The sequence below is a fragment of the Urocampus carinirostris genome, chromosome 8, assembly GCF_059441175.1.
Source record: "Urocampus carinirostris isolate Australia breed hairy pipefish chromosome 8, RoL_Ucar_1.0, whole genome shotgun sequence".
NCBI lineage: Eukaryota > Metazoa > Chordata > Actinopteri > Syngnathiformes > Syngnathidae > Urocampus > Urocampus carinirostris.
The window spans coordinates 41,180,666-41,318,337 of NC_142356.1; the positions used below are offsets into that span (position 1 = coordinate 41,180,666).

General features: G+C 39.7%; 1 protein-coding gene across 1 annotated transcript; it reads left to right on the forward strand.

Moving 5' to 3' along the window:
* Positions 1–959: 959 nt before the first annotated feature.
* pcdh7a (protocadherin 7a) lies at positions 960–119,445 on the forward strand. The gene is made up of 6 exons (XM_088342712.1): positions 960–1,212; positions 1,472–3,077; positions 3,787–4,963; positions 24,281–25,063; positions 111,605–111,806; positions 116,439–119,445. The coding sequence occupies exons 2-6, from the start codon at positions 1,648–1,650 to the stop codon at positions 116,969–116,971; spliced, it is 4,125 nt and encodes a 1,374-aa protein (XP_088198838.1). The 5' UTR covers positions 960–1,212; positions 1,472–1,647; the 3' UTR covers positions 116,972–119,445.
* The last annotated feature ends 18,227 nt before the right edge of the window (positions 119,446–137,672 follow it).

A 137,672-nucleotide genomic window follows, 5' to 3' on the forward strand; every position in this document is an offset into this window, starting at 1 on the left:
TGAAATACATTATTTTATTGTAAATCTATTTATCTATTTGTGCAACCTCAGCTCTTCCTGTTGTTTTAATTCCATGTGCCTTAATTACGAAACATATATAAAAAAGACTATTTTGTGTGTGAGGGGGTGCCTTATAGTGTGTAATATATGTAATTTTTGTTCAATATCTTTTTTGTAGGATTTTCAGAAGCATTGTGTCGGAATACATTGTAAAAACTGACTACCATGAGCCACTGCAGGTTGAAGCCAAGTATATATTACTGCAGCGTGCCACTGTTATGATTTCCCACTAGGATGTGTGCCACGAACGCCTCTTTGACACAATGAAGGAATGAAGCCTTTCCCCTACTTTTGTTTACCCCCCTAAAACACCCCACCCCCAACATGCACCCCCTCACCATCAAAATAGCTGCACCAGCACAAATATGACACGGGCGCTGCAACGGGCTGACAAAGCTGCATTGCTCTTTTATTTCATGATTATGAGAATAAAGATGTGAAGCCAGCATGAGTCGATGGAGAGGGGGTTTTGGTTGTTGTCAACAGCCGGGACAGAGGGCTATTTAATCTCACTATATGACAGCATGCAGCAGAGGGACGGGGGCAGAAGATAAATGAATGAGGGTGGTGGGGGGTTATTTGTGAGGAGGGGGCTGTTAAGGTATTTCCTCTGCAACCCACAGACACACGCACAATGAAAAAGGCAGAGAAACTGCAGAATCACCTGCTACAGCAGCAGTCCTGAGCAGTGCAGGTGAGACAAGAGAGCCAAAGAAGCGGGAGAAGAGGAGGTGCAAGTTGAGAGAGAGAGAGAGAGAGAGAGAGAGAGAGAGAGAGAGAGAGAGAGAGAGAGAGAGAGAGAGAGAGAGAGAGAGAGAGAGAGAGAGAGAGAGAGAGAGAGAGAGAGAGAGAGAGAGAGAGAGAGAGAGAGAGAGAGAGAGAGAGAGAGAGAAGGGGGGAGAATGCGGGACTCTTGGAAAAAGGCGCATCTTCACTTGGTCCATTACCGACATGCAGTACGCCGGCGAGGATTAACGCTTAACTGATGCCCGTGCCGGGATCCCAAAACATAACCCCGCCTGGTGACTTCTGAACCATAGGTGTTCCACTTTGGAGCGCCCCTGTCCCTTATTCCAAGTTGCAAGCCGATGGCTTGGCACGTCGCTCCGCCACTGCGGGGAACGAAAGCAAAGGCACGCACCGGCTCTTTAGGTAAGACAATATAATACTTTTTTCACCCAACCCTTGCCCTTGAGTTATTTACTTGGACTGCCCGTGAGTAGGACGCAAAGCTCGCCTCTTCTTTTGTGTAGACTGGAGGTGCTGCATTGCAGTTTCGGTAAAGTGAAGCGCGCGAGGAGAAAAAAAAGCCGCTGTCCCGTATGTGACTGGAATAATGAAAAGTGACGGTTATAAATGCTGAGCAGTGCGTCAATTAATCGTCGGGTTTTCCTTCTTTTTCCCCCTGCAGCACATTGGATTTTTGTGTAGATATATCACGGGTTTGACGAGCCCAGAAAGAATAAGACAGAGGTGCAGTTGAAGTTAAAATAACTGGACAGACATCAGGACAGAGTTACAAAGAGCGTCGTACAGATCAAACAGCTATTACTACGGGAAAGAAGTAAAGAGAGCAGGACAGGAGCCATGCATCCACTTGGTGCAGTGCACTGTGCGGCGGCTCGGGCTGGCAGCCTCGTGGTTTCGCTGCTGCTGCTGCAGCTGCTGACTCAGCTACCAGGCGTCCTCTCGGCTCTCCGGTACAGGGTGGCGGAAGAGGGCCAGCCTGACGTCAAGATAGGCAACGTGGCCGCGGACCTCGGCCTGACAGCGGGTACGGGTAGTGGGGACGTCACCTTTGCCCTGGAGAGCGGATCAGAGTTCTTCAAAATTGACAATGTGACCGGCGAGCTGACCACTGGGCCGAGGCGCATCGACAGGGAAAAGATGCCCCAGTGCCAGATGATTTTTGATGAGAATGAGTGCTTCCTGGACTTTGAGGTGTCTGTGATTGGACCCCTGCAGAGCTGGGTGGACTTGTTCGAGGGTCGGGTCGTTATCACGGACATCAACGATAACACGCCATCGTTCCCATCACCGGTGCTTCAGCTCTCAGTGGAGGAAAATCGGCCCATTGGCACGCTTTACCTGCTCCCAACCGCTACGGATCGGGACTTTGGACGCAACGGTATCGACCGGTACGAGTTGATCCAAGAAGGCGCGACTGGTCCAAGTTCGGCTAGACGCACCACAGGAGGGAATCCAGTTGGGAGAGTGGATGGCCTTGGGGAGAGGAGGGGGAGGAGTGGCGAAAATGTGGGAGGAACCAGGAGCTCTGTCTTTGAACTCCAAGTGGCAGATATACCAGATGGTGAAAAACAACCTCAGCTAATTGTCAAAGGTACTTTGGACCGAGAACAAAAAGATTCATACGAACTTATCCTGCGGGTTCGAGATGGAGGAAACCCACCAAGATCGTCACAAGCTCTTTTGCGGGTTTCCATCACCGATGTCAACGACAACAGCCCACTTTTTGAAAGGCCTACGTATGAAGCAGAAATGGCGGAGAACGCTCCGCCTGGAACACCAGTACTCCAAGTGAAGGCCTCAGACCGGGACATTGGGGTCAACGGGCAAGTGGAGTACGTCTTTGGAGCCGCCACCGAATCGGTCCGGAGGCTGCTGCGACTGGACGAGGCCACTGGATGGTTGAGCGTTCTTCACCGGATTGACCGGGAAGAGGTGGCCCAGCTGAGGTTCACAGTCACGGCTCGGGACAGGGGTCAGCCACCGCGCTCTGATCGGACCACAGTGATTTTGGCAGTACGCGATGAGAATGATAATGTACCAGTCGTGGAGATCCGAAAGATCGGACGGATCCCGGTCCGAGATGGAGCTGCGTTGGTCCCGGAAAACGTCCTGGTAGACACACCGGTTGCTCTGGTTCAAGTTTCGGACCGAGACCAGGGAGAAAACGGGGCTGTTACCTGTACAGTTGTTGGAGATGTCCCATTCACTTTGAAGCCAGCTGGGGAAACGGCTCTTCCACCTCTACCTGCTGATGAGGCCTTTGACAGGTGAGTTTGAGAAGGTAAAATCTTCATAAGGAAAGATCTAAAATGGTTACTAAGTTAGTATTCACATTATTACAACGAAAAATGTATGAGGTTCAAATGATTGTCCCCAAATTGCTTCTCCACCAGTGCGTCAACAAAATCTAGATTCTGCTGAGAATCCAGAGTGCCTCAAGTGTTGTTTCATGCTGTTTTTTTATTCAAATCAGCTCAAGTGGGCCTCTGATTGACTGAAACCAGAGAGTGGATAAAATGTTGTGCTATCGGTGAAATTGTATCATTATTATTCAATATAGTCAAGGCTTTTCTGATTGATTTAGTAAAATTACTACAACAGAGCATACCCAAAATGTCAGTCATTTCAAGTCAGTTGCAAAAACTGTTTTTCCTGAACACATTCACGAGGAAGTGAGAAAAACACTCAGTAGAGTTAGCTGGCAGAAATATAGCTACCACAATACTTCCTTTGTTACAGTCATACTGAGTGGTCTCATTGTCATTGACAAGAAAACCACTAGATGATGAGTCGAGGAAGGAAGCTCAATAATTATGTCCCCAGGCAATTATTATTCTATCTTAAGCTGATTTATTGCTGACAAGTACAAAACAATGTAAATGTAACCAATAAACTTTTTTATGAGTTCCTGGAAACAACCTGAATGAACATAGTGGATACTACATTAATGCATTTTGCACATTTTTTCCCTCACAGGAACAAGAAAAAATTCTTTTTGCATACCTCAGCTTTGCTCGACTACGAGGTCACCAAAGAGTACAGCGTCACCATTGTGGCAGTGGATTCAGGAAGCCCGAGTCTCTCCAGCAACAGTTCACTAATGGTACGAGTCGTTGATTACAACGACCATCCCCCGGTCTTTGCCCAAAGTGTGGTGGAGGTCCACTTTGCAGAAAACAACTCCCCCAACGAGAGGGTGATCACTGTGGTAGCCTCTGATGCGGACAGCGGCAAAAACGCAGAGATTGCGTATTCTCTGGACTCGCTGGGGAATGGGCCTTTTTTTATCGATCCAGACAACGGCGATATCCGTGCTAGCGGCGTCCTGGATCGTGAGCTGCGAGACAGGTACGAACTCAAAGTCATCGCTAAGGACAAGGGCACTCCACCTCTACAAGGGTCGGCGACTGTCGTTATTCAGGTGACTGACCGCAACGACAATGCGCCAAAGTTCGTACAGGAGGTTTTTACCTTCTACGTGAAAGAAAACCTGCTTGCCAACAGCCCAGTTGGAATGGTCACAGTGACGGATGCTGATGAAGGTGAGAACGCAGAACTCACACTCTTCGTGGAAATGGACGGACCAGACGAGAAGAATAAAATAGATAAAAGCATCAGGGAAGACAGCAGCAAAGAGCGAGAGGAAGTATTCTCCATTGAGAACAACACAGGAACCATCTTCTCTTCTCTGTCATTTGATCGCGAAAAGCTTTCCACTTACACCTTCCGCGTTCGCGCCGTGGACGGCGGGGAGCCTCGCAAAACGGCGACCGCCACTGTGTCCCTCTTCGTGACAGACGAGAACGACAACGCCCCCACGGTCACCTCTCCCGCAAATGACTCCTACACCCTGCTTCCCCCAGCAAGTGGCGCCCGCACCATTGTGAGGACGGTGACGGCCACCGACTCGGATGCTGGCCCCAACGCCGATCTCCGCTACGCTTTGGTTGGCGGCAACCCCTTCCGGCTGTTCGAGATCGGGCTCTCCAACGGCGTGATCACCCTGGCCGAGCCTCTGGAGAGGCGCCACAAGGGCCTCCACCGCCTGGTGGTGAGAGTCAACGACAGTGGGGCGCCCTCGCTCTGCTCCACCGCCTTGATCCATGTCTTCATTAATGAAAGCCTGGTCAACGCTTCCTTGGTAGATGCACAGGTAATCATTCTATGATCTGGATTTAAACAGAGCCTAATTGGAAGAGGTGGTTATCTGACATGTTTTGGTTTGTACCGATTGTTCTACAGAATTGGTAACGATAGTCAGACACGATTCCTTCTTCTGATCCATTCGAATAACGACTACACTGATATCCCAATACAAAGGAGGGTGTTAATTAAAACTGATTGTGGCTATTTAAACTGAAGTGCTAAGGCGATTATTTTTTGGGTAGAATTGAACAAATGGATTCTCCTCTCTGCGTTGTGAAGTCTCCCGACCGTGACTATATTTGTCCCAGATAAAGGAATCGAGAATATCGTTTCAGGACTTTTGGCAGTGTTGATTTCTGTGCTGTTTGAATCCTGCAGAAGCGTGTTCTTCATCCTTTTAATGACTGTGTTGCTAAAATAACAGCTATAACTGAAGTTGCGCTCCTTTTTACGGTACATTGAACGCTAAGCTGAGGAGAAATAGGTGTGTGTTTGTGTGTAGCGAGCAAGACAGAGCGAAAGCATTAGCGATGATAGTGTTGGAGGCAGACATGGAGAGTGCCAGAGACGGACTGGCCCAGTTTCTACCTCTCAGGGTCTGTTGGAATAGGTTCGCTGGAAACGGAAGCTACACTTAAGGAGGGTCCGTTCACTAGAGTAGGGCTGGAATATTGATGAGGTTTCGCCGTTTCTGTTGTATCTTGCATTAGTAGTCAGACATAAAACAAAGTACCTGTGAACAAGTCCCTGACACTAAATAAGTCATTTTACAAGCAAGCGAGTGGAATACGAAAAAATCAAACATCGGCACACATGGGGAAGCGTGATCTTGTGGAAATAAAAACTTTATAACAAGGAGGAGTAGCTTGTAGGGCAAATTGACTAGACATAACATTTACTGTTGCATCATGAACAACTTGAGCAATCCAAATTACGACCACATACTGCTAGTAACAATGTGTTCTTCTCCTCATTATATTACCAAAAATCCCCATCCCATTATGCTTGAATAATGGCTCCGTTAATCTGCAAATGCTAAAAGGTAATAACTGCAACTGAAAACAAAATCGCTCTCTAGTGTGCATCAACTAAATTGATTTGACTAGTAATTAAATGGGCCCAGAAGTTGCATGACATGCTTCAAAAATATGTACTTTTATGTAGTGTAGTTTTATCCAATAAGGGGATCTAGTTTGGAGAGTTTTGCTTTTTTTAGTTTACAGCTGTCAGCTTTCTGTGTTTACGGTGAAGTGAACAGGGAGAAAGTCAAAATGGCTTGAAGGCATTTGAGAGGCAAAGGACAGTCCCTGGTAGCATTGGACTCGGTCCCAAGGTCCCTCGATTAACTATGTAGAAAATTGGCCATTGATTTCTACCTTTAAAACTTTCATGGTCTTTGAACTCACAAAAAGTGAGATAGTGACCAGGCCACCAAAGGGTCTAAAACTTGTGGCACATGGGGTCCATATAAAGCCCATCGAGGGATATTTGGTGGACCATTGTTTGACTTCTAAAGCTAATATTAGTATTATTTTTGTTAAATTGTAGATGGCAAAGATCCATTATAACTCATCTTTTACCATTTATGAGTATACATCATAGATCGGGCGGCAGTGGCTCAGGGGGTAGAGCGCTCGTCTTGGGTTCAAGAGATCGCAGTTCGAATCCCGGCTCCTCCGTGTTACATTTCGAAGTGTCCTTGGGTAAGACACTGAACCCCTAATACCTCCAATAAGCAGGTTAGCACCTTACATGGCTGCTTACATGGTTGGGAAATGTGAAGCACACTGTAAAGCGCTTTGGGAAGTCTTGACTTGAAAAGCGCTATATAAATGCAGATCATTTCATTTTCATTTCATCTTCAACCATCCATTCTCTGAGTTAAGGCTATAAGCCACTCAACACACACAACTATTCCCTGAATGGAATGGTTCAGGCTTCTTTACTTTTTTTCACCACTGTTTCCTCCTCTAGCACTCTTGTCAACGGTTTTGCTGCGAGCTATGGCCTGCTGCTAGCCTCTATTGTTATTGCTAGCTGCTTTGTGTCTCTGAATTCTTTGAGTCAGTGTTCCGACGCTTGACAAATTCGGCTTTGCTTTCGCATTATTTTCCTAGTCCTCTGTTAGCTGCCAAAGTTAGCTGGTTACACCAGATCTGAACATCACCAGCTATAAACCCTTTTCAGTCACTTTAGGTGTATCCAGCTTGCTTGGTATTTTGTTGTCACCTGCAAGGAGTCTTACCAGCTTTAATGACTTTTAGCTTGCTAGAATTAATCTTTGCATATGCTAGAAAATACGGACCTCCATTCATCCAAGTTTTGTGAAGTGGCATCTTTTTGGCTTTTGTGGAGCATTTTCTTTGATCGCATGCGCTACTGCTCGCTTCAAAGCTAAAGTGACCTGTAACCAGGATTTATTACACTGTGTCCCTTTAAAGAACATGTGTCAAACTTATAGCCCACAGGCCAAATGTAGCATGCCACATCATTTTATGTGGCTCGCAAGAAAATGCTGAGAGAAGCACAAGAGAAAGATACAGTAAGCTTAATTGCGTTAACAATTACTTAAAGTTTTAAATATGCCCACTGGAAGTTGCCAAAGCCAGGTACCATTCACACTGCACCCACTGTAGCTGTATTCGCTACCATTAATCAGAGAACATTGAGAAAACACATTCCGTTAATATTTTATCTAAAATGAAAGTCACGTATGTGCTGTTTAAGGCATAATGATAAATGCAAAAAAAAAAAAAAACCTGGGTGTCATTGTTTAAAACAACTTTAGCTATTTTTTTCTGATAGATTTTAAATTGAAGTAAAGCAAACATTTTCATAAAAAAAAAAAAGAAAAATGCCAAAAGACTTAAATCATCAAATCAATCATTTTAATTAGTGTTTGGTTGCTATTTTTACCACTTTCCAGTCTGCATGAGTTTTGTCAAGTTAAATAAAGGGTAGTGGAAATGAATTCAATTCTTGGTTTTCTTTTTGCGTTTGCTTTTTTCTTTTAATGCAAAGTTGAGGAAAAAGATGAGGAAAAAACACCCTCAATCATCATTTTATAATAAAATCGTAGACCCTTTAATAACAGTTTCATTGTGAGCCTCTGAAAAGACCCCTAGCCCTCCAACTAAGGCGCACTACTTTGTCCATTCTTTTACTAGTCCAGCCCCAGTGAATGTTTTTTTCTACCATGTTGCCCCCGAGCAAAAATGTGTTTGACACCCCAGCTTTAAAGGAAGCATATTATTCTTTATAAATGACATTACTTCAGTAAAAACGTCAAGATTTGTAACTCATTTTGTTTTGTCTGAAAAAAAACTCTCAAGTACTGAGTAACCGTAGCAATGTCTTGTTTGTTGATTTTTTTTAGCAACCATTCAATCAGATCATCAAATCATCAAATTCCATCCAATAAACAATAAATTATATATAATTTAAAATAAATTAAAATAGTCCAGGTACATTGAAGTACTTTAAGAAAAAATACAATAACAATAGTATAAATCAAATTAAAAAAAATATGCGCAAAAAACACATATAAAGCCTAAGTCCTTTTTTTTAACCGACTCTCCAGGCAGAATAAGATAGCCCATTACCTCATTTATATTGTGTGTGTCTGTGTGTGTTTCACTTGTGTGGAAAAAAACAAAAAAAGGAGGAAAAAAGCCGGAAAGGAGAAAACGATAAAAGACAGATTTTTGGAGGTCCCCTTAATCAGTATAGTACCAATGTGACACTATCCACAAAATAAATTCATGGTTTAGAAAAAATACATTACTGTACTAAGCTGGTCAAATTTATTATTTTACTCTATCACAAGATGTCACAATGGTGTGTAACACATTTAAACATTTAACTTTTTTCTAGCAAGCAACTTTAATGTCAGCTTCAAGCGACTCAGAATCTCTGGAAAACACACAAGAAAACGTTCATTGGAAACATTGACTATTTAGTGTAACAAAAAAAAACTATGATACAATTACATTTTTTGCAAAAAAACATTAAATGAAAAATAAAAGAAACATACCTTTTCATACAAATTAAAGGTCAACAAAACACAATCGCAAACAGCACATAACAAATTAAGACAGGAGTAAAGTGTAAACTATATTGTCCGCCACCAAGACAGAAAGACGCATACTTACGCGCAGGTAATTTAAGTAAAGGCTTCAATGTAGCTGAATGTTACAGTGTAAGAGTACAGTTGCTTCACAAATCAACAAAAGTAAAAGTAAAACATGTAGTGATTTAAAGATATTCCTAGAAGTTTACAATGTCGCAAAACTTACTCAAGTAAATGTAACGTAATGAATGTACCTCTGTACCACCCGGCTCTGGCAACGACCAAACAAAGAAACAATACATGTTGTTCAGACACTTAACTATTATAAAGGTTTCACTCAAGAGTAAAAAGACAACTCCAGATTGAAGAACAAGAGAGCTTTGGGGGCTATTACAACAAGTGTTGGAATAATAGTGCTGAAAAAAGAAATAAAAGAAATTGGGCCATGAACGGCTGGGGCCATTCACTCCAACAATTGGCCGTATTGTGTCCGAGCTAATATAAATGGTGTCTTGGAGTACAATATATGCAGCGTTTAGTATGATTGCATGGACAGCCTGAAATGGAGTCGAAGTCAGCTTAGGGACAAAAGCGTTGTTTCATAATAAAGTCAAACCAAGTGGTGGACAGACGCCAGACGTAATCAGGCAGAGAAAACGCCCACCAGTGCCGCAGCGCCACGACAGAAAATTGGTCTTTTTATTCAGCTACGCCACCACTCGCTAACTAGCCACAATGCAACGATGCGGTCGTAGCTAGTTGTTTTAGCGGTTGTTGTCGTGCTTGAGATGTCGGATTTGTAGTTTGGCAAATTGAGATTTAAATAATATGGCCAATTTTGTACTTTCACTATATCCGTGACATTTATTTTTTCCTTACTGAATATTTGATGGCGTAGAAAATGAATGGGACTCAAAGAAAACTGAAATCTTTTTTTTTCTAACAGCTCACTCATGGGTATCGGACAAATAATGATACAGAAGAGGAAAAAAGAACCAATTCTTGGTATTAACAGGGATCAGAATTTTCCGCGGATCCGCGGATTTCCGCTGTTTTTGAACCCCAAAGGCATTCCGACTTTTTCACTTTTTCTCTTGCGTAGCAAACAAATTCAAAATCCGACTGTCTCACTCTTTCCTTTATTGCTCTGGCGCACCCTGGCGGCCGTTAGAAAAATTGGCCGCATTGTTGCTCAAGCTGCAGGGACTGAACTGCATTTGAACTTATCTTGCAGTATTTACAAAAAAATCAGTTATGTGGGCAAATTATTTTAATCTTCTAAAAATGTTACTTAACTGATAAATATAAGCATGGTTTTGGACAAGTAAATTGCCTAAAACCCAGGAGCTTGGGGGGGTGTGTGTTTTTTTTGGGGGGGTGGGGGGGTGGGGGGGGGTGCTCCGCCCTGCTTTATTCCTGGACCCTGGCTATTTCAGCTGAAAATGAAAATCTCCATTCTGATCCCTGTATTAAGTTTAAACTTTTGTATACATTCGGCAGTAGCTCAGGAGGGTGGCAGTAGCTCAGGAGGTAGAGCCTGGCCTAGAGACCATAAAGGTTGGGGGTTCAATTCTTGAATCCTCTGACTTAAATGTCCAAGTGACCTTGGGCAAAATGCTGAATCCTTTTTGCCTCAGACATGCAAATAGATACCTTACATGGCTGACTTATCAATGTGTGGGGTTGGGGGTGTGAATAGGTGAAGTGTGCAGTGTATTGTAAAGTGCTGTGGAGTTCCTAAGTGATTGGTTAAGGCGTATTTTAAAATGTTGTCCGTTTACTATTTACTCAAAATAAAGCCAGGAGACATCAATTAATTTTAAAATTGCAAGAACAAGGGGAATTGCTCTTAGATAAGAAAATTTAATATCTTCCTTAAGCTCCCCGCTGAGCTACCTCTTTTTATAAATCTCAAATGTTGCAAATAAAAAAAAATCAGCCCTTTTGGGTGTGGAATTCAAAGAACAGCAACATGATTGGTTGATAGCGAGAATGATTCAATACTTAAAACAATGAACAACAGTTAGTCCATATAAGGAACTAGCATCCCATGAAATCTCCTTTGCACTTGTCCAAAAGTAACAAAATTATCCATTAGTCAGGCTATAACAATCTGCGCCCGCAAGACTTCGTACAAACTAAACAATACAAGTTTTTTCTCGATGTAACCTAATCGTCTAATTTTTTGGTCATTTTTTTTGCTTCTATAAATGTAAAAAAATGCAAAATAAACATTAAAATGGCCAACAATTAGACAAACTACTTTTTCACATGACAGGGACAAAATCTAAGGACACACATTGTAGAATACAAAAAAAACATGTGATATACACAGTTATTCAATATTGGTATCTGTTTGGAGAAGTGATACAATATCATTCATAGATATCTTTTATAAAACTTCATATCTAGGAGAGATTTAAAAGAATCCAAACAAATGATCAATATATTTGATAACTTTTCTATGTGAAATAAAAAAGATAAGTTTTAACTTAAGGACACTCTCAAAATAAGGAGAAGGGACATACATGGATTTTGATGTTTCCAGAGAAATTTGTTTTTTTTTTTTGTTTCTGAAAAACAAAAACAAAAATAGAATTACAGCAAAATTATACACCAAAATAAGTAATAACCTGTATTACCACCTGAGCTACGATAACCCAAAAAGATTTTAACTAACTATACTGTCAATTTAAGCAATATTATAGTTTAAGCTATAAAAGTAGTTCTGGGGATTCATTTTTAATGATCTTTGACAATTTTTAATGAAAAAAGTTTCCCTTGGCTCAAAAAAGGTTGAAAAACACTGGCTTAAAATAACTTATAATATACATATAACTCCAATATTACTTAAAACTTGCTTGATAGTAAATGTTAGAGGAATAAAAACACCAAATCATTTCGATAACTATATAAATGAAGACAAAGTATACAAAAGAATAAGTTACCTCTACTTTACTTGCAAAATACCCAAGCAAACTAATTCCACAAGGAGGACCAGTGCCAAGATTCGAACCCCAAACCTCTATGAGGCTGACATACTAACCTCGACCATATCCTGCTGGAAATAGCCAACTCTTCCCCCGAAACACACCTCTTATTCTCACATTGGATCCAGAAAAATGCACTGTACAGTGTAAAAACTGTATCCCGTTTAATGAATACTATAAAAAATACTGTCGATCGCAGGGATAGACGTTAATCCGTTTCGAGGTGACAAACGCAAAGTAAAAGAGCCATATAGCGCGGGATAGAAACCTGTGGTAATTAGCTAACACCTTCCAAACCCCTGGTACCCCAGACAAAAACATTAAAATAACAAAACAGTATTTAGTAAGTACTACTTAGTTTAAAAATATAAATTAATATACTGTACATGTAAAAAATAAATACAAATATTTACCTGTCGTGACCTGAGCTGGTTGAGTGGAGTAGCAGGTGGAGGCAGATGGAGGAAGGGATATCGCATTAATATTTAAAATGATTTCAAAATATTCACTTGTGAGGGTAGTCATGACTGCTTTAATCACCTGCTTATTTTTAAAAATAATTACAATCTTTGATTGGCTATGGCCACGCAACTGAGCGAGGTTAGCTTTCCGTGTGCCTTCTTTGTATTTTTTCATCATCCCAAGCTTAAATTCCATGGTTATCATGTTTTGTATCTCTCTATAGCACTACTAACTTGGGAGCTATAGTTATTCATGGTACGAAAATACAGTGTTTCAAAAATGTCATATCTTTTAAGATGTACATTTCACTGAACGTACATGGTTAACGCAAATTACATCAAAAAGTATTAATGTTGAAGATCATAAGATTCATTCATCCAAATCTCAACGAGAAATTCGAAAGCTTGTGGATTATGTAGACGATTTCACAAATGCTCAATACGCGCACTGCGTGAGACAGCATACGTGAAGTCCGTAATTCAGCTCCTGCCAAACACTCTGAAGTATATCTTTGGAAACAGTCTGCTGAAGATTGCTACTTTTTTCTTTTCACATACAAATGATCTGCTCATGCATTAGTACAGGAAAATACATACATTTATAATCATAATATTTTTTTATATTCAAAGGATATAAAATGTTATTGAAACACTCAGTATTGTTTTGACCACTGGCAAAGTCTTTAAGAAGTACACAGTGGTAATACTAGGTGACCTGAATGCTAGAGTAAGTGGGTGATGAAACGGTTGAAAATGTGATTGGTAGATATGGAGTACCAGGAAGAAATGAGAGTGGGAAGAAATTGATTGAGTTATGTGTGTAAAAATGAGTTGGTGATTGGAAATACAGTGGAACCTCGGTTCTCGACCATAATCCATTCCAGAACCCTGTTCGAAAACCGATTTGTTCGATCACCGAAATCATTTTTCCCATTAAAAATAATGTAAATCGTTTTAATCCGTTCCAACACCCTGAATGTTTACCTTGAATGTTTAACGTAAACTTAAAGCTAACCCAGGCTAATCGTACGTTTGCGTTATCGTAATCTTCCGTAACAAAGATTACGCTAACATAAACGTGTAAAAAAGAAAAAAAGCATAAAGAAAAGAATTATGAATAGGATTTTTTTACCTTTGTGGTGGTCAGCAGAAGGCGCAGGAAAGATCAGACACTGGCACACCTCATTCATATTTTGCTATTATTTCTTTCTTAAATGCAATAGTTGTACGCACTACTTTTCCTTTTTCACCTGTAGCAATTTGCTGCTTGCACTGACTTTCTTCGGAGGCATAATTAGGGGCTAAAACTCTTCGTACACCTATATTAAAAGCGAAAGCAAAACGAAGCACGTCCGCACGCAATAACAGTTGGTCAGGAAAAGAGCGATCTACACTCACGCATTACCAGCGTTCGAACTCCGATTTTTTGACCCAATAGCGAAGCAAGAATTTCTCGAAATTTTTGGTCGGACTCTGATTTCTTCAAACTGAAAAGCGTTCGAAAACCGAGGTTCACCTGTACATTGTTTAAAAAGAGGGACGTGAATAAGTATACCTTTGTCAGAGTGGATAGTGGCAAGATGGTGGACAGAGCACTGATGGATTATGTAGTGGTTAGGAAAGGGATGTTAAGTAGATTGTTGGATGTGCATGTTTACAGAGGTGAAATGAGTGGTATGTCTGATCATTTCTATGTGGAAGGAAAACAGAATAGATGGATTGTGGAGGGCTAGTTATAAGAAGAGTGTGAGGGAAGAGGTGAAAATGTCAGAGTTGAATAAGGCAGAAAAGGAAAGAGTGTTTAAAGAGAGGATAAGGGAAGAGTATGAACGGATTAGTAGAAGAGAAATGGAGAGTGTGGAAATTGAATGGAAGTGGTTTAAAGAGGCAGTGTTGAGGAGTGCAAAAGAAGTGTGTGGAAAAGTTGGTCGAGGTATTAGGAAAGGGAGTGAATGATGGAATGATGAGGTATCAGAGGCTGTGACAGAAAAGAGACGTGCCTTTGAGGAGTGGCTGCAAGATAAGAGTGGCGATGCGTATGAAAGATATAAAGTGAAGAAAAGGTTGGTAAAAGCGGCAGTGGAAGCAGCAAAAAGGAAAGCAAATGATGAATGGTGTCAAAAGATAGGAGTGAACATTGAGGAAAGGATAAAAGTGTTCTGGAAAGAAGTGAAAAGAGTAAGAAACAGTGATTCTGGAAAGGGAGGGAAAGTGAAAGATAAGGATGGTAGACTGCTGGTTAGCGGTAGTGCAGTCAGGACGAGATGGGCAGAGTATTTGGAGGAGTTGCTAAATGTGGAGGATGGGACAGAAATGAGAGTCGAGGCGATCGATGGTATGGAGAGAATGCCTGTGTTGGGTGATTTAAATGTGAAGCCTGTGGAAACATGGGAGGTGCAAGAGGCAGTGAAAGAAATTAAAGGGGTGAAGGCACCTGGGTTTGATGGTTGTACTGCTGAATGCCTGAAAAAAGGTGGCACAGCTATGATTGACTGGTTAGTACGTTTGTTGAATGTATGCTTTTTAAGTGGTGTGGTTCCTGTTGATTAGTGTAGTGCATGTGTGGTGCCATTGTACAAGGGTAAAGGTGATAAGTATGAATGTAGCAATTCGAGTGGTATCAGTTTGTTGTCCGTGCCAGGTAAGCTGTATGGAAGAGTTTTGAATAAGAGAGCGAGAGAAAGAACGAATGAGGTGGTGATGGAGGAGCAGAGTGGTTTCAGGAAAGGAGGAGGATGTGTTGATCAGGTGTTTGCAGTACGACAGGTGTGTGAGAAATATTTTGCAAACGGTAAGGATATTTGGCTTTCATGGACTTGGAAAAGGCGTATGACAGAGTTGATAGAGAGGCGTTGTGGCAAGTGATGGTAATGTATGGAGTGGGTGGAAACTTGTTGGAAGCATTGAAGAGTTTTTATGTGAACAGCAGAGCATGTGTAAGAGTAGGGAGTGAGACAAGTGAGTGGTTCCCTGTGTTGACTGGTGTGAGACAGGGGTGTGTGATGTCACAATGGCTGTTTAATGTGTACATGGATGGCGCAGTGAGAGAGGTGAATGCAAGAGTATTTGGCAAAGGTGTAGAGATGATGGACAACAGTGGAACAGTGTGGCAGGTAAGTCAGTTGTTGTTTGCAGAGGACACAGCGCTTGTGGCTGATTCTGAGGAAACATTGATAGATAGATAGATAGATAGATAGATAGATAGATAGATAGATAGATAGATAGATAGATAGATAGATAGATAGATAGATAGATAGATAGATAGATAGATAGATAGATAGATAGATAGATAGATAGATAGATAGATAGATAGATAGATAGATAGATAGATAGATAGATAGATAGATAGATAGATAGATAGATAGATAGATAGATAGATAGATAGATAGATAGATAGATACTTTATTCATCCCCGTAGGGAAATTCACACTTCCAGCAGTCTACCCCATTGTTTATTAACAGATGAACATGATGCCCTAGGGGTGCTTGTAGCGGAGTGGATGACGTCACGCCAGTCCAAAAGTTTGACATCCCTGCGGCATATGGAAAACTTTTCTTTGTGAAAATACAGGGATACACCACCTCGTGTTAGCAAGTCCGCCTCCTCTCCGATTCCCCCCGGCTTTCGTGTCTCTGTTTAGCGGCGTTGAAGCCGGATTGCTGCGGGTAGCTCCGGGTGGCTACACGTTAGCGTCCGGAATGCTAAACGTGAGCCACGTTTCCGCAAAACACAGCAACTGCGCTCCCTGTGCGCTTCAATGTTTTCCACCAGCACTCGATGATCTTATTTGGTCGTGAGTTCGCATTTACCATGATTACGGATGGTACCGAAGACTTATAACGCCGCTAGCCGCTTCGCTAGCTACGGCTCTTCTTCCACGATAGGCCCCTTCATCACGCCGGCACGAGAATTCTTCAGGGCAAGGAGTTGAAATTCCTTGAATACACGCATTTTTTGTGCGCTAAAACCCATATCCATAGGATAGAAGTAATCCATAGTGTAGTTGTCAAAACGGGAAGAAAAAACACCGAAGATCGGAGCAGACAATAAAACAATAGGGCAGCTGCTGGAAAAGGCAGCCGCTCGTGGCAGCGCCGCTTTAATGAAGTTTGTAACGGAGTTGGAAGAGTATGTGATAGGCGTAAGTTATGTGTCAATGTTGGGAAGAGTAAGGTGATGAAGTGTTCACGTGATGGAGTGGGCATGGCGTTAGAAATGAGGTTGCATGGTCAGGTGCTGGAAGAAGTCGAAAGCTTTAAGTACTTGGGTTGTGATGTGGCTGCAGTTGGTGGAATGGAGTGCGAGGTATTGCACAGAGTGAATCAAGGAAGCAAGGTTTTGGGTGCTTTGAGGAGAGTGATTAACAAGAGTATGAGTATGGATGTTAAGAGGGGACTGTATGAGAGTGTGATTGTGCCGACTGTGTTGTATGGTGCAGAGACTTGGAGCCTGAATGCAGATTTAAGAGGGAAATTGAATGTTTTTGAGATGAAGTGTTTGAGGAGTATGGTAGGAGTGACAAGATTGGATAGATTGAGAAATTAAATTGTGAGAGACAGAACTGGAGTAGTCGTGGAACTGAGCAAGCGTGTTGATAAGAGTACTCGGTTGGTTTGGACACATCATCATGGATGGATGAGGGGCAAATGTTGAAGAGGATCCACAGAGCAGAAGTAAATGGAACGAGACCAAGAGGAAGGCCGCGATTGACGTGGATGGATGGTGTTATGAGTGCATTGTGCAGGAAATAGGTCTAAATATAACGGAAGCTAGAGCTCTTGTTGGTGATAGGAAGGAGTGGAGAGGTGTTGTGGAAGGATAATGGGAATGTGGACGCGTTCTTAAGATGGGCTGGGCACCCGTATGATGTGGCAGGGGTAAACCAGTGAAAGCTGTCGGGCCCTGCTGTTGAACCAAAGAGTGTGTTGTGTCACCCTGACCCGAGTGACATGGCCACTTTCTGGTGTCCCATTTCATCTGGAGGGACGAAGGCATGACAAACTTAGGTGCCGAGGTGCCTAACTTGTTTGGGTGTTTGGGCAATCAGGTTGGCCATGGTCCCAAAATTTTTGTGTGTTTTTTGCTTTTTTTTCCCTTTTATTTTCTTTGTTATTTATGTGTTTGTCTTGCTGTCGGTCACCCCTCTTGAGGGATATGACCAAGGTAGATAGATAGATAGAGACTGTGCAGCCAATAGCATATCATTATTTTCATGATGCATGGACGCACACTAATAGTAGATCAGCATTTTATGGGTCACTCCTGTTATTCGGTGCCATTTGAGTCCCAGTGACATAAAATAGTATTTTTTTTAAAATGGGCTTATGCTTTTTTTAGTATATTTTGTTGTATGCCCAACTCTCCTCTAACATAGGACACACTGATGTATGTATGTAGTAAAAATATATTTTAAATAAATGTCACTGATTGTAGTAGGAGTACACTAAAATGTGATGTGCCTATTCATGTTTGATTGACTTCTGTTACAAATATAAGTGAGAAAAATCTAACAAATTCATGTTTTTTCAGCATTTCTGTACTGCCATAGTGATCATTTTCCTCACCTAATGTCAATTTCAGGTATTCAGTTTTTCATTTTCAGAATCTCTAAAACATATTTTGTCCTTGCGTACTCTGATAAGGGTTCTGTTGAAATCATTTGCTGGCTATCTCTTTAGTCACACTATTTTTGGAGGGAACAAATTTCAGGAGAAGAAGAGTGAGTACCACTCTTTAATCAACTTTTTAAATGTTTTGATATGGTTTACTGATGAGGAAAAGCACAACACGTCCACCCTGTTCCGCTTACTTATAGTGGGAACCTATATTTGTTTGTAATTTTAAGAAATATGGTTGATAAACCTGTTAACAATATTTCAAAGTAATCACCTTAGTAGCATAGTAACTTTTTTCATCACATTAGTAGTAATTGCTAACTTAACATAACAGGTCTCTTATCATAGAAAACCCAAAACTTGTTGTAAAAACAAAAACTGCAAAGTTAAAATTCTATACATTCTTGGACATGCAAAATAATTTGTAATTGATGTCATATCATGGGAAAAACATTGTAAAGTGAAAAGGTCCTAACACAGCAGAGCCTTCTCAACATGAAATATAAGCAGTAAAAATAGCCGTCCTGAGTTGCAGCGTTTTGTCCATGTAATAGCGATGCTTCCGCTGCAGGTTAGGTTGCAAGAGGAATGATTTACATGTAGATAGACTGGCTGGCATTGTTACCGTCACAATCGATGAACCTGCAATAAGGATTGGCAGGGCGGGTTCAGGCCTTAGCATAGGCTAACAAAACGGAGTTCAAGTCAAGTCTAGCAGCACATCACTTGGAGCAAACTACGGGCCGGGGGTTAGACCAGGCCCGCCAAGGGTTTTGAAACCGACCGTAGGACAACGCTAAAAGAAGCACAATAGTAAAATGAGATGCCGTTTTAAATATGTCCACTGTTTTTGATCAAAACCAGGCACCACTCACAAAACAAACCGAGCTGTATTCTTTATTTGTCTCTATTCTGAGCTCTCTCTTTCTCTTTTTTTTCTCTCTCTCCCTCTCTCTCTCCCTCTATCTCACTCTTTTACTTTATCTCTTGATCTCTACCTGTCTCTCCTTCTCTCTTGTTTTTTTCTTTCTCACTTTTTTATCTTTCTTTCTTTGTTTCGTTGTCTATATTACTTTTGTTCCGTTTTTCATGAATTCTCTGCTTTCCCTCATGTGGCCCTGAGCTCGAATGAGTTTGACAACCCTGGCTTAAAGGCATCGTTTGATTCATATTACATAGACATGCTCACCTAACAGACATAACGGTTATGTCCCAGGCAGTGTGTGTACCTTCAAATGTAGCTCGCCATATATTCAACATTTCGACGCAGTGCTTCATAATCCCTTATCATTAAAAGAAGTGATACTTGACACAAGCCTTGGCAGAACACATTTCCCACCTGGGTAATTAGGCAATGAATTAATTATATCGCCTCTAAACTGCAGAACCTCTTGCAAAGTCATCTACGACCGAGATCTAAATTTGGATGGCGACGTGGACACGGGAGAGCATGTCATGGACGCGGAGTCCGCATCTGTGGTGGGAATCGGACCGTTCTCGGGGGAGCCCGAGACGTACTTTATGGAGATGTGGAGTGTTGAGCTCAGCTGGAACAAAGCTCGTGTGGCGGAAAAGTAGATTCCATTGGGAGTTCTACATGGAACTAGAATGACACACATATATTTTAGATATTTTTAGATAAATGTGTACACATATATACATATATATATATATATATATATATAATAGTGCTTTTAATTTGATCCAAGAATGTTGTATGTCAAAAAAAAAAATAGATCAAAACATTTATTGTGTTCCAGTGCTCTAAACACAAAGCAAGGCATGCAAGTACGTATGCAAACATATAAACCCCTAAGCTAATGCTAAACTAATTACTAATGGTTTGTTTTATAGTCAATAATGCAAATGCCACAACTTAAATGTTGTGTCACCAGATGCCGGGCAGACCCAAATGCTGGACACGAGGAAAACCAACATACCAACCAACCAATATACCTACCTACCTACCTACCTACCTACCTATGTATCGATCTGTCTACCAATATATACAGTTAATAGTTGGTTGGTTGGTCTGTTGGTTGGTTGGATCCCTTAACCACTTGGGTCGTAGGGGCACCATTAATTATATGGGGTGTGTCTTGGGAAAGTACAGCCTAGTGGCACGCATTCTTCTCCAGGCCAACATATGTTTTCAGTGTTTAGACATAAATCTAAATTGATCAGGATTCTTCCGATTGGTGATGATACGAACAGAACATGTCCCAAAAAATCTAAAGTTCACAACTGGCTATGAATCTCCCTCATGTAGCAAGGACATCACAAGTGCACGACATGCCAAAGATCCGTATTTGAATGCCATTCAGTGCTTAAAAATACATGGATGCGAATCCCCTGGTACCAAAAAGGACCGCATTGCAGCCTTAGGAATCACTATCCCTTCCAAATCTCCGTGGCAAAATAAGGATAACAAATCTCGCATAAATCCACTCCCACTCCTACCTACACAATAGCCGTTTTGTGACAACGCTCGTAATGGGGATACAGTCATTTTCTGCCGTTTAGCTTTTTTGTGTCGCTCCTTTTTATTCACATATTGATTGCCGCGTCTTCTTTTACTGCTCAACCTTGAGGTCTTTTATTTTCTATATATTCGTCTAGTCCCGTCTGCTCAAAACCATTGTTTCTCAACTGGTGGGTCCGGACCAAAAAGTGGGTCGTGACCAGGTCTTTGCCTTGGCAAAATGAAGCTAATAAAACAAAACAAATATATAACTGAGGGGCAATGACACTCTTTAACACTAAAGGGGGAAGTTGACACCTGCTATTTTATTCCACAAAAAAGACCAGTAAATTTTGTTACACCTGGCCAAACACAGATAGAGAATGAAGTATGGACTTTATTATTTTGACGACAAAACTATTGAAGCGGAGCGTTTTGCATTTTATTATTCCTTCATCCCTTTATTGGGTAGTGCATCCGGAAATTGGTGTTAAATAGCATAAGCAACTATACAAACTATGGAGATTCGAACGTGGCCAAAAAGCATCAATACTCTTTTTGTTTTGTTTTTCCCAGCTTTTCTCCCAAAAAAGAAGAAAAAAGAAAAGGGAAAAGAGAAAACGAATGAACAAAAAAATAAAAAAAATAAAAATTAAGAAATTAAGTATATAAAAAAAGAAGACGAGTGGAAAAATATAGGAAAAAAGAAAAGTAGAGTATAAAAGAAAAATAGAAAAAGGATAAAATGAGAAAGAAGAACAAAAAGTAAATTGAAAATTTAAAACGAAAGATAAACTTGGAAAAAAGAAAAAAGAAAGAAAAAAAAGAAAAATGGAAAAGACAAATAAACAGAAACAAAATTAAAAAAAAAAACATGAAACAAAAGAAAGGAAAAAGAGGTGGAAAAGTATGTTAAAAAGAAAGGAGGAAAAAATCTGGTGTTTGTGTACCTGTACCAGCCAGATGGCCAAATATGATGTCAGCTTTTCAATCAATAATTTTGAAAAGGGGAATTTTTGGATGGGTCCTAAAGTATGAACAGTTGAGACCCACAGCTTTTCAACAACTTAATTTGGGTTATTTCCCGTCTCGAATTACAAACGCCTTTTAAAGAGTTTGACGCAAGAGAGATAATATATTTAGTGGCACTCAGCGTGTCTGGGAATAACCCCATAAAATACTGTGATGGGTTTAATTAAGCTGGAGATGCTGTTTGATGTGGGACACCTACTGTGTAGCTGTCGGTTACGGCTTTCTGTTCGTGTGTGACTCGTCTCTTGGCGCAGTGGATGAGTGGTTAGCGCAAGTGGCTCACAGTTAGAATGTTTCGTGTGGGAAACAGTTTCTGCTCAGGTTCTTTTTTTTGTGTAGAGTTTGCAGATTTTTTTCCCTTTGTGTGAGGGTCCATCCAACAGTAAACAATCTTAGCTCAGTCAACTAAGTGACACAGATCCACATTTCAGTTGTTTTTATTGGCATTTCACTTTTGAAGCAGGGGACCTGAGAGTGAGCACATCACTGGGTGTGTGTGGAATGAATGAGACGTCAGAAAGAGACAAACAAAATTGACGAAAATAATAGTTAAAATCACATACCCCTGACTTTAGCATTTTCCCATGTAGTGTGCAATCTAAATATACTACATGGTAACGACTACATGCTAACGAGTAGATGTTAACAATTACCTGCTAATGTCTACATGCGAACGACTACATGCAAAAGCACAATTGTTCCTATCCAAAATGAATGGGCTAATTTTTAATTCATTTTGTTATTACTGTGTATTACACACTGTGATTACACAGCGCTATTGCTATGTTATTACGAAAGCTGTGGGTTTAGACTATCCCTTAAAGCATCTCCCGATTGCAAACGAGTAAATGATAATGGGTAGATGCTAATAAGTAGATGGTAACGAGCAGATGCTAACGACTTCATGTTTACGACACCATGCCAAAAAACAATGTGCGGCGCAAACCACAATAAGTCAAGTCCACTCAGGACCCTTCTGCCACACACCTTCTCTTTCCTTTATCTCTCTCTCCACGCTAAGATACTGGCACTGTAGGGTTGGGGTGTGGTGCTGCCTTAATCACTCATTTGGGATGGGCTCAAAATAGTATAGATAGGTTGTGATACATAGAGGGAATGAACATGTTTTTGTTCTATTATTCAGAAAAATCTTTTATTATTGCTAAGTCTCAGACCTTGTGTCAGGGACCTCCCGGAAAGACGATTTGCACCCCGAGGGGTCCGTTTACCCTACTTTGGGAACCACTGCTATAGCTAAAGACAGAAAATCTGCAAAAAGGATCTGATGCATTATTATTATTCATTCCTATGACTAAAGTTTCTCTTTTTCCATCCAGTGAAATATTAAAGAAATTACAAAAAAAGTGTAATACAATAGAAACCTACCAAACAAATCGAAGCATATGTAGCGCTGTATGCAAGTGCCCAACCTTGCTATCTGTGACCTAGATTTCAACTAGATTTGCCTCACTGATCATTTTGACCCAAAGACCATCTTTGTAACTTATTTCATCAGCTTATTTGGGAAAGTGTATAACACAACATTTCATTGTTTCTACTGTTAGGAGAAGTCTTAAAATTTGAATTGATAATAATATAATTTTGCTGAGTTTTGGGGCATTTATAACACACCCACGGCGGGTCATTTTGACCTTAAGGCAGCAGGAGGCTTAATCAAAATAACTCTTCAAACCATTGAGGGAGGTTTCGTTAAAAAAAAAAAACCACATTTCGGAGATTCGTTTGTTTCACATGACGTTGGAGATTCGTTTGTTTCACATGACGTTACGGACCATGAGGCTAAATCCCTGAGGTTAGTTTTCCACACACACAAAAAAAAAAACAACTTGTACGTTTATTCAGTGTTTTCCAACCACTGTTGAACACTTGTTTAATTGTCGTACTGTGCCGTTGGAAATTATCCATCGTGTGCTCCTTTGTGTTCTAGCGAAAGCTATCTTTCGTTTTAATTTGCTTTTACCAGCGGTTCAACGGCACTGAGAAATGATCTTTGGCTCAAAAAAGGTTGGAAAACACTGAGTAGTTGTAAATTAAGTTAATTCTCAGCACAGAAAAATATGTTTGCTTTAAACGTAGAACAAGAGGCCAGGTTCTGACCTAAATACAATACTAGCTTTCAAAGTAAGGTTGAAAATAATGCACAGTATAAATCTATGCTCGAGAGTTCTGAATCAGAATGCAATAGGCCTCAGAGACAGTCTGAGGATATTTCAATTTTTAGACATCATGATCTTTGTATCACACTGAACATTAGTTCAAGCCATGGTAGCATGTGGTAATACCTTTGAATGGAAAATGCAACTCAAAGAAATTACTTGGTATCTGCAGCTAGGCAAGGTGAGTTGAGCTGGAACCATGTAATGGAAAAATACCATAATATTGTTCTATGGCCCATTCTAGAGGCAGTTCCTTGTCTTTGTCTTCCCCTGGTAACTTTTTGTCAATTGCTAATGTACGCTATCGACTACGATGGCGAAAAATATGCACTAAACACGAATAAATACCGTAAATCCAAGCCAGGGACGACTGGAACTGAATAGAATAGGCCCCAAAGACGATCAGAAGATATTTATAGTTAAGAATATCATGATTTAATATTGTTCTATCTTAAATGTAGATCTTTGTCTCGGTCCTCCCTTTGTAACGTTTTGCCAATCACTTGTTTTCATTCCAGGTAAGCCGAAGCTTGCTAGCTCCACTGTCTTTGGACATCGCTGGGGACCCCGACAGTGAGCGTGCTCTAGGCAAACAGCGCCTCAGCGTCGCCATTGGTGTCCTGGCGGGAGCGGCTGCCGTCATTTTGGTCATACTACTCGTAGTCACAGCGAGGCAATGTGGCGCTCAAGGCAAAAACGGCTACGAAGCGGGCAAAAAGGAACCGGAGGAAGATTTCTTCAGTCCGTCAGGGGCTCAACCGCAAGTGGGGCGCGGCGGCGGTTCAGACCGAGGCCGCAAACCCCGCCGAGACAAACGCAACGGGACCGGCAGCGGAACGGCCGCAGGAACTGGAAAATCGGACCGGTCGCTCTATAGCGGTATTGTCACGGTAAACGGACTCCGCCGCCACGCTGACGAAGAGGAAGAGGAGGATATCAGTAGTGCTAGCGATCGCCTGGCGGCCCGTTACTGCGCTGTAGACGGTGACCCCGGTAGTCCCAGGATGGGCGGTGGAAGGCGGCACCAGTCCAGCCCCGACCTAGCCAGGCACTACAAATCTAGTTCTCCTCTGCCTGCTGTCAACCTCCAACCCCACTCTCCACCGGCTGAAGGCAAGAAACACCAAGCGGTCCAGGAGCTGCCGCCTTCTAACACCTTTGTGGGCAGCGGCGTTTGTGTGGGAAGCGCCGGTTCCAGCAGCAGCAGCAGTGGGGCGAGCGGAAATGGAGACGCTATGTCCCTGGGATCGGACCAGTGCTCGGAGTATGGCTGCCAGACCGGGAACAAGTACAACAAACAGGTAGGACACCTAATAAGTTACTCTTAAAGTTTTTGCTCCACACTGCGTTCACGATTCACTCCTGGGCGACAATAGCTGCTGGTTGTTGTCATTGTTGTTGTCTATTATGACAACAAGTGTCTTAAGGGCAAGCTCTACCCAAACGGTAGCTGTTAGCAATATCTGATGGGTACTGTTAGCATTAACTACTCTTCCCAGTGATACTTAAGCGTTGACAGTCACTTAGAGCCCACCGCCTACTGGATGCTGCTAGCATTAGGAGCGCTATTTGGTGATACATTAGCGTCACCAGTAATTCACAGCCCTCTCACTTACTGGGTACTGTTAGCATTAGCAAGACATGCTTGTGATATTTAGGCTCTTTTAAGTCAAGTCAAGTCAAGTCATTTTTATTTGTATAGCCCTAAATCACGAAGAGTCTCAAAGGGCTTCACAGATTATTACACTATATTACACAGACTATTTTTTCAGCCGACGAGAAGAGTAGGTTATTCATATGCTATGGAGTAGAAGTGAGTTTTAAGTTTAGATTTAAACATTTCCACTGAGGTTGCAGATCGGATCTCAGGGGGAAGAGCATTCCACAGCACCGGTGCCCGGATGGAGAATGCTCTCGAACCAGCGGAACACTTCTTTGCTCTTGGGATCACCAGAAGACCGGCACTCTCAGATCGTAGGCTTCGGACCGGGACGTAGGGGCAAATCAGATCTGAAAGATAAGAGGGAGCAAGTCCATGTATGATTTTGTACAATACTAAGAGAACCTTGAAATCACATCTATGGCTAACTGGGAGCCAATGCAGGTTAGCCAAAATCGGTGTTATGTGATCGTACTTTTTTGTCCTAGTTAAAAGCCTCGCTGCGGCATTTTGTACCAGCTGAAGTGACTTGATTCTAGACTTCGGGAGACCAGAGAGTAGTGCATTACAGTAATCGAGACGGGAGGTGACAAACGCATGAATTATAATTTCCGCATCAGACTGAGACAGTATTGAACGGAAGAAAGCGGTTCTAGTAATTTTCTTTACATGCATTTCAAAGGATAGATCAGAGTCAAATATGACACCTACATTTTTAACTGAGTCACTCTGTGTGATGTGACATTTGTCAATGTTCACAGCAGTTTTTGAGAATATATCATGGCATTTAGATGGACCAATGACTAACATTTCGGTCTTTTCAGAGTTAAGACGCAAGAAATTGAGTGACATCCACTCTTTTATCTCAATGAGGCAGGCCTCCAAATTTCCACAGTTTAGTGTGTGAGATTCCTCCAACGGAAGATATAGTTGAGTGTCGTCTGCGTAGCAGTGGAAGCTGATATTGTACTTGCGAATAATATCACCTAATGGAAGCATGTAAATACTGAAAAGAAGGGGGCCAAGCACTGAACCCTGCGGAACACCGCAGGTAACATTAAAGGGCTCAGATGTCATTTCACCATATTTAACACAGTGCGTCCTATCTGAGAGGTAGGATCTGAACCACGAGAGGACGGTTCCTGAGAGACCAATCCATTTTTCCAACCGTTCTAGTAGGAAATTGTGGTGCACTGTGTCAAAAGCAGCACTAAGATCCAGCAGCAGCAAAAGTGATGAAGCGCCAGAATCCATTGCCAGTAGGAGATCATTTGTTACCTTGATCAGAGCTGTCTCAGTAGAGTGGTTAGCCCTGAATCCTGATTGCATGGATTCAAAAAGGTTATTCTCCGATATGAAAGCATTCAGCTGCTGTGCCACTACTCTTTCGAGTACTTTAGAGAGGAAAGGTAGGTTTGACACAGGTCTGTAATTACTTAATATTTCTGGATCAAGGTTGGGTCGTTTCAGTGTGGGTTTAATAACGGCGGACTTAAAAGCTGCTGGAACTATACCTGAGGTATTGAAATCATTTATGAGTGAGTCAATCGAGCCATTGTATGCAGGAAAAGACGCAACTGCTCCAGGAAGTAGTTCAAAGAGCTCAGAAACTGTGCCAGTGCTTATATTGCGTCCGCTAAATCCTTCAGCTTTTTTAACACTACTTTTAGCTAGCACCTCAAATGTAACTAAATAATGATCCGAGATAACGGTAGTACACGGTAACACCATGATGTTTGAGGTTAAAACTCCTCGAGTCAGAATCAAGTCTAGCGTGTTCCTATCTTTTTGGGTTGGCAAATCAACCAGTTGATTAAAACCAAATGCATCAATTAGAGAATTAAACGCAATAGTAAGTGAACTGAGTGGGGAGTTCATATGAATGTTAAAGTCCCCCATAATTATAATTTTGTCTGCATAGGTTACTAGTTCAGACAAAAGTTCAGCAAATTCGTCTGAGAAAGTTGTGTACGGCCCAGGTGCGCGATAGATAGTTATTACATAAATTGACAATAGAGAGGACCGCATCACAAGAGCCTCAAACACCTTGTAATTATTAGAGGTACGAGGATTAAATTTGAGCGTTTTTTCAGAAATGAGCGCGACACCGCCACCCTTTTTCGACGTGCGTGCTACATGGCTACTCTCGTAGTCTGGGGGAGAAGCGTAATTTAGCGCTAAATACTCATCCGGGCGTAACCAAGTTTCACAAAGACCCATACAGTTAAGTTTATAATCACGAATAATGTTATCAACAAGTAAAGCTTTTGGAGCAAGCGATCTAATATTTAACAGACCAAATTTTAGCTTTGCTGAATCATTTGACTTAGCTGAACTCTTTGTAGTCTTTGTCGAGATCTTCAAAAGATGCCGCGGTTGTTGCTTTTCGTGTGCGCTGAGTGTAAAGCTTCGGTTGTCCGGCGAGGAATGAATGGTGGAATTAGTTACATCCTCGCGTCCATCTTGCTGCTTAGACTTCGCACGCTTCACACATCTACCTGCACGGCAACCACGCTTCTGTTTTCTGTCCTTACGGCGCCGTTGTCGTCGTTTATTAAGAGGAATAGCGGTCCACAAGGATGCCGGATCTCTTTGAAGTTCGCTCGGTATATCATAGGCGGTATAAAAAGTGCCCGAAAAGTCGAAATTTAGACGCCCACCCAACCGAATAAGTTCGTCCCTACTGTAAGTGTTTTTGGCCACACATGTGTCCAAAAGTGAAAGCAAAAAAGACAAGAGAACGGCAATAAATAGAAGATTAGCTGGAGAGCAACTAGCCGCAAGCATGCATCCATGCGCCGCCATGAAGCCCCTTTTGGCTCTGCTCTTTCAGCTCTATTTTTTTGGTTGCTTTAATCCATATATTAACAATAACAATGTAACAAAAAGCACAAAATGTAAAAAATGTACTCTTCTATCATACATTGAAATTTTTACACACCAAGGATTTTTATGTACCGGTACTTTCTATACAGCTTACATGTAAATGTGAATGAAAACAACTTATCATTGTTTCTGCTGTTACAACCATTTTAAGTCATAACATTTAAAGTTAAGAAAATATTAATATTATTTTTTTTCAGGCTTTTTAAAAACAAAGTTGCGGGTCATTTTGACCCAAGGACAAGAAGAGGGTAAACTTTATATAGATATAACTGTTTAAAAAATGTTTTCATTTTGTAGTTCTATGACTGCACGTCACTGGTTCTAGCATTAGCGTAACCTGTCGCTGATACTTTTCAGTCATTTACAGCCCTCGCACCAACTGTGTACTGCTCGCTTTAGCAACACTTGTCGGCAATACTTTAGCGTCAGCAGTCATTTCCAGACCCTCGTGCCTGCTAAACGGTCCTAGGTACATTTGCATTAGCCACGCTAAAGCTGTCATTAAATGCTTGTGCTAGCAATAAGTCACGCAAGCCAAATTTATATTAGCGGTGCTTGAGCTTTCGATAAATGCCAGCCGTATAATACATTGCAAAAATTGGAAAATTGAAGAAAATATATAGTGAAATAAGTAAACAAAAAAAAAATTGTTTCCCAGGTAAATTTTGCTTCAATCGATTTTTATATCTTTTTCCACTTATTTTCACTCGTTAGTTTTAGGCAACTTCCGTTAAAAACAAACAAAAAATATGTTTCTAAAGACACATCTGATTGAGGAACTAACGTTTATGAAAAAAATAATAATTAGTCAAAATAACTATATATATATATATATATATATATATATATATATATATATATATATATATATATATATATATATATATATATATACAAACTAAATAAATGAATTCATATATTACTTAGTATAATACTATAATTACAACAGTTCAGGGTGTCCCTGCCCACTGCCCGAAGATAGCTGGGATGGGCCCCGGCACCCCTGCGACCCTACTTAGGAGAAGCGGTGCAGATAATGTATGGATGGAAAACTATAATAAGAAATGTATATACTAATAAAATAATAAGACATATATTTTATAATTGTAATTATAATTAAAATACTAATTAAATATTCAAAAAAGTAACAGATAAATACTACAAACAATTCAACAAAATTAAATATAAATTTGGAAAAAGAGTAAAATGAAAAAACTGCCAGGTATTGTTTAAGAAGAAAAGTACAATTCATAGCGGCTGCTTATCAAAGGAATATATTGACACAACGTCTTTCTGTTTATTTATTTTGTCAGAAGTTCATTCATTTGATTATTTCTTTTTATTTAGGTTTAAATGTGCTTTTTGTTACCTAATCTTAATAAAATTGCTGTAAATATAGGTGTGGGCAACATGGCGCAAAATATCATGTTTTTATGACAAACTCACAATTCCAATTTTATCCCATTCACAGCCCCACCACGCACACAACTTTTTAATGAATAATTAGCACATTTCTTACCATACAATTATATTTAAACTTTTATTGTTACTTAAAAATCAGCTATTTTACGAAATAATTCTGCTTCGTGACCAGGAATTGAAATGCAATTTTCAAGATTGGCACACTCTAAAGACAGAAAATCTGCAAAAAAGGATCTGATGCAATATTATCATTCATTTCTATGACTAAAGTTTCTCTTTTTCCATCCAGTGAAATATTAAAGAAATTACAAATAAAATGTAATACAATAGAAACCTACCAAACATAACATAGAGTGTATTGGTTCACCACTAGATGTTGCTGTATTATGTCATGCAAAAAAACAAGTGTTAAAAACACGCGGATGAATTTGGAAAAACGGTGATTCAAAGTGACCAAGCACTCTTTTTTTTCTCATTAATTTTGCCCAGCAGCAAGAAAGCCGGCAATAATGTCGGCTCTTTGAAAATAAGTCTCATGTAATGTAAAAGATACCAATTTATTAACCTACGAGGAGTTAAAAATGCTCCTGTGCATGATTTAATGTATCTCGGATTATTTGAAATATTTTATTCTTTTTCTTTTTTACCTCTAGGAGGCGCTTAATGAGACACAATGTCCCTTTTACTTTCAAAATATCAATCAACCTCTGTCATACCCAAAAAATTCTTCAGTGGGAAAGGACTTCGCTTAATTGAGATATTGTAACATTCCGACTCTTAGACCAGATTAGCACAATGCACTGTTCAACTATCACTGTGAATTTGCACATATTTATCATATATGATTAAAATATAATTTTCAATGTTATTCCTCTTTTGCACATTTTTTCTATTTTTTTAATTTTTTAATTTTTTACTTGCACTAAAAGGAGAAGCCCTCCAATTGCATTATACTTGTAAAATGACAATAAAGCCCATTCAGTCGTTCGTTGAGATCTGAAAAACTAACCTATGGCCTGCGAACCAAATGTGGCTCTTTTCATGAGTACATAGGGCTCAGAGATCAAATTTGCCAATAGGACATTTCTCTGACAAATGGTTCCCAATTTTCAGTGGTATATTTTATATATATATATATATATATATATATATATATATATATATATATATATATATATATATATATATATATATATATATACTGTATGTATAGTGCATCCGGAAAGTATTCACAGCGCTTCACTTTTTTCACATTTTGTTATGATACAACCTCATTCCAAATTGTATTAATTTAATCTCTTATCTCAAAATTCTACACAAAATACTCCATTATAACAATGTGAAAAAGTTTTTATTTTACTTTTTTTTTAATTTATTAAAAATAGAAACCTAAGAAATCACATTTACATAAGTATTCATAGCCTTCGCTTAATACTTTGTTGATCCACCTTTGGCAGCAAATACAGCCTCAAGTCTTTTTGAATATGATCCCACAAGTTTAGCACACCTATATTTAGGCAGTTTTGCCCATTCTTCTTTGCAATAAGTCTCAAGCTCAATCAGGTTGGATGGGAGATGTTTGTTCACAGCCATTTTCAGATCTTTCCAGAGATGTTCGATCGGATTCCAGTCTGGACTCTGTTTGGGCCACTCCAGGACATTCACGGAGTGGTTCTGAAGCCAATCTTTTGAGATCTTGGCTGTGTGCTTTGGGTCGTTGTCCTGCTGAAAAATGAACCTTCGCCCCAGCCTGAGGTCAAGAGCGCTCTGGAGCAGGTTTTCATCCAGGATATCTCTATATATTGCTGCATTCATTTTTCCTTCTATCCTGACTAGTCTGCCAGTTCCTGCTGCTGAAAAACATCCCCACAGCATGATGCCGCCACCACCATCCTTCACTGTAGGGATGGTATTGGCCTGGTGATGAGCGGTGCCTGGTTTCCTCCTAACATGGCGCCTGGCATTCACACCAAAGAGTTCAAACTTTGTCTCATCAGACCAGAGATTTTTGTTTCTCATGGTCTGAGAGTCATTCAGGTGCTTTTTGGCAAATTCCAGACGAGCTTCCATGTTCCTTTTACTAAGGAGTGGCTATCGTCTGGCCACTCTACCATACAGGCCTGATTGGTGGATTGCTGCAGAGATGGTTGTCCTTCTGGAAGGCTCTCCTCTCTCCACAGAGGAACGCTGGAGCTCTGACAGAATGACCATCAGGTTCTTGGTCACCTCCCTGACTAAGGCCCTTCTTGCCCGATCGCTCAGTTTAGAAGGCCGGCCAGCTCTAGGAAGAGTCCTGGTGGTTCAGAATGTCTTCCATTTACGAATAATGGAGGCCACTGTGCTCATTGGGACCTTCAAAGCAGCAGGATTTTTTTCTGTATCCTTCCCCAGATTTGTGCCTCAAGACAATCTTGTCTCGCAGGTCTACAGACAGTTCTTTTGACTTCATGCTTGGTGTGTGTGCTCGGACATGCACACTCAACTGTGGGACCTTATATAGACAGGTGTGTGCCTTTCCAAATCATGTCCAATCAACTGAATTTACTGCAGGTGGACTCCAAATAAGCTGTAGAAAGATCTTAAGGATGATCAGTGGAAAAAAGATGCACCTGAGCTCAATTTTGAGCTTCATGGCAAATGCTGTGAATACTTATGTAAATGTGATTTTTTAGGAAAAAAAAACTTTTTCACATTGTCATAATGGAGTATTTTGTGTAGAATTTTTAGATAAGAGATTAAATTAATACAATTTGGAATGAGGCTGTAACATAACAAAATGTGGAAAAAGTGAAGCGCTGTGAATACTTTCCGGATGCACTGTATATATAAATATATATATATACATATGGGACACAAGCTCTGACATTAGGATCATTTGATAGATTATATCAAATCATCACATGACACACAGTGAAATAATATGTGCTGAAGAATGGGCTTATGTCTAGAGAGCAGGTTTGGTGGTTTTATATAGTTTTGTCTTAAAATATACAGTGTGGCTCTCTTAAAGATATATTTTTAAATATTACTGCTAATATGGCTCTTTGGGTCACAAAGGTTCCCGACCCCTGCAATAAAGATACGACGTCTATACTCATCGGTGGCATTAAAAAACATGGATTTAAAGCCTCGATAGGTTATTCTCCCTGATCTGCTTCTGAGCCTGATTGCTATCGTTTCTTCCCCGCCGTCACGTCTTCTTATTTACAGACGCTGACATCTAAACAGCGTTTTATCTCCACCAACTCGCACGCATGCAGACGTTTTGGCATGTTAAAGCTGTGAGCCGTGCTTCGGCGCCCCCCGCTGTCTAGATGTGCACGCTCGACGTGGCGCATTAGCGTGATCTGACGCCGGGGACGCAGAGTCTACCCCCCGCCAAGCGTCAGCGTACACGAACAGACGTGTTTTTGCTCGTATACACGGGTTTACTCCCCCCCACCTGAGGTGTTCAAACACAAAAGTGGGCGGGTTGTTGCCTGCGACTAGCTAATTGGTCTTGTTATCCTTCACCGGCATGCCAAGTTAGCCAAAGTCAAACTGACGGGTCCAGCTTCCGCCCACCAGCATCAATCATTTTAGATGCATCGATCATAGACATGATGAACAGGAGTATGTTTGCTTATGAGCTTAATTTGTTCAAGGATCATGCTTCTAGCTTGAAGTGCTTGTGTAACGAGCACATTTTCCCAATATGAAATAAATAAACACTAATTAATCCGTTCTGGCATCCCAATTAGTTATAGTACCTCACTACTCCTTCCAAAATGTAACTGAGAGTAACTAGAGCGCTCCACTTGGGACTGAGATGTCGCAGGTTAGATTCCCGGCTCCAAGTTAAATATCGAAGTGTCCTTGAGCAAGACACTGAACCCCTAATGTCCCCGATAGGCAGGTATGCACCTTGCATGGGCAGCCATGCAAGGTGCATATCTGTATCTTATCATATCATATCTTGTATCTCTGGCTGTCGGTGTGTAAGTGTGAGTTTGAATGGATAAGTCTAAAGCACATAGTAAAGATCTTTGGGAGGTTTTCAGTGACGTGAAAAGCCCTATATAGATCCAGACCATTTACCATTTACCATTTAGCTGCGGTAGTAACTGAATAATAGTAAAAGTAACGAGTTACCAGTGAAAGTAACTATTACCGTAACGCTTGTCTTGCAATTGGTATAGTTTTGTCAAGATAGCTCCCATGAGCGTGCAGGCTTCAAAAGGTTTCCATGGTAGTGTTTTGTTGTGGGCTCGTGGTTATCCCGGCTGCTAACTTCATGTTTTTGCTGAGCCAGCCTTCTGTTTTGGTTTCCCAGCCTATTGATCCCGGTTCGTCCTTTATGCCGGCAAGCCTGAATTGTTCCAGGTGGTTTAGCCCTTGTTAGGTTTCTGTTTTATTTTGGCTAGTTCGCCCCATTTTGGCTGCTCGCTATATGTTTTACCGTTGCTGCACCCATTTGCGACACCACGCCTAGATATTGTACACAAAAACTACCAAAACTTGGCTTAAAATACTCAAAATATCAGACTAGTTAACATGTAAACCAATGGAGTGACTGGCTTGCTAGGGTGCTGGTGTGCTTCACATGACATCAGAGCTCAGGAAGTCAAAGACAAGGCGGACTGTCCTCAAAATGCATTATCTCGGAAAAAAAATGGAATACAGTATACCGATGACATATACAGTATATAGATGATGTGCGAAAAACTACTATTTTCACATGTATGTTTTAGAATTTGGGAATCCCCTTAAGTTGTCAGTCTTTGTAGAGAGACCGCGACTTCTGCGCTATGTGAGTGTATCTCCTGTTAGCACCTTGTCACAAATCCGCAATAACACAAGTTTTTTTCATTTAAAGTGTTTAATGACAAAACTTTGTAAGAAAAGGCACGACCCTGGTTGGATTAAAAGCCTTAATCACATATTTCAATAACGAACAAATAGATGTTGACTAATCCTTCTCTTGCTAGGTCACACAAACAACACTCCCATCCATCCATCCATACATTATCTGCACCGCTTATCCTGAGTAGGGTCGCGGGGGTGCTGGAGCCCATCCCAGATATCTTTAGGCATTGGGTAGGCGACACTCTGAACTGGTTGCCAGCCAGTCGCAGGGCACGAAGAGACAAACAACTCACTCGTTCATTCACACCTAGGGATTGGACTGGCCAATTAACCTGACATAAATGTTTTTGGAAAGTGGGAGAAAACTGGATTGCCCGGAGGAAACTCACGCAAGCACAGGGAGAACATGCAACCTCCACACAGGAAAGTTTGATCTCATGACCTCAGAACCGTGCCGCACATGCGCTAAGGACTGCACTGCCGTGCTGCCCAACACCACTCCCCTGTTGATCTATTATTTCCTGTTTTGTTTCAATTGACACCATTCCCCTCTTTCTTCTCAGAAAATACCTTAACATTTCCCTTTGCTGAAGTCATGGCTAGTGCTCAGAAAAAAACCCAAAAAGGACATGCAATACTACAAAAACAAACTTGCCGTGTAATACAAACGAGTTTGTGGGATCAAGAGTCTGATTGGGGTAAGCGCATGCTTAAAGTGGAAAAAGCTGAAAGTGGTGGTAAGAGGTCTTGGGAGGTGAGCAATCGTTTAACTGGTCCTAAGGTGAGGACCAAAAACATACCTCCTCCACCAGAGGGCCCCAACTAGGGTTTTAAGTTGGTACAGGTGTGTCCATTTATCACACACCTCTGCCCAATTATCCAGAAATCTTTAAAAGGACATTTTGAACATTACACATGGTTGGGTCATTGTCATTTCATTTTGCCACCCCAGGAGGTTTTTTTTGCATTTATTTCTGCTGTTCTTTTGTTAATTTGCTCATTGCAGTTTTTATTTCCAGTGTCGGTTGTTTTCTAGTTTGAACTTCAGGTTTGGTTTTTGTTTCTTGTTTTTTTGTTTGGACATATCATTAGTTGCTTCGTGCCAACTTTTTTGTTTGCTATTTTGCTCTTAGTGTTGTAAATAAATGCTGTCCTGGGTTTGAGCACCCCTTCTCCGAGTTTCTGCCTCCCCTACATGGGTCTATCTACCACCAAACTTAATAGGTGAGAGAACACCTAGCCAAGTTGGTTCTTGCCAATAGAACGGTCTGCCAAAAAATATCAGGTCTACTGGAACCATTGATTTTTTTAAGAGGGTTAAGAGTCTTAGACCCAATTTTTACTATAGCCTTTAATTGATCTTTTTTATTTTGCTTCATTTTCAACCTTTTGCTGTATCAGAGTTTAGGTCCTATTTCTCCTTTTTATGTTTTTGTTCTGCAGTTGTTGTATTTTATTTTCCTCTGCGTGTCTATTCCTACATGCCTCTGATTTTACCAAGTTGGCCAAAGTCGAACCGACGAATAGATTCCGCGCATGGGCCAGTCAGGTCCATATTCCGCCCATCAATCATTCTGGCTGCACCGACCCCGCGTGAAGCTTGAGCGACATGCCGTCCCTCTTAAAGGGCTAGTGTCTTGTTTGCATGACTGACAAACCGGAATGTATCCTCCCCATGGTAAAAGTGCTGACGTGGTCATTAAAAGAGAACCGGAGGAGCTTCTTAGGCTAATCAATTCATACACAGGAACCCGCTGATCCTACTCAACACACACACACGCACTAAATAATACGCACACACACTTATGAGGTTAATCCATTACGGAGTCAATCCTCTTAATCTGCCTTTCCCAGGGTAAGAAAATGCTTACTCGGAGAGTTTGATTCTCTATGCTTACGTGCACTCAAAAAAATGCCGAAGCGTAGTGATGTTAAAATGAAGCCCTATAGAGCAGCGGAACCCTGCAGTGAAATCTTTCACACATACATAGGGCTTCAACATGAATCATTTTCTCAATTACGGTATTATGTGGACAGAATAATGTATAACATGCTATAAAATAATGCGTTTTATATCATCTTCTTAATGCAATTTATATTGCATATATATATATATATATATATATATATATATATATATATATATATATATATATATATATATATATATATGCAACAAGTGAAAATAAAATCTGGTGGATAATTTTCTGAATCAGTCACTCAGTCACAAGGTACACACCCTCTTTGCGGGGCTTCAAACGTGACTGTTTGCATCATCACGCACACCTCAAGTTACACCTAAGTTCAGGAACCATCTCATCTAAATAAAATAAGGCTTTGTACTGGAGGTCAGGGAACTGCCTGAATTTTGGGTGAAGTGCTTGAGAATGCATGATGGTCTTGCTGAGTTTTTCACCAGTCTGATTTGATAAGCCACTCATTAAACAGCGACATACAAAAATTGAGAAAATAATAAAGTTGGCAGGCAGCACGGCGGCGCAGTGGTTAGCGCGTGTGCGGCATGGTTTTGAGGTCGTGGGAACCTCCCTAGTGGGTTCAAATCCAGCTCCCGGCCTTACTGTGCGGAGTTTGTATGTTCTCCCCGTGCTTGCGTGGGTTTCCTCCGGGCACTCCGGTTTCCTCCCACATTCCAAAAACATGCATTTCAGGTGAATTGGCCGGTCCAAATTGTCCCTAGGTGTGACTGAGCAAGTGAGTTGTCTGTCCCTGTGTGCCCTGCGATTGGTTGGCAACCAGCCCAGGGTGTCCCCTGCCCACTGCCCGATGATTGCTGGGATGGGCTCCAGCATCCCCGCGACCCTACTGAGGATAAGCGGTGCAGCTGATGAGATGAGATGAGATGAATAAAGTTGGCACAACGCAGCAGCTGTAATTGCATGGTATGGTAGCTTCGTTTCCCAGTGGTGAATTGTAATGGGAACAACTTAATGCAACTAAAATTATAAGCTACATATTACTGTCATTTTTACCCAATACCTATATTGGGAGAGATTTGTCTCAGAAAAATTTGCACACATATTGTTAAAACCCACAAATATTTTCACCATTTACTGAAGATCTAAAAATAATGTCTTGATAAATGCACACGCAAGATTAATAATCCCATTTGCAATTTGCAGATATATTTGTTGATCTTCATAATATGATGATTCACGCCGGAATTCCTCTTTTGATGGTACTGGAAGAAATAGGAAAATTGGCCTTGAAAGTGCTTAAAAAGTGCTTAAATTTGGCCATGAATAAGGTGTACAAACCCTCTGCACACTATTCAAGGATTCGAACCGAGAAGCACATCAGCACTGAAGCACATTGAGGGACGCGTAGACACACAAACTGACAGAGTAATGAATTATTGATCACGGGGAGTAATTAACTCCTGTGCAGAAGTGTCCACCGTCTCACGTCCACCTCACACTCGGCCTAATGGTTGCGGTTTTCTTGCACGTGTCGGAATTTGTTTACACAAAACAGGTTTTGCCGGAAGGGGGCCTGAATTCCTACTGGGGAGAGGGATTATGCTAGTCAGATGTTTATTTCTGGTGTGAATGTAGGACTGTCATTATTGACAATAAGAGAGATGACTAACATTGAAAATCATATTTAATTTAAAAGTGATTTTTTTTTAAAGGTGCTGTATGGAATATAGAACTTTCTTGCTCCATGCTTGTGTAATCCAGGGTTTGTACGGGTGATTAAAATCCTTAAAAATGACTTTTGATTTTGTGTTTACAAGGATTAAAAGGTGCTTGAATTTTCGGTGAAGTGCTTGTAAATGACACTGATACCTGTAGGTTTGACTTTGCCATTGATATTATTCTTCCTCTGTGATTAACTGCAGTTGATATTAGTTTGTATGGCATTGTCCCATGAAGCAGCATCACATCCTATAGGTTAAACCCAAGTGCTACACCTAAACAGGTCCTGAAATGTGTATTAGTGCAAGAATTACGTATCGGTTATGGACATTTATCATGGGCCATGCAAAATATACAATAGTGTTTCCAATTGGTAAGTTATAGTGAAAAGAAGTTCTTGCAATTGAAAATGCAAGCTACAAATTTCAGTCATTTTTACCCAACACCTATGTAGAGATGTATGTTTACAAAACTAATAGATATATATGTGATTTTCTCAATATCTAAAAATCATATGTCTTGATAAATGCACACGTGAAATTAAAAATTGCATATGGAAATCACAAATATATTTGTGGCTCTGCAAAATACCATATTCACACCAGATTTTTTTATTTCAATGGTACTGGAAAAATTTGAAATTTGGCTTCCAAAAACCCCTAAATCGTGCTTAGACTTGGCTATGAAAAAGGTGTATGACTCCTGGTTAGAATTGAAGCCTCTGTCAAGCTCATCATGTTGCGTCTGCATTTCTTATACACGTTCGGATCAGCGCTTATTTTTCATCTTTGTTAGGGTTTGGGTTGGCGTTTGAACTGTACTTGAAACAATCATTTTCTTACTATAACCATTTCAATGCTACAGTAACAAAAAATTACGGGGACGAGCAGGAATTACCTTCCAGCATTTACGAGTGCCATTTTAAGAATGTAAGTAGTTGTTAGACAATGCTATCAGTTAGAAATTACTGCAAACAACAAAATAGTGATAATTTTATTGTAAAAAATTCGCTGGAATTCAGCTGTTTAATTTTGGAACAATCAACTTTTTTGTAAAAATCACAATTGCTGCATTTTCTATAAACTGCTTGGTAGGTTGGATCCCTTAGGCTTGCTATGAACTAGCATAGCAATTTACATGAGATTTTTAGCATGTGGTAGCTCTGTGTTAATTATTTCTGGTCAAATTTAACTAAAAAGAGCCCCTGTATGTAATGTTTGACAACTAGAAGGCTCTGTTGTCTAATACAAAAGAAAACCAGTGCCAAGAGCACAGTGTAGCAGCAAAAGACGACAGACAAACATTGCGGCAACTACTAGGTATAGATTCCATCTTGTAAAATAAATCGAAATTTCTCGACAGTCACGCCCACCCACCAAACAAAGCTCTCCCTAACCTGCCCCCCTGATAGTGTTTGCTGAGTGCTGAAAAAAAATGATAGATATCTTGATATCAATGGAAATAAAGACAATTAAATTTATCTCAAAATCCGCAGAGAAAAGAATCGGGAACAACCAAAGTGCGAAGTAGCGAGGGTTCAGTGTACTAAAGTAGTAGAAAACCTGTGGCGGCCAGAGGCACTGTGTGCTTGTGTTGTCCGTCTTTCCATGCCAAGCTTTTGAATAAAATAGCTTAACAAGACCTGAGGCTAAATGTCTTGCATCTGGCATATCTATTTAAGGATGAGCTGCCAACCACTTGCAGAATGAATGTCGAGGCCACTCGGTTCTCACTTTAATTTTTTGGTTTTGTTTTTTTGCATTAGTCAAGTGGAGGGCAGCACGGCGACGCAGTGGTTAGCGCGTGTGCGGCACAGTTCTAAGGTCTTGGGAACCTCCTGTGTGGGTTCAAATCCAGCTACCGGACTTCCTGTGCGGAGTTTGTATGTTCTCCCCGTGCTTGCATAGGTTTCCTCCGGGCACTCCGGTTTCCAAAGACTGCATGCATTTCAGGTGGATTAGCCGGTCCAAATTGTCCCTAGGTGTTAATGAGCGAGTGAATTGTCTGTCCCAGTGTGCCCTGCAATTGGTTGGCAACCAGTTCAGGGTGTCCCCTGCCCACTGCCCGATAATTGCTGGGATGGGCTCCAGCACCCCCGCGACCCTACTGAGGATAAGCGGTGACGCTAATGAGATGTGATGAGATAGTCAAGTGGAATTAAACAACAATTTCAAGATTTTTTTTTTCAATGCCCCAAAAAATCCCAATGCATATATTTTAACTGTGTATTTATTTTATTTTAAGGTATTTCATTTACTATCTATACTTGACTGTATTTTAAATATTTTAATTGCTCATGTTGGGTATTGTTTTTTTTTATTTTTGTAAAATACAAATACAAATGTTTTGCAATAAAATAGATTAGATCAATACTTAAGTACAATTTTGATTTAAAAAAAAAAGTTAAAATGCATTTTCAAATACTTCTTGAAAATAACTAGAGGAAAATACATACATACATACATACATACATACATACATACATACATACATACATACATACATACATACATACATACATACAGTATATAGTATATTAGTTTTAAGGTCTATTTATTTTATTATTTTTTCGGTCTAATGATCTTTCTTTCTTTCTTTCACGGACCAGAAACGTTTACTCAGCTTTATTTAGAGGGAGGAAAGAGCTTGCACCCACGATCCGGTGATCATCGGTCACTGGTAGCAGGCAGTGTCGATAGCGAGGAAAAATCAGGTCGATGGCCGGGACGGAGGAGCAAAAACGTAAAACAGGTTCAGAAAAGAGGTTGGCACCGGGAATCAGACGGGAAACAGGACAGGATAGAGTCAGGAGTCAAAAAAGGGCTTGCCTAGCGTACTGACAATTGTTGACAGGAAGGCGGGGGATTAAAAAGAGGTCAGCATCCAATCAGTGACCGTGGCTGTTGGCGCCAACGGACCCGACTCAGGTGCCTCGCATCAGTAATCATGACACTTTCTTCCTTTCTTTTTTTCTCTCTTTCTCGCTCTGTCTCTTTCTTTCTCTCTTTCTCTCTTTCTTTTTTTATTGTTCTCTTCTTCTTTATCTTTCTCTGTCTCTTTCTCTATCCTTATTGCCACTTCTCTCTTTCTACATTCTTTGTTTTTACTTTTATTCACATTACTTCTTTCTAAAATTATTTCCTTATGAACTTTCACGTTAAGTACTGCTATCTTATTGCTACATTAAAAATAATGAATCCTTCATATATCCTAGAATACTATGATAAAAAAAAACATTTGATTAAGAATAAGAAAGAAGTAACATTCTTTAAAACTAAAAAGCAATTTATGCAGTACAAGTATGTATTAGATGCTATTGACTATCTCAGCCGGCAGCACGGCAGAGCAGTGCTTAGCACGTGTTCTGACGTCATGAGATCGAACCTTTCTGGAGTTTGCATGTTCTAATTACAATACAAGAGTGGGCAAGTTGTCAAGGAGGGTATTCCATCAAGAAGATGCCACATGATACTGGCTCACGCTTTAAATCATTCAAGAGCACTTAACAAATGAGTGAGCGTTCTGGTCCGGGAAAAAAAAAACAGATGGCTGTTGCTCTTTTAGATTTTAATGCCCGTTGCAGCATTTTTCAGTCAGAACCAAAAATATCCATTGGAGTTTGCACGATGGCTTCCCAGCAAACGGGAGTGGTGGGGGTGTGTGTAGGGGCTGGGGGTGAGGCTTGTTTGGGTGTCAGCCAAAGAGCGAGAATGGACCGCTGAGATGTGGGTCATCAGGATACCCGGTGGCATCAGGACACTTTAATGATCACAGCGGTCACATGGCACTGCAGTCAATATGGGCAAAGTGGCCTCTTTTGCCCTCAAACCACTGGCGACACAGACACAAAAACACACACATGCACACAAACATGCGCTACGATGCATGATTCATTTGCAAATCATTGAGTTAGTAGGTCTACATACCGCTTTGTCGTCGCCTTAAAAAATGTTCAACACTAGTACGTAGCTCATAAGATCACCTGAGCAGCCCATGGACCAGTTCTGTAAACAGCTTAATTGTGATGGGGCATTGGGATTTTATAGAAAATGTGTTTTTGTTTAAGCAGAATGAGAAATCCCGCAAATGCAGTGGTTCTCAAACAGAACATTTGACACCAGGAACTTTTTTTATTTTACTGTCCTACAATAAAGTGCAATTGCACCTCCACTAAATTAGGGGGCAGCAGCGCTCTATTGTGTGTGCTTTGCACATGCGTAGCCGAGATAATTAGTACGTGCAGAGACAAAGTGCTGCAAACCCTACAGTGAACCAATGAAAATACTTTGATGGGGATGAGATGACAAGTGGAGAGAGACAGGGATAAAGAGGAAAATTAAAGTTATTTATCAGTTGTAGGATGATTTTAACAAAAATACATTAACAAATTATTTTAAAATGAGCATATAATGTATCTATGTATATCACTCAGTACCCTTATACAAGGCAAATGTTTTAATGGTTGACTGAATCTGTTCTACCTCAAGTCTAATATTGACATCCTGGTAAAAGCATAATGACAATATAGTAACAACATAGTAGTAACATGATAAGTTGTTAATTTGGAAATATGTATCAAACTAGTAGCCTTTAGTGCTCAACAGTAACAATTGTATTTCTTCATGTATAAGTTTGGGTGTCTGTTATACATGAAGTTTTATGTATTACGGCATTTGTGCTAGGACCAATAAGTCTAAAAATATCGCTGATCAGATTCGCAACACATTAGATGCAAAAGGAATTTAACCCGTGTCGCGGCGGTGAGAACATTGAATCCTTACCACTAGACCACCAGTGATATAGCGTAAATTCCAGACTATAAGCCGCTACTTTTTTCCCAAACTTTCAACCCTGCGGCTTATTCAGTGATGCGGCCAATTTATGTAATTTCTCTAACGGCCGCCAGCGGCGCTCGAGTACAAAAGGTAAGATTTAGACCGGTGGAATATAAGCGCTGAGGAAGACTGCAACACCTTGGCTTGACTAGCAGCGAGAAATCTTTCACTAAAACTGGCCGCATACGAAAGGCAACTTTTTCGCAAGTCTGCCAGTGGATCCTGACAGCGTGGGGCAGCATCAAAAAATCCACCATCACCAACGGGTTGCAAAGAGCCCGTCTGCTGCGTGACGGAGAGGACACATAATTAGGAGTGGATGAAAGTTCCAGCGACAGTGACGGTGCGAGTCCGGCTGCGGGAGCGTGGGACGACGTTTATATGACAAAGTTTCTTTCCGACACTGAGGAAAACAAATTTTTCTAAGGAGAAAGATGAGGACGGTTTACTGTGATTTTTACAAGTACGGTGTGTTTTTTTTTAACAGACCCGTTTACTGTGTTGCGAGCGTGTTGCTAGCGTGTTGCTACTATTAACTGCCTGGATGAAAGTTATATTATTATTATTATTATTAAAGCTTTGAAAACTCTCTCGGTGTACCGTCTTTCTTTGTAAATATGTGTAACCATGTATAATATGTATTTGCAACTGTATATTTTTGTAATGTATTTATTTTAGAGACTTATTCTGATATGTTTTGCACGGGCAAATCAAAAAGAAGGGGCGAAAACAACGGAGGCTGACGGGAAGTGGAGTAAAGGTGAGACGTGTTTGTGGACGCGGCGGACAATAGTGGTATATATTTTTCCCACCCTTACCTTTGGAAATATACACTTTTTTCCTTGGATTACTTTCAACGGGACCCGGACTCTGCAGGTCTGCATCAAACCTTAAGTACCGGTATCATTTTCCGTTCATTTTGCCGGCTGTGAATATTGGACTGTGTACTTTAATGAAGGACATTCAGTTTCAATCACGAGACTTAAAGTCGGGTTTGGGTTAATTTTGTGTTTGTGTTACATGTTTTAATGTGGGCGCATGCGGCTTATATACAGGTGCGGTTTGTGTAAGTACAAAATCGGTTTACCTCCTGAAATGTGGTGGGTGCAGCTTATAATCAGGTGTGCTCTATAGTCCGGAATTCACGGTAGATACCATTCAAAAGGGCATAGGATTTTATCTCTCTAGCACGCTATTTTTTTGACAGTAGCAGAGACGAATATTAAAGAATTGTGAAAATAGAAAGTTGTCCTGAAAGACATAAATGGAAAAATCCTGATGAGCGAAACAACTCTTTGGTGCATCTAATGATGAATTGACTTTGAATGACAATTAATCAATAGATTGTAAATTTGATGTTGGAATTGGGTTTAGAGTTTACATTGTCAATAAATGACTTAAATCATGTCCTCATGTATTCATTAATGTTTGTCACTTACAATGCTTAGTTTGAGCTGAAGAAAGTGAAACTAAATTTCATGCCGAAATATTAGGGATGCGCATTTTACTCCCGTGCGTATTACACAAAATAATACAGTAAACTCTCTTACTCAAAAAGGATGGTGACCCCTGTTCTATTCTAATGAAACCACACCTCTTCCCCACCTCTTTTTACTTTTAGTTTGACTTTCACCATTGGCGCTGGTTCCTCTCCCTCCTGCTGTGTCCGTATGCAAGCCTACCCTTGTACCCGCGCTGACCTTGGATGCACAGAATCAGCGTTTTTACTACTTCTTTTATAGTAGTGAGCGTTTTTTCGCTCTGAGGGCCACAAAGGCTGGATCGAACTAGGGACACACTTGCCAACGCACACACTTTTAAGGGCCAATCAATGTCGCCCTAACAAGCCTGAGACTGCAGGTGGGTTGACGGTGCAGTTTTAAGCTTCTTAGATGACAAAACAGGAGGTCAGAGTTAGCTTCTTGCTATTTTTTGTGTTACAAAGGCTGACATTTTTCAGTGAGCCTATCATCTCCTGGATTTTTTGGAGATTTATACTTAGCCACTAGTATGGTGGGTGTGTTGCAGTTTCTAGTTTTGATGTTACTCAATGAACAAGAACAACTCCGTTAAGTAAATGACTAGAGAGTGAACAGTATGATATGCAGTTCCAAAAAGAGTGCTTTGAGCGAACGACTACAAAATAATGGACTTGAGTGAATGTCAAGTTATTTCTGGTTTGTCTACTGTGACAAAAGACTACATAATTCCCTTAATTAATGTTCTGAATATACCCGATTTGCAAATGCTTATGTTGAGTGAATCAATCATTCAAATGATGATAAAGTGAGCGTGTTGCAGTTTGTAGTTCGTATTAAATTCGGTGAACGAGAATAACTAAGATGAGTTAATGACTTGAGAGTGAACAATACATATTCAAGTTCTAGAAAGACTACTTGAAATTAACAACTAGAAAACAAACAAAACAAGTGAATTTCAAGTTCTGGTTTGTTTACTATGACAAATAACTGAACATGAGTTTATGTTCTGAACATTTGCGATTTGCAAATATTTAATATATGTTGAATCAATGAATTAAGTTATGGTGCAGTGAATGTGTTCCAATTTCTAGTTTGAATTCAATTCTGATAACAACAAGAACAAGAAAGTTGAGTCAATGGAGTGAGAATGAATGATACTGTTTCCAGTTTGAGAACAACTTCTTTTAATTAAGGACTGAAACGTCAACAAATCGAATGAACGTCACGCCCTTTCTGGTTTTTGTACTTTGACAAAAGAATTAACAATTCTGCGAGTTAATGCTCTGAACATATCTGGTTAACAAATGCTTATGTTGAGTGAATTAATGATTTACGTGATGGTGCAATGACTGTTTTGCAGTTTCTTGCTCAAATATAATTTGGTGAATACAGGAAATACTTAAAATCAATGGCTTGAGGTGAACAATACGATTTTCAGTTGGAAAACAAATACTTTGAATTAACAACTAGAAAATGAATGACTCAAGTGAGCGCCAAGCCATTTTTGGTTTGTGTACTAATCTGTGAATGACGAAAAACTGAACGATTCTGTGAGTTAACGTCACCAATGTTTCAAGTGATCGTGCTGCCATTTTTGATTCATTGTCGATTCGGTGATTTACCAAAACATGTGAAGGTTTTAGTGAGTGTATGTGCTGCAAATTCCAGTTTGAGAACTATTATGCTGAGTGCACGGTGTGACCATTTTCGCTTTACAATCATTCAGTAAGTGACTGTAATGCTATTCTCATTTTCTACATTGTTGTTGTCTGAAAAGTGCTTTACAAATACAATTTGATTTGATATAGCCAGCCGTTCAGTCGAATTTACCTTGAGTAACTGTGACTCAGTTTACATGTAACGAATAGTCAGTTTTAGATCGGGAATATTAACCAATATCATAACAAAGCGCTGACTAGTTTAGGAACGAAAAATACATGCTAACTCTGGCTAATTTGCTAAACAAACTTATTCAAATCCGTTGGGTTCTCCACAAGATAGGGCCATTATAGCACAACATTTAGATTTTTTTGGGTGGGGAGAAAGACAAATTTCGGTAAAGCTGCCATACGCATTCTACAGAAAACAATAAACATGTTAAGCTCTTTTTTTTTTTCAATGTGTGACATTAGATGATTTGACAAAATTTATGAAAGAAGAACAATGCCAGAGCCTGTGTCCCATATCAAGAAATAAACCACATTAAACTTGCCCCCCTCCTAGAATTACTTGAGATTGTCGAGGTTTAACCTTTATTTTTTCATAAATAATGACATCTAAACTAGGGGCTAGCATAGTTATTTTGTAAAAAAAAATGTCACAAAATACTGCAAACAAGGACACTGAAGTATTTACCTTTGGTGCAGACAGTGCTGGGCAGAGAGAAGTGCATTGTGTGTCATTTTTATTTTGAAATCAAATTGCTCTGCATTCTTGCCTGGTGTTTCTGGCCGTTTACAGTTTTTCTGTGGGTTTTCATCATTAAGTGTCTAAACAGAGAGCCTAAATCATTTAATGAGCTTTCATATAAATGATTTATTAGCGACGTATAGCCAAAACAGGGTCTGTAGTGAGGAATATGGTCTTTATGGACTGAATCTATTGTACCAATATTGCTATTTCAACTACGTGCATACTAGTTATGATTCTGTGCGTATTAGAATTGAAATGTTGAAGATGAGACTTGTACGTGTACATTTTTATCTCCGAGCCATATGTACTTATGGAAAGGGACATACATGGCCCGTGAGCCTTTGGTTCCCAACCCCTGATATATAAATACAATCAACAAGAGAGAGAGAGAGACAGAGGCTGAGACAGAGACAGAGAGTACAGAAACTATTTGTATATATCTATTTGTGTAAATTCGTCGCTCGTGCTCCACCCCTTACAATCAGATTATTCTCAAAGACTATGTATGCGGGATAAACTCTTTGCCATGTATACAATCCAATTGGTTTTAGAAACCCGGATTCTAATCTTTAACCAAATATTGCCTGCATGTCAAAGTATTCTGATTCCGTAAACCAATCTCAAGGGTGATTCTTTTTAAAGAACCAAATCTAAACATTCAACCGTCACGAACATCAGTCTCCTTTATGATCGGTCGGTCCAAGGACGAACTACGATGATGAGTTTGCCGCAAATAATCCAGACGGTCTTGTTCATCTAATTGGACTGTACGGACGGATGTGGTCGAAGCGATTAGGTCTAAAGGATTATAAAATTGAAAAGCAGCTTTTCATTTCTGCGAAATCCCCCCAGGATTAAATATGATGAGCGTCTGTCATGGACCGACACCCGGCCGGCACGTCACTTGAGCGCATCCGCATTAAGGTCGAAGGGGGGTGAAGGCGCTTGTCAGCTTGTGAAGCAGGAAGATGTGGTAAGACGGGGCCAGACATTCCCGTCCCCTGTCTGCTTTTACAAAGCCGCCGACTGACCCGTAACCCCCTGTCAAGACGCTACCAAAACACTGACACGCTCATTAAAGTCACGGTGGGTTAAGGGCGGGCTCTCAGCCATGCACCAGGGGAGGGGTCGAGAGGTAAATAGGACAAGGTAACCAAAGCAGATATCACCCGACGAGACCTAACGAAAATGAATCCCATGACCCGGGGACGAAGCGTGAGAGGCGGAGGTGGGCGGTTGTGGACATCACGGTGGGAACATGAGACCCGAGTGTGGGAGAGGATTTTGAGACGAGGTTGAAGAAAGGTTCAAATAGATCCAGATGCTTGTTTTTGCTCCGCGCCCTGCGAATATTGATTTACATTTGACTCATATGAGGACACGAGGGAATATTTGGGGGCTGAAAGATGCCTCAGCAATGCTGTTGTTCTAAGTTAAAACTTAGTTGGCACTTTCACAATCCACGCCACATGTGTCAAACTCCCGGCCCGCGGGCCACATCCGGCCCGCCGGGTGATCATATCCGGCCCGCAAGACCATTTTACATTTTTGTTATTAGTGGCCCGTTCACCATCTCGTTCAAAACTTGAACCATTAATCCTTTTCAGATACACGCAAGGCCAAACCAAAACTGAAATATACAGCAGTACTTTTCAGAATATATAGGGCACATTTTCACTACGATTTACAGTCAAGGTGCCACACAAAATAAAACTCATTTTGGCTGTACAACGCTAAGGAATCCTTTATATAAAAGCTCACTATATATTCTGTGTTCAGTGTTCAGATACTTTTTGATGAATCCACGGAACAAATTGTAAATACGCGAAAACACCGGAAGATAACTTAAAGTTATTTGATTGGGTGAGTGGGAGGAATCGGTGGACCTATGCAAAAAGTGCAAGCACTCCCTCCCATCTCTCGCCCTACTCCGTCTGCGCCAAAAGTAAGCACATCAGGCTCCCTGTTCTAAGAATGTTGTGACGTTTTTACAGAATAAATGCTTGCATCTGGTTTTGAAACCAATATGTAGGAAAAAAGGGATCAAAATTAGTTTAACCGATCTTGAGTAATTGCAAGAAAGAGACAAGTTTAAAGTGGTATGTTTGTTGATTTTAGGACACGGGCTCTGGCATTATTCTCTTTTCATTATTTTCATCAAATCATCAAAAATAAATGTGCTGAAGACTAAGCTTTTGTCTGGGGTGCGGGTTTAGCAATTTAGTAAATTTGTTTGATAATATATATATATATATATATATATATATATATATATATATATATATATATATATATATATATATATATATATATATATATATATATATATATATATATATATATATATATATATATATATATATATATATATATTATATATATATTTTTTTTTAATATATATACTATACCCTTTTCGCCGCGCTGAAAACACAATACTGCAAAGAACTGCACAGTGTCCCGCTGCGATCAGAGCAAATGATCAAATCAGAGTCATAAGAGCAAAGAAAACGGAATGATTAGAATTGTTATTTCTGAAAAATCTTTTGGGATATTTAAGTTTTTTTTTCATATATAAATTGACATAGGAGCAAAGAAATTTGAATGTTATTTTAATGTTAAGTTGATGTATACAAGTTGTATAATTTAACAAGCTATTTTTATTTAGAGCAAAATAATAAATACTGTATAAGTGACTTAAGGTTTAAATTTAATATTCTTGTCTGTTCTTATTCATATTTATGTTCCAAAAACATTAAGTTTAAGTGTGTTCAATAAATATTTATCCTGATTGGCCCGCGACCTTAAGTGTGTTTTGAATTTTGGCCCCTTGTGCAATTGAGTTTGACATCCCTGATCTACGCTAACCCCTTGGGTCATGTTCACACTACAAAAACAGTTGTTACCACATTGGAAGATACTTTTGCTCATTCGATTCGATTTGCAACCTCAGTGGAACTATTTAAATCTAGGCTTAAAACACCCTTCTGTTTTATATCTTATGAATTACCTGTATTTCTTGTTGATAATATCTGTGTATTAATTGTTATTACAACATCCATTGCAGTCTGGTCATCTGGAAGGGGGATCACCTCATGTGCGTGACTTGACTTGACTATACTAATATTCCATATATATTTAACATTTTGGGGTTGAAAGTGAGTCGTCAATGTTGTTTTTAAGTAATGTTCATTTGTAAATCCCTTAATCACAAAACGTCTCAAAGGGCTGCACAGACCATCATACAACATTCCCTGATCTGAAACCTACGTCAGGGCCAGGAAACACTTAAAACCCTCAGGATGGGGAAAATGAAGAACCTTAAGAAGGGGACGCACTTGAGGTAATCCCACTTCCAGGATGACCAGGCTGCGCTAGATGTTGCAAGGGCATTAACATAAATTACAAATACATCATCAACATGAAATGCAGGTAATGGATTTCTTACTTGCATGTCTTTAATTCTATCAAAACAATTAAACATAGTGTAGTACATTAATACTGTAGCTAAGTTAAACTTGAGGCGACCCCTGACCTAGAGACTCACTTCTTTTTTTTTTGACAAAATTTAAAGCGAGCCAGATTACATCATCCAACCGGCTGGGTCCGGCACGCCGATCGTATGTTTGATATGTATATGCTTACGCCACAGATGTCGGCTAAAAAAGGACAACAGTGAATTCATTCTTTTTAGTAGAATGAATTATGGAAATCTCCAACTCATCTGGCATGCTCACACCACAAAGAGGTTGTGTGACTTTATGTATATTTTCCACTAACAATAGAACATGCTTTTCTTGCCCATCGCTAATTTTAGTAATTAATTCCTGATACCAAAATGCCTGCAGTCATAATCCCCATTTGCACAACAGCAGTCCTCAGCAACGTTAAAAAAAGATGGAAAATTCCCGCGTGTCGTCGTCATGTAAAGCCTCATGTCCTCGGCGGGGTATGAGGATTAGACCTCAAAAGGTTTTATTGAGGTATTTAGGTAAAGGCTAAGGGTACTTGACAGTCTTCGCGGAATAACAGTCAGGGGTAAGTACTCGTTGAAGATAAAAGTAACTGCTGGCAAGTTGTTCCTGCTAGAAAACTCATACAAAAAAGTATAGAATAGAGTAGGAGTCTGGAACCTATAGCTCGCTAGCCATGTATGGCTCTTTTCATGAGTGTATATAATTTGGAGATACTACTCTGGAGATCATACTCATGCAGATCCCATCCATAGAGTTTTGATTCTAATAAACACAGATTTGAGGCTAGTGCGCGCATTGCTAACATTAGCGCTAATTATATGATTGGTTCGGTTCAGTATATAAATAGCCTACACTCCATCAATGCCAGACTGACTAATCGGGACCGGCTCATATCAAGGTTAAGTTAGGGCTTGCTGGAGGAGAATTTGTTTTTAACATGTATCTGTCAAGTGCGCTATCTAACATTGATCTGCATTTATTCTCAAGTCAACTATTAGGCCACATTGAGCGCAATAGATGAATTTGTAGTTGGTTTGGCCCACCACCTCTCTTTTTTTCTGTAGGAGTAAAATTAACACAGAACGATATGAGTCAGGTACGAGGAAGGGCAGAAAAGTGATAAGTGGAGTTGAAAAGCCAGGAAAAGAATAAAAAACTAGTTCAAAGACGGACTGTCATCATTTAATTCACTCAACTTGCACTTTTTGCCCGTCATCTTTGTATTCCCGGTTGTGAGTTGCGCTACGTGCTTGCAAAATTGAGCAGTCAACTGCCTTTACTTAGTAGCTCCTCTCATTTAAACAAGGATATAGTGGGAATTCCTTCTCTTTTTCAAGAAGTGTCTCTTTCGGCTCAGATCACTAAAAAAGCCGGTTCTATGGGCTCACAAAAGCCTCTTCACATTTTTTGTTGTCGCTTTTCTCCACATATTAAAATGTATTTTGTAACATTATGCACAAAATCACTTTTGGGGGACAAATAAAGCTAAAAAGGGAAAAAAGATAACAATGGAAAAATAAGAAACAACAAAAGAAAGAAATAAAGGAAAAAAGAGAGAAAAGGAAGAAACAATAGTAAAGGGAAAAAAAAACAGTAGTACAAGGAAAATGAAAAAACAATCAAAAAACGGGAAAAGTAAGAAAAAGAGGGGAAAAGAAATGAAAAAAGAAAGAAAACCGGCTTGTGAAAAATGAAACAATAGAAGAAAATTTAAATAAAATTATATATATTAGGTACCTAAGCACACAATTTGATATTTTGTTTTAGAGTTATGACTGCAGTTGTAATTTTCAGTGTGTTTAGAGTTGCTCTGTTGGATCTTTATAGTATTTCTTTGTTATTTTTTGTAGTATTCTTGTGGTATTTTTGTAGTATTGCTGTTGAATGTACACCAGTACATCAGTAGTATTTCTGTCACATTTATGTTGTAATATTTCTGCAGTAGTATGGTCATATTATAAAATTACTGTAGGTGTATTTTATAGTATTTCTGTGGAAGTGTTTTTGAAGTATTTGCAAATTTGCATTTTAGTAGTGTTTCTTGAATATGTTTATCATAGTTGTAGCATGTTTGTAGTATTGTATTAATGTAGTAGTATTTTTAGGGTATTTCTATAGTATTTTCATTATTTTTAGAATAAAAGCAAAATAAGCCCCAAACACTAAATGTGGTATTTAGTTTTGTTGTAATTTTGTCTAATTTTTGTAGTATTTCTGTAGTAATATTTTTGTGGTAGACAAGCGAAAGGGGGGCAGCACGGCGTGCAGTGGTTAGCGCATGTGCGGCACAGTTCATGTCTTGGGAACCTCCTGCGTGGGTTCAAATCCAGCTCCAGACTTCCTGTGCGGCGTTTGTATGTTCTCCCCGTGCTTGCGTGGGTTTCCTCCGGGCACTCCGGTTTCCTCCCACATTCCAAAAACATGCATTTCAGGTGAATTGGCCGGTCCAAATTGTCCCTAGGTGTGAATGAGCGAGTGAGTTGTCTGTCCCTGTGTGCCCTGCGATTGGCTGGCAACCAGTTCAGGGTGTCCCCTCCCACTGCCCGATGATTGCTGGGATAGGCTCCAGCACCCCCGCGACCCTACTGAGGATAAGCGGTGTAGCTAATGAGATGAGATGAGATAATGAGACAAGCGAAAGGACAATAGGGACGAAGTGGGTACCCCAAAACTATGTTTTCATTAGGAGTACTTTATCTACTATTATTTGTATTGTCATTATAGTGAGGCGATTTTCGTTTCACATGCCGGATGAGACAAGCCTGGTGGGCCGCAGTTTGCCCCGGGCCGTAGTCTGCCCACCAATGTTCTAGTCCGTTGATAACGATACTAAATCTGATAGCGTCAGTCCTTTTGTTTCAAGTTCCCTGAGAAAATGACAGCAAGAATGCGGGAATGTCGTTCCTTCTCATAGGCAAGCCGAGGCACGGGACACACGCCGAGTTGTGAGACAAAGACGGTCTCTTACGAGTACATAATGATGTATAATTACACACATCCGTTCCTACTTATACTCCCCATCCACCCCGGGTGGACTGATAAGAATGTGATGACACACAAGTCGGGATAAAAAGTTTTCCAGTTCTTACATCAGTTCCCTCTTTACGTTTCCCCTGGACGGCAAAACAGGCACACAAGCAGGCGGGTACACAAAAAGACGCAGCCTTTTATTTGCTTTTATCAAGGCTAGCGTAGCACGTAGCGTAGCCTGGCAGCTTTATCGTAATGGCTGTCTGGGGATTGAGCGACGCCGGCTAATCTCGCTAAACAAAAGGCAACCTTCCTCGCGGCGGACGGGGAATCCGGATCATTTAAGCCGGCCTGAAATTGGCGTTCCCCTCGTACAACGACGTCTCTTTACAGTGCCCAGCAAAAGTATTGGCCCACCTAGAACCTTTCGACATATTGCTTATATTGTTCCAAAATTATAGATAACAAATGCAAAAACATTTCTAAGAATTAACAAATGCGAGTTACAACCATGAAAGGAAACAATGTGTTTAACATTTTAGATTGTGCTAAAAAATAAAAGTTTTAAGTGTTGGTCCCCATTGAGTTAATACCTTGTGAAACCTCCTTTTGGTATGATCACACGCACAGGTTTTTGGGGGGTATGTTACTTTAGGTTTTGCACATATTGAAACAGAAATGTCTCCCCATTCTTCCTTACAAAACAGCTCAAGTTTCTTTAGGTTTGATGGTGATCGGTTGGGCGCAGCACTTTTTGCATCTTTTCATAAATGCTCTATAGGATTAAAGTCTATGTTGTCAATTTTAGCTTTAAAACTAAAGCCTTGAATATGGCAATATGACCAAAAGGTCTGGGGGGGTGCTTGACCGCAAGACTTTTGCTTGGTACTGCAATGCTGCTTTGAATTCACGGGAAAACAATTCATTATGCCATAAAAGAGTATGTTTGCTGACCTCGAAAGAAAGCTGCATTTTGTGGGCCGAGAAGGGGTCATTTTCATTATTGCCTTGGTTGATTTTTGGCAGGAAGATTTATGTACCCCCGCCGCCTCAAAGTTGGACTCAAACTCTTGTTTAGGTTACTTCATTGATGGTAATCCTGCATTCAAGTGAGTCTGGATATTTCTGAGTTTATATGAGGACGTGAGCATAAGAACGCTTCTTTGTTTTTCGAGAACCGCAAAGTAATAGGCAAAGGAAAAGGGATCCAAATAGTACTTGTCCTTCAATTTATTTGACATTAATAATAAACATTATAAAACAAACTCCAACATTTCCCAAATGACAAATGACAAATGAATAACATTTCAAACTTTTCAAGGCAAGTCAAGTCACATTTATTTGTATAGCCCTTAATCACAAAAATGTCTCAAAGGACTGCACAGGATTATAATTACACCATCGCCTGATCTGAAACCAACATGCGGGCTTTCCAGTGGAATCAATTCAAATTCCCAATGTCCTTAATCATCCCTTTCACTTTGGAAGGACCCTTAACCTCACTGGTGATTATTTCACGTTGGTGGGCGATACTATGCCCTCTAGAGGCCATTTAAGGACTAAAAAATAGCCATTATTCAAAAGCAATATTAAGATAATATATGATGTTTCAAACGTTTTTCTTTTACGTATTTCGAACAAATATATTATTTTTCGAAATTGTATATATTATATTTGTTCGAAATAAAAAGATTTAGTAAAATGTCATTTTTCATGTACAGTACCATGATAAAAATGCTTCATGAATGTAGCAGAAGATTTCTTTGGAATTAGTAGTTATCTGATTGACAAAAAAAACATGATGTATTGTAAACATCCTTTTTTTAAACTGTTTTTCATGTCTAAAACTTGGGAGAATTCTGTATTTCAGATGGAACAAAAATGTGATCTTCTTTTTTTCAGTAAACATTTGTTTAAAATAACCTCTAATACATGTGGGGTTTTTTGTTTTGTTTTGTTTGTTTAAATTCTCTGGGGCTTTTTTTGTCGGCCCAGTCTTAAATTTGATTCCAAAAGGTTTTAAAAAAAAGTCTTAAAAAGTCTTAAATTTAAATTGCTTTGATGTAGGAACCTGTAATATCAAAAGCTAAATGCTTTTATAAATGGTTTTTCGAGTCATGTAAAAGGTTAATTCCGATTTTTCGGGAAACAGAATTCAGTTCCCCAATTGGGATTAAGTGTACTGATGTTCTTAACTTGATGCCCAAATTCCATGATGTACGCAAAATCTGCAGTGATTTTATATAAAATCTTGCACAGAGAAGACAAAAAGTCAAACTGGGATATGTAGAAGGAACACTTCGCCCTCTCACCTCATGTCATTTCTCGAGTTAGGACTTTTATCAACGAGGAAAACTCCTAACAAAAAAAGAGAAAATCATGCGCTTGGTCGTACACCGTGCAATACATAAAAATAACTGGAGAGTTGCATCGCGCTCTACATTTTTACTCTAGGACCATCAGTGCATCAAGAGACTATTTTTGAAAACTGAGAAAAAAACAAGTCTATTTTTTTGCTAAACCCTCTATTATGAACGCCTGCATGTTCCATAAACCGTACACCTGCACTCTCTGCTTCTGAACCCGATGCTCTGTAAAGCTGCCAGTAAAAGGGGGGGCTCTTTCCAAGTATTATCCAACCCCCCTTACCACACACACAAGCGCCTCATTCCCGTCTGTCTTCCTCCCTATTGATCTCTCAGTTCCCTCCGAGTGTGTTCCTTTCTTTTTGTTGCTCTCCATCTGGATTCCTGGAGTTAAAAAAAAAATGTTTTTTCTCAATGTGGTGTCTAACCTGCCACTTTGGTTGGTAGCTTTTAGGTAACACACCACATGTTAATGGGCCAGTGGCCATCTATTTATCGACCATAGTGGGATTTGGCTAGAGTCAAGAACACACTCACATATACATATGCATATACAGTACATTTATATATATATATATATATATATATATATATATATATATATATTACAGATGCTGCGTTGTGCGGGACACCCTGAACTGGTTGCCAGCCAATCGCAGGGCACACAGGGACAACTCGCTCGCTCATTCACACCTAGGGACAATTTGGACCGGCCAATCCACCTGAAATGCATGTCTTTAGAATGTGGGAGGAAACCGGAGTGCCCGGAGGAAACCCACGCAAGCACGGGGAGAACATACAAACTCCGCACAGTAAGTCCTGTGGCTGGATTTGAACCCACACAGGAGGTTCCCAAGACCTAAGAACTGTGCCGCACACGCGCTAACCACTGCCTCGCCGTGCTGCCCTGCCCTGCGACTGGCTGGCAACCAGTTCAGGGTTTCCCCTGCCCACTGCCCGAAGATAGCTGGGATGGGCTCCAGCATCCCCGCGAGCCTAGTGAGCACAAGCAGTGCAGATAATGAATGAATGGATGAAGATATACCTATAACTATATGCAACAATAATGCAGGAAATTTGAACGAGAATGGCGCACTACCAAGCTTCAGGTTTTCAACGGCTGAATCACGGCCAGAAATTTCAGCCTGTGAGGCGGACGCTATTGGACGCTTTGAGGTCGCCACACAGACGAGATACAGCAGTGCTTAACACGCAGTTGGTAATTCACGCGCGGTTGGCAGCGCGGATAAGTTTTGCACTGCTCAATACTTTAGAGCCCGGGTACACTGCCTTTCATGGTCGTATCGAGGCTGAATCACGGCCAGAGACTTCTGGCCGTGAAGCAGACGTAGTTTGACGCTGTTGGGCTCTTTGAGACCGCCATATAGACGAGATACAGCAGTGCTTTACTCGCGGTCGGAAATTCACACGCGGTTGGCCGCGCGAAAAAGTTTTGAGCTGCTCAAAACTTTGAGCACGTGTTAACCGCGGGCGGCACACGAGGTAATGACGCGGAAATGACGCGGAACGACGTGCTCTGGCCGCGGCCAGGGCGTGGTTACACATGGGTAGGACGGGAAATTTCCGCGGGTAATCGTGGGTGGAGCATGGTAATAGCATGTTCTGCGCCTGTATCACGGTGTTATTACGTGAAATTATCGTGTTACGCGTGTCACGGTCAAACGCCTTTCTCCGCGTATATACAGCGCGATTTTCCGAGCACACGTCAGTTGTGCTCGAGACGTCAAGGGGGTGAACATGGATCACCGTCAGCGTAGTGACCTCGTCTTAATCCATTTTTATTTCTTGACATTTCTTTTCATTTCATAACAAGATAATAAAATCAAAATGAAAAACTATTACAATAATAACATATTGGCTTCTTCGGTGCCATAGCTTGAAATCTTGATCTTCACGGGACTGTGTCTTGAGCGGTTATGATTTCTACAGCCCGGTGTTATGCCGAGAAATGCATCCCTGCCGAGATTTGCATCCCCTCGCTACTACAACCACTTTTACCTCGTTTTATATCACTTTTACATCACTTTTACATCACTTTTAGGGAATGTAATGGCGAACATATAACCAAAACCACTTCGTCTTGCATTTGTTGGGAATGTAATACAACTTAAACCATTCCGTCTTTGTTTTTGTTGTGAACGTAATCGAACGGTAATGCACACCGTATATAAAATCCCCCCCCTCGCGTGAACGCGCATTCTGCGCTTCCAACAAAAGCGATCGCATTCTATATAAAACGCTTATTAAAACAATAAAGCGAGCTAATTATAACAATTGGGAGATCCTAGTCTATATAACGCGTTTATTTAAACAATAAAGTGCGATCGTATTCTACAAAATGCGTTTGTTAACGCGGATGAAAAAGTCACCAACGTCAATGCACGCTTCCAACAAAAGCGATCGCAGCAGAATGCGCGTTCACGCGAGAGGGGGGGTGTGGATTTTGCGTAGGAGTCGGATTTGGGCACAACACCGGCTCGGGAGCTTTTATACCCGTGGTCCACACGAGAAAATGACGCGGAAATGACGCGATGAGGAAGTGGAACAGTCGCCGGCGTCTGTTTTGCGGGCATACCACCGATGAACAGCGGGTTGGCCAATTTTGCGCATTTTCCATCGCGGGCAACCACGGGCAAAAAAAAAAACGCAACATTTTACCCGCGATACAGACGCAAACGGCTGTGTGACCGGGCCCTTAGGAATAAAGCAGCCCTTGCCTCTGCTAAAACAGCCTATTTTTTTTTAGTAATTAATATGGCAACAGCATAAAGAAAAATACCCATAATAAACAAATGAACAAATGTATGTTGTTTTAAAATGAATTTCAAATCCAAAACGGGTCTGTGGCCACCCTAAAACAAGAGGGGAGTTAAATATAACAAATAATTCACCCACGCCCCCGTTCTGTTTTAGGGCTGTGGTTTAAATTGGCCACGCCGTTTTCATTTTTGCGATTAGGTGAAGGAACAAAGTAGCAGGCGTTTGAGTGGGCAAATGAGTAAGACGCTGTTTCTTTCTATTAATTTTTTCTTCAAGCGGATCAGCCCACATATCTCACCGGGAATCGCCTTATTAGATCTCGCGTTAGTGTGGAAGACCGGCCGCAGTGAAGTCCAAAGTCGATGTCGGAGCCTCGGGCTGAGATGTAGCCATCTGTTTCTCTGATTGTAAGCGGAAGATAGATAAATAGATCAAAAGGGAGATGGAAGAGCAGGAGGGGGCGGACAGAAAATGAGTGGGAAGGACTCGCAGGCTTGATTGTTTGTGGTCGTGAGAGAGATGATCACTGAGACGACTCGGAATAAAATGTAGACTGTTGGACCTTCTGGTGCTGGAATTTTTAAAAAAAAGCAATAAACAGTTATGCGAACTACAATGGTGCAAGTTTTCCCCGCTAAAAACATGAGTGATGTATGTACCAGGCTTTTTTTCTGAACCTTAAGATGTTACAAAATAATGTAAATAAAAGAATACCGTATTTTCCGCACTATATGGCGCACCATGTTATAAGGCGCACCTTCAATGAATGATATATTTTAAAACTTATGCCATACATAAGACGCACCCCATTATAAGGCGCTATAAGTGCATGCTGGTTTAAGATCAGGTAATTGTGCAATTTTGTAATTGTAATCCTGTGCAGTCCTTCGAGACATTTTTGGGATTAAGGGCTATTTACGGTAAATAAATGTGACGACTTGACTACAGTAGAGAATGTAGTTACTTTATGCAACCTCTAGATGTTGCCACGCTCAAGGGAATGTCAACAAAGCATTCAAAAAGGTCAAACTTTATTAACAAACAAGCTTTCCACAACTCCATTCACTCCCAAAATAAATACACAGCCGTTTTATTATTTTCTCTGAGGTAAAGCATTTTCGTGACACATCTTTAACATCTTTGAACAACATCGACATAACATTTTATTTTTTGTCCATTTAGTCAACACGCAAAGAAAAAAACGTCTGATACTGTTATTTTAAATGAAACGTTAGTGCAATCGCAATAAAGTGACACTCGTAATGTGCAAAAACAACGAGTGCAAAGCAATAACATAATAACTGTAAAATGTAAAACGTAAACACACAAAAGAAAAACAAAGATCACTCTATAAGCTCCTCATCGACGAATCCCTCGAATTCTTCTTCTGCTGTGTTCGAATTGACCATATCTCAGTGAATGGGCCATCCAACACGTCCGGTGTTTTTGTGCCAGCGCTGTTGCCTTCATACGTATAGTTATCGTACTGACACTTCTGCTTGCCGCTCTTTGTTGAACAACCCACTGTTCGAGTGTCTCCTCTAACTCTGGCCATCTTGCTTTATTGCCACGGAAACTTTGTTGAGTTTTCCTTACTTGGCGGAGCTTATCTTCATCCTTTCTCCACTTCCGTACCATCGATTCATTTAAGTTTAACTCTCTCGCTGCCGCTCTATTGCCGTGTTGTGCTGCGTGACTGATCGCTTTGAGTTTAAACTCGGCGTTGTACGCGTGTCTCTTAACAGGAGCCATTTTTTATACAAATGCACGTATGAAAGAGAATCTCGCTCGCTCTCTCTCTCTCTCTCTCTCTCTCTCTCTCTCTCTCTCTCTCTCTCTCTCTCTCTCTCTCTCTCTCTCTCAAACGTGACATTCTGAATAATTCTGCGTTTGTTTAAGGTAAATTGTGCTTTACATCTTCACCAGTCATAACCCTGGATTCAGACAAATACTGTATTTGTTGAATATGAATTAAGCAGTTTAATGGGGTAGCCATTTTGCCACTTAGTAAACAAATACAACACGAGCCCCGGCAACTACCAATCGTTTAATATTTCCCAGTATGCACAGCGCGAAAAATGGAGTCGGCGGCTGTTTCTCGTAGTTGCGAGACCTTGCGAATTTAATATTGAGCCATATATAAGGCGCACTGTGTTATAAGGCGCATGGTCAGCTTTTGAAAAAAAATAAGACTTTTAGGTGCGCCTTATAGTGCAGAAAATACGGTAGTTGTTGTTTTGGTGTCACGCTTGTACCCAGTGTCCCATTGGGGTTGCCTTTTCTATAAAGAAAATGTTACATTATGAACTGCATTGTGGACGTTCAGATAATATAATGTCGCCTTTAATAACATTACTTTGATTTTCTATATTGTGATTTTTTTTATCACCTTTTATTTTGTTTTTCAAGATATTCATCAAGTGTCATCCAAACTCTTTGGCATTTTGAGTTTTTTAATTCGTATTTTAAAATTTAGTGCGTTTAGTTGCATTTGTGGGGTATTATAATAGACTGTCATACATTTTACAACATAGAAATGTAAACATTTATGTGTTTTATTTTATCTGAACTCTTAACTGGTGACTATAATATTTGATCACTAAATGTGTGTAAACTGTGTCGCGCAACCAAAAATTGGTGCTAAAGCTACAGAGAAGAATATTTAAAAAAAACAGAGACTCAACTTTGTGGCCGGCTTCTCCATGAAAAAAGACACCATATCATATAATGCCCTTCATTGTGTACACTCAGATAATAAATTGTCACTTTTTTTTCATTGCGTGATTTTAAATTAAGCTAATATTATGAAAGCCACTGCACTCATAAGACCAGTCTTCAAGCATTACCCTGTAAATGTTTTTGCCAATTTATCATGACATTATTTCATGTAATTTTTCTCATTTCAGTCTTCAATGCTAAGAATGTTTACCATATTTTTATCAATAAAAATACATGCACTTCTATTCTATTGTAAATCAATCAAAGCTGACACTGGAATCAAAATTGAGATCAATTCTTACAATATAAATGACATACAATTCCACTCCTTCGATTTTGTTTTTTGGGCATGTTATTGATTTCCAGTGTTGGCATAATAATAACGCCGTTACGTAACAATGTTATTGTTCAGTATTCCAATTATATTTCTGCCGTTACAACACCGTTACTATTACTGAAAGTCAAAAGTATTTCATTTTTATGTGTTTTTCCGTATGTATTATGTTTTGTACGTTTTGTGTGTGTTTAGGTCCATTTTTGAGTGTATTAACGTACTTTGTGTAATTTTATTTGTCTACGTACATTTTATGTGTCTATGTACATTTTGTTTACTTACATTCATTTTGTGTGTGTTTACATACGTTTTTGTGTGGGTTTACGTACACTTTTGTGCATTTCTGAGTATATTTTCATGCGTGTTTATGTACGTTTTTGTGTGTGCATACATCTCTTTTTGCTCATGTTTATGTACAACAAGCGTCGGGAACCTATGGCCCGCGAGCCACATATGTAACCAACATCGTGAAAAATTGTACTGTCCAGTATATATAGGACACAATTTGAACTAGTTTACAGTCAAGGCATCACACTAAAAAAACTCATTTGGGCTTTACATTGCTAAGGAATCCTTTAATACGGAAGCTCATTAAATAATCCATGTTTACTGTTGAGACGCATTATAATAAAAATCCACATTACAAACGGTAAATACACCAAAACACAAAAAGAGCAATTTGATTGTGTGATCACCAGTGGTGGGTACTCCCTCCTGTCACTTGCCCTGCACCGTCTGCGCTAAAACTAAATACGTCGGGATCCTCGTTTACAGAATTTTGGTGCTGTCTTTTGCTGCCCGTTTTGAGAACCACTGCTGTAGAGTGAAAACCATGTAAGGCTGGGAAGCCATATCCCAGAGTTTACTGTATTTAGTTTATTTTGCAAATTGCTACATTTTTTAGGTTATATTCCAGATTGGGTTAGTGACCTAAGCCAGCTTTCATGGTTGTAAGCAGCGTTTTAAAAGAGGATGTATCCGTGTCGTTCTCCTCAGTCTGTCCGACCCCACTTTGCCGTTCGCCGAGGTAAAATACTCAATTCAACATTTTTCGACAGAAGGTTCGCCCCGCTCCCGGCTCTAACGGATTTAAAAGCGCCTTCGTCAGCAACGGCCGGCATTAAGAACGCCGTCCTAATCAAAGTCGGCTCTTTAAAACAGCCATGAAAGCTTTCATGTTAACACGGCATCACAGACACTTTTTTTATTTGGGTTTTTCAAAAAAACTGACCGGCGAGCGCGAATGAGAGGCAGACACTTCTAATCTCTATGCGTGTGATCGCGTTTAAGTGTTTGTGTGTATACGTCAGGTAAAGGTTTCACTTTTTTGAGTATTCTTTCATCCGGCACGATTAAAGGTTGCCGTTTCATCCGGTAGGAAACCTCTCCAGAGCGTTCATTTGGCTGGTAAATTTGCATGACTTTGATTAAAACGTGTTTGTGTTATATCCCTGCATGTGATATTCAATAAGAGTGGCTGTTTTTTTGTTTTTTCACCCTTTTCATTACCCTTCCTTTTTACCTCAAGGGCTGAGAGTGGCTATCTACATAATAGCTGTGTGTATTTGCGAAAACAAGAGACTTTTAAATAATGCACAAGTGATCTGTGCCATTGACCCGTTAAGCGCCAGCTTTGGTCAGATGCTTTGAAATCGGTCGATGGAAGTACGGTTAAGCTGTTGTTATATTTCAAAAAAATCAGTCGGTTCGGGCGAGGGAAAAACAAGTCAGCAGGAAATTAAGATGTGAAGGTCATTCATATATTTGTACAGAATTACTAACTGCTGGCTGAAATCCTCTTGCACCCTTTATCAAGCTGCTTGTTTTGCTTGTGCATATGCGTGACGCTCTTAGAACTGTATTTGAAACAGCCGTTTTCTTACTTTCACCATTTTCATCCTAGAATGAAATAAAACTGCTAGTATGCGCATGAAATCTCCAAACTTCCTGCCCCTCCAGCCTAATGCCTGAACGCCAATGATGAAAGTAAGATAAAAGCAGACAGACGTGGTGAAAGAGATTATATAAAGGCTCTTTGAACGCAGTTGGGCATTTTTAACACATATTTAATTGAGAAAATGTTGAATTTTAAACTGTAAGGACACTTCAAACTATTCACCCCAAAAAATTTTAGGGTAAACAGTGAAAATCCACAAACTAGTGGTTATAGACCTGCCTAATTTTCTAAAAACTATGCTCCACTTTTCTATCCAACGCTTACCAGCTCAAGTTGACGCGTTCCATGTGGACATGGTATCATGGCCTGTTGAAGTTTGACATGATCCGAGGAAACGATTACTCGTTTGCGCACAAAAACAGTGACATATTTGCTGCAAAATGAGTGGCCTAGGGCCATTCTGCAATCACTCCCCACGCGTGTTGTGTAGCCTCCGAAATAACGAGCGCTTGCGCAATTGTTTTGGACAGCTCGGATAGGAATGTGGCGCTGTGTTTTGCTTGGACGCATCGGCCTGGGAAGAAGTATGGCTTGCTTACCTAATGCAAGCCGTGTGATCAAGTCCTTCAGGTGATTGTGACTTTTGTTTGGAGGACCTCGTGTATGCTCAGAGCGCTAGCCTATAAGGTATGTTGAAGGGGTTTAGCGAAATGATCAAAGCCTCAGTGCGTCGGTATAAATGATGTAAAATAGTGTTTCTTGACCTTTTCGAGCCATTTTTTTATTCTATAGAAATCACCTTTGCATATTGTTTCAGAAATGTTTTTATCTCCAGTTTCATGTTTTTAAAACTTTACGTTGTCAAATCAGGCTTTAATTTATATACAGTAGTGGTAGGCGTTCTCCGCTTGCCTAGAAACTATTTGAATCATGTGATGTTAATTATATATGTGCTGTGCCCAAATTAGGCCACAACTGATAAATACATTAATTCCAAATTTTCTGTCAGCTTCCTTTTATTGCTTCTCGACTGCTTGCGCTACTTCCAGACATGTGCCTTCATAGTCAAGCATTTTATAGTCAAGCATTTAAGCAAATGCATTTCAGGATTACTTGTTACAAGGTTAAGGAATTTACACGATCACCTTCAATATTTCATGTGCAGCCCTTGTTCAGAATAGCATAGCTGTGATATCACTGTTGCTTTAGCCCAAGGGTTGACCTCGCAAGCCATATATGGCTCTTTTCATGAGTTCACATGGCTCGGTGATAAAATTCAACTCATGTCAAGTCAAGTTACATATTATTGCAAACTACAAACTATTCTTACACCGTCACCTGATCTTAAACTTCCATGAGGGCAAGGAAAAACTCAAAACCTCAACATGAAGAAAATGAAGAAACCTTGAGAACCGACCGTGGATGAGGTTATCCCCTTTCCAGGATTACCAAGCTGCAACGGATGTTGCAATAACAAACAATACACAGATATTGTCAACATAAAATATAGGTCATACATAAGCTATTGAATAGAAGTGTGTTTTAAGCCTAGATTTAAATAGTTCCACTGAGGTTGCAGATCGAATCTCAGGGGGTAGAAGAATCCACAGCACCGGGGCCCAAATGGAGAACGCTCTCGAACCTGCGGATCTCTTTTTGGCTCTTGGAATCACTAGTAGACCAGCATTTTCAGAGAGAAGGCTCCGGACCGGAACATGGGGGAAAATAAATCTGAAAGATATGAGGGAGCAAGTCCATGGATGACTTTGTATAACACCAACAGAACCTCAAAATCACATTTCAAGCTAACAGGCCAATGCAGGTTGGCTAAAATCGGGGTAATGTGATCAAACTTTCTTGTTTTAGTTAAAACCCTTGCTGCAACATTTTGTACCAGCTGCAGGCTCTTGGTCTTGGACTTCGGGAGCGCGGAGAGTTGTTCATTACAGTAATCGAGACGCAAAGTAACAGACACATGAATTAAAATCTCCGGAACAGACAGGGAATTTTAACAATGTTGTGAAGATGCAAAATAGCTGTTCTAGTAATATTCTTAACTTGTGTTTGGAAGGAAAGATTGGGGTCAAATGTGACACCTAAATATTTGACTGGGTCATTCTGGGTGATATTATATTTTTCAATGTTTAGAGCAGTGTTTGAGAACAAGACACGGCATTTAGATGGACCAATAATTAACATTGCGGTCTTTTCAGGGTTAAGGTGTCATGGTTGCCATGGCGCCCAATTGGTCCCCGCCGTGTGGCGCCAGGTTCTGTCACGGTTGCCACGGCGCCCAATTAGCCCCGCCCATCGACACCAGCTGAAACGCGTTTACAGATTGCTGCCGGACTATTTAAACGCAGTCTTGTGAGTCGCCTGGTGTCAGAGCGTCTGCGAAACTCCTGCTAGACACAGTTGTGATATGCCAAGTCCTGTGAATCTCCGTTTTTGCCTGTGTTTTGATCCTTTTTTATTTTCGGCCCGATCTGTTTGATTTTGACCACTCCTTAGTTCTGATTTCACTCTACTTCCGCGACCATCGATCCCCGGATCGAGTTGCGCTCATTCCTCCTCTCCCCAATAAACTGTGAGTACGTTATGCTATTGGGTTCTCATTCCTGTTTCCTGTCCTGGTTCGTGACATGAGGGTCAAGAAGTTAAGTGACATCCAACTTTTTATCTCAGTGAGGCAGGCCTCTAAATTTCCACAGTTTAGTGTGGCCGATTTCTCCATCGGAAGATAGAGTTGAGTGTCATCTGCTTAGCAATGGAAACTCCTATTTTACTTGCGAACAAGATGTGATGCATGATAATTCTGAAAAGAAAGGGGCCAAGTACTAAACACAGCGGAACAACACAGGTAACACTAAAGGGCTCGGATGTCATTTTACCATATTTAACACAATGTGTGGGATCTGAGAAGTAAAATCCGAACCATAACAGGACGGTTCCTGAGAAGACCAATCCATTTTTACAGTCGATCTAGTAAGATATCATGGTTTACAGTGTCAAAGGCAAATCTTAGTTATAGCGTTCCAATTCTGATAAGTGCACAGTTGAGTCTAGTGGGCGCATAGCTGATGTAACACTAATAGTGTAAATGGTTCGGTGCAGTATATAAAGAGCATTTTCCCCACTAGAGTTTACAAGAATGAAAACCGCTGATTTACACTAAGAACTGAGGCAATAAAAAATCCACCCTATATTTCTAACTCCCTCAGTGCCATTCACAACTATAGACATCAAATATCAATTTTCATACTTGGGGATTAGGCAATTTCCTGCAGCACACCAAAGTCTCACAGCACACTGATTCAAGAATAAACACACAGTTGTATACCAATAACTGAGGCAATACAGCATCCGCATAATATTTCAAACTGATTCAGTGCCATTGATGGTTATAGAGGTCAAAGATCCATTTTCATAACTGGGAATTAGGCAATTTCCTGCAGCACACCAGACAAAGTCTCACGGCACACTGATTCAAGAATGAAAAACACTGGTTCATACCAAGATCTGAGGCAATACATCATCCGCTATATATTCTTACCTTCCTACCTTGACAACTGTAGACGTAGAATATCCATTTTCAGAACACTTTTCAGGGCCGGCAGTAGCTCAGGAGGTAAAGCGCTCGTCTTGGGATCTAGAGATCGCAGTTCTAATTCCGGCCCCTCCGTGTTACATGTCGAAGTGTCCTTAGGTAAAACACTACACCCCAATAAGCAGGTTGGCGCCTTGCATGGCTGCACGGCCGCTATTGGGGTGTGAGTGTGTGTGTGAATGGGTAAATGTGAAGCACATAGTAAAGCGCTTTGGGAAGTCTTCATTGACTTAAAAAGCGCTATAAAAATGCAGATCATTTCATAACTTTGAACTAGGCAAGTTCTATACCAAGCACCGAGGCAATAAAACAGCCTCCCTATTTTCCTAACTCACGAAGTGTCGAAGACGGCTATAGTTGAAAATATATACATTTTTATAATTTGGAATTGGGCAATTTCCTACAGCACACCAAAGTCTCACAGCAGACTGATTCAAGAATAAAACACCGTTTTATACCAATAACAGAGGCAATACAACATCTGTCCTATAATCTTTACTCACTCAGTACCATTGATGGCTATAAAGGTCAAAGATACATTTTCATACATCAGAATTAAGCAATTTCCCACAGAACACCAGACAAAGTCTCAAAGCACAGATTCAAGAATGATAAACACTGTTTTATACCAAGAGCTGAGTCAATACATCCTCCACCCTGCATTACAAACTAACTCAGTACCATTGACGGCTATAGAAGATAAATATCCATTTCATAACGTGCCTGAATGTATCTGGTCTCATATGAATGCAGTAGCAGTGTCTGATGGGCAGCACGGACCCCTTCCTAATTAAATACTTGCTGGAAAAGCAACCAACATTCAAGCGAGCCTGACGATTTTCTTCCACAGACGAAAAAATCCATTTCCAATTTCCAATATCCCGGAGTGAGTCACTCCCACAATTCCAAAGCCCAGCAAGGGAGATTATGAATAGGATGCGGCACAAAGACTCATAACCAATGATGAGGAGGGCTAATAAACTTCAACAACTAATTTTTTTGCGTTTTTTCATCGTCGTTTTTCTGTTTTGCTGTATTGTGGTATTCTTACATCTGTGTAACATCCGAACATATGCATATATTTGTCTCTGAAATGTTTTTATTAAACTAGAGTCATTATTATAATCCATATTTTTGATTACTTGTATTTGTTTCACAATGAAGTCCGCTGTTGCAGTTCTCATGCTGCGTTTGTCGGGCAGACTCGGCAGGAAAGCAGCTGGATGCTGTGACAAACACTGTATTAATTACACATAAATAGTGAGTAATCTGTGAGGTTTTTTTTAGCTATTGCATCTCCAGGCATTCTGTGTTTTTCAGTGTTTTTCCTGTCATTGGGGGTGAGAGGACGCTGGCGTGTATGTCGCCGCTTCTCACTCCAAAAACTTTTCCAAACTTTTTCGAAGCTCAGATACTTTTTCTGATTTTTCTTTTGCCCTTCTGTTTTGGACTGTGGGTACTTTGGTTGATGTAACCTGAACCAACATTTCACTTTATCAATCAAACCCTCGTAACTTAGCCCTCGGGCTAACTTAAACATACCAGCTGTCACAGCACCGGCCTCTCTCCCTCGTCATGGCGTGCCAAAACCTCGCCGCTTTTGGATTATTCCTGATACTCCTGACGTTCTGCCACCATCCAGCGACAGGATTGCTCCAGTATTCTATCGCGGATCTTCTCCGGATCCGGTGGATTGCGCAGGGGCCTCCGCCACCGGAGCTGCTCCACCATCCTGACATAACTCGCCTGCCTCGACGCCGCTACATTCACCGCGGATCGCGCAGGCACGTCGAGTATAAAAACCCTGGTTCAATCACCTCGACCTGGTCCACATCTCGACGCCCTCCCATAAACTGCGGCCGTAGGGCTAACTGCCATACATTAGCCCGCCTAGCTAGGTCGGCTAACAGCACTGCCGCCGTCAAACAAGACACCTCCGCCGTCAACTTTGGATTGCTGAACGTCCGCTCACTCAGGAACAAGGGCCACCTCATCCAAGACGTCCTCGCCGAACGAAAACTCGACTTCCTCGTTTTAACAGAAACTTGGCAACAAACAAACGACTTCGCTGCTCTGAATGACTCCACTCCTCCCGGCTTTGTTTACATCTGCCGTCCCCGTGGCAACGGCCGTGGAGGAGGTCTCGCGGTAATTCACCGCGAGAAGTGGAAAGTCTTGCCTGTCTCCGTCACTTCATCGACTTCCTTTGAATGCCTGGTGTTTAAGCTCCCCGGACCCACGCCAACCATTATTGCTTCAATTTATCGCCCCCCAAAGCCACATAGTGATTTTATCAATGAATTCTCCAGCTTAATTACACATTTATCCACTCTCTCGCCAAATTTAATTTTATTAGGAGATTTCAATATTCACATGGACAACCCCAACCTGCCACTCACCAGAGACTTCACATCCTGCCTGGAGAGTCTCGGGATACACAGCCTTATTGACTTCCCCACCCACATTAAAGGCCACACATTGGACTTGGTTTGCTGCTCTGGCCTCTCTACTTCCAAGCCCACTTCCAACGTTTTTCCTGAATCTGATCATGTCCTCCTCACTTTTAACACCGTACTCTGTCTCTCTACTGTCAAAACCTCCCGTCTCATTTCTTTTCGTAATACCAAAAATATCAACATTGACACCCTCTGCTCCATTATTGACCGTTCCCCACCCCCAGAAGCTCTTTCAAGCCCGGATGAGCTTACCACTCACTACAATACCTGCCTCACAAATATTCTAAATTCTCTTGCCCCCCTGAAAACCAGGACTGCCTCATTCTCCACATCTGCCCCCTGGTTTACACCCGCTCTTCGGTCAATGAAATCAAAGAACCGCCAACTTGAGCGACTCTATAAGAAAACCGGCCTCACCATCCATAAGGACATGTACACTACCCATACTGCTAAATACAAGGACCAAATTGCACAAACCAAATCCAGCTACTACTCCGGCCTCATCCTTTCCAACGAAGGAAATTCAAGAACTCTCTTCTCTGTCATGAACAAAATCCTCCAGCCACCAAATTCTCTCCCCCTCCACCTGTACTCCACAGCAACCTGCAACTCCATAATGGAGTACTTCAATCACAAAATCCTTAAGATTCATCACCAACTCCATCAAAACCTGTCTGCTCCCTCCCCATCTGAATTTCCTTCTCCTTGTCACTTCTTCTCCAGTTTTGCTCCACCCACGACTGCTGAATTATCCAACCTCATACTCAAATCCAAGCCCACCACTTGCCAGCTCGATCCCCTCCCTTCATCCCTTGTTAAATCCTGCCTCCCTTCCCTGCTTCCTCTCATATCTGCCATTATTCACTCCTCACTCTCTTCTGGTATTGTCCCATCACTTTTCAAAACCGCTGCTGTTACTCCTACACTTAAAAAACATGGTGCTGACCCCAACAACTTCGACAACCTCCGCCCCATCTCCAACCTTCCATTTATTTCAAAAATCCTTGAAAAAACTGTTGCTGCTCAACTCCACTCGCACCTGTCCCTCCACTCTCTCTATGAGCCCTTTCAGTCTGGTTTCCGCCCCCGCCACAGCACAGAGACTGCCCTAATCCGTATTGTAAATGATCTCCTCATAGCATCCGACTCCGGTTTAGTCTCCATCCTCATCCTCCTAGACTTGAGCGCCGCCTTCGACACAATCTCTCACCCTATCCTCCTCAATAGACTCTCCTCCATTGGTCTCACCCATACTCCCCTCAGTTGGTTCCATTCCTATCTCACTGGCCGCACTCAGTTTGTCCAGCTGAAATCCTTCACCTCAAAGCCCTCCCTAGTCACCACAGGTGTACCCCAGGGATCTGTCTTAGGTCCTCTTCTCTTCATCGTCTACCTCTTGCCTCTTGGTCATATCCTCCGCAAATTTAATATCCACTTTCACTGCTTTGCTGATGACACCCAACTCTACCTCTCCTGCAAACCAAACTCCATACTCCCACCTCCCTCCCTCACCTCTTGCCTTTCCGAACTCAAAACATGGTTCACAACAAACTTTCTTAAATTAAATGCCAATAAAACAGAATTCCTCCTTCTTGGCACCAAATCCACTTTATCCAAAGTAAACAACTTCTCTCTCAACATCGACAGCTCCTTAGTGTCCCCCTCCCCCCAGGTCAAGAGTCTGGGTGTCATCCTGGATAGCATGCTTACCTTCCACTCACATATCAACACCATCACCCGCACTGCTTATTTCCACCTCCGCAATATTACCAGACTCCGCCCTTCCCTCACCCCCCGCACTACTGCTATTCTCGTCCACAGTCTTGTCACATCCCGCCTTGACTACTGCAATGCTCTCCTCTTCGGCCTTCCCCAAAAGTCCCTCCATAAAATTCAGCTGGTTCAAAACGCCTCTGCTCGCATCATCACAAAAACATCTTCCCAGCAGCACATCACCCCCGTTCTCCAACAGCTACACTGGCTTCCTGTTCAGCATCGCATCAGCTACAAACTCATCTTATATACATATATGGCCATTCACAACCTGGCTCCTCCTTACCTGTCCGACCTTCTCCAGGTGCACGTCCCCACTCGCTCCCTCAGATCCTCGTCCTCCCTCCGACTGTCAGTGCCCCCTGCCCATCTGAGCACCATGGGAGCCAGAGCCTTCAGTCGCGCTGCTCCCAAGCTTTGGAACAATCTACCTCCGGACCTCCAAAACTGCACACCTCTCTCCACTTTTAAGTCCCGTCTAAAAACACACCTGTTCAGGACTGCCTACAACACATAGCTTCTCCATTTCTTATGTTTTTATGATTTTATGTCTTGTTTTTATTTATTATTTCGTTTACAACTTTTTAAATTGTATTTTTTTCTTTCATTGTTTGTACAGTGTCCTTGGGTGGCCTGAAAGGCGCTTTTAAATAAAATGCATTATTATTATTATTATTAGTTTAACAACATTTCTCTGTATTTTATTGGAATCAAATAAGCAAAAAGATGGCAATAATAATCTTGTCGGCAGAACATTTTCTCATTTACGATATTATTTCTCTTGTTTGAACATATTTGTAATACGTTTTCTTGATTAATTGGAAATTGTATTCGTGTTTGCTTAATACGTTAATTGTTTTTTTATACTAGTAAATACCTACTTCTTAAAGAAACCATATCAAATAGTTTTGCTTATTTTAAGATTTTTTTCTTCTTTTTAAGAAGTTTTTGTCTTGAGAATTGAGATACACATCGCTCAATAACATCAGCAAAATGTGCACCCTGCCAAATAATTTTTTCTCCTATTTTCTTTATTTTCTCATCAAAGTTATTATAATTTTAAAATGAATTAAGTTTTTGCAAGTTGATGCTGTAAGAGTTAAAACAAATGTACATTAAAATAAAATACATTTGATATATTATACCTAAAATCATCAAAATGATCCGCCAACAGGACTAAAGAATATTGACATTTATTTTTCTTATTTCTCAGTTTTTATTACAGTTTTCAGTGCAGCAGAATTGTATTTCAACTGAATATAAGAATTATATTGAGCAAGTAAGCCCAGCAAATAAATGACCTTCACCTTTTTGTTTCGTGTGGCTCGCTTTCGAACGGGTTGAATACGGCATCCCTTTTTAGACAGTTCCCGAACGTACCGATTCAGCATGAACCATAATGAAATCTGATAACATAAAGTTCTATATGTAATTAAAACATCTTGGGCAATGTATTGATAAAATTATGTTCTCACTGTACATAATTATGTTGATCGATGGGACATTCTCAAGTACTTAACATACGAGAATTTCTCACTTCTTGAGCTTTCTAACAAGTTTAGCAATTTCAAACACCGTCACTCGATACTACGAATATCAGATATCTAAAACCACGCCTATAGAGGCACGATCTTGTTAAGCATCCCTAGTCCATATAAAAAAAGTCGATCAATAGCTCTCTCTCTTTTTCTACTGCCTCGCATGACAGCCGCGTTAAGTGGCCGTGCGGGCATGTACTGCGGCCTTGAATTCAGCACGTGGGCCACACGTTAAGACCATACAGAGCACGAGACCAAATCTCTCCTCAACAACAAGCAAGAGGACGGTTTCAGATTTAACACCATGTTTGCTGGTTCGTAGGAATGTTTTTTTTCTGAACAAGGGACTATCCCCAAATTAACTAGCATTTTAGCGAGAAACTTTCGTTTTGTGCTATTTCAATGGTCGAAAACTCCCATAATCTCAGAAGACCTCCCCTCACTTTTTTTCCCTATCATTAGATCTCAGTGTTAATAAATTGAGTGTGCTATTTCAATCAGCCTGGTTCATTGAATCCATTTTCTTGGGATTAGTAATTCATATCAGAACTCAAAGAACTTAAAGTAATAACGTTTTGTTTTTTTGTTTTCATATGTAGAGGAAATCATAGCATCCTTCAGAGAAAAAAGGATTTATGTTGGAGCACCAATGACACCTAGAGGCAAATTAGTTTTCTGACTGCAGTAAAGAATAATTCGTTTCAATCCCAACCTTTTTTAAAATTAAAGATATAAAAATCCCTCCAATTATTTTATGTGTATTAATTTATTTTACTGTTGTATTTATTTATTTATTTTTTATCGTTTTTACAGTGTTGAAACTGAAATGTTATACTTAGAATGAGCAAAATGAGGTATCAGTAGGAAAAGAAAGTATTTTGAATGTATATTATTTTTATAATTTATTTTTACTAGATTTATTTAGTTTTTTTTTTTTCAAATTTGTCTAGTGTTGTAACCAAACAATTGTACTCAAAATGAGCAAGTATATCTGCCTACAGAACAAGAAAATATTTTTAAAATAGTATTTATATTATTTTAGAAACTGTCACTATAGTTTTGTAACTGAAAACAATATATACTTTACCTGAGCAGAATTAATGGCTCACAGGGGAAAAAAAGATTTTGTTTTTATTTTACTGTATATATTTTTAACTGTTAAACTATAGTTATTACAATTTTGAACCTGGAAAAAGTATGCTTAAAATGAGCTATGATGTCTTTTAACATAACAAGTCAATTATTGTTCTTTCATTCATTCATTATTTGCACCTCTTATCCTCAGTTCGGTCGCGGGGGTAAATTATTGTTTTTAAATATTATTTGTTGTATTTGACTGTTTTTATTCATCAATATATACTACAGTTTTTGTAGTCTGTATATGGAATAATACACTTGAAATAATCAAAGTTTTCTGCCTACAGAGCAAGAAATATATTTGTAAATATTATGTTTTTTCATATTTTACTGTATTTGTTTCTAAAGTGCTCAATGTAGTTTGTACCATTTTATAACTATATATATATATATATATATATATATATATATATATATATATATATATATATATATATATATATATATATATATATATATATATATATATATATATATATTTTTTTTTTTTTTTTTATTAAACCTAAAATGAGGAAACGTATCAACAAATAAAACAAGGAATAATAAAAAAGGTTTTCTTTTTTTCATTTTACTATAGTTATTTACATTTTTAACTGCAGTTTTAACAGTTTTGTTCTTGAAAATATTTTACTTTAAAATAATCTGCCAACAGAACAAGAAAAAGTACAGATATTTTTTATTAATATATCATTTTTTCTATTTGTATTTTTTCTTTATTGCAGATTATTTCATAACAGCTGATTATGCACCGTTAAATGACTAAGATGCATCATCATTAACACCACAAAATTATTTTATGTCAACAAAAAATAGCATTAATTAGAGTGCAGTCGTTGTACAGCCACCTATACCCTGCATGTCACAGTGCTTAATCTTCGAGAATGAAATAGAATATAAATATCATATTTTCCAAGACCTGGCTCCATTCCAAAATCTTTCTTGGCACATTACCCAACCGCCATCAAACCGGTTACATACTACCCTAACAAATAGTAAATTAAATCAAATTGGCAGTGAGAAGATGGTAGACCCTTGCCAAGTCTTGAATTGGAGCAAAATAAAAGCTTTTACTCTTAAAGATGTGTAGATGCGGAATATTTTTTCCAACAAATGTGATGATATTCCTATTATTGAGGACTGCAAAAAATGTTTGATTTGGCGTGAAGTGCTTGTAAATGCTTGAAATTCTTGCCATGTTTCTCAACAAGTCTGCTTAAAAATGAGGCAGAGACTGCTTTCTGGTGGCTTCACTTTGCCAATGCATTTCTTCCTACCTCGTGATTAACTGCACCTGGTATTAGTTTGTAGCGCATTGTCATGCAAAGCATCATCGCGCCCTATAGCTCCCACACAAGAAGACCGGTGCATTCAACACCTAAACAAGGGCATTAGGAAATGTGTATTAGTGCAAGAATTACACATCAAATCAGTGTTTCCCATAGACTTTTGTGAGACCCTGGGGGTAGACAGTCCGGAGGTTCTGGGGGCATGTCTGGGAGCCCACGGAAGAGAATTTGGTACATTTTAAACCTAAACGCATCAATCTGGCTCTGGACCCTCATGTGGCTCATTGGTGCTCCCAAGTAGCTTCCTAGTGTTTTTTAAAAACTGTTTGATAATGAAAAATTATATGGTTTGTGTAGGAGAACAAACATTCTTAACAATAGTTTGATAATGAGGTAAATCTAATACCTTTTTGTATGGCATCTAGATCACTGGTGATCTGGTGGTTAGGATTTGGCGCTCTCCGTGCCGCAGCCTGGGTTTGATTTTCGTTGCACTCAATGTTTTGCGATTGTGGTCAATCATGTTTCAACTGATCAATCATTGCACAAATACGGTAATATACTATGTGAAACCTTATGAATAACTGAAATGTTTGAGTGTTTTTTTAGGTATGTGTGTTACACTCAAATACATTCGGTAAATCTGCAGGCTCAGCATGCAACCAGCGTTTTTTTCCATTCTCTAACATGCATCCCTGTAAAATAGTGTGATATTGAGATAAAATCTAAAACATCTATATATCTTGTGATCTGGTGATAAGAGTTGGGCGTTCCCACCACCTCAACCCTGGTTTGATTCCCTTTGCATCTGCCAACAGAACTAAGAAAAAGTAATAGTATTTTTTTTTTTTTGATATATCATTATTTCTACATGTATTTATGTTTTCCATAGCATTTGTGCATTATTTTATAGCAGATGATTATGTCGATTCAGGATGACTTTTGTGTGGCATCACTGGTGATCTGATGGTTAGAATTTGGCTGCCTCACCGCTGCGACCCGGGATTGATTCCCTTTGCAACCAATATTTTGGGATTATAGTTAGCAAAAGTTTTGACTGATCAATTATTGCACACGTATGGTAATATATTACCGTAAAACCTTGTTTATAACGCGGACCAAATCTACTGAGTTCATTTTTATTCACGAATAAGTAAAGCAAATTCAGTATGCAACCAAAGTCACTCACTTCCTCATACACATCTCTCCCTATGGAGAACGTGGAATAATTTGCATTTGCAACCATTATCTTTTAATAGCAGAATTGGCTTATGAATCAGGCCGACTCCTCCTCGGCGCCGGACGCAATGACGGGCGCCGTTTCTTAATGCCCGACTGACAATTTCAAAGGCGGTTGCGGGAAGCGCTGCTGAAGTGACAAAGTGTGATGTAAGGTTATTGATGGCGACCGGCCGAGTATACCCACTATCCCCAATTGCCTTCTCATTAACTGGCCTCCCTCTTCTCCTCGGTTCGATTCTACGACTAAGCGCTATCTGTCTTTTGCGTATCGAATGGCGCGCGTGCATGCTCGAGGTTGTGTTTGCATACCAAAAGCATATTTTATAGCGCAAAAGAAATTGAAAGAGTATTATTTATTCATCTGACCCCCCCACACACACACACACACACACACACACATACAGAACCAAAGAGCCAGTGCTCCATTCTTCCTCTGCGTCAAAGGAGTCAGAGTGTGAGAATGATTGAGTTGGTCTGCGTCAGAGAGAGAGCGTGTGAGAAATTGTGCACCCAAAAAGAAAGAGTGCACTGTTCTTAAAAGTGTGCACGCGTGTGTGTGTGTTTTTATCTGCATGGTATAACGCTCTCTCTGTGTCCCACAAGTCACTTGGTGTCACTCACACACACTGAGGTTATTGTCAAAACATTGGCCCCGTGGCCACTCTGCTCGTCAGCAAAAAGGCAGAGGGGGCTTGGTTTGAGTCGGAGGTGTTCAGACCGCTGTCCGAGTGCGGGACATGGCCCATACTTAGCGGAATAGCCAGGTATTGGTCAAGGACCCTCGCAGGGTGTTGTGGAAGCGCAGTGCAGAAACACAGATTAGTGTTGTAACGGAGTTCTTTATCCGGACACAGAGTTCAGTACATGATTCAGGGACTCAGGTAGTGAAGCACCAATCGTGGTCCAAGATGCAGGGGTCGGTGGTCCAGTAAATTCAGCGAAATTGACAGTCCTAGAGCTATTTATACATATAGACTATGTTATTTTACTCGAAAAACGAAAACTATAAAAATTTAAAAAGGAATTTTGAATAATAATGTTAAATGTAGAAACAATATCTGTTTCCATAATAATGTTGCTTGTAGCTACGCCCTCAATCGGTTTTCTCGGGTTATTCGATTGTCACTAAACATGTAAACGATTCATCCGGAATGCTCCGATGAGTGCCCAGGAAACAGAACACATTTTCTCAGATTTGTTTAAGTTTAAATGCTCTCTGAAAATAATAACATTCAGCACTGAAAACAATGTCATGATATACAAAAACAAATAGATTGAGTCTTTAACATGCCATTTAGTGTCCTCACTCTAAAAGGTCACATCCTTGACTTTTATTCAATACAACCGTTCTAAAGGAAAATGTCAACTGTTCCATACTGCAAATGTCCTGCATTATTTACCTCCAGCCTACAATTTTCAAGGGTTCTTATTCAGCTATTCTCTTGTTATTGCTTTTCTAACATCCGCTGAAAGTATTTGCTATAGGTATCCGTCAGTCATTGTGTGGCCAAGGCCAATGCTGCCTTTCTTGCTGTCTGAGAGAATATTAGGCAAAGCTATTATAACCTTGCAGCGTGAGTGACCCTGATTCTAAACTGGCGGGATGGATTGCGCTTTATTGTGGCGGGACGTGGCATCGTCCTTCACTTGGCTCAGTTTGTGGAGCGTCGCGGCTTGATGTGAAAAAAAAGACAGAAAGTCGCAGATGTGATGAGACGTGATAAACACCAGGCGGCATGCCAGAAAAAGAAAGTACAGTGTTACATGGAGGACAAAAAACTGTACAAATATGAATATTGATAAACAAATGCAGTGAAAACAAAAAATAAACAATGCTAAATTTAAAGAATTATTTCCAAATTAAAAAGAAACTCAATATACACTGCTGTGATTTTTGCATATATGTCACCACAAAGGTTTCAGATATTCAGACCAATTTTAATATCACACAGAGACGACCCAGATTACAGTTTTGATTCCATTTATAAAGGCGGGAAAAAAAAATCTAAATGTATCTGGACCTATGTGAAAAAGTAATTGCCCCCTAACCTAATACCAAGATGGGCCAACTTTGGTATTGACAACATTTAAATAACTCACAACACTGTGGATAAATTTTGGCCCACTCTTCTTTGCAAATTTGTTTCAAAGCAGCCTGTTTAAGGTCAAACCACCGCATCTCAATTGTATTTAAATCTGGACTTTAACTTGGCCACTACAGAACCTTTATTTTGGTCAGAAAGCTTTGTGAGTGACAAATATGTACAAAAACACAGGACTAGGGAAGGGGCAAATTCACGGCACTGTGATATTTAATCATTAAGAAAAATAACTTAAAGGTGGGCCAAGTGTTACTTTTACCGGTAAACAACTCTCCTAACTCAGGAGGTAGACGATAAGCAGCTTCCTCCTTCCGCTTCTACATCGCGGTCTAGGTTGAAATCAACAACACAAACCTAGTCCTCTTGTGGTTAAGGGTGAAAATAACATGTGAACCGATATACAGGTAATAAAAATGTAAAACTCCAAACCCAAATCGGCCATACTATAAAAAAACTGCAATTTATAGTTTGGTAAATACGGTATTCTAAATAATGTCACACGAAAATGTCAAAAGTAATTTATGTAATCACACTTTTCATAGTAATCAATAAACATGATGTGATATAGAATGATAAAAACGATCAAACTGCAACATGTGCATCAATTGTAGGTGGACAGACCTTGCAGTCAGATATCTGATGTCTTTTATTGAGCATCTATTGTTTGCAGCAGCGCCTCCTAATTACTCTCAACAGGGTGCACAAGTGGGTGGACTAGTGGAGCCCATCCTCATCCGCACTTTTAGCGCCTCCTCACACCGATGCCATTGTGCACTCTACTCTGGTCAAGCTTTAATGGACATTAGCAGAGCCACAAAACCACAAAGTGGTCATACATATGCATGGCCGCCGCTCACAGCGGGTCCCTTGTGCGCCACCATCCTGTTGCCGTCTTCTTTTTCCCACCCTACAATGCTCGTTGTCATGGATATTTATAAAAGAATGACTATTGCGGGGATGAGCTGCAAAAAAAAAAGAAGCACGGAAACAAAGGGAGCTAATCTGAGTCATGGGCATTTGTCCTGTAAACTGGCCTCACAGCACACACTGTGAGCTTTTTTTTGTAAGTGTTTTCTTGTTTTTGTTTTTGGAGCCCCTACACATGGCTGCACAAAAGGATAAACGTTTCAAAAAGGCTGCAAACAGAGTCAGCGATTTTTCACTGTGTGCGCCAGCCCAGATAGAGGCTGAAAGTAGGCAAGTTTGACCAATGCCAAAATGGACAGCTTGTCTGTAACAAAGCTGTGGCAGACCACGATGCACTGGGCCAGAAGTCTTTCCCCCCGCAAATCCCGCCCTGTACAGTTACTAGCTCGGCCTATTATGATGAGTTAAGTGGACACTAGCTGTGGTTAAGATTTAATTGCTCCCCGGAAGGGAATGTAATGTATGACAGTGGTTTTGAAATCAAGGTAGGTGTACCACCCAGGGGTACTTTAGTGACTATGTGAGGTTTTAAATCACCTTAAAACGAGACATTCACTAGGCATGGGCGTAACTTGGAATTTTGGTATCGATTCTACGAGTGGGTGAATCGATCCATATATCTATATTGTTATCACTGGGACACAACATATTTTAGATTTTAAACATGAAAATGAATAATAACTAAAATTGATATTAGGTAAGGAATAATATTATCAAGCAATACAAAAATGATGAAAAACTACGAAATTTTTGAATTTTTTCACTTATATTTGTAACAGAAGTCAATCAAACATGACTGGGTACAAAGCATTTAAGTATACTTTTTAATTTATCCTGGATACATATCAGTGTGTTTTATGGTAGAGGGCAGTTAAGCTTGCAAGACAATATTTCAAAAATAAGTATTAGCACATTTTCACACAATATACACAATTTTGTGTCACTGGAACTCAAATGGCACCGAATAACAGTGACCCATGTGGTCCTAAATTCAATACATATCTGGTATTTTGGAATGCAAATGCTGTCTGACAAGACGCATTCAGGTGACATGCACATTCTGCATTCAACGATGCAAGAGGAAGCTAAGAAATCAACAACCATGGCAATCGAAAACACTGAAAGCATTCAATTGTGGGAAAGGAAGGTTTTTGACACTGTTGTGGCCTTAACACACAGGAGATCGGAAGTCACAGGAGATTACATACAAGTCGCATTTAGTTGGAAATGAGAAGGATCTCACAAAGACAATTGGATTCCTCCCAAAAATTTTGAATTGAGCTTTGCAGTGTGAATCTAGCCTCTGTCAGTGGTTCTTAACCCTGTTGGAGCTACCGAATACCACAAGTTTAATATGCGCATTCATCAAACCCGACTTTAATGTCTTATAAGATATATTTTATTTTATTTTTTTCAAAATGAAAGACACGTTGTTTTTCCCTCAGTTCTGAGACTCCTTTTGCCAAGATGTATTTACTCATATCCTCTATTCTGTCTTTGATAGTGAAATTTGAATTTGAATTTGGGATTATTTGAATTCGGCTGCTGTTCCGAGGACGAAACATCTTTAATGCAGCTGATTGACCAATGTTGTGTGGCTTGCCTTGCTTTGCGATCATGTACGCAACGTCACATGATAGTGTGAGATTCCTACAGCCTAAGGCAAATTACATTCAAGACTTTTTAAGACTTTTTAAATGCATTTGAAATCTAATTCAAGAACAAGTCGAGAAAAAAAAACGGCTGATAAAAAACAAACATAAAAACACAAAAGCGAAAAATGTTTGTTGGTGTATTGTGGGTAGACCTAAGACACTCGTCTACTCTGAAAGGCCCGATTGAAACCGCATCACCGTTTTGATAGTTCAGTTATTGTGGCCACGAGATATTGCCACTAAAGCAAATCTAGAAATGATTTTAAACGATAATTAATAAAAAAATATAAGTCTTATTAATGTCTTTACACTTTTAGATATGACACTGACTCCCATCTCATCCTGTTCTGTGATACATGAGAATCCATATAGTTTATATTTTTCCGACATCTTTCTTTTTTTGCCTAAAAAAGTATGGATTGAACTATGAAGAAAGTAATTATGCGGCGTGGTTCAATGACATTCACACATTGGACCACTCCTGCGTCATCTGCAGCCAGTGATGGCCAAGTGAGGCATGTCATTGCAAATAGGCATTTTGAGTCGGTGTGTCTTGACTTGCGCAGCAGAAATTCCACCGAACCCCTGGGTTACGATCGAACCACTGCTCTAAGTTTATGCCTGAGTGTGTAACTGACAGAAACGCCCTAACCCTAACCCTAACCCTCACATCTCCCTACCTGGCTTGCTGCTGCATCCTGCCTTGCGGAAGAGAGGGCCAAATATATGTGCCCTCCCCTACCAGTGGCTAATAAAGACAGGCAAAAAGCGCAACTGGGTCAAGCCTTTTATTCCGTCAGAAAAGAACAATGTCAGGTGTAATTTGTGTGGTAAAGTAATCTGATATTGTGGCAACTCGGTGGGTAGGGCGCCCACCCCGAGAGTGGGAGGTTGCTGGTTTGAGCCTGAGCCGAGTCATACCTAAGACTTATAACATTGTTACCCATTGCCTCCCTGCTTGGCGCTTGGCATTAGGGGTTGGAATTGGGGGGGTTCGTCATCTAATGACTCCCAACACATCAGTTGGGTTAAATTGGACCCATGTGAATTTCATTGTAAGAATGTGGTACCATTAAAAACTGAAACTGAATCAACACAAAATTGCATAAACACATGAAAAAAGCTGTACCTTCAGAGAAAAACGAGCTTCATCCTAAATTTAGACGTGTTACTGTTCCTCACTATGGCAATGGAGGCAATGAGAGACCATTGACACCTTATTTGTAAACTGAATTTATATAAATATTGTGTAATGTAAAATGTTTTAGTTCCCTCGATTACTTTGTCATTTAGTATTGGTATTTTTGTTACACTGATGCCTTTTTCTTTTGACCCACTCGGCTTTTCTGCATATTTATGTTTATTTCATATCAAAGTTTGCAATATTTTTATTTCATTTGAAAGAAATGTTTTAGTGCCTAAAATCCTTGCGCTGTGTTTATTATTAAACTAACTCAAGGGGGACGGGTCCAATTATTCAATGATCAGGTAATTTCCAAGCAAATGAAATCAGTATCGGATCAGCATCGATTGATGCTACCACGTATTTACCTGGATCGGATCGATACCGAAAAATCCCAGTATCGCCCACCCCTAATGGATACAGTCAAAGTAAATCCAGGGCAGAATCAATCGATACTATCCAATAATGATTTTTTTTTATTGGAATTTCTGTCTTTCTGTTTTTTTTTCGTGCTATAAAAACGCATCCTTTAGTAGTACTCTGTACCCTTGGTTCCTTTCTAGTTTGGTGTATTTCTCCTCACATCCCAAGAAGCACTATTGTCCCAGGTCTTTGGTTATCCAGTGTATCACACTCTTGGATCATGAGTACTGCCTGAACTCTCGGAGTGTCTTTTTGCTGCTTGACTCCCTGTGTTCCGAACTTGGCTTGACTCAAGGACCACTATTGATTGTACTAATCTGTTTCTCTGCATCGTGCCTCTGCACTACCAAGAGGTTATTTACATTGTAAGTGACAAACGTTGTATAATAAGTGCATCCATGATAAAAATTATGTATTGAAGATTTAAACTTTAAACACAATATGTTTGTTTATTGAAGGTATTGTTGGATACATTAATCAATACCGAAGTAAAATTTATTTAAAGTCCAATTCATCATCAAATACAGAAAATAGTTGTTAACCTGGTTGTATTTTTTGTGTTTTATTCATTTATTTATGGACGTCTTTATTTTGTCCTTTCTCTACCACGCTCTCACTGCCACGACCCAGGTTCCCAATGCACCCAATGTTTTGCCATTGTGATCAGCATTAGTTTTGACTGATCAATCAGTGCACAAATATGGGAACATCCATCTATCCATCCATTACCTGCACTGCTTATCTTCACTAGGGTCATGGGGGTGCGGGAGCCCATCCCAGTTATATTCAGCAGTGGACAAGGGCCACCCTGAACCGGTTGACAGCCAGTCGCAGGCACACAGAGACAGACAACTCAGTCGCTCATTCAAACCAAGGAACAACTTGGACCGGCCAATTAACCTGATAACGTGACAAGATGTCTTAAAAATTCTGTAGGTTTTTAAAAATAAAAATTGTAAATTTAGTTCCTAAAATCTTGGAGCTTTGTTGATCAAAATGACAAACTAACTCATAGGGGGAAGTTTTAACCATTTAATTATTTTGACATTTACAAGCCAAAAACTATTCGTACGGTATTGATCGATACTCCGCTGTATTTACTTGGATTGGACTGATAGTAGAATTTCAAGTATGGATACCATTGTCTTGGAATCAATTCTGTCTTACATTTTAACTATCCATCCATTATTTGCACCGCTTATCCTCAGTAGGGTCACGGGGGTGCTGGAGCCCATCCCAGCTATCTTCAGGCAGTGGGCAGGCGACACCCTGAACTGGTTGCTAGCCAGTCGCAGGGCACACAGAGACAGACAACTCACTTGCTCATTCACACCTAGGGACCATTTGAACCGACCAATTAACCCGACATGCATGTTTTTGGAATTTGGGAGGAAACTGGAGTGCCCGGAGAGAACCCACGAAAGCTCAGGGAGAACATGCAAACTCTGCATCACAAGGCTGGTAGCTAACCTCAGAACTGTGGCACGGACGCACTAACCATATGGTAATATATTACCGTAAAACCTCATGTACAACGCGCACCCAAACTTTTAGTTGTTTTTACGTTTAAAAAAAGCACAAATACACAAATTATTATGGTTGAATGCATTACCCTGCCCCATCATTTTAATATTGCAAACCTATCCGAAAAAGCTCTAAGGAGCCACCCGGTTGCAAGTTGCTGACCCCTGGTTCAAAAAAACCTCTGATTTACAGTTCCGGACGCCATGACGGGAATGGGTAGAACTATCCGTGCCTGCATGAGGGGCCCGCACTGCTGCAGTAGAAAGAGAGAGAGGGACTGCATGAGGGCGATCAGATGACCTCCCTGCTGCTGTTAATGTTATTTGGCACTCAGACGCAAGGCTGAGGCTGTCGCTCATACAACAAGCTAGCACGCCAACATTACGATTAACAGCTAGCACCTTGCGTTATATCTAAGTCTTTATTGAGTCTTTTTGTACTTGTGCCGCACACCCCTTGCCACCGAGCCCCCCTTTTTCTGCACCCCTGCCTCCCTCCCATCCCTCTTTGCTTCTTCCTACCTCCCCTCCTCCCTCCTCTTTCTGCAGTGCAGCATGGTGATTATCATTCCTCTCACAGAGTCAGGCCTGATAGTCAGATACTGCTGAGCACCCTCCTACATCACCTGCTCTGAGAAGGAGCAATGCAGGGAGGAGGAGAGAAGGAGGTGTGCAGAAGGAGGAGATAGGACAAAAGGAAGTGCGAAAAAGAGTGCCGGCGCATGAACAAGTGCGCTCGCTGCTGAGGTTGTCCCGTTATAACACTGCAAAATAATAAATATTACCTGATTGACAGAACGGTTTGCTTATTTTCCCTAGTTTTAAAATATTTCAAAATGATTTTCTTGTAAAATAGGAACAATCATACTTTAAATAAGAAAAAAAAAACATATGGTGGATCATTTGGGTTATTTTAAGTATTCCTTTGTTCTAATCTTAGTAGAAAATATTTCTTGAATAGAGAAAAATGATCTACCATATGATAAATCAAATAATTTTGCATATTTTAAAGATTACCCAAATGACATAAAGTTTTCATCTATTTTCTTATTTTTTAAAGTATTTTTTGCTTAAAGTATGCTAACTTGTTTTTCTCTTAAAGTGAGAACATCTTTACTTATATATGAGAAAAACGACCTTCCTTGGGTGAGATTTTTTTTTGTTTTGTTTATTTTATGAAGTGAAAACAAATATTACCACGATGGAACCTGCAGCTAAATTACAATCTGCAAGTTTGCATAATCTTGACTATTTTCGAAATATTTTCCTTCTTATTTAAAAAAAAACGAACATGGGAGATAAGCTTGATGTTTTGGCGAGTAAAAGTCTTCAGGAATAATTGTCTAATCAACGACACCTGGGGAGAGGAATAGTGAAGGTGCCTGGAAAATGTGGTACTTCTTTTGGTGGTTGGGGGGGCGTTTGGTGGTGGTCTCGCCTATGGAGTAATTTAGTGTAAAACCGCCACTGCATGTAGAAACCCACTTGCAAAATAAACGCTGCCCCATATGTAAAAGACATAATGATACATCCAGTATAATTATGGCTCTTAATGACAAAACAGTGGCAGGTCTCTCCGTACAACATGCAATTTGTTATTAATGTTTGTTGTCTTTTCCCTCATTTATCACTTTTTTTTCGTTATCCCCGACTTGTGCCTACCTGTGCGCTTTACCTGCCATTTACTCTCAGTTAATCCTTCAGGGAAAACGCATTCCCTTCACTGCGCAATCACACGTCTAATTTTTAATTAGCAGTGTAAATATATCTCCTTCAAATGAATCGTCACCTCGTCCGTCTCCTTCAGGGCAAACCACTTCCTGTCAGCGTGTTTTTCCTTTTACGTTTTCGTCAAGTAACTTGAACAAAAGCTTCAAAAGATCCACACACAAACGTTCTGCAAGCCGGAAATTGTGCATTCCATCACTGAGGTCAAGGTTGAATCTGCGCTATTCGCAGAACCCCTTTGGCAGAGCAATAACTCAAGTGACGATAACAAAAAGGAGGGTTAAGACTAGTTTGTGTTGATGAGATAAAACAAAGCGGATAAGATATTCATCTTCATATCTTGGAAGATAATTTCACACCTAAGGCATATGTGGGGGGAAAAGGATAAAATAAACGCTGGTGAAGCAAATTGAATATTCATGATGAAAATGTGAAGAAGTGCAAGAAGTATTTACACTGGTTGAGTATTTTAGTTCAGAGGCGCTAATTACGTAGATTGTGATTTACCAGGGGATCACTGTGCATGTACCTCACGAGTCTTTGTCACTGAGCGAGTACTTCAACAGTCTCTGTGATTTTCCAGAAAATCAGATTTTTAAGTAGCGTGTCTTTAAATACATGACCAAATCCTCCAAAATTATTCTAAAAAGTGACACTGTGTAATATCTGACCACTAGAGGTCGTTTTGTTGTGTAGTTTTACTGAAAGAGAGCGCTACACAGCACAGCTATTCTGCCTATTCTTTCACAACTGATTTTGTTTTTAGGGCTACCCGTAGAAGCATGTCAGCTCCCTCTAGGTGAGCCTCGTGTTATATAAAATAAATACAAAATGTTCGACCTATAAATATTTTTGAAAAATTCACGTTCATGTGATTGTTCTTGTATTTTTGTGAATTATTCAAATCAATATTGTTTTTTCTATAAATTAAGTTTTTTTTAATACCACTATGTGCTCAGTACAATATAAATTCCCTTTAAGCGTTTATTTGTTGACAAGTTAACTGAGGCAAAGGAAAGTTGGCTCGCAGAGAGACATTAATTCAAGGCTTTGTGACCTATATGTTGAAATTATTTCACCGTGCAAAGAAACTCCCCGATAAGGATATAGGACACGAGTGCATATTTTCTGCCTTATTCACTTAGTAGTAAAGATTCCATGAGGGAAAAACAATTCTACAATATGTTTAATGGTTTACTTTGCCAGTTTTTCTTCACCGTAATGCAGCACAGTATGTACAAGTCATTTTTAGTAGCGCCGTCGTTGCAACAAATTTGTTGGCTGGTTGTTGCAGTCGTAGTAAAGTCTTGTCGACTCTGTAATGGAAGTGCTTGGAAGACGAGCCAAAAGTAAGAATTCAAGTTGTGCAAAACAGAGCAATTGGTTAAGAAAATCACTAGCGAGGGCACCAGGAATAGCTATAAATTGATAATGAAACATAGAGGTGGGAAAACTGGAAGTAATAAAGAAACAGGACCATAGTGTAGGAAACACACATAGGTTGTTTTAGGTCAGGGGTCTTGAACTCAGTTTGCTTGAGGGCTGCAGAAACTAGGGTCTGAGTGAAGTTCGGCTGAATTTGGTTTTCAAAGGCAGAAACTCACCAAAAGTTGCATGTAGAATAAATCCAATGTCTTTTAAGCTTCAGTTCATCAGCATTGAACATCTCTTTCCACACACCAGCAGCCACTCATTCTACATTTCAACTTGAATAAGATATTATTCAATCAGTTTTGCAAACAATTATTAATAGAGTCAGCTAATCTCTTAAATGTTAAAGTCTGTGATGAGTACGCACTGCTGTGAGTCAAACAAGGTAGCTAGCCAATCCTATAGCAGGGTGAACTTACAATGATCTCAAACAATAGTGTGTACATTAAGTAGCTCAAATGTAGCATCTACATCAAAATTGTGCGGTCTGCAGTAACATTATCCTTTCATATTATGGTGGCGGGGGGCAGAATCTATTTTTTTGAGGGCAACAAATGACCCGCAGGCTGCAAGTTTGAGACCACTGGTTAGGCTGAAGCAGTTTAGGGGAGCTGATTCAGGGCTAGTGCCACTGGATCTAGGTTCAGAAGTTGGATGGTGGCCACTGAGTCTAGAAAGTGTCGGGTGCAGGTTGTGGAAAACTGGAGGAAAGTCAAGTAAAATATGGTGAACATACAACATTGGATCAAGGTTGGTTGGTGGCCATAGGGAATGCAACACATGAGCGGAGTTGGACAGTGGTCGAGGTTGTAAGATGCCAGGGCAGGTTCAGTTGGTGTCTGCAGGATCTGCAACCGTGGGAGCAGGGTTGGGTGGTGGGTGCATGATATGCTGAGCCAAAATAATGTCCAGATTGTGGCAAAACTTGAGCTTGGTAGGATGGTGGCCACAAGACATACAGCACCAAGGCAATATAAGGTTGTCAATGCAGATATGTAAAACTGGACCTTGGTAATGTAGTGGCCACAGGATGTGCAAAACTGAAGTTGGGTCAGGTTTGTGGCCAGAGGACATGGAGTGTTTGGACTTGATCAGGTAGTTGCTGCAAGAGGTGCAAAACCATAGTACGGTCGGCTGGTGGCCACAGGACATTCAGAACCGATCATGGTTAGACTGTGACCGCAGGACATCAGGCTCTGGAGCATAGTGGCATGGTTGTTCCAGGATGGTCGGCAATGAAGCGGTTTTAGGTGATTATTGCAGAAAAACAACAGGTGCAGTCTTGGGAAGTGGTTGTGTATTGGCCACGAACAACAAGGAATTCGGTTCTAGAGGAGGCTGAAGGACGTGAAAACTGGAGTTGGATCAGGTTGTGGCCACAGGATTTGGAGCACTCAGGGATGGTTGGTAGTTGTAGGACTCGCAAAACCACGGCTTGGTCAGTTTGTGGCCACAGGATGTTCAGCTCTTGGTTCGTTGGTGGCCGCAAGACATAAACTGCTAGAGCATAGTTGCATGGGGGGTCTAGAACAGTCAGCACCAGAAGAGGTTCAGGTGACCGCTGAGGGGAATATACCAGAGCAGAGTTGTTTGGTGGCCGCATGATGTGAAGCCTCAGGAGAAGGACGGGTAGTGTGTACGTGCATCTATCCTGAGCCCTCTTCAAATGAAATAACCCAGCTATAAATCAGCAGTGAGAGAAATCTGGCTCAAATGTTTAAGTTCCTTCCTTCCTTGTGATTCACCCTGGTCAATCATGGAAGGAGGATTACCACTTGTGAGGTCCTTTCTCAAGGTTTCTCTTTTTTCCTCACACTGAGGAACTGTTGTGCAGTTGTGTAATTGTAGTCCTGCGCAGTCCTTTGAGACATTTTTGTGATTAAGGGCTATACAAATAGATGTGACTTGACTTGACTTGACTTAAGTGTTTTTGGAAAGATTTGCAAGCCCTCCCCTAATTCTCTGGCAAAGTCCTCCAGTATATTTGCGACCCTCACCCTTGTGAACAGTTGAGATCCATTTTGGAAAAGAAAAGATTTAAGGGAGGAGGATTTGTTCAAAACGGACATTAGTGCTCTCTGGGATCTTCCTCACCTTTGAAATGGTCCCTCTCCAGCTTTAACTGCATACAGCTGAAACAGAGGTTAGGCATGACAGCAGGGACATAAGATACAAACAAAATGACAAGACAATTACAAACTTGGATGAGACATATGGGTTCTGGGACGCTGATTGGAAGACACATGGGCCGACGTTATTTTCAGAAATTCTCAACGTAATTCTGTTTTTAGATCAGCTTAAGTTATGGGTGTAAGAAATAAATGTCAATCATTTGTTAAACATGTTACCCATTCAGTTGTATCTAGTTGAAACAAGCCAATTTCCCATCTTTGCGAACATGTCTGAAACAATCCACGCATAGAATAGATATTCCCACCCTTTAGGGACCTCTAAGCCCCCTTAAAGTATTTGCCAAATCTGGCCTTTAATTGAGTCTTACAATGTCCCTCATGGACAGCCGTGATCCACTTTTTGCCATGAAAATAATCACGTTGCAGAGCAGAAAGAGGCATCCACGAAATGAACCCGACTCTTAAGGACAGCGAGCGGAGTTATTAGGATGCAAAGTTTCTGCCCTCAATCTTTGTTAGGAAAATATCAAGTACCTGACAGGTCGGATTGCAAAAAGGATGTCAGGTGTCTGCTTGATTGACGGCCGGCCTCTGGCTGCTTCTGTAAAAATATAGATAAATAAATAAAAGAATTCACAACAGCACCAGAAGAAAAACAAGTTGGTAACACATGCATCCGTGCGTTGATAAAAGAGGTAGCCCTCACGTTGGCGGCCAGCGGCAACATGAGATTTCTGTGAGGGAAATGCGTAATGTCATCCGTCGTTGAAATGTAAAAATAGGTACTGCCTAAAAAGAGTTATTTTCTGGATTTTTTTCTGCAGGTCACAGTCTTTTGTCTGATCTACCTGCTTTTCAGGTCACTGGTATACATAAAACAAGTTTACTTTCAGGAAACAAATGTAAACAACCATACAAAACCAACTTTGCATAGCGCAGATCATGGGCCTATTTTTTTCTTTTTTTTATGGAAAATTCAAAAAGAAAGTGCGTGTTTGTTGTTTCCAATCGTCTTAATCCCATCTTGTTGCTTCATTATGCGTGCAGCAAACTACCTAGCGCAGATGTTGCACAAACATACGTGTTGAATCCGCAGACACATGTAAAAAAAAGAAAGGGAGCACTTAAATCAATGTGGGCTGGTTAATTCTCTTTGAAGCGACTGGCGAAAGGGTTTACGTGCTAATTACCTTGACGACTGGGGCGACCTGTGCTAGCGCATTCGGGCAAAGTCTTCGCCGCTTGATATAAACACATCCTATGAGCCTTGTCTTGCAATGGTGTGGAGTCAAGCTTTGGAATATATGCATAAACACAGGACAAATGAAACATGATAAATAAGCTGTATTATTAGATGTTTGTTTGTAAATTACAGGAGTAGACCAAGATACAACATTAATCTGTTCTGAATTGTTACACCAAATTTCTTTAGCAAAGATAAACAATCAAGTATTTCTGTTTTTTTCCTTAAGCATCTTTATAAGCTCTAAGACGCAAAGAGAATAAGTTCGGTACAAAAAATACAGTACTGTACCACCGACAAAGTAAACACAAGTCTAGACTTAATAACAAGAAAGGCATTTTGGGAGGGAGTTTAGCCACAAACATATCGCCACTTTTAGGATGCCATGACACATACCAATAACAGACAGGCATCTTAGAGACTCGTCATAAGCACGAACACCATAAAATGTTATATGTTTTTTGTTGCATGAATTCCAAACTACAAACCATTACATTGTTGCTCCATTATAAACACAGTGGCGTTCAACAAGTTGTGGCTTATTCTTTTTCTTTTTCTTTTTTTTCTGGTGGCATCTAGGAAAAGTGTAAGCTGCTCTTTTCCACATTTCATGGACTAAATACAAAACATTGCCGTAGGATCTGGTAACATTTATGATGCCTTTCTGGAGAAATTAATCATTTTTTTGCCAACAATGTTCATATAGTACATATCTATCAACCCAGGTTATATCCCTCGAAAGGGGTGACCGACAGCAAGACAAACACATACACAAAAACAAAGAAAATTAAAAAAAGGGAAAAAGTGGCAAAAAACACACACTACATTTTTTTAGGGACCATGACCAGCCCAAATGGCCAAACACCCAAACAAGGTAAGGACCTCGACACCCAATTTGGCCATGCTTTCACCTCTCCAGATCAAACGAGACACAAGAAAGTGGCCATGTCACTCGGGTCAGGGTGACACGACCACACTCTTCTGTTCAACAACAGGGCCCAACAGCTTTCACCAGTTTACCCCAGCCGCATCATACAGGTGCCCTGCCCATCCCTTAGAATGCGTCTAAACATCCCAATACCTTTTAAAACACCTCTCCACTCATTCCTATCACCAACAAAAGCTCTAGCTTCCACTATATTTAGACCTATTTTCTGCAGTGCACTCATAACACCATCAATCCATGTCAATCGTGGCCTTCCTCTTGGTCTCCTTCCATTTACTTCTGTTCTGTATCCATACTCTCCATGTGTCCAAACCAACCAAGTACTCCCTTATCCACACGCTTGCTCAGTTCCACTACTACTCCAGTTCTGTCTCTCACAATTTCATTACTCAATCTAGCCAATCTTGTCTCCCCCTACATACTGCTCACACACCTCATCTCATAAACATTTAATTTCCTTCTCTCTGCACCATACAACACAGTCGGCACAATCACACTCTCATACAGTCCCCTCTTAACATCCATACTCATACTCTTGTTGCTCATCACTCTCCTCAGAGCACCCAAAACCTTGGTTATTTGATTCACTCTGTGCAATACCTCACACTTCATTCCACCAACTGCAGTCACATCACAACCCAAGTAGCCAAAGCTTTCAACTTCTTCCAGCACCTGTCCATGAAACCTTATTTCCAATCCCATGCCCACTCCATTATGTGAACACGTCATTAACTTACTCTTTCCAACATTCACGCATAACTTACGCCTATCACACACTCTTCCAAACTCCGTTACCAACCTTCTCAATGTTTCCTCAGAATCAGCCACAAGCGCTGTGTCATCTCCAAACAGCAACTGACTTATCTGCCACACTGTTCCAAGGTTATCCATCATCTCTACACCCCTGCCAAGTACTCTTGCATTCACCTCTCTCACTTAACCATCCATGTACACATTAAAGAGCCATGGTGACATCACACACCCCTGTCTCACACCAGTCAACACAGGGAACCACTCACTTGTCTCACTCCCTACTCTTACACATGCTCTGCTGTTCACATAAAAAAACTCTTCATTGCTTCCAACAACTCTCCACCCACTCCATAAATTACCATCATCTGCCACAACGCCTCTCTATCAACCCTGTCATACGCTTTCATGAAAGCCAAACAAACATGCCTTCTGTAAAATTTTTCTCACGCACCTGTCGTACTGCAAACACCTGATCTACACATCCTCGTCCTTTCCAGAAACCACTCTGCTCCTCCATCATCATCTCATTCGTTCTTCCTCTCACTCTCTTAATCAAGACTCTTCCATACAACTTACCAGAAAGCAAACTGATACCTCTCAAATTGCTACATTCATACTTATCACCTTTACCCTTATACAATAGCACCACACATGCATTACACCAATCAACAGGAACCACATTACTTAAAAAGCATACATTCAACAAGCGTACTTACCAGTCAATTATAGCTGCGCCACGTTTCTTCAAGCATTCAGCAGTACAACCATCCAACCCAGGCGCCTTCACCCCTTTTATTTCTTTCAGTGCATCTTGCACTTCCCATTTTTCCACAAGCTTTACATTTAAATCACCCAGCACGGACATTCTCCCCATACCACCGATCACCTCGACTCTCACTTCTCTCCCATCCTCCACATTCAACAACTCCTCAAAGTACTGTGCCCATTTCTTCCTGACTGCTCTACCACTAGCCAGCAATCTACTCTCCTTATCTTTCACTTTCTCTTCCTTTCTAGACTCGCTCTTTCTTACTCTTCACTTCTTTCTATAACACTATTCTTCTTTCCTCTAGGTTCACTCCTATCTTTCGACACAGTTCATCTTTGCTTTCCTTTTCGCTGCTTCCACTTCCGCTTTTACCAACCTTTTCTTTACTTTATACCTTTCATACACATCACCACTCTTATCTTGCAGCCACTCTTCAAAGGCACGTCTCTTCTCTGTCACAGCCTCTGAGACCTCATCATTCCACCATTCACTTCCTTTCCTAATACCTCGGCCAACTTTTCTCATTCCACACACTTCTTTTGCACTCCTCAACACTGCCTCTTTAAACCACTTCCATTCCATTTCCAAACTCTCCACTTCTCTTCGACTAATCCCCTCATACTCTTCCCTATACTCATTTTAAACTCTCCTTTTCTGCCTTATTCAACTCTGACATTTTCACCCTCACACTCTTCTTTTAACTAGCCCTCCACGATCCATCTATTCTCAATTTTCCTTTGACATAGAAATGATCGGACACACCACTCATTTCACCTTTGTAAACATGCACATCCAACAATGTACTTAACATCCCGTTCCTAGCCACTACATAATCCATCAGTGCTCTATCCACCATCTCACTACCATTCACTCTGACAAAGGTCACCTCCCTCTATTTGCAATAACCAACTCATTTTCCACATACTCCATATCAACCAACCGCATTGTCAACCATTCCATCACCCACTCTAGCATTCCGGTCACTGAGTATTACCACTGTCCACCCTTCTTTCGCACTTGCCACACGTTGGGACAAATACTTCCAGAACTCCTCTCTCTCTTCAGCACTTCTTTCTGATGCACTTATAAACAGCCATACTTCTACACCCCACTTTAACCTCACCTGCAGTATGGTTGCCCAAGTTTCATTTTCATTTTGAGCATGCAGCTTCTAAACTGGTGCACTTTGCAATCTGGAATTTATGGTAGTGTATGTTGTACAGTGGGGAAAATGCTGAAAAAGAGGGAAATAAAGAAACATTTTATTCCACACTTTGAAGAGAAAATGTTGTAAGGCAGAAACACCATATCAACAGGGGTCTACTGTATTGCTGGTGAATATCCTCTTTAATGAAAAAGGCTCAATTGTAAAAGCATCTACCTTTCTATTGGTATTTGCACAGTGCCACTGCATTACACACACACACACACACACACACACACACACTCACTCCCTTGTCACTATTAAACTCTAATGGCCTGTGCAAGATGAACAGGACGTGTTTTTTAACGTCCGCCGTCAAACTCAATTAATATTTCGCCAGGCGTGAATTCATAGTCAAGGCTGTACTCCTTCCAGCAGTTCATCAATGTTTGTGTGCTCTTGTGCATCGGGCAAGAATCTGAAGAGAGGCCATGAAACCGGGCTGCAGTCATGCTGCTGTATATTCGATCAGCAAAATGAGTTGCACGCGTCGTTATTGTATTGGGGGGTGGGATTTAAAGGAGGAAGGAAGGAGAGAAGGAATAAAGGAAGGGGACAAAGAATAAAGGAAGGAAGGAAGGAAGGAAGGAAGGAAGGAAGGAAGGAAGGAAGGAAGGAAGGAAGGAAGGAAGGAAGGAAGGAAGGAAGGAAGGAAGGAAGGAAGGAAGGAAGGAAGGAAGGAAGGAAGGAAGGAAGGAAAAAAAAGAGACAAAGAGAGAGAGACAAATAAAGAATGAGCAAGATAAAGAAAGAGAGAGTGAACAAGAGTGAGAAAGAGAAAGAGGCAGACAGAAAAGAAGAAAGTCACAGATAAGGGACAACAGAGAGAAGGAGAGAGAGAGAGAGAGAGAGAGAGAGAGAACAAGAGAGAGAGAGAGAGAGAGAGAGAGAGAGAGAGAGAGAGAGAGAACAAGAGAGAGAGAGAGAGAGGCAGAATGAGCAAGGGAAATGAAAGTGAAAGAAAGTGTAAAAATTGAAAGAGGGAGAGAAAGAGAGAGTGAGAGTAGTTCAATTTTTTCTTCATGTCAGAAATTTGCTTGCCTATAACCTACAAAACGTTTGATTGACCTGTTGTGTCAACCGGCGCGTCCAGAACGTAAATGAGAAGGACTATCTAATGTTAATGAGAATAAGAGTGTTTTATTGAAACTTTTCAGTAATACACTATGTCCTTCTCAGACAAAACAACAAAATCGACTAAATGCTTTGACAAATTAGTTCTTTATTAAACCGGATCCCCCCCAAAAAGGTCGGAAATGTGCTCGTCTAATTTCGACAAACTGCAAGTGAAAGGTTAAAATTTGAATGAGCAAAGTCAAAGGATTAGTTTAAAAATTAAAAAAATCCTCTTGACATCATATGATAGGCTTGATGTTTAAATCTAATCAAATTAAAAAAGAGTAGCACTCGGCTTTTGATTAAAAGCAAAAGCATGAAGGTTGAAAGACATTCACTTTGGACACTAATTGAATCTAACGAGCAATTTTTTTCTCGGGCCATATTTTTGAAATTATTTTTTTCAAGGATGAGAGCTAGCAAAAGTGAAGGAGTTATGGGTCAATAAAGCTCGCCGTTGGAACGAGGAGAGGGACTCGTAAGCAGGTCAAGGACGCTTTATTGATCAGCACATCATAAAGCCGACTTGCGTCCTCAAGGAGTGAGTGGACAGAAGCTTCACGGCTTCACGGCAGTCCTGAGATAGTCCTGTAATTTATTTATATTCAAATGGAAGCAAGAAATGATTGCATTTTTGTTAAGTATGTTGTGCTTTTGTCAGCCATATATTATGGAAGTATTGTTAGTTTAGGGGTTGGCAACAAAAAATGTTGAAAAAGCCATATTGGACCACTGGTTCTCAAATAGTGGACTGGGCCCCTTGGGGTACCTCTACTACATAGGGGGAGTGGCATTCTCAGTGTCAGAGTGTTTTGTAAACATTTAGCCCTTATGCAGTGCATTAAGCATAGAGTATAAGAATTGCATATGAAGTGTACCAGGCCCCCAAGTGACCAAATATTCAACACAGGCTAAAAGAGACGGGGTAAAGAGACTAACAAGTCTCATCCCGCAGCACTTCACTGTGACATTGGAAGTAGACGATCAAAGAGCGGTTTGCTTGCTTTGTTAAAAATGTTGGCAGCAGACAGCACGATGCCCAATAAATTAAGCTGTCACTCTAAGACATTACAACTCAATCACGTTGATAAGATATTTGAGTTTTTCCTCTGTGTAAATATGTCGAAAGGCATAGATTTGGCTTCGAGGAGGTGACATGTTATAATGTTATATTGCCGCGCAAGTTTATTGCACATTTTGAAATAACCTGATTGAATCTGTAAGTGAGAGTGAGAATGGCTTGCTTCCATTGATTTGAAACAATGAATGTACATAAGTGGCTTAAAAAAAACTACCATCAGGCTTGATCCGAACCCAGATGTTGGAAGAAGAGAAGACAGAAAAGTGTCCAAACAGGAGGACATGGATGCCTCCATTAAGAGTAGGTGCTCCCTGTTGTATTGATGGAAATTCCGTTCTCTTTTTAGACAAGCGGCTCTTTCGGCTGGGCCCAAACAGCTCTCCATATTTTTGTTGTAAAAGAAAAAAGAGAAACAAACAAAAGAAGGGATGTTAAAGCAGGAAAAAAATGACAGGAAAAAAATCAGAAAAAGAAATGAACAAGGAAAAAAAAAATACAAAGCTGAGTGGAATCAAACAAAGAACAAAAGAAGAAACGTGGGGAAAAATAAGTAAAAGGCTGGGGGGAGAAAGAAACGGAAAAGGGGGAAAAGATATAAAGGAACAAAACAAGAAGAAAAAAAAGAAAATCAAGAAAAAAAGAAAAGCAGATTTTAAGGGGACCATCTGATCAGTGTATTACCAATAATATTGTAATATTATGTACAAATGAGTTAGTGCCTGCCCACTGGCCGATGATTGCTGGGATGGGCTCCAGCACCCCCGCGACCCTACTGAGGATAAGCGGTGCAGCTGATGAGATGAGTTAATGTATATTTTTATGTTTTTTTCATTCCACTAAATTATAATCACAATAACTGATTGAAACTGTGAACCTTTTTATGCAGAGCAACTGGAATCGAGCAACTGAAAATCCCTGCGTGACACAACTAAATGTCATTTTCAAATATCAACCTTTCAATTCAACTATAAATATACTTAAAATACAAGAACAAAATAAACAAACAAGAAAAAAAAATATTTAAACATATCGGGTCAGTAGAGTCAGTGTTCGCTATGCGGTTTTGAGAATTACTGTTGAGAAAAGCCGACTCGGCCGCTCTCAGAAAGACGGCTGTCTGAGAAGGGGGGTGCTCCAACGGAATGGAAAGGAAATAAAATTAGCAGAGGTGAAAGAATGAAAAAGGCCACCAGCCGAGGAAGCCGAGGGAAATTGAATTACTCTGAATTATGGCTGAATTGATGAAATCGTTAGCCGAACAGGACACATGAGCACCCTCTTAAATATACTCCAGGTGGCTACAAACTTAAAGTATTGATAAAAGTTTGTGTTTTAAAAGTTGTAATTTTGGCTTCAAAACATTTTTTTTTATTCTCACTCTTGTCCTTGATGATCTGAAAAACGAATTATTGTCAAAAATCCACCCAGAAAGATTTTTATTTTTTCATTTTTTTTTTTTTTGCTCAATTTAAATGTTTTATATTTCTATTTTAAGATTTACTTATTTTAAAATTAAAATGTTCTTAACTATTATTTTTATTCTTATTTAACTTAAATGTATTGTATCTAACGTATTAATTTCCATTTTGATTTTGTGTGTATATATATATATATATATATATATATATATATATATATATACACACAAAATCATATATATATATATATATATATATATATATATATATATATATATATATATATATATATATATATATATATATATATATATATATATATATATATATATATATATATACCGTAAATTCCGGACTATAGAGCGCATCTGATTATAAGCCGCACCCACCACATTTTAAGAGGATAACCGCTTTTGTACTTGCACAAGCCGCACCTGTATATAAGCCGCATGCGCCCACATTAAAACATGTAACACAATCTCAAAATTAACCCAAACCCGACTTTGAGTCCCGCGATTGTAACTGAATATAAAGTACACGGTCCAAAAACCACAGCCAGCAAAATGAACGGAAAATGATACCGATACTTAAGGTTTGATGCAGACCTGCAGAGTCCGGGTCCCGTTAAAAAAAAATCCAAGGGGAAAAAATGTATATTTCCAAAGGTAAGGGTCGGAAAAATATATATCCACTATTGTCCGCCGCGACCACAAACACGTCTCACCTTTACTCCACTTCCCGTCAGCCCCCGTTGTTTTCGCCCCTTGTTTTTGATTCGCCCGTGGGAAACATATCAGAATAAGTCTCTTAAATAAATACATTACAAAAATATACAGTTGCAAATACATATTATACATGGTTACACATATTTTCAAAGAAAGACGGTACACCTGGAGAGTTTTCAAAGCTTTAATAATAATATTATAACTTTCATCCCAAACTGTGCCTGTGAAGGGTAGCAAAACGTTACTAGCAACACACTCGCAACACAATAAACGGGGTTGTTAAAAAAACCATAACGTAGATGTAGAAACCACGGTAAACCGTCCTCATCTTCCTCCTTATAACTGACGTCATCAAAGTCGTCTTCCTTCAGTATGGGAAAGAGACTGTCATATGGACGTCATCCCACGCTCCCTTATTCAAAAACACGCTAGAAGCACGCTCGCAAAGTAAGGTTTACGTGCAGTACCTCTGTTTCCTTCTTTATCGGACTGCTCGACTGCGTTTAGCTTGAAAGCTGCGTCATGTGCCTTTCTTTTTTCAATATACATGATGAGGATATGTCTACGCTAATTTAATTTGTGCACAAGCTAAGAAGTTGCAGTCTTCCTCGGCGCATATATTCCACCGGTCTAAATCTTACCTTTTCTGCTCGAGCGCCGCTGGCGGCTGTTAGAAAAATTACATAAATTGGCCGCATCACTGAAAAAGGTTGAACGTATATATATATATATATATATATATATATATATATATATATATATATATATATATATATATATATATATATATATATATATATATATCTCATTAGCTACACCGCTTATCCTCAGTAGGGTCGTAGGAGTGCTGGAGCCCATCCCAGCAATCATCGGGAAGTGGGCAGGGGACACCCTGAACTGGTTGCCAGCCAATCGCAGGGCACACTGGGACAGACAACTCACTCGCTTATTCACACCTAGGGACAATTTGGACCGGCCAATTCACCTGAAATGCATGTTTTTGGAATGTGGGAGGAAACCGGAGTGCCCGGAGGTATATATAAATATATTTTGCCTTGGCTAGAGGGCTTGGGGTCTTCTCGAGAGCTCACATTTAAATTATGATACAGGGATCTAAGATTTTATTATAAAACTACTATTCGTTTTGTTGTTTTTTTTCTTCTACTAGAATTTAATTTCTTGCAGTGTTTATTAACTTTCCTATTGTAAAAAACAAGCAAACAAAAAATCCAATTCATTTCCACTACAGTTTATTTTACATAGGGAAACTCATGCAGACTGGAAAGTCAAAAATTTGCATACAAACACAAACTTAAATTATTGATTTAATGACTTAATAGTGGGGCAGCACGGCGGCGCAGTGGTTAGCGCTTGTGCGCCACAGTTCATGTCATTGGTACTTGTCGTGGGTTTAAATCCAGATCCAGACTTCCTGTGCGGAGTTTGTATGTTCTCCCCGTGCTTGCGTGGGTTTCCTCCGGGCACTCCCACGTTCATGCATTTCAGGTGAATTGGCCGGTCCAAATTGTCCCTAGGTGTGAATGAGCGAATGAGTTGTCTGTCCCTGTGTGCCCTGCGATTGGCTGGCAACCAGTTCAGGGTGTCCCCTGCCCACTGCCCGGAGATGGGTGGGATGGGCTCCAGCCGCCCCCGCGACCCCAATGAGGATAAGCGGTACGGCTAATGAGATGAGATATATATATATATATATATATATATATATATATATATATATATATATATATATATATATATATATATATATATATACACCGTAAATTCCGGACTATAGAGTGCACCTGATTATAAGCCGCACCCACCACATTTTAAGAGGAAAACAGATTTTGACAAAGTGGTATCTGAGAAGTTAAATTAAGTTTATAGGATTTACAGAAAATGTGCAATAATTGCTTAAACAAAAGTAGCCAGGTGCATGAATTTGGGCACCCCAATAGAAAAATTACATCAATATTAAGTAGATCCTCCTTTTACAGAAATAACAGCCTCTAAACGCTTCCTAAAGCTTCCAATGAGGGTCCGGATTCTGGTTGAAAGTATTTTTGACCATTCTACTTTACAAAACATCTCCACTTCAGTCAGGTTTGATGGTTTCCGAGCATGGACAGCCAGCTTTAAATCACACTATAGATTTTCAATAATATTCAGGTCTGGGGACTGAAATGGGCATTCCAGAACATTGTACTTGTTCCTCTGCATGTTGTTGTTGTTGTTGTAGTATCCAGCCCCGGCGCAACTTCAGCTTTGTCACTGATTCTAGAACATTGTTCGCAAGAATCTGCTGATACTAACTGAAATCCATGCAAACTTCAACTTTAACAAGATTGCCAGTACTTGCACTGGCTACACAGCCCCACAGCTTGATGGAACCACCACCAAATTTTACTGTGGGTAGCAAGTGTTTGTCTTGGAATGCTGTGTTCTTCTTCCGCCATGCATACCGCCCCTTCCTATGTCCAAATAACTCAATTTTAGTTTCATCACTCTACAGCACCTTATTCCAAAATAAAGCTGACTTGTCCAAATGTGCTTTAGCATACCACAAGCGACTCTGTTTGTGGCATGTGCGCAGAAAAGGCTTCTGTCGCATTATTCTCCCATACAGCATCTCTTTGTGCAAAGTGCGCTATAAATTCTAACGATGCGCAGTGACACCATCTGCAGCAAGATCATTTTGTAGGTCTTTGGAGCTGGTCTGTGGGTTGAGTTTGATTGTTCTCACCATCCTTCACCTCGTCTCTTCTTATATATATATACAGTATATATATATATACTGGTATATATATGTGTATATATATATATATATATATATATATATATATATACCGTATTTTCCGCACTATAGGGCGCACCGTGTTATAGGGCGCACCCCCAAAAAATAGTTTTTGGTCCTATATCTTCCATAGATAAGGCGCACCGGATTATAAGGCGCTACAATGGGAACGTCGACAAAACAGTCAGATGATTCAGTCAAACTGATTACCCCCTTAACATTCCCAAAGCTTGCAAAGAAGCAAATACGTGTCGTAGACACGTGCGGATGCGGTGTCCGTACGATGTCACTTAAATGCGTCATTTCAAATATCATTCGGAAGGTTGAAGTCTTGGGATTCAAGAAATTCCAAACATTTCTATGTTTCTATTTTCGCTCACAACTTTACTGTGCATATGACAATAAACACTTGGAATTGAGTTTAATTCACTCAACTCATCACAGCAACATCAAGATAGTTCTAAAACAAGATACCGGGAAAATATAAAGCCGCATAACTCACCCAAGTTCTCACGTTCAATAATGATACGCAATCATGGTCTTCTTACAACCGTGAGTGAAGTAAATCCAGGAGAGTAAAATATTTACAAATACAGACTAATGAAACATGTTTCTTTATGGCGTACTGTAGCAAGCTTGCTACGCCATTGCTAAACTCGTCTGATTGAAGGGTTTGTTTTGGGCATCTAGCCAATCCGAGGCTCCGAATAACTTAAGCCAACAGTGATCGATTCAAATGATGATTGACACATTGGTTAGCCAATGAAACGCCGGTATATAAATCCCAGCATACACCGCGGACTTGCTACGCCATTGCTAAACTCGTCCGATTGAAGGGTTTGTTTTGGGCATCTAGCCAATCCGAGGCTCCGAATAACTTAAGCCAACAGTGATCGATTCAAATGATGATTGACACATTGGTTAGCCAATGAAACGCCGGTATATAAATCCCAGCATACACCGCGGACTTGCTACGCCATTGCTAAACTCGTCTGATTGAAGGGTTAGTTTTGGGCATCTAGCCAATCCGAGGCTCCGAATAACTTAAGCCAACAGTGATCGATTCAAATGATGATTGACACATTGGTTAGCCAATGAAACGCCGGTATATAAATCCAAGCATACACCGCGGACTTGCTACGCCATTGCTAAACTCGTCCGATTGAAGGGTTAGTTTTGGGCATCTAGCCAATCTGAGGCTCCGAATAACTTAAGCCAACAGTGATCGATTCAAATGATGATTGACACATTGGTTAGCCAATGAAACGCCGGTATATAAATCCCAGCATACACCGCGGACTACTCCTTGTTCGGGGTAAAATCAAGTCGGCGGCCGTTGAGTAAGTTGCGAAACCTTGGGAATTTAATATTGAGCCATATATAAGGCGCACTGTGTTATAAGGCGCATGGTCAACTTTTGAAAAAAATTAAGACTTTTAGGTGCGCCTTATAGTGCGGAAAATACGGTATATATATATATACACATATGCCCCTTCTCAAGGTTTATTTGGTTTCCTCATCCTGAGGTTTTTGAGATTTTCCTTGCCCTCATGTGTTTGGATCAAGGGATGGTGTAATGGTAGTACTGTTCATTTCTGGACTATAGAAAGCACCTGATTATAAGCCGCACCCACCACTTTTTGAGGAATTTGGCACTTTTGTACTTATACAAGCCACACCAATGTATAAGACGCGGGCGCCCGCAGTAAAGCTTGCGACTCAGACTCAAGTTTACCCTGAACCACGCTGCTAGTTCCACAACTGTAGCTATATTCTTTATCAATTATTCATTATTCTTATCGGTCACATCATAATACACTGCAAAGCCAGGAGATCAGTATCGGAACGTACCTTAACTTTACGGAAAATATATGCTGAAACTTAGAAATTGCAGTCTTTCTTGGCGCACACATTCTACTGGTCTTAATCTTACCTATTAAACTCCTGCGCCGCTGGTGGCCGTCAGAAAAATTCCATTAATTAGCCGCTTCACTGAATAAGCCGCAGGGCTGAACATTTGGGAAAAAAGTAGCGGCTTATAGTCCGGAATTTACGGTATGTAGCCTGCCCAGCCCTTTGAAACTTTAAGGGTTATTCAAATAAACATGACTACTCTAACTTTTATTTTAATTGTATTTTTTAATGTACATTTTCTAGAATTGATCATGAAAATCAGCCAGCGAGAAAAACATGTTAGAATAATTGCTACTACTCAGTCAGAGGTAATCAATTATTGTACGTTTCGCTTAAAAATATTACTATAAAAGACAGTGGCACTGCTATTACTTAGCCCCAATAACAAAATTGGTAGCCTGATTTAGCGTGTTTGAATACTCTTATTTAGTAAGGAGTATTAAAACAGGTAAATAATGTGAAGGGGGCAGGCAGCACATCTTGGCGTCATTCCACATAAAAAGATGTTAGAATCGTCAAAGATTATAAATCGTCCTAAGTTGAGAGTGCAAGCCTGAACGGGTTATTTGTCTCCCCAGTATATATATATATATATATATATATATATATATATATATATATATATATATATTTTTTTTTTTTTTTTTTTTTTTTTTTGATCGGCTGTCAAGCATCCCATTGTGCGAATCGCACCAAGCAAGCTCAGATATTGAATTCCGTCTTGTACAGCAACATGGCCACTTGATTTTGGAGTTTGGGCTTTCTCGGTTCCCTGAGAGGCGGTTTTCGTAAAAACCAAGAGTAATGTGAGAGCGATGAGCTCCTCCTTGCCTCAACCTGGCCTCCACTTTGCAATCTGCAATATTGTTGAAAATGTTTCTTTTATATTTCTTTCACGGTTTTTCATTTCACCTAGCTGCATGTCACAAAGTCTTTTTTTGTGTATTTGCTTTAAGCCAGGACCGGGGAAGCTAATATGGAAGGGAATACGGAAATTAACCTGTGCTCGGTTGCCATAGTTACACGATCCGAAGTCTAAACTTCTGAGGTGGTATTCAACGTCGAACTTGTGTACACAGTTAAGGGCGTCGAGGTCTCGAGTTTTCATTTTGTCACAGTAAGGAAAACTTTGGCGGCGGCTCCAGTTCGCGTACTTTTATTGTCCCTTTTATTTGTACTTAAAATGACTCAATTGAGAACACTGTTCAAGAACACATTTATTTAGAATTTTCTTTTCTTTTTCAAACCTTTTAGGGATAAAAAAGACATCATAACAAAACTAAATAAGAATACATAAAATCATTTTAAAAACATAATATTGTGTTTTTCTATATCTATCTATCCATCTATCTATCTATCTATCTATCTATCTATCTATCTATCTATCTATCTATCTATCTATCTATCTATCGACCTATCTATCTTCCTTGGTCATATCCCTCAAGAGGGGTGACTGACAGCAAGACAAACACATACAATAACAAAGAAAATAAAAGGGAAAAAAAATAGCAAAAAAAAAAAAAAATTTTGGACCATGGCCAACCCAAATGCCCAAACACCCAAACAAGTTAGGCACTTCGGCACCTAAGTTGGTCATGCTTTCTTCCCTCCAGATTAATGGGACACCAGAAAGAGGCCATGTCACTCGGGTCAGGGTGACACAACACACTCTTTTGTTCAACAGCAGGGCCCGACAGCTTTCACTGGTTTGCCCCTGCCGCATCATGCGGGTGCCCGGCCCATCCTTAAGAACGCGTCCACAATCCCACTATCCTTTCACAACACCTCTCCACTCCTTCCTATCACCAACAAGACCTTTAGCTTCCATTATATTTAGACCTCTTTCCTGCAGTGCACTCATAACACCATCCAACCACGTCAATGGCGGCCTTCTTCTTGGTCGCCTTCCATTGACTTCTGCTCTGTAGATCCTCTTCATCATTTCTCAATCCATCCAATGTTGTCACTCCTAACATTCTCCTCAAACACTTCATCTCAAAAACATTTAATTTCCTTCTTAAATCTGCGTTCAGGCTCTCAGTCTCTGCACCATACAAATCTAACTAGCAATAAATTGATCTTTGAATTGTTTTTCTTTTATTTAGACCACAAAAAGTTTTTGTAACTCGCTGTTTATTATTATTCATGTTTTTACAATATAGTAAGATATTTAATATTAAGAAAATGTTTTTTTCTAATTCACCAAGCTCAATGGGATTATTTTTTCTATTTTTTTTTATTTTTCCAACAGAAAACTTAATAACAATGAGTTAATATTATATTATTAATTATTAAGAATTATATAATAATCAGTTTTATGAAGGAAAGTTATCCTACTTCAATTTGTTTTTTGTTTTGTTTTTACTTTCTTTGTAAACATACAAATACAAATACATTTGTATCCGTTTTGGGGGGGTGAAATAAGAGAAAAACATATAATTATTTTTCTGATCTTAGTTCAGACATCTTATTCTAAATTTAATGTAGAATGTTTTGCATTTCATCAAATAACTTCTTTATTATTTTACTTGTCATATTCATATTCAAGAAAACTCCAAATCTGCAAGTTTAGTTCTGTATTTTACACAAATTATCAAAGCAATAAAAACTAATTATATATTCCATTCCAACCATATGAAATGAAATGAAATGATCTGCATTTATATAGCGCTTTTCAAGTCAATGACTTCCCAAAGCGCTTTACATTGTGCTTCACATTTCCCAATAGCGGCCGTGATCTGTGCAGCCATGTAAGGCGCTAACCTGCTTATTGGGGGTAATTGGGGGTTCAATGTCTTACCCAAGGACACTTCAGCATGTAACACGGACAAGCCGGGATTCGAACTGGGATCCCTTAATCCTAAAACGATCGCTCTACCTCCTGAGCTACTGCCGCCCCATACTTTTAGTATGATTTTTCTTATATATATTTTTTTTAATTCTGTAGTATATTTTAGTATAATCAAATATAGTATTAATATAGATTATTTCTTCTTCATTGTTTTTTTTGTAAAATGAAAAAATATGAATTATTTTTTTCTGATCACCGTAAAAAGTTTTTATACAACATCCATATTTGTTTTTAGAAATAAGTATTATTTTACCTGAATATTTCGTCCTATTTTAAAACAAGCAACATACTTCAACAATACAGTAGGCTTTGTTTTGCAGTGCAAACAATTGTTATTTTATTTTACATATCAAACATTAAAAAGTTAAGCACTTGAAGACACATTCTAAGAGCAAATACTTTTGCGTATGCAGAATAACCAGAAAACATGTGTTATTTTGTTTTTTTATTTTTTTTCAGTTTTTCAGATTTAGATAATTTATTGTAATTGTAAAAAACCAACGAAAATTATTTTTGAGTATCCATTTATTCCATAATTAAAAGTAAATAAACAATTCACATTGGAAATATCCAGTGTCAATACCTATGAAACCCAATACCCATAACCAGTTTTCATTTCACCTAAACACATGTGACAAGCTATTTCTTTGTGTGTGAAATGCATGTACTTTAAGCCAGGAATGGGAAAGCGAAGATGAAAAGAGGAAACGCAAATTGACCTGTGCTTAGCTTTTGAATAAGCAGAATCCCCATAACAAATTTGGTGGTGCACAAATGGCCCCTGAGCCTCAGAATCAGAATCAGAGTCACCTTTGTTATCATTGTATTTCTACAACGAGTTTACAGTTGCACTCCATTATTACAGTTGCACTTCAGTTGGCAAAAAAAAACCCCACAATGAATAGAGAAAATAAAAATACCTCTAGTATAAAGTGTTTGCATCTGAAATAAGAAGTATATACAACCGGGGTATTGTATCTCAACCAGGTGAAATTGCACTTCAAACTAACAGTCAATGTGACAACAGGAAAATCTTTCATTCCACAAAGTTATTGAAATGAAGTCAAATGGAAATAAGTGATCAGTACAATGTAAAACAGTACAGAAATAAATTAATTCTGCAAATAGTATAGCATAACCGCTTGAATACACAGTACAGTATTTGGTCTATATAAATAAAGTCATATTTCTCAGATGTCTTGCAGCATTCATCTCCAAACAAGACCGGGTCCGTCTTTCTAATTAATTTAGCTGTCTTTTACACTTTCATGTTTATTAGGTGAGATGTTCAAATCTGCCCTCAATGTCAGCGAGACAAGAAAAAAAAAAATTCTATCCCAGCTGTCCGACACATATCCCATCAGATTATCCTGAGGGAACATTGTATCATGTTGAGCTTTTTCCCATACTAATCTGTATTTTTTTTCTTTTGCTCCTTTCTCTTTTTTCTTCTTCCTCCGTGCTGATGGCTTTTCAAAGCAGACAGAAATTGAAAGGGTTGTAATATGGAGGCGTTCGGGTAAACGAGTTTGGGAAGAGCTATGAGCTGTATGTTGTGGAAATTGGCTGGCGGGTGACGACCGATCCCTGGGAGTCATTTAACACTCTGTGATGTACGCTCACTAGGCTCTCTCTGCTGCGTTCGGGTGATCTGCGGCTCCAAAATCACAGCAGGTGTGATCCGGGAATAAGGCCCGCTCAGTCATTCATCCCTTGCTGCCCCACGGGTGGCCCTGTTCAGGCCCCCGTCACGTCTAAGACCTTGAAACGTCAAACTTTCCGCTTACGGTATTATGCTTGCTTGTAATAAAGATTGTAATGCAATTTCAATACTATACTATATCCCCAAAAATGTATTTTTTGTTACTTTTTCATATATATGGAGCGTATAATTGATACTGCAGTAATATTCGTGTATAACCAGGTGAAATAACTGTCGCTGACCGAAATTACAAAACATCGCATTCAACCGGAATAAAACCCGGGTCACAGCGCCAACACTTGTCACTAGACCAACGTTTCTCAACTGGTCTGACTTCAGGACCCACCATTTCACCCTAATGACATGCTGCAACCCAAACAAGAAAAAACATTCAACTTCCAGTGAAATTATTTTGCAGTTTAAAGTAATAACAGTAACATAGATTTTTTTTTTTTTTTTAAACAAAATGATCAGCCAAACCAAAACGACTTAAAGTAGCGTAAATACTCGCATGTAAGCCTGTATAACATATAAGCGACCCCCTAAAACTGCTTTAAAACAGCCACATACTACCAGAAATGTATAATATTAATGAAGTATTTACCTAAACATAACATTGCTTAGTATTTAATTCGGTATTTAGTAAAGATTAATATACTGGTAAAATATAACATTTTTCAACATTTATTTCACGACCAGTCTGAAACAAGAAACCCGAAAATTATAAAGGCGTCGTCTTGCGGCCATCACATTCGATAATAATAGGCAACCATAGTCTCCTTACGTCTGTGAGTGATGTGAAGCCAACCGTGTAAATTATTTACGTACTGTCTGTTCAGCCCAATAATTCCTGTTTACAAATAAACTAGGCCTTAGACCAACTTAATCTGTATCACATCTTTTTCACAATTGCAGGCATTGTTTTACCCCGCTTTGGTCTATACGAGCCTGTAAATGCTAAAAAGGACCCGCCTCTTTTACCTCGGAATAACTTTAGTTAACAAAAACCAGTTCAAATGATGATTGACACATTGGTTAGAAAATAAAACGTTGGTATATATATCCCAGCATGCAAATTGCACTACTTCTACGGGGTAATATCGAGTCGGTGGCTGCTTACCGTAGTTGCAAGTCTTGTTGCGTCTCAATATTGATCCATACATAAGGCGTACTGTAGTATTTGGCTCATGGTCAGCGTTAGAAAATTTTTTTTTATATGCGCCTTTTCGTGCGGAAAATACTATCATAATATAATAGTCGGATTATAAATTGATTTGATTCTTGGAATATAGATCTGGTTAAAACAACCGCCCAATTGCCTAACTGCTCCCCGAAAATTTTCCTAACCCAGGTTTTAGCAAACTTCTTCCTTATTGGTTCCTCCACAACCCACATGTGCCACCTTCTCCTCCATCCCTCAATTTTACTGGTTTGGCCCAAGTGTTGCGTGTTATTCAATTTTAATCTGTAGATTTGTAGTAAATAAATTCCTATTAATATTTAATTGAAATACAAACATCTTCTAAACTGGAACAAAGAAGCCACAATCAAATTGTGCATGCAACCACCCTTTAAATTATAAGATTGGTCATGATAAAACATCTAAAACCTGCTGCGGTGCTCCAATAGGCAAGACAAACTTGGATGCAAATTTATTAAGATCACCTCTACAAATTAATTTATCAATCGATTATTTGCTAAAAGGGTTTATTTCCCGAATACAGTACACATAACTGTCATGGTAATGTTATTTGAGTTCCACACCTTTAAAGGTGAATCTGCTTTTTGTAAATTAGAAGATTAAAATAAACAGAAAGGGCTGATGCAAAGACCTTTTAGGACAGATTGGATTGTTTGCGTGTGAAGGGATTTTTGGACAGCCCTCTCTTGTTCCCCTGGAATGATAAAAATTAATTGATATCTTATCTTCACTCTTGGATTGTCTACAAAACTAGAAAATTCCAAACTATGCAAATATATTTGCTTGTCATGTGATTGAAGTTCAATTTGAGTGCTAAAATAGCCCTTTGGCATATGTAACAGAATGCAAATGAGTTATAATCAACTAAGAAATGTTTGATATGGTAAATCAGGTTTCAAGCATAGGTATGCATGCTGTGGTTCAACATTAGGTGAGATTTAAGAGGTCAAAAACTAAACGAATATTTCAAAATGACCCAGATTTGGGAAAAAATACATTATTACATTGATTTTCAGAACCACCTGCTTTAAGTGAATCTTCGCCAAGAAGACACCATGGTTACCAGCATAGTTTCCCTCTTCTGGAATATGTTTTGGACACAAAAAATTGTGGGATTTGTAGTATAGAGCGAAATGATACACAGAAACTCCGGCTTACTCACTGAAGTCTATTCTAAGTCTGTTCTATGGAATCAAACTAATCCCTCTTCAGTTCACCCCACAAATGGGCGTTATGTTTATCCTAGCGCAAAACAGACCAAAGCACAAAATCCATCACTAGACCACTTTTTTTAAATTTAATTTTATTTTTTATCACATTTTACGAGAGGAAAAACAAATAAAACATTCAGTGAAGTAAGAAAACAAATACATAAATACAACATTTCTTGTGAAATTAAACAAAATTGAGGGTTATTTTTTTCTCTCATTTTCTATTGGTAAAACTAGAAGAATAATACTTTAAACAATGGCCTTTGTTAAATCAGACCTCTTTTTCATTTTAAGAATTGTTTTTGCTCATTTTTGGGGAAAACAAGTTAAAATATCTTGGGGAAAAAAAGAGTCATACTTAAAATTATATAAACGATTGGCTTATATGCAAAGTTTACATATTGTCGCTGTTAGGCAATGAAATTCCAAAAGCAGTTGATAAAAAAAATATTTAGGATACATTTAATGTTGACAGGTTCAGAAAACAATTACTTTATTATTTATTAACCAATTAGATAATGAACCTAGAAAAAAATAATTTCAGGGACATTTTATTTCGAATGACAGCTGGTATTTATCTGTAACTGCAGTTGCTGTAAAGTAATGAATCAATTGATTAGAGTATTATTAATTAGTATGTTCATTGCTACTATAGACATATGAAGCAAACACAAAAGTTATATTGCGCATCTTCTCTTGCTTCCATCTCATGTACCATGTCTGTTTTTAAGTACTGTAAATCCCCCATCTGCTTTAGCAATGTCAAATTCCAAATAACCAATAACTGCTTCACGGCAGGCCAAAAGGTTCGTAAACATCCTCCCTCGCAGGGGAATTTTAATCTAAACGAGATTACCCCAAAGTTTGAAAAGCCGCCCTGATTGGTAGCTAACATTATCCTGCATTGTATCATCCTTGCACATAAACATGGCGTAATCTCAATATGTCTTTGCAGGCCACCGCTATAGCTAATCCACAGATTGAGAATCCCAGATTAGGAGATGATTAATCACATATTGTTTGTGTTTTGCCCCACAGGGAACCCTTCGCCGGGTGACCTTCTCGGTGGTGAGCCAGGCTCAGGATGCTGGTTGCTATGACAGCGGCTTGGAGGATTCAGAGACCCCCAGCAGCAAGAGTTCTTCAGGGCCGAGGTTGGGGGCCCTGCCGTTGCCCGAGGAGGGATACGAACGCACAACGCCTGAGGGCAGTGTAGGGGAGGAGGAGCATGTGGAAAATGGTCAGCACACACACAATCTGCCTTAATGATGTGAATTTTAAAACAAGTTTTATTAATATCTATTCCAGTGTTTTTAACCTCGTTTTAACCGAGGCACTTTTTTTTTCATTGAAAGCCACACTGTCCATTTATAACGTTTAATTACTAATTACCAGCACTAATTTTGTTTTCTTTGTTTTTAAAGTTTAAGTAACATGTGCCAAACTCATGGCCTGCAAGCCAATTGATGCCAAGCACATTATCTTATTTTGCCAGTGAGAAAATGCTAAGAGAAGCACAAGACAAAAAATTGCTATTGTGTTGAACAGTGAGTTAGCAGCTAGTTAGCAGTTGTAAATGTGGTCCCAAAACCATGCACCATTTGCAAAGCACACACTCACTAACACTTGCTGGAAAACATTAATCAATTAGAGAAAATCGAGGAAACCCGTACCAACATTATTTTACTTAAAAAAGTAGTCACGGACACTAATTAGGGCAATATGAACAATATAGAATTTAAATTAATAGCACCTCTGTGGTTTTTGCAGAATAGTAATAGATATAAAACCTAACCGGATACAATTTTTATAGAAAAATAAAAATATATAGCAGAAAGACTATTAAATCATCCATCCATTCATCCATTATCTGCACCGCTTATTCTCAGTAGGGGTCGCGGGAGTGCTGGACCCCACCCCAGCTATCTTCGGGCAGTGGGTAGGGGACACCTTGAACAGGTTGCCAGCCAGTCGCAGGGCACATAGAGACAGACAACTCGCTCGCTCAGTCACACCTAGGGACAATTTGGACCGGCCAATTAACCTGACATGCATGTTTTTTAAAATGTGGGAGGAAACCGGACTGCCTGGAGGAAACCCATGCAAGCACGGAGAGAACATGCAAACTCCACACAGGAAGGTTCGATCTCATTACCTCAGAACTGTGCCGCACATGCGCTCACCTCTGCTCTGCCATGCTGCCCCACTATTAAGTCATTAAATTAATGATTTAAGTTTGCGTTTGTATGCAAATTTTTGACTTGAACATACTGAGGATAATGCACATAATGGATGGATGATCTAAGACCTGATGCATTGCAAGATTTTGAAGCAGGAAGCTTTAAACAGTTCAATTCTATTGTTACCAATACAGACGCTGCCCTACTTACGAACGAGAGGTTCCTGACGATCGTTCGAAAGTTGAATTTGGTCTTATGTTGCTTCAGTGGTATATTTTGTATGGAATGTATGTTTAAGGTTTGTATAAGTAACCTGTATTGTTTTGTGCTAAAATATAAATATTTAATATAATAATATAGTATACTCTATAAAGATAAATAAAGTTAAGTTTAACTTACTTTTGGAAGATTAGCTTCGAGAGTTAGGCGACTTCCTCCTCTTTGGTAGAAAGTGGCCAAAAAAAAACGACCATACCATTTTCTTAACTGCATCAAGCTTTCTTATTCAACTTTCATTTCAAAAGAAACAGCTTGCCTCTTCTTTACATTTTACACCAACCATATTATATGGATGCACTAGATATCAAACAGTAATAATGTCAAAGTTCATAGCGCGCTGGAGATACAGTACAGTATGTTTACACATGAACGGGGGCGGTGACAGGAAGAGGAAGCCAGTGAATGCTGGGTGAGTTTTCATAACACCACACGCCGGTAGCGGCGGAAAGAAGCACTACAGTACTGTCCTGTACTCCGAAAAAGGTGCACAATACAAAATCTATGTCTATGTATTTTCGACATCCCGAAAAAAAAAGTTCTAATCTACCGTTTTTCGTAACTCGAATGGTCGTAAGTAGGGGAGCGTCTATAATTGATGTTAATGATAATTGTCTATTGTCTATTGATGCCAATGCAACATCCATTGTGACTTTATTATCCTGAATGGGAGATGACCTCATGGGTCCCTTCCCCATTTTTTTTCATTTCTCTCATCCAGAGGTTTTTGAGTTTTTTCCTTGCCCTCATGTAGGTTTTAGTCAGCGGATGTTGTAATCGTTGTCTGTGCAGCCATTTGAGACTTTTCTTTGATTAAGGGCTATACAAATAAAAATGACTTGACATTTGTACGTCAAGTCAAGTCACATTTATTTGTGTAACCCTTAATCACGTAAAGTCACAAAGGACTGCACAGGCCACAACTACAACATCCACTGATCTAAAACCTGCATGACGCAAGGAAAAACACAAAAACCCCGCATAGAGGATAAGCAGAAACCTTGAGAAGGGCCAGAGGACAATAGGTAATTCTCCTTCCAGGAGGACCAGGATTCAATGAATTTTGCCTGCGAACCAATACACAAAACATAGACAACATCAACAATAAACAAGTGTTAACTTAAATTGTACAAGAAGTCCAATCCAGCAACGATCCGGCTGCTTATCTCAGCTTGTCAATGCAGATGTTGACATGTCTCAGGTTTAAATACCTTTGACTGACTCATCCAGGTTCGTCAGCAGTAAGGGACAAAAAAACAAAATGACGAGCTATAAAAGCTATGGACTATAAGTGTGTCTTAAGTCTAGATTTAAACACTTCCACTGAGGTTGCAGAACTTATCAAAAAGGTGCATCTGATTCGGGATGATACAAGGAGTGCAGGTAGACTTCTACTGTGCGGACGAACAGGTCTTTTAGGGTCAGAATTCTAGATGATACAGAGGTGTTCAAATACTTATTTGCAGCTGTATCACAATTAAATTTTAAAAAAATCATCAATGTAATTTGTGGATTTTTCTTTTTAGTTTATCTCTCCCACAGTGGAGATGCACCTCCAATGAAAATTTCAGACCCCTCCATGATTTCTAAGTGGAAGAAATAACAAAATAGCAGGGTGTTTAAGTACTCATTTTCTTCACTGTAAATATGTCAAATTTCAAAGAGTTGGTAATTATGGATGTGCGGGATGGTTGCTGATGGGTGATTATTTCCTGTTTTTGTGATTTGTCAATTTATAATCTGACAAAGGTAGTGCGTACGGCCTAACCGACGATTAGCCTGTTTGACAAACTTTTTGGCTTGCTGAAAAAAGATCTTTTTTAGGGTCCTTGGACCTTCAGTTTTAAATATTATCAACATAGACGACTCAACTTTGACCCGGGAGGCCAATGTAATCACAGACCTGTGTGAGAGCTTTGTTTTCTTTCTAAAGTACTAGAAAAAGTCGTGACACAGCAGCTGAATTATTTTATTACCGAGAATAATCTTTTTTAATCAATGCAGTCAAGATTAAGGGCTAATCGCTCTACTTATGCAGCCCGGGTTAAGGTAACCATCTTTCTTCTCCTGGCAATGGACTGTGGTGCTTCATCACTGTTGCTGCTTTTGGACCTCAGTGCTGCTTTCGACACTGTGGATCATAGGACGCATTATGTTAGATATAATGATATAACCTCTAAGCCTTTTTAGTGTTACGTGTCCCCTTCTTTTCAGCATTAATATGGTTCCGTATTCTTTTGAAGTATAATATCAATTCCATTACTATGCATATGACACTCAACTGTATCTTTAATGAGACATATCCCCCACTAAATTGTTGAAATTTGGAGGCCTGCCTCATTGAGATAAAAAGATGTATGTACCTTAACCACTTGGGCTTCAACCTTGAAAAGACTAAAATAATAATTGGTCCATCTAAATGTCATGACTTGTTCTCAAACACTGCTTTGAACATTGACAAATGAAATATCACACATTGACACGTTAAGAATATCACTAAACAGCTTTTTTCCATCCCCGCAACATTGCAAAAATTCACCTTATGCTGTCCCAGTCTGATGCTGAGTTTATAACTCCTGCGTTTATTACCTTCCATCTCGATAACTGTGATGTACTATTCTCCTGACTCCCGAAGTGTAGCATCAAAGGTTTGATCCCATTACCCCGATTTTAACTAACCTGCTTAAGATGTGATTTTAAGGTTCTGTTGGTATTATACAAAATTTTGCATGGACTTGCTACTCATATCTTTCAAATGTAATACCCTCTGATGTTCCTACCCGGAGCCTTCGCTCGAAAAGCGCTGGTCTGCAAGTGATCACAAAAATCAAGAAGAGATGGCGAGAGTGTTCTCAATTTGGGCCCCGGTGCTGTGGAATGCTCTGCCCACTGAGATTTGATCTGCAATCTCAGTGGAACTGTTGAAATCTAAGCTTAAAACACACGGATATTCTATAGCTTATAATTGACCAATTTTTCACGATGACGATTTCTGTGTATTGCAACATCAATTGCAGCCTAGTCATCCTGGAAGGGGGATTACCTCATGTGTGATCTTTTCTGAATATCCTTCCCATCCTGTAGGTTTTAGATCAGGGCATGGTGTAATAATAGTCTGTAGTCTGTAACAGTCTGTGGTCTGTGCAGTCCTTTGAGACATGGATTAAGGGCTATACAAATAAACCTGACTTGACTACTTACATTCAATCACACCCCTTTGTGAATTCTTTAAAAAAAAAAAAAAAAAAAAGATTAGCAAGAGAGAAACCCAGCGTGAACCCAAACGTAGTGATTGACATTTTAGATTCGACCCGATCCGAAAAATGTAACCTCTACATTAAAGTAATCAAGACGCGAGGTATGCCAAAATATTACCTGATTTTCAATATTTTCATTTCTTTCCCTTATGCTCATAGACGCCAGGCAGCTTCCGGACGTGGCCCTGACTGGAAAATGCACTCGTGAATGCGACGAATTCGGCCACTCAGACACTTGCTGGATGCCCGTGCGCCACTCACCCCGCCAGCGACAACGCCAGGGTAGCGACCCCCCTCGGCTCTCCACCTTTGCCCCTGGAGACGACAACAACAACTTGCGCAGGAACGACCACGAGAGCGACACTGAGAGTGCCGGCAGCTCGGAGCCCGGCGCCGTGGTCACGGCGGGTGAAGTTCACCGGTCCCCGCTTGTCAACGGAGACCCCACGGCCACCCTGGGACGGGCTAACAAGAACATGGGCGACCACAATCGCAACCTCCTCAACCGCAAGATGACTTCAGCGTCCTATGACACCTTCAGCGGCGCAGGATTGGCGAGGCGCCGGCCGGACGAGGAAGCAGCAGGGGAAGGGGGCCCCAACCCTGCCGAGGTTATACCGCTTACCCGGACTGGGGGCGACTACAAGACCGCTTCTTGTCTTACCTTGTCACGCCGTGAAGTCTACCTGTGACCTCCTACCGGGAAAAAGTTGTACATGAAACTTGAAGATTGGAATATTTAACGGCACTTACACAACTTGTTTCAAAGACCTACCCTCCCATCAGGAGTGCTATCTTTTTGAAAGATACAAAACTAAAGTGGAAGTTGCCACGGGCAACGATTCTATTACATCCATGCGGGGGAGGACCACTCCTATTTTTTCTTCATTTTCTTTTGTTTTTTACCTGAACCCGATGCATGCCTGTTTGGAAGACCGATCCTGCCTTATATAGAAATAAATGTATAATTGAGTAAATACTACAAATATACGTCCTAATAAATAAATATAAAATAAATTACGTAATACTTAAATATATTATACGAATGCAATGTAAGGCATAATTGTCAAAATACAGACAAAGAAACAACACCGTAGAACTCTACCGGATCCCGTACAGGACCATGACATGTAAAAGCGCTTTGAGTATTTATCTAGGTTTATTTGTCATTCATTTTTTGAGAACTCATTTAATCATGTATTTAGTCCTGTACTTTAACATGTATTTTGTTGTGTATTTTGTCATGTATTTAGTGGTGTCTTTTTTGTAATTTTTTATGTTATGTATTTTGTTGTGTATTTTTTCATGTATTTTGTTGTGTGTTACGTCACGACAAAATGTTATGCAAATTTTCATCTATTGGTTGATCGCTGTAGTAGCCGATTTGTTCGTCACTCATCAACCAAGAGATAAGAAGCCCAGCCAGTTTAACCCGCCCCCTTATTTGAATAACATTTTGTTGTGACAAAATACACGAAAAAATACATGACAAAATAAATTGATGACAAAATAGGCAACAAAATACATTACAAAAGACAACAAAATACATGACAAAATACACAACAAAATATACGACAAAATATTCGAGAAAATACGAGCGAAAATACATGACAAAATACAACACAAATTACACAAACAAGATACACAAACAAAATAAATGACAAAATACTTAAATGAATGCATATTTTTTATTTATGACATACATTTAGACATTACATGATTTATTTGTGTTTTTATTTATTTGTATGCTATATATTTCTAGGTATTCATACATCTATTTCTACAAAAGGCAGCATCGGCTCACTATGCCTGACTTTTTGCCACTGAAGTAGAAAGTAATACGTGGACAAAAAAGAGAGACTGAGTATTTCACCACACCGTGAAATAAAACTTTCAAGACTTTGTCGTCAAACGTTCAGTCACATCAGGTCATAAAAGTACAAAAAAAGAAAATCAAACCTCAACTGGGGGATTTTGGTTGTATTTACGCATTCATTAATGCCACATTGGAAAATAGAAAAATGACATTTCTTGAGTCAAACTCTCAGCTCATTCTCTCCTTTAAATATGTTAATACATGTAATTAATTTTATCAAAGATGGTTTAAAAACTTCCGAGATTGTTAATTTGGGATAACTTGAGGCACAGGGTTCGTACACCTTTTTCATGGCCATGTACATTTTAAGGACTTTTAGAGCCAATCTTCCAGTACGGCTAAAAGAAAAAAATCAGCACCAATCAAAAGGACAGGAGCCTAAACCTTAGTTTGAAACCCTAACTCTAGCCCCGACCTTATTTCGGAACTCTAAAATCGTTTGTAGACCAAAACCTTAGTTGTTATACTAGCCCTAATCCTGTTTCAAATCGTAAACCTATCCGTAAACTAATTTTGGAACACATTCCGTTAAGGACCCCAATATGAAGCTTCAACCCTAGTTCCTGAATCTAAACCTACTCCTTACCTTATTCTATTTAATACCCTAAAAAGGAGACCAAACCTTACATTCTAAACCTACCCCCAATCCTATTTTGGAATCATAAAATAAGTTAAAATAAAATAAAACTACTCTTATTTAAAGACCAAACCCTAGCTCCTATCCCTGGCCTAACACCTAACCTAAAAAACATGGCAACAATGTCAAGGATTTACATGCACTTCACCTAAAATCGAAGCACTTTTCAAACCGTTAAAATACAGCATTAAAATTCAAGCGTTTTTAAGTATTTCAAGCACCCTTGCAAACCCTGGAGCCAGACTGTCAACTATCTGGATCATGATATCAATGGTAAAGTTAACATATAAGAACAAATTTAGAAAAAAAATGTTATTACTGAAGTTCAGAAAGGTGGATATTGTCAGAACACTGAGTAATAATTGATCCACCTTGTAATTGAACATTCCCCCATGATCTTTTCAATTATTTTTTATTTTGTTGAGTTACCCTGATAGTGTTCTATTCAATTCCTACCACTTAAATCAGGGATCATTAACCTGTTTTAAGCTAAAATTGACTCCTTTAGTACTGATTGGTGCAAAGCGCTACCAGTATGATACACATTCAATAAATAATAACTAGTACAAGCAGTACTCATAAATGATAGTATTACCCACTCATCCCTTCTAATCAGTTATTGGCTGAAAAATACTGATTGTGTGAAACCTAATGTTTACTCTCTAAGGGGCCGGTCACACAGCCGTTTGCGGCTGAATCACGGCCAGAAATTTCTGCCTGTGAGGCGGACGCTATTGGACGCTTTGAGATCGCCATACAGACGAGATACAGCAGTGCTTAACACGCGGTCGGAAATTTGCGCGCAGGTGGCAGCGCGAAAAAGTTTTGCGCTGCTCAATTCATAAGAGCGCGGGTACACAGCCTTTCACAGGCATATCGAGGCTGAACCACGGCCAGAAATTTCTGGCCGTGAAGCAGACGCTGTTGGGCGCTGTTGGACGCTTTGAGACCGCCATATAGACGAGATACAGCAGTGCTTTACTCGCGGTCGGAAATTCACACGCGGTTGGCCGCGCGAAAAAGTTTTGAGCTGCGTAGGAGTCGGATTTGGGCACAACACCGGCTCGGGAGCTTTGATACCCGTGGTCCACACGAGAAAATGACGCGGAAATGACGCAATGAGGAAGCGGAACAGTCGCCGGCGTCTGTTTTGCGGGCATACCACCGATGAACAGCGGGTTGGCCAATTTTGCGCATTTTCCATCGCGGGCAACCACGGGCAAAAAAAAAAACGCAACATTTTAGCCGTGATTCAGCCGCAAACGGCTGTGTGACCGGCCCCTAACCTGATTTATAGTTAAAAAAATGCTGTAGCCTAGATTTATTTAATTTTATCAAATGTGCTCTGAAGAGTGAGATGATGCTTTACACCAAAACACTACTACTGGTTCCCTTTTAATGTGTGAAAGCAAACCCTTACCTCCCAAAAAAAAAACTGGGGAAGGAGGCGCCACCAAGTTGTCCGCCAAAGATACACCACAGAAAGTGGTACCTACGACTCTAGCTGTTAAGGGATCTGTAAACTGTGAACCATAATTGTGTTTCTAATATTTCATAACTGGTATTATCATGTTAGATTTCTGTTATTATTAAGAGTGGGGCTAAAATAATCAATGTCAAACACAAAAATTAACTTTAAACAGATAGATGTATAGTTATTAGTAAGATTTTACCATGCGTGTAAACATTTTGATAATGGTAATGATTTATTTTGCCTGTTAGGAAACCTGTAAAACCAACTTATTATTTTTTTTTACTATAATATAATTCAGAGTCAAACTAAAATTGGCTCTGTCAAACACAAAACCAAAACAGGATTTGATCATATGTGTAAAGATATTGATAACGATAATGATTTATTATTCCAGTTAGGCAAGAGATACTCCCCAAAACGCATTCTATAGATATTTGCATTGTTATCATTTCCCTAGAAAATTATAATAACTTAAGGTAGCTATTTTTCAAATAATTCCGCGGGCAAACCAGGTTAATGACCCCTGACTTAGACACAAAACATACGTAACGTTAAAGGGACAGTGTGTATTATTTGACCATAAGATGTCTCTATTGACAAAAAGCACAAGGGAAAATACAAACTATTGAGACTCAAAGTTACTCACCAAAGTGAGTGCGACATTTTACTAATTTTCTTTGCCCTGCCTTTTTGAGGTTTTTGGCCAACAATGACATCAACTTCCTTTCGGTGTGGCTCAGGTTATGTAAAGTAAATCCTAATTTGTCAACCTACAAATATTTTAAAAAGTTGATGTTTATATGATAAATAATGTATTTTTGCATATTTTTTTTAAACAATATTGTTGTTGTTTTTTTAAAGATCTATTATATTTATTGGTGGATAACTCACATTCTTGTATAACACGCACCCCAATTTTTTTTATCAATAATCAGTATAAAATAGTATTTCCCCTTTTCTCAGCTCAAACAAAGCATTGTAAGTGACGAACATTATTGAATAAGTGCGGCAAAGATTAAAATTGTTAGCATGAATTGTTAGCTTTGAACACAATACCAACATCAAATTTACAAAGTATATTTTAATGTCCTTCAAGGTCTTTTTCTTTATCAGATACACCAAAGATTGTTTTCTTCTTTCTGCTTTATTGCGTTGATTTATATTTTTAGGACGACTTTCTGTTTTCTCTATTCTTTAACACTCGTCTCTGGTACCATGAATTAAAATAGTGTAATAATGAGATAAAATGCAATGCCTTTTCACATCTCATCTATGTAACTTGTAGTCTAATGCAGTGGTTCTCTACTGGTCTGACTTAAGAACTCATAACTGTAATGACACGCTGTCGCCCAAATCAATAAAAAAGATCCACTTCTCAAATGTATCGAATGAAAGGATTTTGCAGTTTAAAACAATAATAGTAGACTGTATTCACCATGTTTTCAAAAAACACAGTGACGAGCAAAACAAAAAAAAACTTCAAGTACCGTATATACTTGCAAACCCCAACACCTGCTTTAAAATAGTCACATACTAATGGGAATTCAATATATCAATAAACTGTGTACCTAAACATCCATAATGATGTAATTGTGTCTGAAATCAAAATTAATATACTGGTAAAAAGCTATGAAAATAACAATTCTAAAATATTTACTATACCTTCCATCAGCGCTTCAATAGCTGACACTCATACACCATTTTCATATTTCACAATCGTTTCTTACTTGGACTTGATCGTTGTTGTCACTGTTTTCTACTTTTCCTTCCCCATACCACTAACTTTCTTGAGACCTATTATTATACTCAGAAAAAGGAAATAAAACCAACCAAATCACAACAAAATGAGATGTGGTCCCTCTTAAACACAATCTGGACGGTGCCGATTGACTTAACAGGAAGAAGAGATCAAGCAGGACATTATCGCATTTTATTGTTAAGGAGTGTAAACACACTCCATTCTTTTCTTCTTTTTAGCATTATTTTTCTAAGAATGCCTAAAACAGCTCAGCCACCCACTTTCGGGTCAGTCGAGAAGCAATGGTCTAATGGGTAGGATTTGAAACTCTCACCCTCGCGACCCAGGTTCAATTCCTGTCGCATCCAATGTCGCATCCAATTGGGTAGTGATATTTTTCATTGCACAATTATTGTAAAATAACGTAAATAACACTCACCTAAATTTCTAGTTCCTTTTAAGGTAAAAAAAATGTACGTAATACACAAAACAATAACAGTATATTTCATTTTTAACACAAGGTGTTAAATAATACCCACTTTCCCTTTAAGGTACAAATATATGAAAGTACACCGTTGGAGGCATACCATGACAAATTTTTAAAAAATGAACTTTAACTTGTGACACTGTACCAAAGAACCAGTGTACAGGTACATCGGAAATATTTCCGAAATATTATGCAGGTCCACCTTTATTTGTATTAACAGACTTTTTTATATGATATAACCACTTGGAACACGGCATCATTATTCTCACGAGTTTAACATTTTGCCTTGCTTGTTTGTATATAAGGTAAGCCCGCCCATGTGACCTGTGAAATACAGAAATACTTTGACCTTGTAAAAAGAAGACGACGGGCATTGGCTTTCATGCAGAAAATGAGCACACTAGCATTCGAAAGCTGCGCCACACTTTGCCTGATCCCCTCCCATTCGCTATATAAACGTAAAAACGTATTTTTTAACCACTTCCATGAAAAACGACACCATTTACTCTATGTAACGTTAGACCAAGCGCAGATGAGACATATATTTTGCGTAGTATATGTAGAATCCATAGGAAAAGGACTTAAAATAAATGCTGACTCTGCATGAAAGGTAATGCTAACTACGTATTTGCTCTTAAGAAAAAAGAGGATAAAAAACAGAAAACCAAGAGCCTTTTTCGGGATAACCTGTCTATTTGGATACAGCCTGTATAGTAATAATAGTAATAAGTATTTTCTTTTGGGGCAACGGAGGGTGCAAAAAAACAATCTAGAATTCGGCACCTATTTTTTTATGCACTTTTTTTAACCAAAAGAGTGCCGATCTGACTTGAGCCCTTGTAAAATCCCTCCGTCCTCCCTAGGACATCTTAATTCTCATCACCGGAGCGCATATTGGGATAATAGGGTTAGCGTGTCCCTCCGGGTCTTAATGAGTTCTTTTTCTGGTTCTCCTCCTCTCGTGATCCAGCACATATCTTATTATAAGCGTCTCAATATGTGAATGTAACTGCAAATTGTGAGACGCGGGTTCTGGAAAATGCAGACTTTCATGATTTTTATATTTGTTTTTCCCTGTCGAGGATGAAAACTGAATTGTTGGGTTAGGGCACGTTTTGTATACATGTAGATATCTTCACCTTGGCAAATATGTGACGGACTATCCCTTCCTGGAGTTTTCTTTATCTCTGAATCTACTGAACCTAATGGACTATGGTTCCCTTGACACTAGGGCTGGACTGGCACAGAAAAAAATGAACCTAGCATTATGAGTTGGCACTGCTGCTCTTGACCGCCGCTAAATTCAATTACTATATCATGAAATGGTGAAACTTGTTCACTGCCTGCCTATTGGAAATGTAGAATGGACGTGTTTCGCTGACAGTGGTAGTCATCGAAAATCTATTTTTGTTGTCTTATGCCATCACTTGCAGTCGTCAAACACATATTTCTATTGTCTGATGACGTCAACGCCAGTCTTCTAAAATTTTTCTTTGACGTGTTTTGCCATCAATGGCAGCCGATCGAAAATGTATTTTGAAGTCTTATGCCGTGAAGGTCTGTAAAAATTTATCTTTGACAAATTTTGCTATAAATGCCGGTCACCTATGCCCTCCAATGCCATCGATGGAAGTCACAGAAAAACTGTTATCGACATATTTTGCCGTCATAGGCAGCCATCAAAATTCTATCTCTAATGTCTGATGACATCAGAATTGCATCTTGGATGTCTTTTGCCATCAAAGGCGTCATTAAAAAAAAGTATAATTGATGTTGTATGCCGTGGCAGTCAGTAAAATTATATGTTCAACGTTTTTGCTGTCAACAACAGTCACCAAACAAGTATTTTTTATTTATTTAGTCAGCATTAAAATATATCATGTCTAGTTATGTCAACCGCAGTCATTAAATAATTTATCTTTGATGTCTTACACCATCAATGGTAGTCACAGAAAATGTATTTTCGATGTCTTATGCCATTAATTGCAGTCCAAAAAAATTTTATTTTGATTTCTTATGACGTCAAAGGCATTCATTGAAAATACATCTTCAACTCTTTTGTCATTAATTTAGTCATCAAAAATGTATCTTTGACGTTTTTGGCCATCAATACCAGTCAAAGAAAATACATTTTCAACTTATTTCATCCTCAATGGCAGTCAACAAAAATGCATTTTGGATTATCTGTGCTATAAATGTCAGTCACAGAAAAAACAATTTTGACGTGTTTTCCCTTCATTGGCAGTCATTGAAAAAGTGTTTCTATTGTCTTCGGCAGTCTTTGGTAGTCATTGTAAAGTATCTTTGACAACTTATGCTGTCAATTCTAGTCATTTAAAATATCTCTTTAATGTATTGTGAGGTCAATTGCAGTTTTCAAAAATGTATTTTTGATGTCTTTCGCTTTAGAAAATGGCAGTCATCAAAAATGTATGATGTAGTTTGCACAAATAATATTACATTGTTTAATTCCCGACGATTTTTGTCATCAACGTCAGTCATCAAAATGTATCTTTGTTTTAGTTTTCCGTTAAAGACTATAACATCATTTACTTTTCTGATGTCATTTTTTTCACTGGCACTCATCTGAAATGTATATTTAACATTGTGTACCCATCATGGGAGACGTATTTATAAGGTATTTTTTCGGCAATGGCAGTGAACAATCTATAGACTTTATATAACTGACTGATTACAAACGGCCAGTCCAGCCCTGACTTACACCGATATGTCTTTGTCCTCAATAACATTTTTTTTGTTTGTTTCCTTAGGAATTGCTGTTATAAGGCAGTTTCTTCATTGCACCTTTCAAAGGGGACTTACTGTAAATAAGTGGGAGTGTACCTTTTTTGTATTATATAATGCACGTTTAAAAACGTTTCACTACTGCAAAAACAAAAGGGGAGACGGACTGAAGGACATTTTTGTCCTGTTGGACAACGGACTTTTGTCATCCCCCTTATGCTGTTTCTCTTATAGCCGTGTACAGATGAAGAAACCACACTGTAGAACTCGCAAATGGATCCCTTAAAGGACAATGGCATGTTTAAGCTCTTTGAATCTGCACTTAACGAAAAAAATAAACGGGAGGAAGGATTTTTTTAAAATAACTATTATAATTTTCCTCTTCTTGGTTTGGTTCACCGCCTTTTTAGCTGTTCCCTTCCTCTTGACATAATTGCATTTTTGCTCTGACAGAGATGAAAAGGAAGTGTCGGCACACGGTTTGGTATGAAGACGAATACTGTAAAAGTTTGAATTTGACATTAAAAATAAAAGTGAAAAAAAATTGTCAAATGCTCACTTGTCTGTTTTTTGGTTGTCTTTGACGATTCGGGCTCTAAAAGTAGTGACAAAGCGAGTCATTATAAAAGCTATTTGGAAGCACTTAAGGCGGGAGCAATTTGATGACCGCCGTGCAGGAATTATGGAGCAATAAAAACTAAAAATGATGGGGGGAACAGTATTGTAAAAAATGAAAAATTCTTCACTTAATGGATCGTTCTGTGCAGGGTTTGAATCACTACATCAAGGACAATTTGAATTTTGTTTTTTTAAACTTGGGTTGTAAAAAAGTTTGATTAAAAGAGGAACAATTTGGTTTGACTGAGTGGAGTTAAAGTTTGAGTCAATAAAGTATGGTTTAGTGATTTGTAATGACCACGTAAATACGTCACCTGTCAAAGATCTGGAAATTATAGATGCTGTCTGTTCTGTGATTTTTTTTTACCGTTTTAGTGATTTGTCACTTTATAATCTGACACAGCTGGTGATTATGGCAAAACCGGTGACTTGCCTATTCTACCCACTTCCAGGCCAAACCGATGACCTGACTGTTTGAGCAATTCCGGGCTTGCTGAATAACGATATTTTTGGGGGTCCTTGGACCTTTGTTTTTAAATATTATCAACATATCAATGTCCTCAGGTATTGTTCCAGCGGCTTTTAAGTCTACTGTCATCAAACCTACACATAAATGACCTAACCTTGACCCGGAAAGCTTACGTAATTACAGACCAGTGTCTTTCTAAACATATGCTGTGTCATGACTTGAAAAAGTCATGACACAGCAGTTGAATCATTTTATGACTGGGAATAATCTTTTTAGATTTATGCAGTCAAGATTTAGGGCTAATCACTCCACTGAGACAGCCCTGGTTAAGGTAACCAACTATCTTCTCCTGGCAAAGGACTCTGGTGCTTCACTGTTGCTCCTGCTGTACATGAGTGCTGCTTTCGACTGTGGACCAGAATATCAGACTAGATTGGCTGGAAAAATTGAAATCTGAGAGGACACATTGTGTTAGATATGGTGAATTGACCTCTGAGCCCTTTAGTGTTACCTGTGGCGTTCCCCAGGGCTATTACTAGGTCATCCTGTAAGGGCGAACACCGCATGTGCGGTCCCTTCTCAAAGTTTCGTCATATTCCTTATGCTGAAGTTTTGAGTATTTCCATGCCCTCATGTAGGTTTTAGATCAGGGGATCTAAAGAAACCTACACTGAAACAACCCAACCGAGATCCAGAAGGCTTATGTAATTATAGACCTGTGTCAAACCTACCGTTTCTTTCTAAAGTACTTGAAAAAGTTGTGGCACAGCAGCTGAATTATTTTATATCCAAGAACAATCTTTTCAAATCTATGCAATCAGGATTCAGTGCTAACCACACTACTGAAGACAACCCTGATAAAGGTAACCAATGATCTTCTACTGGCAATGGACTCCGGCGCTTCATCACTCTTGCTGCTGCTGGACCTTAGTGCTGCCTTTGACACTGTGGACCATAATATGTTACTAGAACGGTTGGAAAGATGGATTGGTCTCTCCTATAGGACGCACTGTGTAAAAATGGTGAAATGACAACTGAGCAATTTAGTGTTACCTGTGGTGTTCCGCAGGGCCCCCTTCTTTTCAGCATTTACATGCTTCCATTAGGTGATTTTATTTGCAAGTATAATATCAGTTTCCATTGCTACGCAGATGACACTCAACTTTATCTTCCGATGGAGGAATCTGCCACACAAAACTGAAATTTTGGAGGCCTGCCTCACTGAGATAAAAGAATGGATGTCACTCAACTTCTTGCGCCTTAACTCTGAAAAGACCGAAATGATAGTTATTGGTCCATCTAAATTCCGTGAATTGTTCTCAAAAACTGCTCTGAACATTGACAAATGTAGTATCACCCAGAGTGACTCAGTCAAAAATTTAGGTGTCGTATTTGACCCGGATCTGTCCTCTCTAACATACGTTAAGAATATTACTAGAACAGCTTTTTTCCATCTTCGCAACGTTGTTAAAATTCGCCCTATGCTGTCTCAGTCGGATGCGGACATTATAATTCATGCGTTTGTTACCTCCCGTCTCGATTACTGTAATGCACTACTCTCCGGTCACCCGAAGTCCAAATTCAAGAGCCTTCAGCTAGTACAAAAGTTAACTAAGACAAGAATGTTTGACCACATTACCCCGATTTTAGCTAAGCTGCATTGGCTCCCTGTTAGCTTAGGATGTAATTTTAAGGTTCTGTTGGTAGTGCAGCCGTTTGAGACTCTTTGTGATTAAGGGCTATACAAATAAACATGACTTGACTTGACTTGGGATGGTGCAATAATAGTCTGGAGTCTGTAATAGTCTGTGGTCTGTTCAGCCCTTTGAGACTACTTGTGATTAAGGGTGATACAAATAAACAAGACTTGACACGACTTGTTTTGGGGTTGAGTTTATTTCACGGGTCAGATACAAGTGACAGTATGCAGTAATTCTGAAAAGAATCGGCCCAAAGCATACACAAGCTAAGCGGCTGCTTAAGGGCCCTGTGACCACCAGGGCCCCAGCAGAGGCATATTTATATATATATATATAAATATATATATATACATATATATATATATATATATATATATATATATATATATATATATATATATACAGGGAGTGCAGAATTATTAGGCAAATGAGTATTTTGACCACATCATCCTCTTTATGCATGTTGTCCTACTCCAAGCTGTATAGGCTCGAAAGCCTACTACCAATTAAGCATATCAGGTGATGTGCATCTCTGTAATGAGAAAGGGTGTGGTCTAATGACATCAACACCCTATATCAGGTGTGCATAATTATTAGGCAACTTCCTTTCCTTTGGCAAAATGGGTCAGAAGAGGGACTTGACAGGCTCTGAAAAGTCAAAAATAGTGAGATATCTTGCAGAGGGATGCAGCACTCTTAAAATTGCCAAGCTTCTGAAGCGTGATCATCGAACAATCAAGCGTTACATTCAAAATAGTCAACAGGGTCGCAAGAAGCGTGTAGAAAAACCAAGGCGCAAAATAACTGCCCGTGAACTGAGAAAAGTCAAGCGTACAGCTGCCAAGATGCCACTTGCCACCAGTTTTGCCATATTTCAGAGCTGCAACATCACTGGAGTGCCCAAAAGCACAAGGTGTGCAATACTCAGAGACATGGCCAAGGTAAGAAAGGCTGAAAAACGACCACCACTGAACAAGACACACAAGCTGAAACGTCAAGACTGGGCCAAGAAGAATCTCAAGACGGATTTTTCTAAGGTTTTATGGACTGATGAAATGAGAGTGAGTCTTGATGGGCCAGATGGATGGGCCCGTGGCTGGATCGGTAAAGGGCAGAGAGCTCCAGTCCGCCTCAGACGCCAGCAAGGTGGAGGTGGGGTACTGGTATGGGCTGGTATCATCAAAGATGAGCTTGCGGGGCCTTTTCGGGTTGAGGATGGACTCAAGCTCAACTCCCAGTCCTACTGCCAGTTTCTGGAAGACACCTTCTTCAAGCAGTGGTACAGGAAGAAGTCCGCATCCTTCAAGAAAAACATGATTTTCATGCAGGACAACGCTCCATCACACGCATCCAAGTATTCCACAGCGTGGCTGGCAAGAAAGGGTCTAAAAGAAGAAAAACTAATGACATGGCCTCCTTGTTCACCTGATCTGAACCCCATAGAGAACCTGTGGTCCCTCATCAAATGTGAGATTTACAAGGAGGGAAAACAGTACAGCTCTCTGAACAGTGTCTGGGAGGCTGTGGTTGCTGCTGCACGCAATGTTGATCGTGAACAGATCAAAGCACTGACAGAATCCATGGATGGCAGGCTTTTGAGTGTCCTTGCAAAGAAAGGTGGCTATATTGGTCACTGATTTGTTTTTGTTTTGTTTTTGAATGTCAGAAATGTATATTTGTGAATGTTGAGCTGTTATATTGGTTTCCCTGATGAAAATAAATAATTGAAATGGGTATACATTTGTTTTTTGTTAAGTTGCCTAATAATTATGCACAGTAATAGTCACCTGCACACACAGATATCCTCCTAAAATAGCTAAAACTAAAAAAGCCCCACTCCAACTTCAAAAATATTCAGCTTTGATATTAATGAGACTTTTGGGTTCATTAAGAACATGGTTGTTGTTCAATAATAAAATTAATCCCCAAAAATACAACTTGCCTAATAATTCTGCACTCCCTGTATATATATATATATATATATATATATATATATATATATATATATATATATATATTTATATATATATATATATATATATACGTATATATATATATATATATAAATATATGTATATATATATATATATATATATATATAGAGAGAGAGAGAGAGAGAGAGAGAGAGAGAGAGAGAAAGAGAGAGAAAGAGAGAGAGAGAGAGAGAGAGAGAGAGAGAGCTAGATAGATAGATAGATAGATAGATAGATAGATAGATAGATAGATAGATAGATAAAACGACAGGAATATTACAAAAATACTGAAAAATATATGACAACAACACTACTATGGAAAAACTACAAAAATACTAAATAAAATGACAAAAATACTATTATGGAAAACCTAAAAACATGATACAAAAATGTTTTTGGGGAAATACACTAAAAATACTTCTACAGAAATACTACAAAAAATACCACAAAATGAAACTATAAATCAAAAAATATTACTACAGAAATACTGCAAAAATAGATGTATTACATCGTAATAAACACACCGAGTTTTGATTTTCTATCTTTGGGGGAGAAAGTATTTGCTACGGATGACTCACACTCAATAATTAATAAACGTATCCATTTCGTGACTCCCTCTATTCAATCTAAATGTTTTTCCCTTGTGACACTTTTTTGCAGCAGTTCCCACAGAGTGAAGATTATGAGGACTGCAATGTCATGCAAGACATTAAAAAAATAACTGTTCTATTGTCATTTTAAAGAAACAAATGTAACCAAATCCGAAATCCTTTCCTTTCTCTCAACATATGTGTCAAGCAAAAGGGCACCAGATGTTTTGATTGTTTATTTTATTTAGCTGACAAATCAAGCGTTAAAGTGGGTATTTGGCTGAATGGAAGGACAAATGTAGAGTATTTGGGGTGGAAGATTCGCATAAGGCTGTAAAAGCTCTAATGTAAGAAAGCGTGAAGGACCCTTAAAGTCATCAGGTCCTGCAAGGCTTTTGCTTCGGTTGAATGGGCTACACTGACATCATGCGGTAGTTATATGCAGTGCGGAGTGATTTTTACACGGGATACGAATAAGGATGGATCGTTCCTTACTATTACTAGCATCTCAAAAGCTTAATAATAAAAAGAAGAAGAAAAAGATGAAAAAAATATGAAAAAGACGAAGATAATGAAAAAAAATAGAAAGGATATGAAGATGATGATGCAGAAAAAATGAAGTAATCAAGTCAAGTCATGTTTATTTGTAAAGCCCTTAATCACAAAGAGTCTCAAAGGGCTGCACAGACCACATATTATTGCAAACCACAGACTATTCCCTGAACCTACATGAGGGCAAGGAAAAACTCAAAAACCTCAACATGAGGAAAATGGAGAAACCTTGAGAAGGGACTGCACATGAGGTAATCCCTCTTCCAGGATAACCAGGCTGCAATAGATGTTGCAATAACAAATAATAAACAGATATTGTCAACATAAAATATAAGTTATTCATATCCTATAGAATAGAAGTGTGTTTTAAGCTTAGATTTCAACATTTCCACTGAGGTTGCAGATCGAATCTCAGGGTAAACGAGCATTCCACAACCCAAATGGAGAACGCTCTCGAACCTGCGGATCGCATTTTGGCTCTTGGGATCACTAGTAGACCAGCAATTTCAGAGTGAAGGCTCCAGACCGGAACAGAGGGGGAAATTAAATCTGAAAGATATAAGGGAGCAAGTCCATGCATGATTTTGCATACTACCAACAGAACCTTAAAATCACATCTTAAGCTAACAGGGAGCCAATGCAGGTTAGCTCAGATGTCATTTCTCCATATTTAACACAATGCATCCAATCTGAGGGGTAGGATCCGAACCATAAGTGGCCGGTTCCTGAGAGACCTATCCATTGTTCCAGCCATTCTTGTAAGATATTATGGTCCACAGTGTAAAAGGCAGCACTAACGTCCTGCAGCAGCAAGAGTGATGAAGCACCGGAGTCCATTGCCAGTAGAAGATCATTGGTTACCTTAATCAGGGCTGTCTCAAAAGAATGGTTAGCCCTGAATCCTGATTGCGATTCAAAAATATTTTTTTCGGATATCCAAATCTTCAGCTGCTGTGCCATAACCTTTTCAAGTACTCTAGAAAGAAATGGTAGGTTTGACACAGGTCTATCATTACATAAGCTTTCTGGATCAAGGCTGGGTCGTTTCAGTGTAGGTTTAATAACAGCAGACTTTAAAGCTGCTGGAAATACACCTGAGTAGATAGATATTTTATTATATTTAGAACTGAAGGTCCAAGGACCCCAAAAAGACCAGCGAACCCGGAAGCGGGTCACACAGGAAAATAGTCGGTTTGCCTGTATTTGCCACCTATTTAAGATTATCAAGTGACAGATCACTAAATCGGGAAAAAAAATCCCTGAACAGGCATCATGTCGTGCATCTATAATTTTCAGACCTTTAATATGTGACTTATTTACATGGTCTTTAGAAATCTCTTCCTGTATGTGTTGAATCTTCTCATTAAAGAAGACCATAAAGTCATGGGCGGAATGAGTTTAACTATCTGGAATAATCTGTTGCCTTAGTAGCGATGCTACAGTGTTGAAAAGGATTTTGGGGTTATTCTTTTGTGCCGCAATCACCTTCGAAAAATTGGCTGATTTTGCTGAGGCAAGGGCTGCTTTATACTTTAACAAGCTGTCACACCAAGTTTGACAGAAAACCTCAAACTTGGTAGCGCGCCATTTTCTTTCAGATTTCCTGCATTCATGTTTAAGCGATCTAGTGTCATCAGTAAACCAAGGCGTGCGTCTTTGAGGTCATGATTTAAGCCATAGGGGCGCCACAGAATCCAGGACACTAGCCAGGGTAGCATTAAACTCATTCATATATAAGGGAAACGACGCAACTACTCCTGAAAGAAGATCAGAGAGCTCAGAAAATATGCCAGTGCAGATATTGCGGCCACTAAATCCATTAGTTTATTTAATAAAGCACCTCAAATTTAACATAAGAATGATCAGAAATAACGGTAGTTCACGGCAACACTGTCACATTTGAGGTTGAAACTCCTCCAGTCAGGACCAAGTCTAGTGTGTTTCCATCTTTATGAGTCGGCAAATCAATAAGTATGGTCCTCGTGCGCGGTTAATTGTTACTATAAAAATTGACATTATAGAGGACCGCATGACAAGAGCCTCAAACGCCTTATAATTTCTAGAGGCACGGGGAGTACGTTTGAGTATTTTTTCAGAAATAGGCGCAACAACGCCACCCTTTTTCAAAGAGCATGTTACATGACAACTCACGTAGTCTTGAAAAGTCTCATTTAACGGTAAAAACTTATCCGGTCTCAAGCAAGTTTCACACAGACCAATCAGGTTAAGTTTGTGATCACAAATAAGTAGATGAAGAAGAAGATGAAAAAGAATATGAAGAAGAAGATGATGAAGAAGATAAAGGGGGGTATGAAGAAAAAATTGAAGAAGATAAAAAAGAAGATAACATAAGATAATATAACTTGTGAAGCCCTTAGAGACTAATTGTGATTAAAGGCTATACAAATAAAAATGACTTGACTTGGAGGATGAATACGATTAAGGGAAGTTGATGAAGAAGAAGAAAATAGAGAAGAAAGTGAAGAAAATGATGAAGATGAAAAAAAAGAAGAAGATGAAAAAGATGAAGAAGATGAAGAAGATAATGAAAATGAAGATGATGAAGATGAAGCAGATGAAGAGGATAAATAGATGAAGATGATGAAGAAGAAGATGTTAAGGATTAAGTTTTAAGACGGGGTTAGAGCTTCGAAATAGGGTTTTAAATTAGGCTTAGTGTAAGGCTTTGAAATTAGGGTTTTATTTCTACGGTTAGGGTTTTTCAAATGTAAAAGTGCATTCTGTATTATTTAGTGTATTGACTCCTCGAGGTAAAAAAAGACTTTCATTAACAACAATCATCAAAAAAACTGTCGATAATTAGCAAAACATTCTTTAACTATAATATAAACGTATATATTTTGATACACGAAGATCGAGGAGTATTTTTATTCAAATTATTCTACATTACATGTGGCTCATCTAGAGAGAGATGAAGAAAAATATAAAGAAGATTAGGATGGAGAAGATAAGGAACATTAAAAAAAATAATAAAATCACTTCATAGATTTTGCTTCTCACTGGTTCTTTTTGGTTCACTGTATCTCTAAAATTTGTTTTTCACAATAAGACAACCATGATAGTACATTTCTAACTGGCTTCACGGTTCAAGGTTCATGGATCCCTCAAATGCATGGGTCGTCGGAGCACCAATGAGGATGCAACTCTGGACAGCTTTCGCCACTGTTGGCGGTCCCTGGCCTGTTCTTGGGTCCACGCAAAGTTGGCACCAGTCCATTTCTTAATGTTATCCGCCCAGTTCTTTTTTGTCTTCCTCTCTTTCTGCCCCCTTGGACTGTGACCAGGAGAATTATCCTGGTCATTCCCGATGATCTTGTGACGTGATCATACTACTGAAGTTTGCGTCTGCACACATTTGACAACAGTTCTTCGTTGGGTCCATTGTGCCCTCTGATGGTGTTCCGCATCATTTCGTTTTGTCACATGGGCTAAGTAGCTGATGCCTAAAAGTTTCCTTTAACATATCTTCTCCATGGCCTGGATTTTCTTTTACAGTTTTGCTGTGAGAGTCCATGTCTCGAAAGGGGAGAGGAAGATGGAAGGAGCCAGCACTTTGATGAGTCTGATTTTTATATTTCACGGCTATGTTCTTGTCTCTTCAGATGGGTTTATGTCTGGCATGTGCGACTATGGTTTGAGCTATCCTGGGTATGATGTTTCGTTCTGACCCCTCTTCTGATATGACGGCTAAAAGATAATTAACTTTGGAGACAGGTTCTGGCTCTCTGCAGTTGTGGTGATGTTAGTGGTGACACATAAGGGATCGTTGGTCTTTACTTTGGCCTTTTCTGTGCTGATTTACATTCCATACTGGGTTGATGCTTTATCCAGGCGATTGACTAGATCTCCGAGTTCCTGTTTGTCCCCTGCCAATCCAGCAATACAGTAAGTAAAACCGAAGTTAGTGATGTTGTGTCGCCCCATACTGACTGTTCCTTCAGGTTGCTATAGAGCTTATGACATTATCCTCTCCAGGAAGATGTTGAATAAAGTTGGAGAGAGAATGTAGCCTTGTCTCAAATCAACTATAGTTCGAAACCATGCTCCAATGGTACCATTGATAAGTACCGCTCTGTTGGCATTGACATACAGTTGTTTAATGTTCTGAACTAGTTTCTGGCCCATAAAGCGACAAGCAATACTCTCTCAAACTTCTTCTTTAGATCAACAAAAAGTTGATAGAGGTTTCTCTGGTGTTGTTAAAACTTGTTACATAGAATGCGCAAATTAAAAATCTGTTCTGCTGTGCTCCTTCTCTCCCTAAAACCTGCCTGTATTTTGGCTAGGATGTTTTCATCCTGTGGTTACAGTCTGTTCAGAAGGACCTTTAGCATCACTTTACTTGCATGGTTGATGAAACTGATGGTTCTGTAGTTGGAGCATAGATGACAGTCTTCTTTTTTTGGTAACATAATTACTTTTCTCCATGCAGATGGCCTTTAAGTTATTGTGCATCAAGAATCCCACAGCATACATGTGCTTGTTAGCTTCCCAAGTATAGTAGAAAATATGGCCATCATCAGTTGTCATTTCTGTGAAGTTTTTCTGTTCTCAGATAGACCCAAAAGGTACCAACAGTATCTTTCCATCTCCTAGATGAGTTCTTTCAACTTTCCTTGTTGTTTCCAACTATGCAACCTAGGTGTCTTCTTACCAGTCACACATTTATCACCTCCAACCTGGTAGTTAGCGGAAGGCACGACCTGGGCGATGACCGAGCTGGTATCAAGGGGGAGTTGTTGTTGTCCATCATGTAGTACCTTGGGAATTTACAGCCTGGTGGCACCCATCCCTCTCCAGACCATTTTATTAGGGTTGGAGTTTTCTTCTCTACATTAAACAGATAGCACTGGTTTCCAAGGTTACCTGTAACAGGAGAAGCCTCCTGATCTGACCATGTGTACATTAAACACACAAAAATAACACAAACTTACTCCACGCAAACTTTCTCCATATTTCCAAAACCATTGAGTACATTAAAAAGACAATTAACGCAAACGTTTTCTATACTTATCGAAAGGGCGGCTGCGCATGGATACATGCTTGCGGCGAGCTCTCCAGCTAATCTTCTATTTATTGCCGTTCTCTTGTCTTTTTTGCTTTCACTTTTGGACACATGTGTGGCCAAAAACACTTACAGTAGGGACGAACTTATTCGGTTGGGTGGGCGTCTAAATTTCGATTATTCGGGCACTTTTTATACCGCCCATGATATACCGAGCGAACTTCAAAGAGACCCGGCATCCTTGTGGACAGCTATTCCTCTTAATAAACGGCGGCGGCGGCCCCGTAAAGAAAGGAAACAGAAACGTGGTTGCCGTGCAGGTAGATGTGTGAAGCGTGTGAAGTCCAAGCAGCAAGATGGACGCGAGGATGGACGCGAGGATGTAACTAATTCCACCATTCATTCCTCGCCGGACAACCGACGCTTTAAACTCAGCGCTCACAAACGGCCACAACGCTGGGAGCTTTTGAAGATCTCGACAAAGACTACAAAGAGTTCAGCTAAGTCAAATGATTCAGCAAAGCTGAAATTTGGTCTGTTAAATATTAGATCGCTTGCTCCAAAAGCTTTACTTGTTGATAACATTATTCGTGATTATAAACTTAACTGTATGGGTCTTTGTGAAACGTGGTTACGCCCGGATGAGCACTTAGCGCTAAATTATGCCTCTCCCCCAGACTACGAGAGTAGTCATATAGCACGCACGCTGAAAAGGGGTGGTGGTGTTGCGCTAATCTCTGAAAAATCGCTCAAATTTAATACACGTACCTCTAATAATTACAAAACGTTTGAGGCTCTTGTGATGCGGTCCCCTCAATTGTCAATTGATGTAATAACTATCTATCGTGCACCTGGGCCATACACAACTTTCTTAGACGAATTTGCTGAACTTTTGTCTGAACTAGTAACCTATGCAGACAAAATTATAATTATGGGAGACTTTAACATTCATATGAACTCCCCACACAGTTCACTTACTATTGCGTTTAGTTCTCTAATTGATGCATTTGGTTTTACTCAACTGGTTGACTTGCCAACCCATAAAAATGGGAACACGCTAGACTTGATTCTGACTCGAGGAGTTTTAACCTCAAACATTATGGTGCTACCGTGTACTACTGTTATCTCTGATCATTATTTAGTGACATTTGAGGTGCTAACTAAATGTAGAGTTAATAAAGCTGAGGGATTTAGCGGACGCAATATAAGCACTGGCACAGTTTCTGAGCTCTTTGAACTCCTTCCTGGAGCAGTTGCGTCCTTTCCTAAATACAATGGCTCGATTGACTCACTCATGAATGAGTTCAATACCACCCTGACTAGTGTGCTGGATTCAATAGCGCCCATAAAACTAAAATCACGTCCTAAAAGACGCACACCTTGGTTTACTGATGAAACTAGAACCCTTAAAAAAGAATGCAGGAAATGGGAGAGAAAATGGCGCGCTACCAAGCTTGAGGTTTTCCATCAAACCTGGTGTGACAGCTTGTTAAAGTATAAAGCGGCCC

What these genes read in the sequence shown, in the direction of transcription:
- pcdh7a (XM_088342712.1), top strand. Translation starts at nt 1,648, where the DNA reads ATGCATCCACTTGGTGCAGTGCACTGTGCGGCGGCTCGGGCTGGCAGC. An exon ending in GGAACAAGTACAACAAACAG is followed by an intron (nt 25,064 to 111,604) that starts GTAGGACACCTA and finishes TTTGCCCCACAG; the next exon opens with GGAACCCTTCGCCGGGTGAC. An exon ending in GGAGGAGCATGTGGAAAATG is followed by an intron (nt 111,807 to 116,438) that starts GTCAGCACACAC and finishes TTATGCTCATAG; the next exon opens with ACGCCAGGCAGCTTCCGGAC.